The sequence below is a fragment of the Oncorhynchus clarkii genome, chromosome 10, assembly GCF_045791955.1.
Source record: "Oncorhynchus clarkii lewisi isolate Uvic-CL-2024 chromosome 10, UVic_Ocla_1.0, whole genome shotgun sequence".
Classification (NCBI taxonomy): Eukaryota; Metazoa; Chordata; class Actinopteri; order Salmoniformes; family Salmonidae; genus Oncorhynchus; species Oncorhynchus clarkii.
The window spans coordinates 45,101,989-45,215,457 of NC_092156.1; the positions used below are offsets into that span (position 1 = coordinate 45,101,989).

The 113,469-nt window shown below is 43.9% G+C and overlaps 5 protein-coding genes across 21 annotated transcripts in view; 3 read left to right on the forward strand and 2 right to left on the reverse strand.

The window, feature by feature from the left end:
- The window catches only part of LOC139418575 (radial spoke head protein 6 homolog A-like), a 3,742-nt gene extending 786 nt beyond the window's left edge, over window positions 1-2,956 (reverse strand). Inside the window, exons 1-5 of the mRNA XM_071168143.1 lie at window positions 2,858-2,956; window positions 2,544-2,772; window positions 2,121-2,423; window positions 1,578-2,027; window positions 1,337-1,481 (exon numbers count right to left, since the gene is read on the reverse strand). Of these exons, the coding sequence (XP_071024244.1) occupies window positions 1,337-1,481; window positions 1,578-2,027; window positions 2,121-2,423; window positions 2,544-2,772; window positions 2,858-2,952 (1,222 nt within the window). The 5' untranslated portion in view covers window positions 2,953-2,956. The remainder of the gene's footprint in view (window positions 1-1,336; window positions 1,482-1,577; window positions 2,028-2,120; window positions 2,424-2,543; window positions 2,773-2,857) is intronic.
- Window positions 2,957-5,962: 3,006 nt separating this feature from the next.
- LOC139418577 (heterogeneous nuclear ribonucleoprotein U-like protein 1) lies at window positions 5,963-14,597 on the forward strand. 9 transcript variants are annotated; one of them, XM_071168147.1, is made up of 17 exons: window positions 5,995-6,088; window positions 6,449-6,528; window positions 6,647-6,933; window positions 7,072-7,425; window positions 7,519-7,735; window positions 8,661-8,734; window positions 8,825-8,964; window positions 9,106-9,205; window positions 9,331-9,443; window positions 9,547-9,813; window positions 9,935-10,057; window positions 10,154-10,282; window positions 11,662-11,830; window positions 12,717-12,974; window positions 13,076-13,242; window positions 13,358-13,531; window positions 13,626-14,597. In XM_071168147.1, exons 3-17 carry the CDS (start codon window positions 6,684-6,686, stop codon window positions 13,725-13,727), a joined length of 2,637 nt encoding a protein of 878 aa, XP_071024248.1. In that variant the 5' UTR covers window positions 5,995-6,088; window positions 6,449-6,528; window positions 6,647-6,683; the 3' UTR covers window positions 13,728-14,597. The 9 variants fall into 9 exon arrangements, with proteins under 9 accessions (XP_071024246.1, XP_071024249.1, XP_071024247.1 ...); XM_071168150.1 differs by having other exon boundaries at window positions 6,027-6,088; window positions 6,647-6,909; XM_071168145.1 differs by lacking the exon at window positions 6,449-6,528 and having other exon boundaries at window positions 5,963-6,088.
- A 7,261-nt stretch (window positions 14,598-21,858) lies between these two features.
- LOC139419245 (GTPase-activating protein CdGAPr-like) lies at window positions 21,859-27,340 on the forward strand. Its single transcript, XM_071169209.1, has 12 exons — window positions 21,859-21,987; window positions 22,241-22,326; window positions 22,501-22,597; window positions 22,692-22,975; window positions 23,092-23,255; window positions 23,346-23,486; window positions 23,612-23,683; window positions 23,840-23,951; window positions 25,147-25,222; window positions 25,344-25,518; window positions 25,809-26,984; window positions 27,162-27,340. The coding sequence occupies exons 1-12, from the start codon at window positions 21,859-21,861 to the stop codon at window positions 27,338-27,340; spliced, it is 2,691 nt and encodes an 896-aa protein (XP_071025310.1).
- A 1,030-nt stretch (window positions 27,341-28,370) lies between these two features.
- Window positions 28,371-101,072, forward strand: LOC139418579 (ryanodine receptor 1-like). 8 transcript variants are annotated; one of them, XM_071168154.1, is made up of 108 exons: window positions 28,371-28,547; window positions 32,765-32,884; window positions 32,976-33,077; window positions 34,092-34,112; window positions 35,325-35,399; window positions 37,180-37,258; window positions 37,341-37,453; window positions 37,574-37,673; window positions 37,789-37,885; window positions 38,376-38,450; window positions 38,554-38,710; window positions 38,872-39,036; window positions 39,242-39,363; window positions 39,572-39,761; window positions 39,872-40,007; window positions 40,144-40,239; window positions 40,350-40,468; window positions 40,640-40,773; window positions 40,872-41,113; window positions 41,193-41,385; window positions 41,496-41,712; window positions 41,787-41,891; window positions 41,980-42,083; window positions 42,214-42,297; window positions 42,529-42,688; window positions 43,140-43,287; window positions 43,509-43,714; window positions 43,811-43,985; window positions 44,118-44,326; window positions 44,464-44,822; window positions 45,176-45,302; window positions 45,477-45,637; window positions 45,728-45,890; window positions 46,019-46,105; window positions 46,300-46,526; window positions 50,827-51,271; window positions 51,361-51,921; window positions 52,034-52,234; window positions 52,314-52,425; window positions 52,556-52,699; window positions 55,099-55,372; window positions 55,474-55,588; window positions 55,705-55,837; window positions 56,091-56,185; window positions 56,290-56,425; window positions 56,531-56,720; window positions 56,845-56,959; window positions 57,073-57,193; window positions 57,415-57,584; window positions 57,767-57,987; window positions 58,263-58,353; window positions 58,512-58,652; window positions 58,783-58,946; window positions 59,410-59,488; window positions 59,580-59,669; window positions 59,789-59,932; window positions 60,047-60,124; window positions 60,220-60,295; window positions 60,427-60,550; window positions 60,629-60,744; window positions 60,870-60,937; window positions 61,065-61,186; window positions 61,395-61,444; window positions 61,536-61,596; window positions 61,703-61,829; window positions 61,934-62,045; window positions 62,213-62,294; window positions 62,392-62,522; window positions 62,653-62,973; window positions 63,064-63,304; window positions 63,890-63,977; window positions 64,618-64,710; window positions 65,400-65,414; window positions 68,008-68,178; window positions 68,318-68,377; window positions 68,478-68,612; window positions 69,051-69,163; window positions 75,306-75,402; window positions 75,503-75,609; window positions 75,723-75,774; window positions 75,900-75,992; window positions 79,408-79,507; window positions 79,684-79,763; window positions 79,844-79,920; window positions 80,057-80,130; window positions 80,667-80,684; window positions 83,576-83,656; window positions 83,780-83,868; window positions 85,327-85,455; window positions 85,708-85,812; window positions 87,763-87,780; window positions 90,862-90,943; window positions 91,047-92,356; window positions 92,465-92,571; window positions 92,735-92,900; window positions 93,042-93,128; window positions 95,647-95,934; window positions 97,914-98,044; window positions 98,159-98,201; window positions 98,289-98,422; window positions 98,581-98,641; window positions 98,774-98,920; window positions 99,008-99,142; window positions 99,269-99,425; window positions 99,562-99,626; window positions 99,762-99,862; window positions 99,951-100,002; window positions 100,122-101,072. In XM_071168154.1, the coding sequence occupies exons 1-108, from the start codon at window positions 28,500-28,502 to the stop codon at window positions 100,215-100,217; spliced, it is 15,324 nt and encodes a 5,107-aa protein (XP_071024255.1). In that variant the 5' UTR covers window positions 28,371-28,499; the 3' UTR covers window positions 100,218-101,072. The 8 variants fall into 8 exon arrangements, with proteins under 8 accessions (XP_071024255.1, XP_071024256.1, XP_071024258.1 ...); XM_071168155.1 differs by lacking the exon at window positions 87,763-87,780; XM_071168157.1 differs by lacking the exon at window positions 87,763-87,780 and having other exon boundaries at window positions 75,900-75,974.
- Window positions 101,019-109,342, reverse strand: LOC139418581 (tyrosine-protein kinase receptor UFO-like). Of its 2 annotated transcripts, none has more exons than XM_071168162.1 (18): window positions 108,889-109,342; window positions 108,328-108,535; window positions 108,119-108,219; window positions 107,855-108,037; window positions 107,635-107,715; window positions 107,226-107,537; window positions 105,484-105,623; window positions 105,240-105,384; window positions 104,950-105,079; window positions 104,745-104,839; window positions 104,039-104,134; window positions 103,815-103,892; window positions 103,622-103,714; window positions 103,365-103,486; window positions 103,097-103,206; window positions 102,242-102,401; window positions 101,958-102,094; window positions 101,019-101,846 (listed from the first exon to the last, which is right to left on the reverse strand). In XM_071168162.1, the coding sequence occupies exons 1-18, from the start codon at window positions 108,965-108,967 to the stop codon at window positions 101,381-101,383; spliced, it is 2,736 nt and encodes a 911-aa protein (XP_071024263.1). In that variant the 5' UTR covers window positions 108,968-109,342; the 3' UTR covers window positions 101,019-101,380. The 2 variants fall into 2 exon arrangements, with proteins under 2 accessions (XP_071024263.1, XP_071024264.1); XM_071168163.1 differs by having other exon boundaries at window positions 101,170-101,846; window positions 108,328-108,485; window positions 108,889-109,331.
- Between the last annotated feature and the right edge of the window lie 4,127 nt (window positions 109,343-113,469).

A 113,469-nucleotide genomic window follows, 5' to 3' on the forward strand; every position in this document is an offset into this window, starting at 1 on the left:
ACATAATCATAATAGACATGCCACCAGCATGGAGTGAAAATGTAGGCCAACCAACAGACTGAGAATAGACCAATGATTATATATGAATGGACAAAGCCATCGCTCACGTGACACCATTAATTCCTATGTGAAGACTCAATAGCGCATTGAAGCCAAATGAAGTTGGTTAAGATGGCATCTGATGGAGACATAAAATGCGCAGTTTGAGCTGAAAAAGGCTATAAGGATACGCCTGATGCCCAAACTGATATAAAATGTCAGAATTGATCAAAATTAGGTTAGGGTCTGGGTTAAGGGTTTGGTTAAGGTTATGGTTTCGTCTAGTCGGTCATAGCCGCGGGAAGTAAGGGTCCTGAGGGTGCTGCAGCATCCCCTGATAAATTGTAATGACAAAACTATATATCATTAAAAAAAATCTAACTATGCCTTCATTACTCCGGCCGTCATGTTTTTTCAGCTAAATCAGTGAACTAGGTCTTTATTATTCCTGGTGACTAATGAGCAGGTCATTATTTTTCCTCAATCCCCCCTCCCTCGCCCGTTGGCAGATATTTCTCGACAGCACCCCCAAACCATGGAGTCGGTGTAAGCGTCAGCTGTGTCCTTATAGCAGAGTTTCTAAACCCAAAGACAAAACATTGCCAGATTTCTGAGAATGCTTACGAAGCAGACTCATCAGACCAGGGTTTGGCGTTTCAGAGGTCAATGAGAGAAGTGAAAACTTCTTCCTTAGTTGTGAATTTTCTATAAATCTAAAGGCACAACATCGATTTGAGCCAATGTCATATGCATTTCAACATGTTATTACTCCAACCTTGTGAAAGTGACACGCTGACACATTTTTATTTTCATCAAAAATGAGTGCCTTTGATTTGTTTCTTGCTACAAGTTTGATCAGGGATTTCTATTGGAGAAGCAGTTTAAGCCTATCTTCATACCCTACTGTCTTTGCTTATTGTCGCTTCTGTTTGAAGCTACTCCAGGAAGTGGCGTTGCAGGCTAGCTCAGTGCTGTCACCTCTCATTTATTACCTCAAGTTGAAGGCCGACCGGGGTACTGCAGGCTGCCATTAGCAACTAAATTACCGTTATAACTTCTTCTCTGTGCGATTTTAAAATAATCGGTTCAAGGACATACATCTGGTGTATTAGAAGCAATTATTGGTACCATGATTGTCTTCAAATGTTGTATTTACTTACACGAAGATTGACATATTTCCATTCACTATAATGGGGGTCCTGTTTTGTGCAAACAATGCCTTCAGTACCGCGGTCAGACTTTAACTTCCATGGCTTCAATGAGAGGGGGCAGTTGTTCTCCGCTGGAATATACTGACCTGCATCCTCAGAGAGTGGAGTGAGGAGGGGAGGCCCCACCTCTGGATCAGGCTCATCAGGCTCCTCCTCCTTCTCCTCTTCATCTCCTTCCTCCTCAAAGTCATCCTCAGGCTTGTCAGCCAGGTTCACCCACACACAGCGACCCTAGGAGAGGCCATGTGATAATTTTCAGGGCACAAAAAATAGGTTAAAAATGGCTTATCAGAATCACATTGGAAAAGGAATTTGTTTGAGTGTTACCTGTTGAAGGATGTGCTGGACATGGTGCACCCAGGTGGAAAGAGATTCTGCCATTTCAGGAACAGGAATTCCCTCAAAGTCAGAATTCTCTTCAAAGCTGTCTCGGGCTCCCTCCTCTTCCTCCTCACCTTCCTCCTCTGCAAACTGATAGAACCCGAGGGGACTGACCTGTGTGCCGGCAGAGATGCGAGCAATTTGGGCTCGCAAATAGTTGGCCTCATTGCCAGGAAAAGGAGGATAGCTGATGATGGGGGCATCCAGTCTCCCTGTGAAGAATTTGCGGATGTGGCGTGCAGCTGTGATCTGGGTGGGAGTGACAGTGGGCAGCTTCACCCAGGGAAGGCCAGGCTCTCTGCACACAAAGTAAGTAAACTTGTTCACACCTGTGCGATTGTCCTCCTTTGGCACCACAGGCGGGGGCTTGAAGGTGGATCTTGGGAGCGTATCAATCTAAAATGCAAAGTCATCATAAACTTTTCATACAAGAAGAAACGTAATATGAAAGCAACATATTGTAAGACAGTCATTTTTTCAGTAACTCACCACTTCCACCACATCGGCTTCCTCATCATCATCCCGAGGTTCTCCATCTCTTTCCTCATCTTCCACTGTTTCCTCATTACCCTCTTCCTCCTCCTCCCCCTCTCTGTACTCGCACTCAGCAACAAGATAGTTGCCCCCTGTGCCCAGGATTTTGCCCCAAAGTCGGCAGCGCACTAGCGGTTGGGAATCCACCAGCTGCTTGAGTGCCAGGAAGACCATCAGCATCTCTTCTCTACCCAGTCCCACTCCAGCCTGCTCGAGGAAGAAGCCAAGCTCACTCACATTGGGAAGCGGTGTTTCTACCTAATGAGACACAGACGCGTTGAAATAATTATTGATTACACTATACAACTTGCTCATTCATTCCCCAAATCAGTCTTGGTAAAGTGAATGTGCAAGGACCTGGGTCATTTCTTCTCTTACCAGTTCCTCCTCTTGTTCTCCATCATCACCCCCTCTCCGTGAAAACAGTAACCTCTGCTGCTCAGCCAGGAGCTGTGCAGCCGTTGCCAGTGGCATGTCTCTCAAGGTGCTCTGCTTGTCCTGCAGAAATTCCTGCTTCACCTCACGGCTCATGTCTTCAATTATGTCAACCACATTGTCTGGACGCTCATCCATCACCTTGGTCAGTAATCGTGAAAGATGGTCATAGCTGGAAAGGTTGGAGAACAGTGTCATACTCACTTAACTAGCACGCCACCTTCACTATCCACTATGGCAATCATATAAATACTCACAGGTTGAGGTTGCTTTTTGTACTATTCTTGAGCATAAAGGCCTTGAAGCAGATCGCTGTGTGCTCCCTTTGGTTGTTCAGTGCTCCCTCTGCCATTTTTTTTGCGTTCCTAACAACTCAACAGAAAAACGGTCCTGTGGTGAAAACAGATTGCTAACACCCAATACGCACCACTGTCGTGGTTAAGTTAAGGTTGTTTATCAACACTTTTCCCAAACGTTAAAACTTCCAAAATCTCAAAAGATAGCCATCTGGGGGATGCTAGATATCCGAGTTCTTGTTCTTCACCAGTAAAAAAAACACAGCGAGCAGCCCGTTGCTAGGGTAAACAATACTGTTGCTGTGCTCGTGGTACTTTGCTATGCATAGAACGTCCATCAAGCGGCAGCACATCCATCACCCCTGGCACTGCTGACCTGCAAACCTCCAAAACGGATCCTTAGCTGACCCCCACTAAACCCTTAACCCTGACCCTAACCAATTCTGAAGTTAAATGTCAGTTTGCAGGTCAGGTGTGTCTGTATAGCCTTTCCCTCCTAAAACAGTCTTGAAAAGTTAAATGACTTGCAGGCATTCTCAATCAAAAACCTTAAATAACGGTTGAATTCACCGTCCACCTTTGACAGAGAGGTGATCAGTATATGCATAGGCTGTACGTTGTTTGTTTCAAATTGGCCACAATGAAAAGACATGGGACAAATATAACAAACAAAAAGCTGTTTTCTTTTTTTCTCATGACAGAGATTTTCTATTAAGGACTTTCAAAACAAAAATCTATTACATTTTAGTAAATATTTTCCCTACTAGATTGTCCCAGTGCATTAGGCAATTTCGTCAAATACAAAACTAAGGACACATAACATAGATATTTTGGGATGAACAAGAATCAGTGTCTACTTTCAATAGGTTCATGGTGTTAAGAGCCAGTACAAATATAGAGGTGCAGTCACAATTTTGCAACTGTTCATCCTCAGTTTATAATATTCTTCTTTACGCCCTTCCGCAGATGGAGCATAATTCAGCATTTCCTGTGCCAGTCTCAGGTTCTGTGGTACTGTCTTTCGATGACCACTTTTAATTGGTCAGTGACATCTGAAGGTTCGGTAGGTGTCTCCTTCATTGGCTCCCACTGTCTCTATAGGGTCCGGAGTGGGGTTCTTTTCCACTACTGGCCAATCCACCTGGTAGAAACATAATTGAGTTATATTATATACCATCTATCTACAGTATATCTAATAATAATTCAGCATGGCTGTCATGAGTGTCATTTTGAGGGGATACCCAGAGTGACTGTAGATGATTCTGCTCGTTATCGGTTGCAAGATCAAATCAAATCAAATCAAATCAAATTGTATTTGTCACATACACATGGTTAGCAGATGTTAATGCGAGTGTAGCGAAATGCTTGTGCTTCTAGTTCCGACAATGCAGTAATAACCAACAAGTAATCTAACTAACAATTCCAAAACTACTGTCTTGTACACAGTGTAAGGGGATAAAGAATATGTACGTAAGGATATATGAATGAGTGATGGTACAGGGCAGCATAGGCAAGATACAGTAGATGGTTTCGAGTACAGTATGTACATATGAGATGAGTATGTAAACAAAGTGGCATAGTTAAAGTGGCTAGTGATACATGTATTACATAAGGATACAGTCGATGATATAGAGTACAGTATATACGTATGCATATGAGATGAATAATGTAGGGTAAGTAACATTATATAAGGTAGCATATAAGATACCAGTTGTGTCATTAAATCTATACCTTTTCAAAACTTTCACATGAATACAACCAACTACTGTACCAGAGACAAACAACTACAGGATTACCTGTAAACAATTATGTCTGCAGTTTCCTTTGTCTAGCGGGGGCTGCTCCTCCGTGGGCTCCTCTTCCTCTTTTGTATTTGGCACAAAATGCTGGACTGGTGGCTCTGGCTCTTTCAGCGGTGGTGGAAAAGGTTCTTGTTGTACCGGATGGGGTGCGGCCCAGATGGGGCGCAGATGTATGGTCAAGTCCCTGCAATGGGATATGGGATGGTTGATTTCAATCAACCTGGATTCGTATTATTCTGTACGTAAATCTGATGCATTTTAGTATGATATGTAACGTTTCATATGTTATGTATTCATTTGTGATGTCCATCACCCATTTCGTATGATATGCTACGGATTATATGTATTATATTATATGTATTATGTATTATATTATATGTATTATGTATTATATTATATGTATTATATGTATTATATTATATGTATTATGTATTATATTATATGTATTATGTATTATATTATATGTATTATATGTATTATATTATATGTATTATGTATTATATTATATGTATTATGTATTATATTATATGTATTATATGTATTATGTATTATATTATATGTATTATGTATTATATGTATTATATGTATTATGTATTATATGTTATGAATTTGGCTTAAAAATCCTTCTTTAACCTGTCTCCTCCGCTTCAACTACACTGATTAAAGTGGATTCAACCGGTGACATCGATAAGGAATCATATCTTTCACCTGGGTTTACCTGGTCAGTCTGTGTCATGGAAAGAGCAGCTGTACCTAATGTTTTGTACATGTTCACTGAGTGTGACACCTGCTCTTTCTATGACAAAAACTGACCAGGTGAATCCAGGTGAAAGCTATGATCTGTTATTGATGTCACTTGTTAAATCCACTTTAGTATATTTTGACATTGAAAAAGCATATGATACAATGTGGAGGGAAGGTCTACTGATTAAATTGAATGGAATGGGTATTAGTGGGAGAATGTACACCTGGATTATGGATTTCTTGTTTGACCGAACCTTCCAGGTCAGGGTGGGATCGGAGTTATCAAGAGAATATAGGTTGGAAAATTTAACTACACAGGTTGGTGCTATTAGTCCAATTTTAGTAATGTTGATGATTGATGATCTCTTTCTGGATATCGGACAGGGGGGCCTTATATGCAGATGATGGTTAGTTAAGAGAATATGGAGGCATAGATAGGTCGTGACCGGTCTCACACTCCAGGACAGTAGGTGGCGATGTATGCAGCTGTCAGTTGGTAGCGATTCGCCAATAAAAACTTAAAGAAAAAGACATACAGCGCAAAGATGTTTACAGCTTCGTTAGCGACAGAGTCGTCCATTTTGTTTTAGTTGAGTTGGTTGCTGCATGAATCTCTAGCAAGGACATTATAGGGGTGAGGAAAGAGGTTAGTAATGTAAATTCACATGACCTAGCTACACTATACTATCTATGGGCTCTCGAGTGAAGCAGCGGTCTAAGGCACTACAGACCCTGGTTCGATTCCAGGCTGTATCACAACCGATCGTGATAGGGCGGCGCAGAATTGGCCCAGGGTAGTACGGGTTAGGCCGTCAATATAAATAAGAATTTGTTCTTAACTGACTTGCATAATTTAAATAAAGGTTAAATAAAAAAAACATGATTGTATACAGCTAGTTAGTGTGATGGTGTGACGTCAGACCTAAACTGGTTCTCCAGTAGAACTCTACCTAGCTAGCTAACTTTAAGAAAACTGTTGGATTTTGACCCGTGCGTTGTTTCGCAGTGTATTGTATGTTTATGCTACGCGAGCGATGTCCATGCATGGTCCTGTAATGCAACGAAATAGCGAGCTAGCTAGCTCAGGTGGGGCAATAATGTGTAACTAACTACAGTAAATAGCTAGTTAGCTAACGTTACCACTACTAGGCGGTTAAGTACATTTCTAAACTGAATTCCTTGCCTGTGCATTAATTTCGTATAGATTGGAATTTCTGATCACTGAAGAAGTTGCATGAAAAATGAGTGGAATCAATGTGAAGAAGCTCAAAGTCAACGAGCTGAAGGAGGAGCTTCAGCTGCGAGGCCTGGATACTCGTGGGCTGAAGGCGGATCTCGTCATAAGGTTGCAGTCAGCACTTGAGGCCGAGGCTGCAGGTGAAGGGGATGGGCCACCGATTGCCGATGTTGGGGAGGAGGGGGATCAGCAAACCGATATTGGCGGAGACGCTGGAGATGGTGATGACGGTACAAATATTGGGGGTTCAAAGTGTATGTAGACCGTTGTAAGATTGCACCAATACAGCCACGGCCACTGTTGTTCACAGATTGTTTGCAGATGAAACTGCTGTGCTACTCCAAATATGTAAAACAAGCAGCTTGTGATACTGACACTGTTTTCTTTTTTAGTTAAAGATGATGGGGAAGAAGAAAAATATATTAAGGACAAGGAAGTACAGTTTGTCCCGCAGGCTGATGAGGCGAATGGTGATAACGAACAGAGTGAAGAAGACAGCCGGGATGGGGCGCAGATGTATGGTCAAGTCCCTGCAATGGGATCTGGGATGGTCGATTTCACAGAAGATGTGATGGAGCCACAGATTCCGCAGGCGTATGAGTCAGACAAAAGACCAGAGCCACAGGTGCTAGAACCGGAGATGGAGGAACCTGTGCAACCAGAACCTGTGCAACCAAAGCCTGTACAAAAAGAGCCACTGAAGTCGGAATCAATTGAGCCTGTAGAGATGCCTGAAATTAAGCCAGGTCAGTAATAACTTGTTCATGCTTAGTATATTCTCTCAATTCACACTGTTGCTCAAGCAGTAATTATTGACAACATTGACCTCATTGGTGCAGAGGAGTTTGTGATGAAAGCAGAGTTGAAAAAGGAGCAGGAGCAGTTGAAGGAAGAGAAGGAGTCCCAGCAGCCAAGAGCTCATCATCCAGAGCCAGCCAATGAATGGGAGGCTGAGCAGGCGACCCAGGCCAAAACGGAGGATAACCGACACAACCGTAAGAGGCCATACGATGAAGGCCGTGGCTATGGATACTATGAACATCGGGAGGAAAAAAGGTGTGTTAGAAACATTTTAAGTGGAACAAGTTTGAAATAGGGATGAGGGTTTAAAATAATTTCGCTATTCGAATAGTATCATGAATTTTTGTTGGATATCTGGATATTTGAAATGCATGTGTTGTTTTTTTAAAAACTGCTGTGCGAGGGGAAAGGCTGGTGCTCTATTGCTGCATCTGCGGAGGTGCCTGTGAGATTGGAGCGAGCAGATGGAGGCATAGAGAGCCTCTACTGGAGTACAGCCAAGACTACCAAGCTTGTAGCAGCCACAATGTTATTTATCATCCCATATAACAGTGCCTGTCTTGACTGGAGTAGCCTAGAGAGGCTAGCTACACTGTATAGCTAGTTGAGGCCACATTTAGTGATTTCTCCCCAACTCCATTCGGATAAAACAGCCTACCTGTTGGTTGCTCGTTGTAGCCTACTCCTTCTAATTTCGCTAACTTTTAATTCAGTCCTTTTATTCCGTTTTGCATTGCAATAGTGAACTCTCATTACTCTTGCTACACATTGAGCCGCTTTGATTGGCCAACATACACAACAAGCTACCAACGTGAAGGCTATCAGTCTTTTTTGTTTTATTAAATAAAATATTTGAAATGTCATGGTAGGATACTTGTATGGATACTTGTATGGATACTTGTATGGATACTTGTATGGATACTTGTATGGATACTTGTATGACATGTATCACATGGATATTATAATTTCATTTAGAATAAGCATTTCCAGTGTTAAAACAAGTCCATAAAATGTTTTGGCACAACAAATTATACTCACACAATATTCCAATACTAACGCCCGTTTTGGATATTCCAATAACTGTGCACATCGCTAGTTTGAAAACTACTTCACTAAAGTGTCTTGAAAACATTCTATAGAACTACACCTCTAGCTTATGCTCCACACTCCTGTCACACAGGGGACGTTCTCCCCAGCCTCCAGCAGAGGAAGAGGAAGAAGATTTTGATGACACTCTGGTGGCCATTGATACTTGTGAGTGAAAGTACTATGTTTCGGGATTGTAGTAGGATTTGTTTAAATGGTTTATTATTGACTTTTGATGAGGTCTTGTTTTTTTTGCAGATAATTGCGATCTGCACTTCAAGGTATCACGTGACCGGTATAGTGGATACCCGCTGACCATTGAAGGTTTTGCATACCTGTGGTCAGGTGCACGAGCTTCCTATGGCGTCAACAAAGGGCGAGTCTGCTTTGAAATGAAGGTAGAGTATTTCCTTTTTAAATGAAGTTGCATTTCACTTAGGTGCTTTGCAGATGGAATATTCCTTTTTAATTATTTTTTTGCTGTCAAGTCTCATTCGATTTTTCGGAAGAATAATTTGGTGCATGTTTTTCTTGCCCAGGTAAACGAGGAGATCTCTGTGAAGCACCTTCCCAGCAGTGAGCCTGATCCTCATGTAGTGCGCATTGGCTGGTCTCTGGACACCTGCAACACACAGCTCGGTCAGTTTAAAAAAAAAACGCTTCTGTACTTGAGCTGGAACACTTGGGATTATGTCATTGTTACTATCAATATTTCATGTGATTTGAAACAACACACAAACTCCTGTTTTTACTGCTTATTACAGGTGAAGAACCGTTCTCTTATGGCTATGGAGGAACTGGCAAGAAATCTTCGAAGTGTAAATTTGAGGATTACGGGGAAAAGTTTGGTGAAAACGATGTCCTTGGGTGCTACATTGTAAGTATTTGTGATGGTGCAGAAGATTCACTTAGATTCATCTGACTCATAGAAGCTGAGTACTCAATAAGCCTAAACGTTTTCCTCTCCATGTCTTGTTCAGGACTTCGATAGCGGTGAGGGAGTGGAGATGGCCTTCTCAAAGAACGGCAAGTGGCTAGATGTGGCCTTCCGTGTGTCACGGGAGGAGTTGGCCGAGCGGCCACTCTTTCCCCACGTTCTTGTGAAGAACTGTGCCATTGAGTTCAACTTTGGCCAGAAAGAGGAGCCCTTCTTCCCCCTGCCAGAGGGATACACCTTCATTCAGAACGTCCCTCTGGAGAACAGGATGCGGGGGACTGTTGGGCCTGCCTCCAAGGCTGACTGTGAGGTGAGTGCCAGCCATGTTGGATCATGAATTTTTTTTATTCGTTAGACTAGATTGCTTCTGTCATCAGTAGCTGTGAGGTTCCATGACCAATTGCATGTTTGACCCTCTTGTTTTACCTCAGCTATTGATGATGGTTGGTCTGCCTGCGTCTGGGAAAACCACTTGGGCCTTGAAGCACGCGGAGGAGCACCCTGCAAAGAAATACAACATCCTGGGCACCAACGCCATAATGGAGAAGATGAAGGTCAGTTGTTATCTTTGTTTGAACACAGAATCCTTTAGTCTTGGTCTTTTTTGGTGTCAAGTTCCCCTCTAACGTAATGCAAACCTCCACCCTCAGGTGATGGGGCTGCGGCGTCAGAAGAACTATTCTGGTCGGTGGGATGTCCTGATCCAGCAGGCCACACAGTGTCTGAACAGGCTGATCCAGATCGCTGCCCGCAAGAAGCGTAACTACATCCTGGATCAGGTACTGTCTGATTTCTCATCCCATGCTGTGTTTTTGTGCTCACCCTCCCTCCTTCCCAACCCTGCCCACTGTTGTTCACTGATGCACATGTCCATTAATGCACTCTGTGATGCGGTCTCTCTAGTGTAGAGGCCTCGATCAACATCTGAACTCCTGGAAGTTATCACCCTGAACATGCTGCTGAAAACATTCTTTCTGTTTTGCTTAAATGAAAGCGGTGTTGCAATTGTATGTTTTTACTCAATATTTTTTGAATATCCTCTCTATGTCCTGTTCTTAAAGAGCTATAAGCTGTACAAATAGTCCATGTCTATAATAAGATGTTGAAAAACAAGTAAACACTGCCGGGTGGTGAGTAAGAAATACACCTTCTGTTGTTCGTTAACTGTAAGATTAGTTCAAGTTTAAACTCTCATCACCTCTGATGTATGATAGTTGTTTTATACATACAGACAGCATATGGAACTTTTTTTTTTTATGTTGTATGTTAAATAAATAAGACCTTAAGGTAAGTGAACTAACATGTTTGAATTTTCAGGGCGTTTGCTCAAGTTACTCAAGGTAGGTGAGGTTCTGGACGTTCTAATGGGTGCCACAGTGTGAGTGAGTATTGACAGGTAGGTATTGTCTGTTGTTATTGTCATGAGACAGTTGGGCTATTGACAAAAAGGTAGGTTCTGGTAAGTAAATGGGGACCCTGTTATTGTAGGTGAAATATTACCCAACTTTTAAAAATGCTAAATTATTTGTTGATCTTTTTTTTTAGAGGTCATTATCAGAGCAGTGGTGTAGCAAATACCTGCCACATAGAACAGTTCATTGATTGTCCTTAAGGGTTTACCTGGAGACAATTCAATTGATTTTACAGATTTGTTTTTTCTACTGTTAATTATATGGAAGTGAATGTGAGCTGTGTGGCAGAAGGGATTAATGGGCACATTCATCTATTTGCTCAACCTTGTAAGGGTGCGTTGTAAACATGGCAAAAATGTATTAAAGGATGCAGCATATTTTTGTAATATATATTTTTTTAAACGCAACTGTTATTTTGTAATGTTGAATCTGGCCTTAAGTAGCTAACGCTCTCAGCTTTTCATTGGAAACGTTGACCAGTTGAGAACTTGCAAGAATTTAGCCAATAGATGACTAACATGGGTCCTCAAAGTTCTTTCTCCCAGGAAATGTATTCCAGACACAAAAGTAAGTTGTGAGAGAACCATATGTAGTTCCAGAACAGTATGGGGGGGGGGGGGGTAAAAACTCTCACTTTCACCGTTGCAGGAATCCAATTTCCTTCCTATGGAACGCAAAGCCATAACAAAAGCAGACAAGTGAACAATAATAAACAGCTTCTACTTTTTTCTTGTCAACTTTGCTAGACAAATGTATATGGATCAGCCCAGAGACGAAAAATGCGTCCTTTTGAAGGTTTTCAACGCAAGGCTATTGTAATATGTCCCACGGACGAGGATTTAAAAGAGCGAACGTTAAAGCGAACTGATGAGGAAGGGAAGGATGTGCCCGATCATGCTGTATTAGAAATGAAAGGTAGGAATTCCATGGATAACAAAAATTAAAAAAACCACACAAAGACAATGCATTTCCTATGTTTTTTGTTTGTTTGTTGTTTTATCGAAACTTGGAAGATCCCACCCGTCCCCCGCCCCCCTTCAAAGAGCTATTCCCACTATTTCCCCCTTTATCATCTATCATTCTCTTATTTTTTTTAACAATTTCTTTCATCTTTCTCATTCATCTATTTAGCACTGCAAACTCAGGGTGCAGGGGGATGTCCATTTCAAGTGTTGGTTTGGATTCTGACCCTTGAAGGATGAGATTTTTAATAGATTATCAATTGAACATTTTAACAAAACCATTGGCAGTGCAATTTCCAGTACCAGGGGAGTGGAAGAAAATCCACATTTATTACTTAAGGACTAACTGAGGACATACGCCCACAGGCTATGCTTCCTTCCGTAAGCTATGCTTGTGGTTTACAACTGAAAACTCTACATATTCATCACTCTCCTTAGTTTTGTTATTTTTCTATGGTCTCCTGAGTGGGGCAGCGGTCTAAGGCACTACAGACCCTGGTTCGATTCCAGGCTGTATCATTATTGGGAGTCCCATAGGGCGGCGCACAATTGGCCCAGTGTCGTCCAGGTTAGGGTTTGGCCGTTGTAGGCCGTCATTGTAAATAAGAATTTGTTCTTAACTGACTTGCCTAGTTAAATACAATTCCTCCCTAAACTGGAGCAAATTCTCCCCTGTTCCCTTGAGGTAATGTTTTGCTATAATTCTGGTATAACTCTCCCCCACTTCCCTCTTCCCCTTCGTCCTAGTATTGTCTATCAGATAGTAATAATGATTTTCTTTCTTTCGACGGTGCCGCTATACTCGTCCTGACAACGTCCAACCCCTCTGCTTCCTGTAGCCAACTTTGTGCTCCCAGAAGCTGGTGAGTTTCTTGACGACGTGACCTTCATCGAGCTGAAACGAGAAGAGGCTGACACGCTGGTAAAGCAATACAACGAGGAGGGCCGCAAGGCCGGCCCACCCCCAGACAAACGCTTCGACAACCGCCAAGGAGGATTCCGTGGTCGTGGTGCACCCTACCAGCGCTATGACAACCGTGGTGGTCCCCAAGGGGCAAGGGGAGGCTATCAGAGTCAAGGTGGCAACTTCAGAGGAGGTGAGGTGGAAGGTTTCTGTGGAATTTATTTCGTTTAAATTTTGTATTTTTTTTTGCATGTTAGTGAGCCTACTTAACTGCTTTTGCTTTAAACTTTACAGGGTATAACCATGGAGGCTACCAGCAGAACCGCTGGGGGAGCAACCGTGATGGTGCTGCAGGAGGACAACATGGCTACAACCGCAACCAGCAATCTGGAGTGAGCTACAATCAGCACCGCCAAGGACAATATAACAAGGGAGCCACTGGGAGTTACAGCCAAGGACAGGTAAACTGTGTTAAATGGCATCTCCCTACATGTGGTTCTCCCTCTGGAATTTGTTCCTCTGTCAACTCTTCACCAGTCCTTCAAACTTTCTGACATCGTATGTTTTAATTTGTAGCCACAGACATACAACCAGGGATACAATCAGGGCAACTACAACCAGGGTTACAACTACGGCAGCTACAGCCAGTACCCAGGTTACAGCCAAACTCCTGCCGCCTCCGCTGCTCCTGTTGCCACTGGACAGACCTACAACCAGCAGCAACAGACCTACAACCAGCAGTATCAACAGGTGAGTCGGGCCAACCTAGTTTCTTAGGTTGTCCCATATATCATGTTCACCTGTCTAAAGCTCTGTTGATAATGTCTTGCTCTCTCTGATCCAGTATGCACAGCAGTGGCAGCAGTATTACCAGAACCAGAGCCAATGGAATCAGTACTACAGCCAATATGGAAACTACAGCCAGGGTTCTCAGGGCACACAGTAGGCATAAAGTAGTGCGCTGATGAGACGGATCTCATTCCCTCAGCAGCATTCCATTGCTTATCCTGCCTGCAGGCTAGACCTCTGCCTTTTCATTGTCATACATCTCCTTAATGATTAGCCTGCACTTTCTTATAGCTTACATTTTCAAAAATGTTTAAGGGTCCAGTTTTTCTTCCCTGCCTTTTTAGATACAGGATTTTTATTCTTGCCACGCCACGACGTTAGCATTATGTTTGCAGTAGGTCCTGCAACACTTTAGTAACACGCAGCTTATTTTTCTTGCCTGTTCTCGATGTTGGCTATTTGAAATGAGCAACAGAGGTGTAGTTTAACATGCAGATGTAGGACAGTTTAGTGTTGCGCAGTGAATGTTTGTTTATTAGAGCTCATAAAAGGTAGCTGGGATTTGCATGTGTACATTTCAAATGTGTTTTTAAGAGATGGAATATTTTTGGACAACATTGTTTTTGTTTTCAAATTTTGCTATTGACAAGACATTTTTTAGTTTTAGATCAAAGAACCATAAGTTTTAATGAAACTGGTGGAGTCTGGACTTATTATTCTCGTTTTGATTTAACCATTAATATTTTGCCCATATTTATTGAAATTGAAGACTGACATTTTGATGACTTTTTTTTTTTATAAAAAGAGAGATTGTAAAACCACATTTACCAGCATTTTTCACACCATTTAAAATATTCTGTAACATGTCCCTAAAGTCGTTTTTGAATCTTGTGATCAATAACTAGTTTGTGTGGTTGTAAAACTGTATAAAATGTATGTCAAACAGTATCTGCATATGGTTCTGTGTTCAAACAAAATGTAATCTTTTTGTATTTGAGAATATAATCTGAAGATTTTTACTTCAAAATTTAATCTCTTTTTCTTTCTGTCTTGTTTCCTTGAGTACGGCTCACAAAAGTCCAGATTTTAATTATGGATCATTACAAGAACCACACAGCTATAACATTGGACACTTAAAAGTTAGTGTTTTTAAAGGCACATTGTAAAGAAGTAATTAGGTGGCTTGGGGTTAAACACCTCACTGGGTTAAACTTCCTGTCATTTTCACAGAAACCACTTTTTCCACACTTTCATTGGCTGCCACTACTCTTGCTTAACAAAAAATGTTATTTGTCTCATCTCAAATTTTTTTGATGTACATTGATATAATCATTCCCCCCACCCCCATCATAATGAGGATATTAATAGATGTGAGATGTGTAATGTCATTTTTACTTTTGATATTTGGGGGGGTGTGTTTTGCCCCGATCTAAAACAACAAAAAAATTATTCTGCCCACTTCTCTTTAAAATGTGTTTGCTTCCGGATAGTTAGTACTGTATGTACATATCTAAATCTTACCAAAGGTTGCTTTTGGTTCTCATAAAATACATTAAGGGGTCGTTTCCCCCCAACACCCTACAACACTGCAGGCAACAACTAATATGATTACAAATGCCCTAATGCACATGAGTTAATTGCAATTTAGGTAAATTTAGAACTACACAGAAGTGGATATCTCATATGTCATGTGTGGTGATTTGATACAATTTATTTAACATTCGCATCGGTGCATCATCTTGACTCAATTATCGACATATGGAAACAGGAAGTTACAGTTTCCGTATCTTTGTCAACAAAACATTTGCGAAAGCCTGAATAAGAACATTACTCTCAGTAAGTACAATAGCTAGTTACATGTTTCAGGGTTTTGTGAATATAATGGGGAGAGATAGGAACAATACGCTATATGGGCGAGTATATTGAAAACTGATTAGATAATGTTGACTTATTTATTTTATTATGGTGTCATGCCTCTTCTCACGGATCCCCAGCCCACATGAGCTTATAAAACACTATTTGCTGTAGCAAAGTAAAATGATATATACACACACAGTGCCTTCAGAAAGTACTCATAACGTTACCCCTTGACTTATTCCACATTTTGTGTTACAGCCTGAATTCAAAATGATTTCAATTGTTCTCACCCATCAACACAGAATACTCCATAATGACAAAGTGAAAACATGTTTTTAGAAATGAACAAATGTATTCAATTAAATACAGATATCTAATTTACATAAGTATTCCCACCCCCGAGTCAACACATGTTAGAATCACCTTTGGCAGTGATTATCGCTGTGAGTCTTTCTGGGTAAATCTTTCTCTGCAGACATGGATTGTACAATATTTACACATTTTTAAATTCTTCAAACTTTTAAGTTGGTAATTGCTAGACAGCCATTTACGTATTGCCATATATTTCCCAGCCGATTTAAGTCCAAACTGTAATACGGTTGATGTCAACACCCCTCATCGAATATTTCAAAAAGTGTTAAAATAACGAGATGTATCTACTAATCCAAAGAGGAACAGGCGGGAGCTTGACAGCTAAACATGGAGGAGTCTGCTCTGCTTACAGATGTGTGCCATCAGGTAAGGATGAGACAGACTCCAACGGGAATGTGATATTCAAAGTGTCAGCAGAATTGTGCTGTGGATGCACATTTCTCGCATTGACTTCGGTTCAGGTGGAGTCACGTATTGCTGTGATATGACAGAGCCTCTGCTGGACACCAATCTCAACCCTGAGCAATTGGTAGTTTGTCAAAGGAGGGGGTTGGTTTTCCTCATGACAGTGCTGAAGAATGGCTCAGTTTTATAAGCCTTACTTTTCACTAGGTGATTGTCACATATACATATATTCATACACATAGCTCATATATTATACAGCACCAAATTAATCCGCCTGACTCAAGTCATTGCACGTATCCCTGCCCAAATAGGTACGAACACATATACCCAACAATAAACTGCCCCTCTCAGTTCTCTTGTCTCACGACCCCAGGACACACATAGACATTCCATCGCACGATCACACACACCCAGCCATAAAACTGCCCCTCTCAGTTTTCCCTACCTCACGATCCCCTGACACACAAATACCTTCTTGCATAAACACACACACTTAATCCCCCCCCTCTACTGGTCGGGTGCCCAGAGCAGAAGACTCTGCTGTGCACCAATGGGGCTCCTGCTCTGGCTAGAGCAGGTCTGCCTCCAACCCTTCGGGACCATTCAGAAGGCAACACGACAAGACTCTACCTACTTTATTCAATGTATAAAAACCACTGTAACCCCTGTATAAGCCCCTTTTTCACCTGACTCCCTACTGAGTTATTTGAATAGGTCCGTGCACACTAAAACGGCAGGACAAGATATATTTTGACTCAATAAACTGCCATTTTGCTACAACTGAAATCCACTCTGTCCAGCGTCTGTGATTTGGTCTCAACTCTCCTGTAATTCAATCATCAACATGATTCATTTCTCCATATGTTTTTTAAACCCATTTACAGGCAAATCCATAAGATACATCAAGATCTATTGGAGGACTATTAGTGTCAATGCCAAATGATAATCAAACGTTTTCAGGTTACGCTTCAGTCCTTGGCCTAGGGAGAGAAGAAAAATATGCAATATCGCCTGTATACTAAAAGTAACGTAATATGCAGGCTAAATCTATGTCCACATTAAAAGCACTAGAGCGCAAAGATTGAATTCTAGTCAATGGTGCGCAAACATATTCTCAAATCGGGCAGAACGAGCCAGTGCAGCTCAGAGGCGTGTGCGCAGCACAGAAATGGATTTGGTTCCTATTATCACTTGTAGAGCTGCACGCTCACCACCCTGAGCAGTCTGGGCAAGGCACATATCATATCTGCTAAATATGATAGTGTGATAAGATATTACCTGTCCAACTCTAAGGGCCGTATTCAATCAGCGCCCGGTTTCCCAAAAGCATTTTAAGGCTAAGTACATCGTTAGAGCTTCGTTACATCTCCGAGCTGTTTCCCAAAACAATCGTTAAATTAGCTAGCAAGTGCAAGCTAACTAGCTAAATTGCAATAAACGTTTAATGCTTTTCGACCTGTTCCCAAATTAATATAATTGGTTCAGAGTTTGTTTTGATATTTTAACCTGCGTGTTGTGATCGCGTTTGGTGTTGGGGAACAAAATTAATTCATGCAGCCGGTTTGGATTCGGTGTATAACGCTTGCCTCAGACTACCCATAGAAGTGCATCAGTGGATGCTTTGTTGCCCTCCGGCATCACATATACATATTTAGATCTCCGCTAAACATAACATCACATGGTTTATTTGTCTCTCTGGACCACGGATAACTTCAGAACAAAGTTGACAACAAATACAAAGTTGCCAATGTCTTTGCAATTGATACAAACAAGCGATGTATAAAATATGCTTCAAATGAAAACAGAAATACAATAAACAGTAGTCTATAGGCCTATTTCAATCATATTGAAATACGTTTAATGTTCAATTACGTTATATTTTTCTACTTGTAGGCTGTCTGTAATTTGTCTCAATATATTTCATGATGTGTAGCTTAACATAGTTAAAACATTCCTAAGCCTAAATTCCAAACTATCGGGAAATTGGGCTCGGGCCTGTCAACTGACCTGTATCCTTACAGCCCTAAAATACATATTTTTAGTCAGGAGCAAAGCTTGGCCTCAGATTGTGAGCTCAGGGAAGAGAACAGGAGAGCAACATAATTTTGAGCACTTAAGAGGGCACAGCAAAGTGCAGTGAGGAAGTCAGAACCAGAAGATGAGTACAGCTCCACAGAGTCAGCAAGAAAATTAGTATGAGGACGTCTGTGTAAGTCAGTCAGCATGAACATTTAGCATAATTATATGAAGTGCATATGGATGTAGACTTTTCACAGTAACGCTTATATATCCCAAACATATCTTGTTTAGTTATATTTATTTGTATTGTTAATAGCTATATTAATGATGAACCTTTTTCCATGTTCTCCACAGCTGCGCAGCGCAGTGCACCTTGTATCCCGTCTCTTCCGCTTGCAGCAAGAAAGGACCAGTCTTACATTTTGCTAGTAAAGGCAGGGGGAAAGCATTGCAGTCTACAAGGTATGCTATAGCTGAGTAACTCTGAGTTTTGTGTTTGACTTTAAAAAAAATTAAGATAAAGAGAGAAACTGATTCTCTTCTGTCTCTGTTGACGGTATTGATGGCCGGTGTACCATTCTGTGGGTGGATGGCCAAGAGAAATTGAGGCCCCCACGCCCATGTGGGAGGGCCGGACTGAGGGAGGAGGCAGGTGGCATGGAGGAGGACGTGGAGAGCAACATCAGAACTTTTCTGGAAAAAAAGAAACGCACGACTGAAATTATGTGACAGAATTGATCAAAAATGGAGATAGAAAGACACCCACAAGGGGGGAGATTACATAATTCATGCAGATCCACAAAAGTGGCATCCTGACATTTTACTAAAAGTCAAATTCATAAACATTGTGTAGATTTGAATGTGCACTTTCAATTAAATTGTACTATGTTTGATGATGCATGTGTAAATAAGAATGGACTATAACTGTTTTATATAATATTATTTTTGTTGGACAAATAGGAAGTTGAGTATATGGATACAAGTCATTGTATTTAAAAAAAAAAGATGTGATATATATATATATCTTTACATTTGAATCATTTAGCAGACCCTCTTATCAAGAGCGACTTACAGAAGCAATTAGGGTTAAGTGCCTTGCTCAATGGCACATCCACTGATGTTTCACTTAGTCGGCTCAGGGATTTGAGCCAACAACCTTTCGGTGACTGGCCCAATACTCTTAACCGCTAGGCTACCTACCACCCCGGGAGTGTCTATTCATCGTTTGATTGACATTTCTCAAAATAGAAAGTAATCAAGCTGTATCTGTTTAAATAAAGACAAGTACTTCCTTGTACTTTTTTCTTGTTTTGTCATCATGAGAAAACAACTTGCACAGTAAGATCTGTTAACTTTTATCAAATCAAAATGTATTGGTCACATACTGTACACGTGTTTAGCAGATGTCATTGCGGATGTAGCGAAATGCTTGTGTTTCTAGCTCCGACAGTGCAGTAATATCTAACTATTTCACAACATATACACACAAATCTAAGTAAAGGAATGATGAATTAAGAATATATAAATATATGGATGAGCAATGTCAGAGCGGCATAGACTAAGAGACAGTAGAATAGAATATATACATATGAGATGAGTAGTGCAAGCTATGTAAATATTAAAGTGACGAGTGTTCCATTTATTAAAGTGGCCAGGGATTTCAAGTCTATGTATATAGGCAGCAGCCTCTAATGTGCTAGGGATGGCTATTTAACAGTCTGATGGCCTTGAGATAGAAGCTGTTTTTCAGTCTCTCGGTCCCAGCTTTGATGCACCTGTATTGACCTTGCCTTCTGATGGATAGCGGGGTGAACAAGCAGTGGGATGGATGGTTGTTGTCCTTTATAATCTTTTTGGCCTTCCTTTGACATTGGGTGCTGTAGGTGTCCTGGAGGGCAGGTAGTTTGCCCCCGGTGACGCGTTGGGTATACCGCACTACCCTCTGGAGAGCTCTGCGGTTGCGGGCGGTGCAGTTGACACACCAGGCGGTGATACAGCCCGACAGGATGCTCTCAATTGTGCAACTATAAAAGTTTGTGAGGGTTTTAGGTGCCAGGCCAAATTTCTTCAGTCTCCTGAGGTTGAAGAGGCGCTGTTGTGCCTTCTTCACCACACTGTCTGTGTGGGTGGACCATTTCAGTTTGTCAGTGATGTATACGCCAAGGAACTTTAAGCTTTCCACCTTCTCCGCTACGGTCCTGTCAATGTGGATAGGGGGTGCTCCCTCTGCTATGTCCTGAAGTCCACGATCATCTCCTTTCTTTTGTTGAGTGAGAGGATATTTTCCAGGCACCACACTCCCAGAGCCCTCACCTCCTCCATGTAGACTGTCTCGTCATTGTTGGTAATCAATACTGTTGTGTCGTCTGCAAACTTGATGATTGAGTTGGAAGCGTTCTTGGCCACACAGTCATGGGTGAACTGAGAGTACAGGAGGGGGCTAAGCACGCACCCTTGTGGGGCCCCAGTAGCGGCAGGTAGCCTCCCTGAGCTGACAAGGTAAAAATCTGTCATTCTGCCCCTGAGCAAGGCAGTTAACCAACTGTTCCAAGGGGCCAAAGACATGGCTGTTGATTAAGGTAGCCCCCCCGCACCTCTCTGATTCAGAGGGGTTGGGTTAAATGCGGAAGACACATTTTGGTTGAAGGCATTCAGTTGTACAATTGACTAGGTATTTCCCTTTCCAGTGTTGAGGATCAGCGGAGTGGAGGTTTTGTTTCCTACCTTCAGCATCTGGGGGCAGCCGTCAGGAAGTCCAGGACCCAGTTGGTTCAAGCTTAACGATGAGCTTGGAGGGTACTATGGTGTTGAATGCTGAGCTATAGTCAATGAACAGCATTCTTACATGTGTATTCCTCTTGTCCAGATGGGATAGGGCAGTGTGATGGCGATTGCATCATCTGTGGATCTATTGGGGAAGTAAGCAAAGTGAAGTGGGTGACAGGTAAGGTAGAGGTGATATGATCTTTGACTAGTCTCTCAAAGCATTTCATGATGACAGACGTGGGTGCTAAGGGGCGATAGTAATTTAGTTCAGTTACCTGTGCTTTCTTGGGTACAGGAACAATGGTGGCCAACTTGAAGCATGTAGCGACAGCAGACTGGGATAGGGAGAGGGAGAGATTGAATATGTCCATAAACACAGCAGCCAACCTGTCTGCGCATGCTCTGAGGACGCGGTTAGCGATGCCTTCTGGGCCGGCAGCCTTGCGAGGTTTAACACGCTTTTAAGAAAAGGCCCTATGAATCAATGTCAATAAATGTGAAATATGTCAATTTCTGTATGGCGTGTATGTATGGGGCTCTTTTTCATTATGTATGGCGTGTATGTATGGGGCTCTTTTTCATTATGTACTGACCATTTCAAACAATATTTGTGACTTCAGAACAGACAAGCGTCTCTGTGAACCGTGCCCATCACACCTACATTACGCCTTATTTGGGCACAGGTGACCGGAAGTATCTAATTTGATGGCGGCGGGATGAAAGGCTCAAAGACGTGCAACAACGTAGGCAACATCATTTTTCTACCTAGCTCTGACGAAATGTCGGTTTTTAATAGTGATGGAGTTTTCAAAAGCCACTACTTTCAACTTATTTAATTTTTAAAGAAGACATCCTAACTGGATCTACCAATGCCAAACCCCATGGACGACCGTCTGCGCGTGGTGGCGGTGATACACGCTTTGAAAGCATCTGGAGTTCGCGTGAAAAACTGGAAGAACTTCTTGAATGGGCCATACACGAGCGACCCTGTCAGACAGGTAACCAACAAGGCCAATATGTTTTCTCAACAATCAATCTCAATGCGTCAATAGAGCATGTTTTCCATTGTCCACAACACGATATGCTGTCACAGACTTTTGATTACTTGATTGATTACTGTCAAGGTCACGTTTCTTAAATATTCACATGTACTTATCATAATTTGCAAACTACCAGTGTTGAGGTATTGATTTGTTGTAGAAAGCCTTTTTAGCACATCACCATGATTTGTTGTTGATGGATGTCTTTCAGGAGAACCAATCTAAATTTGCTTTTGGTCGGGACCTGATATTGCTGCCACAGTGTGATTTAACTGATTTGAGTGGGACAGTGCCAAAGTATGTGAACTTGAGTTGTATGGTTGCTTTAAATACAGTCATAACTGGGAGATGTGATAAAAAAATCTAACAAAATCTAATGTGGCCTATTCTGATTACAATGAACAACTGAAAGCCCAACGTTTTGGTTGGTCATGACTTAACTTCCATTTGAGTGATCTAACTATTCCATAGGTTCTTGGTGGATGCCTGTGAATTTTTATCCCAGCATCTTCATACTGAAGGGCTGTTTCGAAAGACCGGGTCGTTTAGTCGGATGCGAGCTCTGAGGGTGAGGCGGCACAGGAGGGATGTGCAGGAATGTCAATTTTCTTACCTCCATGGGTCTATCTTTTCTATGTTGACGCTCTACCTCCTCATGACAGGCTGGCCTGGAGCAGGGGGAGCCAGTCTTTTCTCTGCCACATTCAGCCACTCTGCAGCCCTGTGATGTGGCGTCTCTTGTGAAGCAGTTCTTACGGGAGTTGCCCTCGCCCCTCATCCCTATGGATCTACAGGTGCCACTGTGTCGTGCACAGGGCTTCGACGAGGAGGAGGGTCGGCAGGAGCAGGGTGAGGATGGAGCTCTTCTTCTCACAGCCCTGTTCCCCCCGTCACATTCACGGGCCCTCCGATACTTCTGCACCTTCCTGAGACAGACGGCTCAAAGGTTTGTTTCCAGAAGTTCAGGAGGACTTCTTCTTTTATCTGGGCTAAGAGAGCGGGAGGTCTGTGTCTCTCTGTGCCTAAGTTTCTCCATCCTCTCCTATCACTCACATTCACTAGATGTAAAGAGAATCGTATGGAAGTGGGCAATCTGGCTCTTGTGATTGCACCCAATCTGCTACATTGTCCAGCTGGGGGCTCTAAACTGACCGCAGGTACAGAGAGACGACTGCATAGACAAGCAGCAGTGATCAAGAAACTCATAATACATGCTCATCGCATTGGTAAGTTTAGAGAAATATACATTTGTATAGTAGCTGATGACGGATGTTAGGTTTAAAGTTGATACTAATTTCACTCTTCTATGTCCCCAGGTGTTGTCCCCCCTTCTATTATGGACATGGCAACAGTAGCAGAATCCTCCACACCCCCAGTTGATGGGGGGAGGTTTCAGGAGAGGGCAGGACTTGGTGTGTATAGACTTTTAGGACATCAAAGGAGGCGCAGTGTTGGAGGTGAGAGTTTTGCAATGACTGGATAATGAGGTTTATACTGTGATAATAATTTCAGAATAAATACATTGCTGGAAAATGTATGAATTCAATTCAGATTATTATAATTTTTTGCTTGATCTCTCCAGAGATATTTGTGGATGCTCTCAGTAAATTGAAGACAGGCCGCACTCACACTGACCTTTTACATCCCCCAGACAGTACGTGCATAATGTTGTGGTAATGATGTTATTTTTGCTGCTTGTTAACTGGTTGCAAAGTTCAAATGCTGTTAGTAAAAAGTGATGCAGAAAGGATTGTCGTCAATAAGGGCCAATAAGTGTGTTGCCTCTGACTTTATAACCTTGACCTCACAGGCCAGCAAAATACAAAGACCGCTCACCACAACACACTTGAATCACCAATCACATCTAAACGAAAGTCGACTGAAGATCCTGTCCCTGATGTCGAGAGCTCTGCTAAAAAAAGGTACTTGCATTTAACTGTCTTTAAAAAAGAAATACATACACACTACAGTTCAAAAGTTTGGGGTCACTTAGAAATGTCCTTGTTTTTGAAAGAAAATCACATTTTTGGTTCATTTTAAAATAACATCAAATTGATCAGAAATACAGTGTAGACATTTATTGTTGTAAATGACTATTGTAGCTGGAAACATTTTTTAAATGGAATATCTACATAGGCGTACAGAGGCCCATTATCAGCAAACATCACTCCTGTGTTCCAATGGTACGTTGTGTTAGCTAATCCAAGTTTATCATTTTAAAAGGCTAATTGATCATTAGAAAACCCTTTTGTAATTATGTTAGCACAGCTGAAAACTGTTGTTCTAATTAAAGAAGCAATAAAACTGGCCTTCTTTAGACTAGTTGAGTATCTGGAGCATCAGCATTTGTGGGTTCGATTACAGGCTCAAAATGGCCAGAAACAAAGACCTTTCTTTATCTAACACAACGTGCCATTGGAACTCAGGAAGGATGGTTGCTGATAATGGGTCTCTGTACGCCTGTGTAGATATTCCATAAAAAATCTGCCGTTTCCAGCTACAATAGTCATTTACAACATTACCTATGTCTACACTGTATTTCTAATCAATTTGATGTTATTTTAATGGACAAAAAATGTGTTCTTTCAAAAACAAAGACATTTCTAGGTGACCCCAAACTTTTGAACGGAAGTGTATATTTTGATGAACCACGTCTCTGAGATTTTTATTTTAAATGCTTTATGGAGCTAATATTATCCTTCTCTGTATACAGACGCTCAATCCATGACCTTAGAGAAGAAAACCAATCCATGAGCAAACAACCCTCCAATGGTCACGTATTTATAGCCTGTACTGCAGTATAGCTTTTAGTCAGTGGCATAAGATACGGTATGAGAAGTTCTATGTTTTGATTGTCCCAGCAGATTTCGAGGCGGCAGTCGGCCAAAGCCCTACCCGTAGTCACACTTCTGTCCTGAGTGGAGTGGAGGGCAGTAGGGAGCACGAGCGCTCTGTCACTCTCACTGCCCCAGAGAAGAGGAGGAATCACAAGAAAGATTATAAAACATCAAACAAGTTAATCTAAAGCATCATAAGCATTGATTCTAGTTCTTCTATTTAACCTTTGTTTGTCTATCGCCTTGTTTTTGTGTCTGACTGTGTCTGTGTTTCCCGAAGGCATCCGGTGCAGGAGGACAAGGCTCATCGAAGGACATCTCTTAGATTCTTCAACATGACAGTCTGGAGCAGCCCTGTAAGTCTGGCGCTGTCCAATATTCTGTCCTAACACTGGGTCTTCACGTTGCTCATGCTTGTCTTTTGACGCTGATCTCTATTGTTGGACTTATCTACTTTCTCTACGACTTTATTCTCAGGACCCTTCCCCCACATCCATTGGGAATGACACTGAGAATTGGATCATGGGCAGTATAATGGTCACTGATGGTATGACTGAAGCATCCAGCTCTGAGGTTGGACCATCCAGGATTCCTGTCATAATGACTGATGGTATGACCGGACCATCCAGGATTCCTGTCATAATGACTGATGGTATGACTGGACCATCCAGGATTCCTGTCATAATGACTGATGGTATGACTGAACCATCCAGGATTCCTGTCATAATGACTGAACCATCCAGGATTCCTGTCATAATGACTGATGGTATGACTGAACCATCTAGGATTCCTGTCATAATGACTGAACCATCCAGGATTCCTGTCATAATGACTGATGGCCCAGGGCAAGGTTTATATTTTTTTAAATATTTTTTCAGTTACATCCATGTATCTACATGTTAGTCACTTAAATACTCAATGTGACATTTTATCTGTATTCAGTTCTAGTGAGGAGTGAAGTGGAGGATGACCCTGATCTGCCAAATTACAGCTTTGCTGAAAATCCCGATCACTTCCTGGATCTCGCGACATTGGACTCACCTTCCAGGACACAAGCTGGGGAATCATGTGAATGCTCTGGTGTCAAGTTGGAAACCGAGACGATAGTGGAAACCGTTAGACAGAATGAAACAAACCATGTATTGAGGGATCCAGAGCAGGTTGGGATAAAAGAGGACCCTGACGACGTGGGTCTAAGCAAGAAGCAGTCAGAAGTGGATATATCTGTCAGTCAGAAGCCCCGTCACCCTCGTCGCTCCATCAGTATGCCAGAGGTGACATTGGACCAACTGAGGATTCAAGATGAAACTTACAAGAAAGAGAAAACAGATTGGATGATCGAGAAAGAAGATGGAGTCTCTGGGGACACACTTCAACTGCCGGTGAAGAAAGAGAAGATGACAGAGTCAGGACTGGGTTTTAAGAGGACACACATGTCTGTAGCAGAGCGCATCAGGCGCTTTAACGCTCTGACAACGCTGCTCCGTAACCCCAGGGTTCCTCCAAGGCCCCCTGAACCTCAGCTCAATGATGTCCTGCATGAGAGTCAGCGGGAGGGGGGTCAGCGGAGCGTTGTACGTCTGCGCCGGCAGGGAGCACGGCGGTTTGGACGCTCCATCAGTCATGATGGTGTTCCCGGACCTTGGCCAGGACAAGCCTCTAAAAATCATCAAGAGGTGCCAGTGGTTGTTCAAAGCCTCAGTGAGCCAGTCCTATGTCCACCTCCAGAGCCAACTCCTAGTGCTTATCAATTTGCCCAAGAGGGACAGTTTGACATCCAACATACTCCTCAACTACAACAGGAACACCTCATGCAGACCATCCAGGATTTGTGCGCTCCTCCGTCACCCAATCCAAAGCAGGACAAGGACTCCTGCCAAGTGACGTTTAAAGAATCACAATTGAATCTCAAAGAAAGACAATTGGAACCGGTGGAGGAACAACCTAAGGAGTCAGAGCTACATGATCTGCTGGAGATGCACTTGAATACATGCAATCCAAAGGAGGAGCAAGACAAACACCTCACAGTTCCAATTCAGGTGAATAGACCGTTTCTGACCGACACGGTCTTAGATGGTCCACCTCAGACCATGGCCCCCCTACAGCAGGAGTCCAAAAGTACAGAAGTCAAATTCCCTCTCCATTTTCCAACGAAGCCCTCCTCTCTCTCTCAAACAGAAACATGCTCTCCCATTCCCAGTGGACCCTCTCCCACACCAATAGACAGAACATCAACTGACCTCTACACTGCACACTTGGTGGCTAACTGCTCCCCTTTCTCTGTCACGACCTTAGGCTTTATAGAGATAGACATGGGGGTCAGTGAGAGTGATGGGGGTTCTCTCCCCGTTGAACTCTCTCCATCACCAGCCTTGCAGTTCAAGCTCCCGGCCACCAAGAGACGCTACAGAGACTCGCCCTGCTGGCCCGTCCATGAGATTAGCATGGCCACAGGGGACCCATTGCAGATCTGAGGGGTACAGGACAGACTAAATGGTACTCCGTAACTAGCGCATTGGTCTTGAGTAGTAGGGTTTACAAATGGGAAAATAAGATCACTCGCACAAAGAATGCCTTGTGTTTTTTTTAAATGTAATTTTCTGTTATGCCAATAGGTTATCTTAGAAAATGTGTATTTTAAAGCGGCAGTCAACAGTAGAACAATAACAAAGTGGCCTCCCTGTTTCGGTACAAATCTGAGGGATGGGGCTGGAGAAATGTAACCACTCTCAAATGTATCGACAAAGCTATAGATGCAAGGCCTGCCTGTCCATAATATAACAATTATAGTTTTAACCATGTATTGAGACTATATTGTGTTTGTTTACATTGTTTTTCAAACATTGGAGTAAAATAAGCTTATTTTGGGTTCTGATGGTGTACAAATGTTACTAAGCTGTCAATCAATGGGTAAATATCATTCTATCAAGTAAATTATATTATGTAGCAACTGCTGATTGCAGATTTTATTATTGTGAAGTTGCGTTTTACATATCTGACTATATATAATTTGTGTAAGTGTATGTATTTCAGTTTGAATAAAATGATTTATTTTAATCTTTTGATGTATTAATTGATATCAGATTAGTCTATCCCTCTTAGTAAAATTAGAGGTGTTTTCCTGATTTGTTTAGAGGTTGACTTCATTTTTCTGACCTAGTAGGTAGCAAGGTTTAAAAATCTGTGTATTCACAAACCTGTTGCAGACCTCACCAATGGCAACCCTTTGGGTCTAATGCAACGACACTAACGTTTTTTTATTTTATTTTATTTTACCTTTGTTTTAGGCGATGGCTTGGTCACTGACACATATTGTAGATATTTAAAATCGGACACACGTTTACCAGTACATTTGTTAATATGGTACAACAATTCTATAGGACTTCGTAAAGGTGGCACCATGTTTTACAGTTCGCTCCACCCACTTTTCCCTTGTCATGTTGCACGGAGCAAGGAGTTAGTAAACTGTCACTCTGTCTCATAACACAGCCATTGCCACTGAACCCACATTGTCCTTCAGTACGCCCACACGCAGACAGACGCTGGGAGTGAGAGAAAAGAGGTGGGAGAGAGACAGCGAGGCTTGCTGAGGAACAACCAGGGAGAATAGAGTGATAAGTAATACATTCGAGGATGACGGAAGGAGGAGATGGAGAGGAGGAGATTCAGTTCTTGCGTACGGTGAGTGATGCTGGACTCCATTGGCTCTGTTCGTTTCGATTGTAACTGAAAAAGGCTGTGAGAGAGAAACCATACTGCAGTATAACTACGATAAGTTGCCTTATCTTGCCGTAGGCCTAATGTGTGACTTTGGTGTAACTTCTAGTCCAATGCATTAACTTCCATACGTTTTGATAGTGGCTTCCCTTTGACTTTGGAAAGACCAGATTGACATGGACAGATGCTGGGCTTGTCTGCATTGTTATCTATTTTTATACCAGAGCAGCTTGAAATGTTACTGTTTGGGAGTTGGGCAGTTTGCTGGGTGCCAAGTAACAGCTGACGCTGGCAAATAGAAACGCATGAAAACGAGGGGTAGTAATACAAAAATAAAAAACGAAGAATGACGAACATAAGATGTAATGGGATGCGGAATCAGATTGACTATCATTGGTTGGTTTTTACTTTTAGGTGCAGTAATATGGGTTTTCAGACATATCAGGTCATGAGGTGGCAGCATGATGGAAAGGAGTGGTAGGTTACGTTGGTGCATCGGCGCATTTGGTCCAGTCAAGAGAAGGCATGTCTTCACAGCAATTTAGTGACAGACTACAGCACATTTTGAGACCAGCATGATAAAGATGCTGATTTCCACACTGTTCGTTTTCTGAATGGCGAAGAGGTATTGTGTTAGACACCTTTTCCTAATGGTGTGTTGTGACCTGTTCTTAGAATGAGTTCCGTCTTCAGCTGTACAGTAATTACAGACTGGCCTGCTTGTGGAGGGTTAGACCATTCATACCACTGACCCAGTGTGGAGAGACACTCTCGCACTGCGTCTCACTGAACCTCTGGGGACATGGTGGAGCAGAGACAAGAAAACCTTTACCCCATCAGTTTTCTCACAGGGACCGAAGGCCTCGGATGACTCAAGCATGTCGCATTTCATATCTGTTATATTAAGATACACCGAGAAGCGAGTTAGTGGAAACAAGTATAACGCTAAGCACTGATATTTTTGGGAACAGGCATTGGCATACTGTATTAGATACTGTACACATTATTTTCAACGTGAATATATCTCTCTCTCAAAGACTACCTGTAAGCTACATAGAATGTACAATCACAACAAGGCATTGACAAAGAGCATGGCATGCAACATGCCTTTTCTGAAAAAGGCTCTCCTGTTTCGATTGAGGCAGAGCTCTTTTCCTCATTAGGGACTCCCATGCTGACGTGAGGCTGAATCACACGGTTTTTATATAACATGTATTGCTGTGTCAAACCTGACTGATGCCAGGCAGAGATGGAGTGTTGTGTGTACTTGTCGAGGTATTATTCACCACCAGAGCAGAACACTTTCTTTTTATAGTGCCTGCTGCATATAAAGAGCTTTGTCCTACATTGCCTCTCTGCTTTGTTAAAGGCCCAGAGCAGCTGTTTTTATATCAATATCAAATATTTTTATGGGGTAACAATTAAGTACCTTACTGTTCTTTTTTTTGCCCATTTTAATTGAAAACAAAAATAGCTTCTTTTTAAAGAGCAAATTCTCAGGCAATACTTTTGCTAAGGCTGTCTGGGAGTGGTCTTAAGTGGGGAAGGGAAGATGGAAAACGATCTGTTATTGGTCGAGAAGTTTAGAACTCTTTTTCTTATTGGGGTGGCAGGTAGCCTAGTGGTTAAGAGTGTTGGGCCAGTAGCCGAAAGGTTGCTGGTTTGAATCCCCGAGCCGACTAGGTGAAAAATCTACCCTTGAGCAAGGTTCTTAACCTTAATTGCTACTGCAAGTTGCTCTGGATAAGAGCGTTTGCAAAATGACAAAAATGTAAATGTTATTGGTTTATTCATTCAATCACCAGTCAGTCCAAAACTCCATCCCACTACAACAGGCTGAAATGTCATGCAGTCTTTTCAAACAGCTCTTACACTAAAATGGCATTATTAGCAATTTCACAGTAGTATTCCAACCTCAGAGTGTGGAAATATACACTGAGTATACAAAACATTAAGAACACCTGCTCTTTCCATGATAGACTGACCTATGGTCCCTTAATGATGTCACTTGTTAAATCCACTTCAGCCAGTGTAGATGAAGTGGAGGAGACAGGTTAACGAATGAGATATAAGCCTTGAGGCAATTGAGACGTGTGTGTGAGACATGGATTGTGTGTGTGTGCCATTCAGAAGCTGAATGGACTAGACAAAAAAATGTATGTGCTTTTGAACGGGGTAAGGTAGTAGGTGCCAGGCGCACCGGTTAGTGTCAATAACTGGGGGCGTTTCAAGCGTTCTACAGGGATGCTGGCCAATGGTGACGCCAATGCTTCCCACAGTGGTGTCAAATTGGCTGGATGTCCTTTGGGTGTTGGACCATTCTTGATACACACGGTAAACTGTTGAACATGAAAAACCCAGCAGAGTTGCAGTTCTTGACACAAACCAGTGAAGCCTGGCACCTTCTACCATACCCCGTTCAAAGGCACCTAAATCTTTTGTCTTACCCGTTCACCCTCTGAATGGCAGACACACACAATCCATGTCTCAATTGTCTCGAGGCTTAAAAATCCTTCTTTAAGCTGTCTCCTCCCCTTCATCTAGACTGATTGAAGTGGATTTAACACGTGACATCAACAAGGGATCATAGCTTTAACTGGGATTCACCTGGCCAAGTCTGGCATGAAAGAGCAGGTGTTCATAATGTTTTGTGCACTCAGTGTCTCTATAAACACAGGCAAATCACGTTTTTGACTGCACTGGGCCTTTAAGTCTGTTTCGTGCTTCTCTCAGGATCGTTACTTGAGTCGGTTAGATTCTTATTGGAGTTTAATTAGAGAACCGCAGACATGTACTTTATTGTGAAAGTACAGTACTTACTACGAACATAAAGTAGTGTAAAGACATCTACTGTATTCATGTACACGTTTGTGTGTGAGCGTGCCGTGACTATCGTTATAGCAGTGTGTGGAAGATGACGCTCTCGCCAAGAAGGGAACCATTTTCTTGAGCTGGCCAGCTGAATGTGGAGTTGTGAGAGAGGCTGGCCGTCACTTGCTTTGATGCTGTTCATCTTGAACTCTGCTGAGTTCTATATTTACGGAGTCTTGGGATTAGCAGGTTTATAGCCAGGGCCATGGGAGCACCTGTTTAGTTCTGGCCCAATGAGAACTGCACTCGCTCTACACATTGAGTATGATGAAGTGCTTTTGATTATATTATCTTTTGCCAGGTCAGAGTGATGGCGTCGTATATATATATGTCATGTGTTCTGATAGTTTTGGTATGATTGACAGTGGTAGTACTAGTACAAATGATCTGAAGTACACTGAGTTCTACAGCACTGTAGGCTTTGTAAAAGGTTTCTTGTTACATCGACTTATCGGTGTCCACTGTTCTTCTGTCATAACTAAGGAGTATGTCTTTTGCCCACTTTTGGCTGGTCTCTATGGTTGACTTTGGCCAGGTTTAGTGTGACTTGAGCTGTCAGCCTAAGAATGATAGTTTGACACCGGGTCTGTCTGTCTCACTGCTCTCTGTGTGAGTGCATTACAAATGATTATGCCAGGCTGGGTCTCAAATATCCACTGCTCCACCGAGGGGAATGTGGGAGCAGCAGGTGCAGGGTTCTGAAATAGAGGGCCGGGAGGAGCGGGTGCTTACCCACAGTCCGACTACCAAGGAGATTAGTGTTAGGACAGGGGCAGGGCCCGGCACAGAAGAATGACAAAGAAAATGTGGATGTGAAGGTTAGGAATGTGAGATCCAAGACCAGAGAGGGTCTGTTGACCACTCTTTGTTTGCTTTTTGACCTACTATGTTTCGGCTCCCCGTTACAACGGCTTTATCACTCTGCTGGCTCTATCTACTCTCGTTATTGTTACCATATGTTGGTCAGTGTTGCATCCTTGTTCTTATGCGACATAAAATATGCCTGTTTGTTGCACAGGAATCACATTCACGCTTTTACTATATTCTCTTCCACTACAACCATTACACATCCACACTTAAGCCCCTCTAAATGGGTTTTGGCTGTAACTCTACCCCCTCTATTCATGCCATATGGGCCTATCAAGGTTATGAATGGCAAGTTAAATATAAAGTACTACTTTTGAAATGTTACCCAAGTGATGAAACATCTTAATGTAAAACAATGAAATAATAATTATGATATAAACTAGCTCAGCTGATTAACATAATCTGTTTTGGCCTTTGACCTTTTTTCTCTCTCCTGTATGTAGGATGACCAGGTTGTGCTACAATGCACTGCCTCCATTCTGAAAGAACAGATCAAACTGTGTCTTTCGTGTGAGGGCTTTGGGAACCGCCTCTGCTTCCTGGAGACCACCTCCAATGCTCAGGTAGAGAGAACCACGTTCCCCACTCTGATTACGTCTGTACTCCAGCCGTTGCCGTTCCCTGGGTTTTGCTGACGGATGTGTTGTGTTGTAGAATGTGCCACCTGATTTGGCGATCTGCTGCTTCATCCTGGAGCAGTCCCTGTCGGTACGAGCCTTACAGGAGATGCTGTCCAACACCATGGAGCTCAACGAGGTAAGAGACCAGTAGAGGGGCTGATGGTTCTGTTGTGTTGGGATTAAAGGAGCTTCTTTTACATCTGATGTTAAACAATTCTACAGTGCACACTGAGTGTACGAAACATTAGGGACACCTGCTCTTTCCATGGCATAGACTGACCAGGTGAGTCCAGGTGAAAGCCACGACTCCTTATTGATGTCACTTGTTAAATCCACTTCAAATCGGTGTAGATGAAGGGGAGGAGACGGGTTGAAGAAGGATTTTTAAGCCTTGAGACAATTGAGACATGGATTGTGTCTGTGTGCCATTCAGAAGGTGAACGGGCAAGACAAAAGATTTAAGTGTCTTTTAACGGGGTATGGTAGTAGATGCCAGGCTTCACCGGTTCGAGTCAAGAACTGCAGAGCTGCTGGGCTTTTCACGCTCAACAGTTTCCAGTGTGTATCAAGAATGGTCCAACACCCAAAGGACATCCAGGCAACTTGGCACAACTGTGGGACGCATTTGAGTCAACATGGGCCAGCGTCCCTGTGGAGCGCTTTCGACACCTTGTAGTCCGTGCCCCGATGAATTGAGGAAGTTCTGAGGGCAAAAGGGGGTGCAACTGAATATTAGGAAGGTGTTCCTAATGTTTTGATCACTCAGTGTACAGTACATGGAAATAGTTTTTCTTTGGCTGGAAAATAGAGGTGGTCTTTGTGTAGTGTCTGGTGAGCTTAGTTCTTTCTGAATCGAACTAATACAAACAAATGTAATGTTTTTTACCATAATATGGGAATCAGTACTTTTGGTTAAACATTTCAGAAAATACTGTTATGCCTTATATGGTAGTGAGAACATCCTCTCTTATGTCATCGACACATAGTTGTAAAAGTAGCATTGTCGTGAATAGTTATGTGCTAATGACACATCACTGATGCATTTTAAATATGAATATTATGTCAAGGCCTCTTGTATTTTTTAGCAACTTAACTTCGTTTTGTCTCTTTTCTGACCCCACACCCCTCACCTCCCACCTGCCAACCATAGGCAGTCGATTTGGACAAATGGGTATGTCTGCTCATGTTTCCCTTCCTGTCACGTTTCCCCAAAGTTTTCCCCTCCTCTCCACCCTTTGTCTACCATGAGAGTGCTCTCATCTCTCACCCAATGTCCCTGTCTCAAACAGTGATGCGCCACTTTCGTCTGCCCTCAATCATACTACCTAACTCCACACTTTGCTCAGTGTTGTCATAGCTGAAATACCGAGCGGCGTTTCAGATGACACTCGAGGAACGATTCCTGTCAGCAACACAGGAGCAACTAAGAAGCTCTCTGCCGTCGAGGGCTTCTGGCTGCCGTATAATCTCTACACTACGTCCAACAGCAGAAACGTGGACCACAGACCTAGTGTTGGATGGTGTCATTTGAAACAAGGCTCTTTACTGCCCTGTGACATTGTCTCTCTGAATGTCTCCTATACAACCTTCATCATACTCCCATCTTCACTCCTCACAGGCACATAAGTCCCGTTCATTGAATGTGGAACCAGACCAGCCCTTTACGTTTTCTTAATCCTTGCTATTCCGTCACCCTGTGAGTTACTGTGGTTTGACCAAACCATCACGGCAATTCATCTTAATCTTCAGAAAGTCTGGAATGTAGGGCAAAGTGTAACCTTGAATATCAAACTGCACGCACGCACGTACGTACGTATACACACACACACGGGTTCACTAAATCTGACCTAGAAGTCAGTCTTGCACTGTGTTCTGACTCTCCACTTACTCATGGAATAATCAAGATGATAACAACATTGACGGTGGAAATGATAACCACTAATTATAACAAATGTTGAAGAAACAATATAGTTTGATTGTCTGAATGTCACTTTTTCTGCCTTCCAGTTAAATGTGACATGTGACTTTCTGTGGTATTGTTTCTTGCTTCCAGTATTGTTAATCATTTGACTTTTGTTAATCAATTTCCCTTTCCACTCACCCCTGGTTTGTATTGACACAATGTGGACATGTTTGCTGTTGTGTTGGTTCTCTGTGGTGGGCTCTCTGACTCCTCTCAGCCAGATACGTTCAGTACACAGGTTCTCTGTTGCCTGCCACGTTGTTCTCAGTTTGGTACGAGGAGGATGACTCGCTCAACTCCTGTCTCCCTCCTCGGTCTTTAACAGTCCTGTGTGCCTGACCTTAGTAGGCTGAATGTTGAATCATACACGACTCTCTTCGGTTGGATTTTTAACTTCTCGCTCTCCTGTGTTCTGCCCAGTCATCTCAAGGAGGGGGCCACCGTACCCTGCTGTATGGCCATGCCATCCTACTGAAGCACACTCACTCCAGCATGGTAAACAGACTCCTCTGTCTCACTGCGTAGTTTCACATGTTTCTCATTTCACCAACCCACTATCAGTTTCACATGTTTCTCATTTCACCAACCCACTACCATCCACTTCTTTCTACTTCTAACTCACCCAGACTACCACCCACACTACCACCCACACTATCTCCCACACTACCACCCACACTATCTCCCACACTACCACCCACACCCACACTACCTCCCACATTACCACCCACACTACCACCCATACCAACACCAAATCAAATCAAATCAAATGTATTTATATAGCCCTTCGTACATCAGCTGATATCTCAAAGTGCTGTACAGAAACCCAGCCTAAAACCCCAAACAGCAAGCAATGCAGGTGTAGAAGCACGGTGGCTAGGAAAAACTCCCTAGAAAGGCCAAAACCTAGGAAGAAACCTAGAGAGGAACCAGGCTATGTGGGGTGGCCAATCCTCTTCTGGCTGTGCCGGGTGGAGATTATAACAGAACATGGTCAAGATGTTCAAATGTTCATAAATGACCAGCATGGTCGAATAATAATAAGGCAGAACAGTTGAAACTGGAGCAGCAGCACAGTCAGGTGGACTGGGGACAGCAAGGAGTCATCATGTCAGGTATTCCTGGGGCATGGTCCTAGGGCTCAGGTCCTCCGAGAGAGAGAATTAGAGAGAGCATATGTGGGATGGCCAGTCCTCTTCTGGCTGTGCCGGGTGGAGATTATAACAGAACATGGCCAAGATGTTCAAATGTTCATAAATGACCAGCATGGTTGAATAATAATAAGGCAGAACAGTTGAAAGAAACTGGAGCAGCAGCACGGCCAGGTGGACTGGTGACAGCAAGGAGTCATCATGTCAGGTAGTCCTGGGGCATGGTCCTAGGGCTCAGGTCCTCCGAGAGAGAGAAAGAGAGAATTAGAGAACGCACACTTAAATTCACACAGGACACCGAATAGGACAGGAGAAGTACTCCAGATATAACAAACTGACCCTAGCCCCCCGACACATAAACTACTGCAGCATAAATACTGGAGACTGAGACAGGAGGGGTCAGGAGACACTGTGGCCCCATCTGAGGACACCCCCGGACAGGGCCAAACAGGAAGGATATAACCCCACCCACTTTGCCAAAGCACAGCCCCCACACCACTAGAGGGATATCTTCAACCACCAACTTACCATCCTGAGACAAGGCTGAGTATAGCCCACAAAGACCTCCGCCACGCCACCAACACTATCACCCACACCAACACTATCACCCACACCAACACTATCGCCCACACTACCACCCACACTATCACTATCACCCACACCCACACTACCACCCACGCCAACACTACCACCCACGCCAACACTACCACCCACACCAACACTATCACCCACACCAACACTATCACCCACACTATCTCCCCCACCACCACCCACGCAACACTATCTCCCACACTACCACCCACACGATCACCCACACCAACACTACCACCCACACTATCACCCATACCCACACCATCTCCCACACTTCCACCCACACTATCATCCACACACAATCTCCCACATTACCATCCAGACTACCACCCACACCACACTTTCTACCTCTATCTCACTCGTCATAACCACATAAGTCCCATTCATTGAATATATACTATACCAGCCATTTACGGTTTTAGTGTGGGTGGTAGTGTGGGAGATAGTGTGGGAGACAGTTTTGCAGTTACATGGGTTTGCTTTTCAATTAGCGCCTCATTATTCATTGTGTAATTTTTACTCTCTGTGTGCTGCAGTACCTCAGCTGTTTGACTACCTCAAGGTCACTCACAGACAAACTGGCCTTTGATGTGGGCTTACAGGAAGATTCCACCGGTATGGCCTTTACCATAGAGAACAGTGGCATATTAATTTTCTGCACAGTGTTCCGTTCAGTGACGCAAGTGTTCCCCCACAGGGGAGGCGTGCTGGTGGACTATTCACCCTGCGTCCAAGCAGAGGTCAGAGGGAGAAAAGGTCAGGGTGGGAGATGACCTCATCCTGGTCAGCGTGTCCTCTGAAAGATACCTGGTGAGCCGCTTTGGTGACACACTGCCAAGTGGACTTTCAACCCCAGCAGGTTATGGATGGAGCTGACATGTTCTCTCTCTCTCTCTCTCTCTCTCTCTCTCTCTCTCTCTCTCGCTCCAGCATCTCTCCTACGCCAGTGGTGACCTCATGGTGGACGCCTCCTTCATGCAGACGCTGTGGACCATGAGCCCTGTGATGTCTGGCTGTGAGCTTGCTGAAGGTGTGTATATGTTTTTATTGTTTTTCTATTTCCTAGTCGTTAGCTGATCATCTAGAAACACTACACTTGACTGCCGTGTCTTTCTCTCATTGCCAGTGTAACATCAACCCCTCAGGCTTTCTGACTGGAGGCTATGTTCTTAGACTGTTCCATGGTCACATGGATGAGTGCTTGGCTATCCCTGCTGCCGAACAAGGAGACGACCAGCGCAGGTGATGAACACTGTTGAACTATTCCACATTTACATTTGACATTATATATATATATATATGGGGAGGGGGCGGGGTGCTGTGAGATAATTTAGATACTGTTTGAAGAGGTAGGGTTTCAGATGTTTCGGGAAGATGGGCAGGGACTCTGCTGTCCTGGCACCCATTGGGGTGCCAGGACAGAGACGAGTTTTGACTGGGCTGAGCGGGAACTGCCCTCCCGTAGGGGTGGAAGGGTCAAGAGACCTGAGGTGGCAGAACTGAGTACTCAGGTTGGGTTGTAGGGTTTGAGCATAGCCTGAATGTAGGGAGGGGCAGTGCCTCTTGCTGTTCCGTAGGTAAGCACCATGGTCTTGAAGTGGAAGCCAGTGAAGTGTGCGGAGGAGCGGTGTGACATGGGAGAACCTAGGAAGGTTAATCAGATGTTAATCAGATATTTAATCTGACACTGCATAAACACCACCTGTCACTAACAGCCCATCTCTGTTTTCAGAATTGCTCATTATGAAGGGGGTGCTGTCTGTAGCCATGCCCGGTCACTATGGAGACTAGAACCCCTCCGGATTGGGTGAGTGGATGCCCTTCTGTTCATCAGCTTTATGTAACAAAAAAACATTACAATTGTCTTACATGAGTTCTCTCTTTGGGGTTGTACTTATGGCTCTGTGTAGATGGAGTGGAGGTCACATGAAATGGGGCCAGTCGTTCCGAGTGCGTCATATAACCACAGGCCGCTACCTCTGCCTGGATGAAGAGAAAGGACTGCTGGTGGTGGACCCTGAAAAAGCCAACGCCAAGATGTCAGCCTTCTGCTTCAGAATCTCCAAGGTCAGGGTGCTCTGTTCATATAAAGAGCAGTGTGAAAAAACGCACGTGGTCCTTTTCATAGAATGGAACAAAAGCTTCTGGCAGCGATCATATCATCCCTCCGTACCTAGCGCTGTTGACAGTCATTCTTTCTCCTTGTTGTTCCGTCTTCCAACCTGCAGGAAAAGATCGAGGTGGCTCAGAAGCGAGATGTGGAGGGCATGGGCACACCAGAGATTAAGTATGGGGAGTCCATGTGTTTTGTACAGCACGTCTCCTCTGGCCTCTGGCTTACATACGCCTCTGTCGATGCCAAGTCCGCTCGCCTGGGACCTCTTAAGAGGAAGGTATGGAGAAATCGTGCGGCAAGATGCCTAAAAACACCTGAGCTAAAGGACAGGAAGAACAACAGCAAAGGAAATGCTAAGAGATAATGAAGGCCCCCGTAATATAGGGATCTACTGTGAATGCATTTTGTTCAGGCTTTTCAAATGCTCCGCTTTCCCCTGGAGTGCAACTAGTGTTTATCCATGTTGTCAATGTCTCTCTCAGGCCATCCTTCATAAGGAGGGCCACATGGACGATGCCCTGACCGTGGCCCGCTCCCAGACAGAGGAGTTCCAGGCTGCTCGTATGATCTACAACACAGCAGGCCTCTTCACTCAGTTCATTAAGTATGGCCCCTCTCCAGTCCCAATATCTTCCCTATGGCTCTCTGAGAAAATACTTATCTAGGAATCTCTTGAGTGTGTACACATTATGGACGTATGTATAGACCCCTTCGACTTACTGTTATCCTTCAGGAGGGGCGGAGCGCCTTGGTTTAGTGTTTGACCTCGTGCTCAGTACAGTGACGTTTTCCCCTGTTCCCTGTGTCTCCAGAGCGCTGGACTCTCTGAGCGGTAAGAACAAGTCTTCTTCAGGCCCCCCGTCTCTGCCCATGGACTCAGTGGCCCTCTCCCTGCAGGACCTCATCTTCTACTTCCGGCCCCCTGAGGAGGAGCTGGAGCACGAGGAGAAGCAGACCAAACTACGCTCCCTCAAGAACAGACAGAACCTCTTCCAAGAGGAGGTCAGTGCTCACGCACAACAGATGAGGATGATGCACTGTATGTTGAAAATATTCTTCCTGCACTGCTCCTCCCTTTGGTGTTCCTATGTTATATGTGTCATTCCGCACAGGGCATGATCACCCTGGTGCTGGACTGTATTGACCGACTCAATGTCTACAACACGGCGGCCCACTTCTCCGAGTTTGCAGGGGAGGAAGCTGCCGAGTCTTGGAAGGAAATCGTTAATCTCCTGTACGAGCTGCTGGGTATGTGACCTTCTATTCATCCCGTTGTTTCAGGTCCCATCATGTTTCTGCATGGCTGTGGTTACTGTGGCAACATGCCCTTTCAATCTGAACATGACATCTCTGTCATGATCTCTGTCATTCTCTTCCTGTGAAGCCTCTCTCATCAGAGGTAACCGGGCCAACTGTGCTTTGTTCTGTGATAACCTGGATTGGCTGGTCAGCAAACTGGACCGTTTAGAGGCCTCCTCAGGTTAAGTCCCACTACAACACACTCCATCACCTTTCAGCACTGAATCACATTGACTTGAACGTGTTACGGGAGTGCCCTCTGTGTTTCATTGCGTGTTATGCTCACCACAGGCATCCTGGAGGTGCTGTACTGCGTTCTGATTGAGAGTCCAGAGGTCCTGAACATCATCCAGGAGAACCACATTAAATCTATCATTTCTCTACTGGATAAGCATGGACGCAATCACAAGGTCAGTGAATACGTGTGCAGGTCATTGAAGTTTATTATTATTATATTTATTATTTATATTATTAAGTTGTATTATTTAGGCCTGTGCTTATCCAGAGAAGTGTTCATATGTTGTTGACAATCCATCTCCTTATGATTTGAGGGCTGATTTTAGAATTTTCTCTCTCCCTAGGTGTTGGATGTGCTCTGCTCTTTGTGTGTGTGTAACGGTGTGGCTGTAAGGTCCAATCAGAATCTCATCACAGAGAATCTGCTTCCAGGTCGCGACCTCCTCCTGCAGTCCAACATCATCAATTATGTCACCAGGTATACAGACATCTGGCCGTACTAAATATCATTTGTGAAAATACAACCACGGCAATTCGCTTTTTTCCTTCCAACCATTAACTGTTTTTTCATCTCAGTGTGAGACCCAACATCTTCCTCGGAACCTGTGAGGGATCCACACAGTATAAGAAGTGGTATTTTGAGGTGATGGTGGATTATGTGGAGCCTTTCCTGACCGCCCAGGCCTTCCACCTGCGTGTGGGCTGGGCTCTGACCGAGGGCTACAGCCCCTACCCTGGGGGTGGTGAGGGCTGGGGCGGCAACGGGGTTGGCGACGACCTCTACTCCTACGCCTTTGATGGACTCCACCTGTGGTCAGGTACGGCAGGCAGGGCCTCGCTTTAGAATGCAGAACTCTATTACTGGTTGACGTCTTATAGATCCGTGTGTCTCCACAGGACGAGTCCTCCGGCATGTCGCCTCCCCCAACATGCACATCCTAGCGGCAGACGATGTGGTCAGCTGCTGCCTGGATCTGAGCGTGCCCAGTATCTCGTTCCGTATCAACGGGCACCCGGTGCAGGGCATGTTTGAGAACTTCAACCTGGACGGCCTCTTCTTCCCTGTCGCCAGCTTCTCTGCAGGCGTCAGGTGAGAACCGACGATAGGGCTTACAGAGCCGCTGTCATTTTACAAGTCTTAAGAAAATGAGTGATGTCAAATGAGTGATCACTGTTCATGTTCTCCTTGCAAACGCCAAGGGTTCGTTTTCTCCTGGGAGGGCGGCATGGGGACTTCAAATTCCTCCCACCGCCAGGCTATGCCCCGTGCTATGAGGCTGTGCTGCCCAAGGACCGACTGCGTATTGAGCCCATCAAGGAGTATAAGCATGATTTCAATGGTGTCCGCAATCTGTTGGGGCCTACACAGTCCCTCTCGCACACCGCCTTCACCCCCTGCCCTGTGGACACAGTACAGGTACAACCCTCAAATGATCTGTGCACATCTCGTTCTCCTAGCTATTGCCTCCATTCACCGCGTTGTCCTTTCAGATTGTGCTTCCGCCTCACTTGGAGCGCATTCGGGAGAAGCTGGCGGAAAACAGCCATGAGCTATGGGCCGCCACTCGCATTGAACAAGGATGGACCTACGGGTCGGTGAGTGCTTCCCATACTGCCTTAGTCAGATCACATGACTTAAGGATATCTACTTAATCCAATATCTTGATTCTTTCCACTCCTCCAGTTCCGAGATGACAACAAGAAACTGCACCCCTGCCTGGTGGATTTCCAGAGCCTGCCAGAGCCAGAGAAGAATTACAACCTTGCCATGTCTGGAGAAACACTCAAGTGAGTCAAGGTCATGGACACGCACTCTCAAGGTCATGGACACGCCCTCTCAAGGTCTTGGACACGCCCTCTCAGCCTAGTATGTCTGCATGTGCTGGGTGTTCACCACCTCTCCTTCTGCTCCTCAAAGGACTCTGCTGGCGCTGGGCTGTCATGTGGGCATGGGGGATGAGAAAGCAGAGGAGAACCTGAAGAACATCAAGATGCCCAAAACGTGAGCGATACCTCAAGATTGTGATCTGACTTATTTAGGCATGACGTCATTATTCTCTGATATTCACTTACGTGGTTGAAAAGTGAATGATCTGTTTGACATTATCTGAGATGGGCATTGTGAAATGTTGGATTGTCATTTAAGTTGATGCCTGTTCACTTTAGTGAGATGAATAGCAATAATGACATCTGACTTACTAGTGTAATCATGACATCCCGTTTGTTCCATTAGGTATATGATGAGTAGTGGATATAAGCCTGCCCCTCTGGACCTCAACCATGTCAAGCTGACACCCAACCAGACCAACCTAGTGGAGAGACTGGCAGAGAATGGGCACAACGTGTGGGCTCGTGACAGGGTCCACCAGGGATGGACCTACAGCATTGTACAGGTAGCTTCTCCTCCCTCTGCCTGTCCTTGGTTCTTGCAGGAGACTCGCACACAGCAAGTAAGGCCAAACCTGTGGTAATACTGTAGCTCAAGTCCTTTTCAAACAAGGACTATTGAATATCAGTAGTGTTTTTGTGGGGTGGGTTTTAATGCGCACGTAGGCGTGCAGGTGGGCACACAACAAGCTCACCTAAAGTGACGCAGCTATAGTACTTTAGAAAAGTTGAACTCTGGGTGAAGCATTATTCATACCTGACTCATGAGTCATGTTTTCGGAGCCAACATTTACGCAACTGTTCAAGACAAATAGAATAAAAATAAAAACAATTCTGGAGCTAGTGCAGTATCACTCTTTCTAAGATGTATCAAGACGTAAGTCCATGACTTACAGAATAAATCTATGACTCCCACAATCATTTGAGTTGATTTCAAGTCTTTATTTCCATGTTCAGGACATTATGAGCAAGCGCAACCCGCGCCTGGTGCCGTACAACCTGCTGGACGAAAAGACCAAGAAGACCAACAGAGACACTGTCTGTGCAGCTGTCCGCACTCTCATCGGCTACGGTTACAACATTGAGCCACCTGACCAGGAGAGCAGTGAGTCTGTCTGTCTGCCAAGTTGTTCATATTTCAGTACTGTACTGAACTAGCTACTAGTCCTGTTAAATACAGCTAGATATACTGTACACACACATACATATATATACTACTGGTCAAGGGTGCCAATAATTATGTACCTGACTGCTATGTGTATATATATATATATACATATATATATATCATCTTAATAATGACACCTGTATCTCTGTTTGTGCAAGGTGGTAATGGAGAAGGTCATTCCCGTGGAAATAAGATCCGTGTGTTCCGGGCTGAGAAGTCATATGCGGTGACCCAGGGGAAGTGGTACTTTGAGTTTGAGGCTGTAACCGTGGGGGATATGAGAGTGGGTTGGGCCAGACCCAGTGTCCGCGCTGACACAGAGCTGGGGGCGGATGAGCTCGCCTATGTCTTCAATGGTTTCAAGGTATGGTCGGTGATGAAGGATCTGTTCTGTGTCTGTTTTAGGGAAAACATTTACTAATGTGTCCTACTCCAAAACTTTGACTTTTCTTTTTTGTAGGCTCAGCGCTGGCATGTGGGCAATGAGCCGTTTGGTCGTAGCTGGTTGCCAGGTGACGTGGTAGGCTGTATGATCGACCTGGTAGAGCAGAACATCTTCTTCACCCTGAACGGAGAGATGCTGATCAGCGACTCTGGCTCTGAGATGGCCTTCAAGGACATAGACACAGGAGATGGTGAGTGACTGCTGTGGCAGATAAATCCTTATAGGTTGGATCTGCTGCCCAAGAGGTGGATAGTATGATTCAGTATGATTCAGTGTCATTTAAATCTATGCCATTCATTAAACTGTGTCTCTCTTTCTCCAGGCTTTATCCCTGTGTGTAGTCTGGGCCTGTCTCAGGTTGGCCGGCTCAACCTGGGCCAGAACGTCAGCAGCCTGCGCTACTTCACCATCTGTGGCCTGCAGGAGGGCTTTGAGCCTTTCGCCATCAACATGAAGAGAGATATCACCATGTGGTTCAGCAAGAGCCTGCCCCAGTTCATCCCTGTTCCTACAGAACACCCTCACATTGAGGTACAGCATATCTTGTTCAGTAACAGTGGCTTGTTATACTTAGAAATGACTTCTGTTCCCATATTACATGATCGTAAATTGACAAATGTCAAAGTTAGGTTCTCTTTGATATCCATCGTCCCATGTACCCTTTGTAGGTGTCCCGTGTGGATGGGACAGTGGACAGCGCTCCGTGTCTGAAACTGACCCACAAGACCTTCGGCTCTCAGAACGCTAACACAGACCTGCTGTTCCTGAGGCTCAGCATGCCCGTGGAGTTCCACGAGACCTTTAAGGTTATGGCCGGGACCACGCCCCTCACCCGAGCTCTGACCATCCCTGAGGACGAGGTTCTGGAGGTTGACCCCGACTCTGACTTTGAGGTGCTGAAGAAGTCTGCCAGCCGCACAGAGAAGGAGGAGGAGAAGAAGGAGCCCTCTGTGCCTAAGGAGATCCCTGTCAACGAAGGAGGAGAGAACGTGAAAGATGCCTCTACAGAGAAGAGCAAGAAGAAGGGGTCAGTACTGAGCAGGGGTCAGATGGGTAAAGAGAAAGACAGTAGTCTTTGGACAGGCTACAACAACTCTGTTGTAAAAAAGTAGAAAGTGAATGCTGAAAACCAGGATTGGGGTCAATTTGAATTGAAATAAGCCAATTCAGGAAGTGATTTGAATAAAAAATTTGAAAATCAGTTAATTGAGGAATCGTTGAGCACAGATGCCCTTTTTACCCTATTAACTTGGAATTTCAGTTGACTTCCTGAATTGAACTGCTGAAAACTGCACTTTAACTGCAACCATCGTCGTGTTTTCTCAGTCGTCTTGTATAGGAGGTCCTACTCCACTGCCACGTTGTTTGTGTGCCCCTCAGGTTCCTGTTCAAGGCCAAGAAGGCAGCTTTCACTCCGCCCCCTGTTGTTCCCACCATGCCCCGCCTGATGGAGGAAGTTGTACCAGACGATCGAGATGACGACGACATCATCCTCAACACCACCACAGTATGACCTTTTTACGTGTGACCTCTTCAGACCCTAGTGTCTAAACCTAACTCTCTGAATGGATAATCACTTCTCTTCACCAGGACATTTTTGGAGTGAGGATTATTATTTGTTGTTGGGTTTAGTTCAATCCATTGTTAAGTCATGTTTTCTGCCCACTTCCTCTGTGTGCAGTACTATTATTCAGTGCGAGTGATTGCGGGACAAGAACCCAGCGGTGTGTGGGTGGGCTGGATCACCCCGGACTACCACCAGTACGACCTGCACTTTGACCTCAGCAAAGTCAGAAATGTCACTGTCACCGTGGGAGATGACAAAGGCAACATCCATGACAGGTGAGACACAAACACACACACATACACAAACACACAGAGATATTAAGATATTATCTTAGCGTACTGTTTTCTCTCACCTGTCTCCCTCAGTATGAAGCGCAGTAACTGCTACATGGTGTGGGGAGGGGAGTTCAGCAGCTCCCAGCAGACCCGTGTCAGTCAGGAGGACTTTGTGATTGGCTGCCTTATTGACCTGGACACTGGCCTCATGACTTTCACAGCCAACGGGAAAGAGATCAACACCTTCTACCAGGTGAGATGCTGTACTCACAGTGTAAGCATGTATTTATTTACTCGGAAGCTTGTCACGGGTTAATGGACTTAATGGGAAAAGTACAAACTGCTATGGGCTTCGTCTGTGATACTGGTTGTTTGTTCCAGGTGGAGCCCAACACTAAACTGTTCCCAGCTGTCTTTGTCCTGCCCTCCAGTCAGAACATGCTGCAAGTGGAGCTGGGCAAGCTCAAGGTCAGACTCACAGAGAATCCCTCAAGTACATTTGTCACTGTCTGCTTTTACAGTGTTAACTCATTACTGTCTGCTTTTAAATTGTTATGGATGTGTTTTTTTCCCTTTAATTCTCTCACTCAACCTATCATGTCACTTCAACGACCACCCTTCTGCTCTCCAAAGTAAGTGTTTGTTCTCTCCTCTCGCCGTAGAACATCATGCCCATCTCGGCAGCCATGTTCCGCAGTGAGCGTAAGAACCCGGTCCCCCAGTGTCCTCCCAGGCTGGACGTCCAGATGCTGACCCCAGTCATCTGGAGCCGCATGCCCAACCACTTCCTGTCCCCAGAGACGGGCCGTGTGAACGAGAGGCACGGCTGGATGGTGGAGTGTAGAGAGCCTCTCACCATGATGGCCCTGCACATCCCTGAAGAGAACAGGTCAGAACACGGCCACATTTACTGACCTCCAAGCAGAGGATTATTGTATTTGATGAACTGATTATCAAGTAATCAAGAATGGTAGCTATTGTTCATATGTTGAGAACTTACAAATACTTCAGAAAGTATTAATACCCCTTGACTTATTACACGTAAATTAAATATTTTTTTCTTACCCATCTACCTACAATACCCCATAATGACAAAGCGAAAACATGTTTTTAGGAATGTTTTCAACTGTAATTAAAATGTAATACATAAATATCTCATTTGCATAAGTATTCACACCCCTGAGTCAGAATCACCTTTGGCTGTGAGTCTTTCTGGGTAAGTCTCTAAGATCTTTCCACACCTGGGTTGTACAATATTTTCCTATTATTCTTTTCAAAATTCTTCAACCTCTGTCAAATTGGTTGTTGATCATTGATAGACAACCATTTTCAAGTCTTGCCATAGATTTTCATGTAGATTTATGTCAAAACTCTAACTCGGCCACTCAGGAACATTCACTGCCTTCTCGGTAAGCAACTCCAGAAAAGATTTAGCCTTGTGCTTTAGGTTATTGTCCTGTTGAAATGTGAATTCATCTCCCAGTGTCTGGTTGAAAGCAGATTGAAGCAGGTTTTCCTCTAGGTTTTTGCGTGTGCTTAGCTCCATTCTGTTTCTATTTTATCCTGAAACACTCCCCAGTCCTTAACGAATACAAGCATACCCATAACAAGATGCAGCCACCACTATGCTTGAAAATATGGAGTGTTTTATTGGATTTGCCCCAAACATTATACATTTTTTGAATTTTTTACATTTTTTGGAATATTTGTATTATGTACAGGCTTCCTTCTTTTCACTCTGTCAATTAGGTTAGTATTGTGGAATAACTACAATGTTGTTGATCCGTTTTCTCATCTATCACAGCCATTAATGTAACTGTTTTAAAGTCACCATTGGCCTCATGGCAAAAATCCCTGAGCGTTCCTCTCTGGCAACGCGATATCATCCCTGAGCAGCTAGCTAGCTGCTACCGAGTGGCCCAGCCCCGAAGCTAGCCTTGAGCCAGGCCCATCTCTCCGGCCTGCTCAGTGGACCCTATGATCACTCGGCTACACAGCTGATGCCTCCTGGACTCTTCACTAACACTACTAGAAGCCACTATACCACCGGATTCCTGCCGAAAGCTCTGGACCTTAGCATCGGTTCATCACAGCTAGCTAGCTGCTACCGAGTGGCTATAGTGGCTAACGCCCTTGTCCCGAAGCTAGCACCAGTTAGCCTCGAGCCAGGCTCATCTCCCGGCTTGCAAACGAAATGACTCCAACTACAATACCTCTTTTGCCAATTGGCTTGGACCCTTTGTCGACACGGAGCCCCGCCATCCATCACGAGTGGTCTGCCGACGTAATTCCGTCCATTGTGCCCTCAACCGGCCTTTGCCGGACGTCGGTGAAAAATGCTTCTGCTAGCTCCGGCCTGCTATCTTTATGAATGCCATGTCTCCTGCTTGCTAGCGTAGGAACGACTACCTAACCGCTTCCCTGTTTCATCTATTACTGTTCACTGGACCTGGCTACATACAGTGGGGAGAACAAGTATTTGATACACTGCCGATTTTGCAGGTTTTCCTACTTACAAAGCATGTAGAGGTCTGTAATGTTTATCATAGGTACACTTCAACTGTGAGAGACTGAATCTAAAACAAAAAAATTACAGACCTCTACATGCTTTGTAAGTAGAAAAATCTGCAACATCGGCAGTGTATCAAAAACTTGTTCTCCCCACTGTAGCTGATGCCTGCTGGACTGTTCATTAATCACGGTACTCCATTTAGTTTATTTTGTTTATCTGTCAGCCCCAGCCTCAAACTCAGGCCCTGTGTGACCCTCTCTGCCTATTCATCGCCATTTTACCTGTTGTTGTTGTCTTAGAAAATTAAAAAAGGTAAAGTAGACATCCACCTCAAACCGGGCGTGAAACTGCATATAAACTCTTATTCCATAAATGAACTTGAAATGCTATCTGGCCATGAATTGAGTCCAGCCAAATGTGTGCGCCCAAATCTGCACGCTATTGTTGTCTGTAAATGTTTGTCTTAGCTAGCTCTCCCAATCAACACCTGTGATTGCTTTATGCCTCGCTTTATGTCTCTCTAATGTCAATATGCCTTGTATATTGTTGTTTAGGGTAGTTATCATTGTTTTATTTTACTGCGGAGCCCTTTGACCCACTCAACATTCCTCAGATACAGTACCTCTTTTGTCCCACCTCCCACACATGCCGTGACCTCCCCTAGCATAACTAGTGCCTTCAGAGATGCAACCTCTCTCATCATCACTCAATGCCTAGGTTACCCTCAACTGTACACGCACCCTACCATACCCCTGTCTGTACATTATGCCCCGAATCTATTCTACCACGCCCAGAAATCTACTCCTTTTATTCTCTGTCCCCAATGCACTAGACGACCAGTTTTGATAGTCTTTAGCCGTACCCTCATCCTACTCCTCCTCTGTTCCTCGGGCGATGTAGAGGTTAACCCAGGCCCTGTGTGTCCCAAGGCGCTCTCATTTGTTGACTTCTGTAACCGTAAAAGCCTTGGTTCCATGCATGTTAACATAAGAAGTCTCCTCCCTAACTTTGTTTTACTCACTGCTTTAGCACACACCGCCAACCCTGATGTCCTTGCCGTGTCTGAATCCTGGCTTAGGAATGCCACCAAAAATCCTGAAATTTCCATCCCTAACTATAACATCTTCCGACAAGATAGAACTGCCAAAGGGGGAGGAGTTGCAATCTACTGCCGAGATAGCGTGAAGAGTTCTGTCATACTTTCCAGGTCTATGCCTAAACAGTTCGAGCTTCTAATTAAAAAAATTAATCTCTCCAGAAATAAGTCTCACTGTTGCCGCCTGTAATAGACCCCCCTCAAACCCATCCCCAAACCCAACACCTCCTTTGGCCGCCTTTCCTTCCAGTTCTCTGCTGCAAATGACTGGAACGAATTGCAAAAATCGCTGAAGTTTGAGACTTATCTCCCTCACTAACTTTAAGCATCAGCTATCTGAGCAGCTCACCGATTGCTGCAGCTGTACACAGCCCATCTGCAAATAGCCCATCCAACTACCTACCTCATCCCCAAATTGTTTTTATTTACTTTTTTTGCTCTTTTGCACACCAGTATTTCTACTTGTACATCATCATCTGAATATCTATCACTCCAGTGTTAATTTGCTAAATTGTAATGACTTTGCTACTGTGGCCTATTTATTGCCTTACCTCCTTACTCCATTTGTACACACTGTATATATATTTTTTCTATTGTGTTATTGACTGTACTTTTGTTTATCCCATTTGTTACTCTGTGTTGTTTGTGTCACACTGCTTTGCTTTATCTTGGCCAGGTCGCAGTTGTAAATGAGAACTTGTTCTCAACTGGCCTACCTGGTTAAATAAATGTGAAATAAAACAATTAAATGGGTTCCCTTCTTTGCGAGGCATTGGAAGACCTCCCTGGTCTTTGTGGTTGAATCTGTCTTTGAAATTCACTGCTCGACCGAGGTACCTTGCAGATAATTGTATGTGTGTAGTACAGAGATGAGGTAGTCATTCAAAAACACACACAGAGTGAGTCCATGCAACTTATTATGTGATTTGTTAAGCATATTTTTAGTCCTGAACTTATTTAGGCTTGCCATAACAAAGAGGTTAAATATTTGTTATTTATTTAACCTTTATTTAACTAGACAAGTCAGTTAAGAGCAAATTCTTATTTACAATGACGGCCTACCCCGGCAAAACCCTAACCCGGACGACATTGGGCCAATTGTGCGCCGCCCTATGGGACTCCCAGTCACGGCCGGTTGTGATACAGCCTGGAATTGAACCAGGGTCTGTAGTGATGCCTCTAACACTGAGATGCAGTGCCTTAGACTACTGCGCAACTTGTGAGCCAATACTTATTAACTCAAGACCTTTCAGCTTTTAATTTTTTATTAATTTGTAAAAATGTAATTCCACTTTGACATTATAGGGTATTGTGTGTAGGCCAGTGACCAAAGCATCTCAATTCAATCCATTTTAAAATCAGACTGTAAAACAACAAAATGTGGAAAAAGTCAAGGGATGTGAATACTTTCTGAAGGCACTGCAGCTTTTAACAAAGATCACATGATTTGTGGATTTCAGTGTTTGCTATAGTATTGGAAAATAAATATAACCAATAGCCACCCACTCTGGCTCTGATGCAATAGATTTGTCAATCTATACTGCCTTGTGCCATACAGTTCTCTCCCTCTGTCCCCTCTAGATGTATTGACGTCCTGGAGCTGTCGGAGCGTATGGACCTGCTGAAGTTCCACTACCACACTCTGAAATTGTACGGCTCGGTCTGTGCTCTGGGGAACAACCGCGTGGCTCACGCCCTATGCAGTCATGTTGATGAGTCCCAGTTGTTCTACGCCATAGAGAACACCTACCTGCCTGGACCAATGAGGAGCGGCTACTACGACCTGCTCATCAGCATGCACCTGGAGTCGGCCAAGAGGAACCGCCTCATGACCAACAAGGAGTTCATCGTGCCCATGACAGACGAGACGCGCAGCATCAACCTCTACTCAGACACTGACAACTCCCATGCTTTACCAGGGGTGGGCCTCACTACCTGCCTGCGCCCCAAACTCCACTTCTCCCCCACTGGCTTTGTGGGGACAGACCTGGACATCTACACCCTCAGCCCATTCATCCCCCTACAGGTAAAAAGCCTCAGGCAGATGAAAGGAGAGAGGACGGGTTTTCTGTTTGAACTGACCAATGGTGATTAATGTCTTTCTTTCTCCTGTAGGTGCTGAAGGCGAAGGCCCTGACCATGCTGACAGAAGCTGTACAAGACGGTGGTCAGGCCATGAGGGATCCTGTAGGAGGCAGTGTTGAGTTCCACTTTGTCCCCATCCTCAAGCTCATCAGCACCCTGCTCATCATGGGCGTGTTCGAGAATGAAGATGTCAAGCACATCCTGAAGATGATCGAGCCCACGGTGTTCAGTGGAGAGGCAGAGGCTGCTGCAGAAGAAGCAGAAGCCACAGCCAAGGGCGCGGGGAGCCAAACGCTGGCGCTCAAAGAAGGGGGGGAGGAGGTGAAGGAGGAAGAGGAGGGAGCAGTGGAGAGCGGACATGAAACAGAAATGGAGGACGAGGGGATGGGTGAGGAAGATGAGGAACTGGAGGCAGAGCTGGAGGAGCTGGTAGAGGAAGAGGAGGACGGAGAGAAAGTGGATGGAGAGAAAGGTGCTGAGGAGACAGAGAAGGAGGCGACGCCTGGAGAGGCAGACGGAGAGGCAGAAGAACAAGTAGGTCTGGAAGAGGGATTACTGCACATGAAGCTGCCAGAGTCTGTCAAGCTACAGGTTGGTGTGTGTCTCTTATCACTTCACTGTAACTTTCAAAATCCTCCCAAGTTTGACCAATTATACTAATCAATATTGATACATCTCATGTCTTTTCCTTTCTGTATGTCAGATGTGCACTCTGCTTCAGTATTTCTGTGACTGTGAGTTGCGCCACAGGGTAGAGGCCATCATAGCTTTCTCAGACCAGTTTGTGAGCCAGGTGCAGGCCAACCAGAGAGCCCGCTACAACGAGCTCATGCTGGCGTTTACCATGAGCGCTGCCGAGACGGCCCGCAAGACCCGCGAGTTCCGCTCCCCACCGCAGGAGCAGGTACCTTCAGCCTCCGAGTACTGTCCCACTTGTAACAGTACATGAACGGTGACAACAACGTGTTGTCTTTCACCCGCAGGTCAACATGCTGATGAACTTTAAGAGCATTGCGGAGGATGAGGAGTGTCCTGTGCCTGATGAGGTCCGCGATGCCCTTCTGTCTTTTCACAAGAACCTGCTTGCTCACTGCGGTCAGTCAAACTAATTCAGTACTTATATCGCCCAATGTAACTTAGAACGCCACTTATACACATGTATATAGCCTAAATCTGAGGTGAGCAGCTAGTGGCAATGGTCTTTCATCCCTCATGTCACCTTCAGGAGTACACATTGAAGAGGAAGAGGTGGAGGAGGAGTTGGATATGTCTCTCAAAGGACGACTCTTCAGAATTTTGGACAAGTTGAGGCACCTTCGCAAGAAGAAGGTAGAGGAGGCGCCAGAACCTGTAGAAGAGACCAAACCCAGTGAGTCTCACTCTTTATCACTCTTTGTCCCACTGAAAAACAGTCAAATCAAGCCAACGATGTACCTTCAATGCCAGAAGACAATCTGAATGATTGATTGATTTGATTTTGTTTATTGGATAATTACGTTTATTGGATAACTTTTTGGGCGACCTGACCAAATTCACATACAGTTGAAGTCGGAAGTTTACATAAACTGCTCCACAAATGTATTGTTAACAAACTATAGTTACACGTGACAAGTCGGTTAGGACATCTACTTTGTGCATGACACAAGTAATTTTTTCAACAATTGTTTACAAACAGATTATTTCTCTTAAAATTGTCACGCCCTGACCTTAGAGAGCCGTTTTATTTCTCTATTTGGTTAGGTAAGGGTGTGATTTGGGGTGGGCATTCTGTGTTGTCTATTTCTTTGTTTTTGGCTGAGTATGGTTCCCAATCAGAGGCAGCTGTCTATAGTTGTCTCTGATTGGGGATCATGCTTAGGCAGCCCTTTTTCCCACTTTCTGTTGTGGGATCTTGTTTTTGTTAGTTGCTGGTTTAGTGCTACATTACTTTACGTGTCGTTTATCTTTCTTGTTTTTTTGGGTTGTTCATTTAATAAATTCAAAATGTACACCTACCACGCTGCGCCTTGGTCTCATTCCGACGACAGCCGTAACAAAAATTCAGTTGGTCAGAAGTTTACATACACTAAGTTGACTGTGCCTTTTAAACAGGTTTAAAAGTTCCAGAAAATGATGTCATGCCTTTAGAAGCATCTGATAGGCTAATTGACATCATTTGAGTCAATTGGAATGTATCTGTGGATGTATTTCAAGGCCTACCTTTAAACTCAGTGCCTCTTTGCTTGACATCATGGGAAAATCAGCCAAGACCTCAGAAAAAAAATTGTAGACCTCCACAAGTCTGGTTCATCCATGGGAGCAATTTCCAAACGCCTGAAAGTACCACGTTCATCTGTACAAACAATAGTACGCAAGTATAAACACCATGGGACCACGCAGCCGTCATACCGCTCAGGAAGGAGACGCGTTCTGTCTCCTATAGATGAACGTACTTTGGTGCGAAAAGTGCAAATCAATCCCAGAACAACAGCAAAGGACCTTGTAAAGATGCTGTAGGAAATGGATACTAAAGTATCTATATCCACAGTAAAACGAGTCCTGTATCGACATAACCTGAAAGGCCGCTCAGCAAGGAAGAAGCCACTGCTCCAAAACCGCCAGACTATGGTTTGCAACTGCACATGGGGACAAAGATTGTACTTTCGTCTGATGAAACATAATGACCATTATGTTTGGAGGAAGAAGGGGGAGGCTTGCAAGCCAAAGAACACCATCCCAACCGTGAAGCACGGTGTTGGCAGCATCATGTTGTGTGGGTGCTTAGCTGCAGGAGGGACTGGTGCACTTCACAAAACAGATGGATCATGAGGAAGGAAAATGATGTGGATATATTGAAGCAACATCTCAAGACAACAGCCAGGAAGTTACATTTTGGTCGCAAATGGGTCTTCCAAGTGGACAATGACCCCAAGCATACTCCCAAAGTTGTGGCAAAAACGCTTGAGGACAACAAAGTCAAGGTATTGGAGTGGCCATCACAAAGCCCTGACCTCAATCCTATAGAAAATGTGTGGGCAGAACTGAAAGTGTGTGCGAGCAAGGAGGCCTACAAACCTGACTCAGTTACACCAGCTCTGTCAGGAGGAATGGGCCAAAATTCACCCAACTTATTGTGGGAAGCTTGTGGAAGGCTACCCGAAACATTTGACCCAAGTTCAACAATTCACCCCATGCTAACAAATACTAATTGCGAGTGTGTAAACTTCTGACCCACTGGGAATGTGATGAAAGAAATTAAAGCTGAAATAAATCATTCTCTCTGCTATTATTTCACATTCTTAAAATAAGGTGGTGATCCTAACTGACCTGAGACAGGGAATTTTTACTTGGATTAAATGTCAGAAATTGTGAAAAACTGAGTTTAAATGTATTTGGCTAAGGTGTATGTAAACTTCAGACTTCAACTGTAAGTTTAGTTTTTGCGTCTATTACATTTGATTTTGTACACTAGCTTCAAACAGCTGCAAATAAATTTAAAAATTGGTTATTGAAAAGATATTTCGCAGTGTTTTACAATGATTCTCTAGACTCTGAGTGCTTGTTTTGTCACATAAACTGACATTTGGCGAGCTATTCGAATTTTAGCAACCAGCAAATGGCAAAGCGATTCCTGCATATTGCACCTTTAAAAGCAGTAGGCTGCTCCAGCTGGAGACAACATTACAAAATTGAAATGTCAGTCTAGTCATGGGATAATTTAATTCGGTTTCAACAATCAATCGATCAAGTGATACCTCTTGTTTATAACCTCCCCTTTCTCTCTTCCAGGCACCCTCCAGGAGCTCATTTCCCACACTATGATCCACTGGGCCCAGGAGTCGTTCATCCAGAACCCTGAGCTGGTGCGTCTGATGTTCAGCCTGCTGCACCGTCAGTATGACGGGCTGGGGGAGCTGATCCGGGCCCTGCCCAAGGCCTACACCATCAACGCCATCTCCATAAAGGATACCATGGACCTGCTGGAGTGCCTGGGACAGATCCGCTCGCTGCTCATCGTCCAGATGGGCCCCGAGGAGGAGAGACTCATGATCCAGAGCATCGGGTCAGTAGTACACAGTAGACCAGTAAAATAATTTACTATACAGAGAACTGGATGGATTGAGGAGGAACTGAGAGTCAACATGAGCCTTCTCTCTCCGTCAGAAACATCATGAGCAACAAAGTGTTTTATCAGCACCCCAACCTGATGCGAGCGCTGGGCATGCACGAGACTGTCATGGAGGTGATGGTCAACGTGCTGGGTGGTGGCGACTCCAAGGTAAAGTGGTTACTTGGCTCATAACAACAGGATCAATGCTTGGCTGAACATGGGAATGCGTTGAATGTTATTACACCGTAGTCAGTGGATTCCCCCTTGCATGTGTTCCTCCGCAGGAGATCAGATTCCCTCGCATGGTCACCAACTGCTGTCGTTTCCTGTGCTACTTCTGTCGTATCAGTCGCCAGAACCAGCGTTCCATGTTCGACCACCTCAGCTACCTGCTACAAAACAGTGGCATTGGTCTTGGTGAGGGACATTGATATCTTCCAATTGGCTCATTCATCCCCCCCCCCCCTCTCTCCCCTGTAACTATTCCCCAGATCGTTGCTGTAAATGATAACGTGTTCTCAGTCAACTTACCTAGTAAAATAAGGGTTAAATCAAAAATCTTCTGCCAATACAAGTTTGTATTCTTATAAGGTTAGGTTGACATAATCCCTCTAAAGGCAGAATAGTTTTGCTGTGTGTTGGAACTGAACATGTCATGTATGTCTTTCAGGAATGCGCGGCTCCACCCCTCTAGACGTGGCTGCAGCATCCTGCATTGACAACAATGAGCTGGCTCTGGCTCTACAGGAACAAGACCTGGAGAAGGTTGGACAGCCTCAACAAACACGTGCAGTTTCTCTGATGCGGCCGCATACAGCACATTGGTCATCTCTCTTTCTGCCTCTTTTGTCCTGTGTTTTTCCGCCCAGGTGGTGAAGTACCTCGCAGGCTGTGGGCTCCAGAGCTGTCCCCAGCTCCTGGCTAAGGGTTACCCTGACATTGGCTGGAACCCGTGTGGCGGGGAGAAATACCTGGACTTCCTCCGCTTCGCTGTCTTCGTCAATGGTCTTTGTTTTGCGGACCTCGTAATGGAATACACTACTGTTGGGATGATGTTTTTCTGTTTACCTTTCATCACTGACCGTGGTTTGGCTCTATGCCCCCTTGTAGGAGAGAGCGTAGAGGAGAATGCCAATGTGGTGGTGCGTCTTCTGATCCGTCGGCCAGAGTGTTTTGGCCCGGCTCTGAGAGGAGAGGGTGGGAACGGCCTGCTGGCTGCTATAGAGGAGGCCATCAAGATCTCTGAAGACCCTGCCAGGGACGGCCCCACTGTGAAGAAAGACAGGCGCTTCCCCGGCATGTAAGAGCCAAACCACTGAGGGACTGATTGAATATCTACAGTATTTACTAGTGTAGTAGATGAGAACACGTTCTCCTTTGACAAGTTTTGGGCCTGCGTGTTGATTCTTCCTTTTCACTGGTAGGTTCCCTGGTGGGGAGGAGCAGCATGAGGAGAACAAGGTTCACCTGGGGAATGCCATCATGTCCTTCTACTCAGCTCTCATTGACTTGCTGGGACGCTGCGCTCCAGAGATGCATGTGAGTACTGAGCGTTGGAAAACATTAAGAGAGAAGCCAAGGGTTATGAAATGGAGCTGGCAAGCTGCTGCGGTTCATTCTAAGACGTTGCTATTTTTTGATTGGCCCCGCAGTTGATCCAGGCTGGGAAGGGCGAGGCTCTGAGGATCAGGGCCATTCTGAGGTCCCTGGTGCCTATGGAGGACCTTGTGGGAGTCATCAGCCTCTCTGTCCAGATACCAGACTTTGGAAAAGGTGAGTCAGGCAAAACCGTTCGGATTCAATGAACTCTTGTGCTGGCTCAAGGAAAGAGAATCTTAACGTCTTGATGAGGAAATGGAACTAAAGAGGGTTTAAGTTTAGTTTGATCATAATATATTCCATTTTATATCTGTAATTAGTCAGAATCGTTAAATAATGTGAATCCTAACATTATTCTCCTCTTCAACTTCCCTCTGTCTTTTTGTGATGTCTAGATAACAGCGTCATTGAACCCAAGATGTCTTCCAGTTTTGTGCCGGACCACAAGGCTCCCATGGTGCTGTTCCTTGACAGAGTGTATGGTATTGACAACCAAGACTTCCTGCTTCATGTGCTGGAGGTGGGCTTCCTGCCTGACATGAGGGCAGCTGCTTCTCTGGACACAGTGAGTCATCCTTTCTCTCTCTCACTACTCATATACACTACATAAGGCATTCACTTTGTCTGCTCTTATGCTCCTCTTTTGATTAAAGGCGTCATATGAACACTTGCTTTGTATTGAAAAGGTAGTGTGTGGTCTTTTGAATGCAGAGAATATGACCGTTTAAATGGATCTCTCCCCACTAGGCGGCTTTCTGCACCACAGAGATGGCCCTGGCTCTGAACCGCTACCTCTCTCTGGCCGTGCTGCCCCTCATCACCAAGTGTGCCTTTTTGTTCGCCGGCACTGACCACCGGGCCATCATGATCGACTCTATGCTGCACACCATCTACCGGCTGTCCCGCGGACGAGCCTTCACTAAGGCCCAGAGAGATGTCATAGAGGAGTGTCTCATGGCTTTGTGCAAGTGAGTTGGACTTATTAGCCTGGCACGGTTCACCTTCTAACTGTCGTTATCTAACAATCTGTCTTTCTGCATTGCGTAAGTGGAATTTCTGTCTTTGTTTCCCCTATAAGTTAATGTTAATGTCTCCTGGACATTGGGATGTCCTCTTCTGTAAGCTATTTGCACAGTGCACTTTTAGTGAGTTGATTAACCATGCTTGATGCATTTATTTATTTATTTATTATTATTTATTCAGATTATTTACATGCGCTTATTTATTTGCCTCTATTTCTTAGGAATCTGCGGCCATCCATGTTACAACACCTGTTGAGAAGGCTGGTATTTGATGTGCCAATTCTCAATGAATATGCCAAAATGCCACTCAAGGTATGGACATGTCTTAACCTGTCATTGGACAATCAAAACATTATAGAAACAAAACAACTAAATGAAGATGGCCACGTCAAGATAGTCAATGAATTTATCATCCAGATGTTAGTATGCCAGATTAAGCTGATTTCATAATGTTATTTTGTTGGCTGCAGCTTTTGACCAATCACTATGAGCGTTGTTGGAAGTACTATTGCCTGCCCAACGGCTGGGGCAACTTTGGAGTGTCATCCGAGGAGGAGCTGCATCTCACCCGCAAACTCTTCTGGGGCATCTTTGAGTCCCTGGCCCACAAGGTTACACTATTACACTACTCTATCAGCTGCATGGAAACCTAGGAAATGTTTGCCTCCAATAAGAAAACGTTGATATGGTATATCGTTGTATAGACAAATATTTCGCTATGTCCTCTGGTTCTGGTTTCAGAAATTTGATGCTGAGCTGTTCAAAATTGCCATGCCGTGCATATGCGCCATTGCTGGGGCCATCCCTCCAGATTATGTAGATGCCAGCTACTCCTCCAAGACTGAGAAGAAAGCTTTGGTGGATGCAGAGGGAAACTTTGATCCCAAACCAGTGGAGACCACAAAGTAAGACCCTGGAATGGGAGAAGGCAGTAAACCAATAGGAGAATACTCTAAAACAAATTATAAACTGGGTGGTTTGAGCCCTGAATGCTGATTGGCCGAAGGCCATGGTATATCAGACCGTATACCACGGGTATGACGAAACATTTGTTTTACTGCTCTAATTGCGTTGGTAACCAGTTTATAATAGCGATAAGGCTCTTCAGGGGGTTGTGATGTATGGCCAATATACCACAGCTAAGGGCTGTGTCCAGGCACTCTGTGTTGCGTCTTAAGAACAGCCCTTAGCCGTGGTATTGGCCATATACCACACCTCCTCTGGCCTTATAGCTTAAATAGATAAGACACCGTATCAACGGACAGTGTTGATATTTTCATAAATATTACGCAATATCCTCTGCTTTTAGCTACTGAATAGTAAGTTATGACTATGGCGTACTGAAGTCTACGATGTTTTGTATTCTAGTACTATCATCCCTGAGAGATTGGATGGCTTCATCAACAGATATGCTGAGTACACACATGACAAGTGGGCGTTTGAAAAGGTCAGAAAAAAAGATCAACTTGAAGTGTCTGTGTATCAGTACAATGTGCTGTGCAACTGAAGTAATTTGCTGCATGTCTGTTCACCTGCAGATTCAGAATAATTGGACGTATGGAGAGATGTTGGATGAAAATTCGAAAACTCACCCCATGCTCCGACCGTACAAAACATTCTCCGAGAAGGTAAGAGGCACAGTTGATCATTTTCTTCCGCAATGCAGTGATTTCTGTCAACCACCGGAAGGTCTTTATGTTGCTGCTCACTGATGCCCTCAGCCTGTAACGATCTCTTCCCTTTATAGGACAAAGAGATCTACCGTTGGCCCATCAAAGAGTCCATGAAGGCCATGATTGCATGGGAGTGGACTCTGGATCAAACGAGGGAAGGGGATGAAGCCAAGACTGAGCAGAAGAAGGCAGCCCGGAAGATCTCTCAGACTGCGCAGGTACAGAGAAGTGGGAAGATCAAAAAAAAGGATGGGGAAAAAACGTTTTTCAGATCAGACAGAGATGATGAAAAGTCTTAATGAATGTTACGAATACAAATATGTGTATTTCAGGCAACATATGACCCCAGCCATGGCTACAGTCCCCAACCAATTGAAATCTCCCACACGGCACTGTCAAGAGAGCTGCAGGTATGATGACGCTGAAGTCTGGACAGTCCGTCTTATTTGCTTCACTTTTTTTACCATGTGTTTTTTTTTCTTCTTTTAATGTCTCATTTGCCCAGTCAATGGCAGAACAACTTGCAGAGAACTATCACAACACCTGGGGTCGAAAAAAGAAGATGGAGCTGCAGTCCAAAGGTCAGAGGTCATTCTGTTTTGCGGGGGGGGGGGGGGGGGGGGGGGGGTGAAAGGGAGAATATAGACTACGGAATTACCAGTCACTTTTAGCAAAGTTAATGGCAACTCTTGTGTGTTTTGACTGTGTGTAGGAGGAGGCGCCCACCCTTTGCTTGTGCCCTATGACACCCTGACAGCGAAGGAGAAGGCACGAGACAGGGAAAAGGCTCACGAGCTTCTCAAATTTCTCCAACTCAATGGATTTGCAGTCACCAGGTAAAAGGAGAAGTCATTGACGTCATCGAAGCAACCGCCTATGTATTAACAAGTCATGCTTTTCAATGCTTTCTCTAGAGGAATGAAAGACATGGAGTCAGACATCTCATCTATCGAGAAGCGCTTTGCCTATGGTTTCCTGCAGAAGCTGTTGAAGTGGATGGAGATCGCCCAAGAGTTCATAGCTCATCTTGGTAGAGTGCACTCTGGGAGGAGGGTGGATGATAATAACCAATGAAATAGTGCTCAGTTAATGTCAGCGTTGACATTTCACTTGTTAACAACACTCCAATATCTTTTCCCTGTGTGTTTTTTCCAGAGGCTGTGGTGAGCAGTGGCAGAGTGGAGAAGTCGCCTCATGAGCAGGAGATCAAATTCTTTGCCAAGGTGAGAGCAGAATCACTTTGAAACAGGCCCGTTTTCGAGGGGAGGACAGATGACATTTGATTCAGCTGTTACATGTTTCCTGCAGGGGTATAACGATATATGTGATGATGAACTGTGTTTGTCTCAGATCTTGTTGCCCCTGATCAACCAGTACTTTAAAAACCACTGTCTGTACTTCCTGTCCACACCGGCCAAAGTCCTGGGTAGTGGAGGACATTCCTCTAACAAGGAGAAAGAGATGATTGCCAGGTAACTCTCGGTCACATCGTCTTAAGGATATTGTTACGCCTCACTTTAGTTAGTCGACTTTAGGCACTTTTATCTCTCTTCATCCTCTCAAGTCTCTCTTTTGAACCTGTGCTGTAATTTCTCCTTTTCTCTTACCTTTTATTTTCATAATTCATTCCCTTTCTCTGCATTTCCGCCTCTTTTCTGTTGGATTTCTCTCCTGTCGTAGTATCTTCTGTAAAATGGCTGCTCTGGTGAGACACAGAGTTTCTCTCTTCGGTAAGACATCTGCATTGTCCTGATGATTTAGTTCTGTCTGGTCCAGTCAGCCGTTGTCTTTTCCCTTATGTTTTCCTCTGCACTATTTCAGGGAACGACGCTGCTGCTATTGTCAATTGTCTTCACATCCTGGCACGATCACTCGATGCAAGGTAATCGGACACTTGTCTGAAATGTTTTCACAATCCGAATACAAAGGTATTGGATCAAGATTTTCTCATAGCTGTACTTTTCCCCTCCCTGCTCTGAATTCCTCAGGACGGTGATGAAGTCTGGGCCTGAGATTGTGAAGGCAGGGCTCCGGTCGTTCTTTGAGGGTGCAGCTGATGATATCGAGAAGATGGTGGAGAACCTCAAACTGGGCAAGGTGTCTAAAGGCAACCAGGTAAGAGCAAAGTGTCTACAAGAGAACAGGTAGGAATTGAACAATTCCAGAACTTTTGCCTTTTGGCCTGAAATGTCTTGTCCTACTGTATGGTCCGTCTACAGCAGGTGAAAGGCGTGTCCCAGAACATCAACTACACCACCATTGCTCTGCTCCCAGTCCTCACCTCCCTGTTCGACCACATCTCTCAGCACCAGTTTGGAGATGATGTCATGTGTGAGTCATATGCCATCACAGCATTCATGACACAGCGTTCATGTGATGACACAACATTCCAGTTTACTTACTCTCAAAACTTTGAAAAGGTGTCTTGTTGATAAAAAAAAAATAAAAAAAATAAAAAAAAACATTTTTGTTTTTTTGTGTGTGTTCGTGGTGGTCAGTGGATGATCTCCAGATGTCGTGTTACCGCATCATGTGCGCCATCTACTCCCTGGGCAGTGTCAAGAACCCTCATGTGGAGAGGTGAGTCTGGATCAGGCTCTGTTTCTCTGTGTTAACAGTACAGCAATACAAACCTGATCATCTGTGAGTTTGACTGGCCATGACATCCCTCCTCCAGGCAGAGGCCAGCCCTGGGGGAGTGTCTGGCCCATCTGGCGGCTGCTATGCCTGTGGCCTACCTCGAGCCCCATCTCAATGAGTACAATGCCTTCTCGGTTTACACCACCAAGAGCCCCAGAGAAAGAGCCAGTGAGTGTCCATCTGCTCCTGTGACGTGTTCTCTGTCCAACCCCTGACTTTTTAGTTCCTCAACACTCTCTCCTCTAACCTCCCGTCTCTCTCTCTGTCTCTCTCGCTCTGTCTCTGTCCATGTCCATAGTCTTGGGTCTGCCCAACGAGGTCCAGGAGTTATGCCAGGACATACCAGAGCTAGACGTTCTGCTTAAAGAGATCGGGGACTTGGCAGAGTCAGGTGCCCGTTACACTGAGATGCCCCATGTGATCGAGATCACTCTGCCCATGCTGTGTAACTACCTGCCCCGCTGGTGGGAGAGAGGATTAGAGAACTTCCCTGAGCTGGAGGGCCAGATCTGCACCGACGTCACCTCTGACCAGCTCAACCAGCTGCTGGGCAGCATCATGAAGATCGTGGTCAACAACCTGGGCATTGATGAGGCCTCCTGGATGAAGAGGCTGGCTGGTGAGGTTGCCACAATGCTGTGTGTGTACTATGCCGGTCTGTGTGTGTTTTCTTGCCATCTCACCATGGCCACTCCTCTTCTATCCCTAGTCTTCTCCCAGCCTATTGTGAGCAGGGCCAGGCCAGAGATGCTCAAGTCCCATTTCATCCCCACCATGGAGAAGCTGAAGAAGAGGACAGGGAAGGTGGTGGCCGAGGAGGACCACTTGCGTATGGAGGGGAAGGCCGAGGGGGACGAGGAGGAGGGCACCATCAGGGATGAGTTTGCTGTGCTCTGCAGGGACCTGTACGCCCTCTACCCTCTCCTCATCCGCTATGTGGACAATAACAGGTACAGCACACAGGCAAACCAGTGGCCAGTCATGTTTTTTTCTTTAGAAATGTACACCCTTTCATGTCCAGTATTCTACTGTATGCTAACATTCCATGTCAGAAGCCATTTGTAATGCCGTGTGTGTAGGTGTCAGGGAAGTCAGGCGCAGGAGAACCGAACTTGGTATAAATGGAGTAGTTTAATAACGTTTAACAAAACTCCAAAGCCAAAGTACAATAATAAATAAAAGTGGGTACAAGAACCCGTTGCGCACCAATCCAAAATACACAAGCATAAAAAACAAACAATCTCTGACAAGGACATGAGGGGAAACAGAGGGTTAAATACACAACATGTAATTAATGGGATTGGAACCAGGTGTGTAGGAAGACAAGACAAAACCAATGGAGAATGAAAAATGGATCAATGATGGCTAGAAGACCGGTAATGTCGACCGCCGAGCACCGACCGAACAAGGAGAGGCATCGACTTCGGCAGAAGTCGTGACACCATTCCCCCTGCCAGTTGTCTTTGCCAACGTGTGTTGTGGTGTTGGCGGTCTCTTGGTCACTAAAACCTTAAAGAGATGTCCTCCATTTGCAGGGCGAGGTGGTTGACATGCCCTGACCCAGATGCAGAGGAGCTCTTCAGAATGGTTGGAGAGGTCTTCATCTTCTGGTCCAAATCTCATGTGAGTAAATGGTTGAAAGGTGACCACTTTCTCTGTCATATCACCAGCAGCATACCACCCTGCATCCCACTGCCAGTTTGCCTCTGAAGCCAAGCAGGGTTGGTCCTGATCGGTTCCTCGATGGGGGACCAGATGCTGCTGGAAGTGGTGTTGGAAGGCCAGTATGGGGCACACTTCTCTCTGGTCTTAAAATGATCGAATCCCAATGCCCCAGGGAGGTGAAGGGGACATTGCCCTGTGTAGGGTGCCATCTTTCGGATGGGACGTTAAACGGGTGTCCTGACTCTCTGCGGTCATTCAAAACTCCCATGGCACTTTTCGTATCAGTAGGGGCGTTTACCCCGGGGTCCTGGCTAAATTCCCGACCTGGCCCCATTTCCATCATGGCCACCTAATCATTCCTAATTGGCATATATCACTCCTTACCGCTCCACCATGCTAGCTGATGTGTGGTGAGCGTTCTGGCACAAAATGGTTGCCATGCGTCACCCAGGTGAGTGCCACACATTGGTGGTGGATGAGGTGAGTTTCCCCCTTACTGTGTAAAGCTCTTTGAGTACCTCAGTTGGTGCTATATAAACCCAATCTACTATTATTGTTATTGTTATTCCTTTTCTTTCTCTTTCTTGTGTCTCTGTAGAACTTCAAGCGAGAGGAGCAGAACTTTGTGGTGATGAATGAGATTAATAACATGTCTTTCCTCACTGCTGACAGCAAGAGCAAGATGAGCAAGGTGAGACCATCTGGGGTTAAAGAGCCGTTCAGTTACCTTCAGCGTTGAAATGTTGTGACACGTTAGACTGATGCCAGCGGATTTGGGGGAGACTATGGATTTCTGAAACGGCGGTCATAAATGAGGTCATGGAGCCGGCGTTTCATTTCACGTCCTGCATCATTTGCTTTCAAATGTTTCAACAGCAACAACAAACAAAAAAAGATGTCTGACGTACTTAATTGTCAATTCATTTTTTGATCTTCTCCTAGCCTATTGGAGCAAACCGTGTTGTGTTTAAAATACCTATACAAATCGGGTGTATATTTTTCAAAACTGTGTACTTAATATCTGCATAGCACAATGCTGTATCATCACTGACAATAACCCTACAGAAAAGGCTCTTCTTTCAAGTCTTTTCCCTACGACATCTTCAGCAGGTATTGTATATTAGAAACCTTTAAAAAAATGTTAATTTTTTTTGCTAGATCATTTTGGCAACTTTTCAGCCATGTTTTTCATGCCGGCCTTGGCCTCTCTCTCTCTCTCTCTCTCCGTTTGAGGACTAAGAGAAGCATACGATCCTAATCTATAAGATTAGTCCGTGTATATGCCAGTAGAGAGGTCGAGTATTGTAGCGATAGCAGGTGTGTTAAGTGTTCTCTCTTTGACCCTTGTCCTCTTTTTCTGTGTTGATGCTGGGTTTCCAGGGCAGCGACTCAGAGGTTAGACTTTTGTTTCTGCACGACCGCTGTGCTGACCGCATGGCACCTCACTTTTGAGGGGCTTTTCATCAACCCCTCCGACACACTGGCACACCGGGACACCACAACCACACTTCTAGCGTGTTCCAATACAACACCCACACACAGCTAGCGGCCAAATACTTTGTATATAGAGACAGGTGTGCATGTCCACTTGGTAACTAGCTACGTGTTTCGCACTCTACCGCAACACCAATGGGACAAAACTGGGTCCAGCATTTCACATGTTTATATCTGCACGATGACACACAGAAATAGAAAACAGTTGGTCTGAATTGACTTACATGCGTCACTGATATGCTTTAGATCCAGTTACACTGTCGACAACACTGGGGACAGGCTTGTGTTCACATATCTAGACGGTGACATACACTCAGCTAAACGTCCAGCTCTTAATCTCTCATAAAACGTTTACTGGTCATCTGCATAGAATTACATTCATAAACACACTTGTGTGACCGAGTGTGTGACAGGCACAGTAGAAAAGGCCAGAGAAAAGCAGCATACTGATACAACATTATTGGACGAAGGGCCGGGCCATCGTGGGCCACCCTCAGTCCTGCCAGTGTGTGACGGGGGGAGTCTGGAGGAGCTTGATGAAAGTACTCTGCCTTAGAGTCGGGCTCATGGCACTAGGCTCCGCACTAGGCCTGCCCAAAGCAGCAGTGGGAGCAGAGTGCCATCATCCTGCCAATGAGTTTGCACTTAGTTGATTGTAGTTGGGTTGGAGTCATCCTGTCATGTCTTTACTTTTCTGTTGAAGGTTGGTTGGTCTATAGCGTTTGTGATCAAGCTCACTCCGCAAGGGGATGTTAGCCCCCCTCTCTGCGCTCAGCACTCACTCCCTTTAACTGTGTCAGACCATGGCTTAGCTTCTTCATATCCCCCAGTCAGTCTCCACCCACCCACCTGTCCCACTTTAACCCTGACCTGACACTATATTTAACAGGACTGAAGCAGGTCTCTGGGACAAGCTCTATACTACCCTATGTAGAATATGCCTGATGTGACTTTACCTCACCTCATTCTATTTTAATCAAACCTGTCTTCTAAAATCTCCCCTAAAACCATCGCACCCACCTTCCTCTAAACGAGCCTTATTCGTAACACACTCCTTGCATTGAAGGACTGGTTTGGAGAAGCGGTTGAATCTGCCTGGACTTATCAGTGGCTTTGAAACACTCCTACCACTCACACACACACTCCCAGGGAAACGTAACGGGGAAAAGCTAGATGCACTTTTTTCGGCATGTAGGGCATACTCTGAGCTGCATCTACATAGAGCAGTTAACTGTAACACATTGTTCTCACTTTTCACCACTGCAGAGTCCCTTAGTCCTTCAGTGCATTTATCTACGACACGTTCTCTGTTCGTATGAACTTTGCCATAGAAGTAGCAGTTAGAATACTAATTTAATAGGATCTCTATGGGCTTTGCATCCTCTCCTGTTCTGTGGGGCGGCCATTACTATGGGCTCCTCTGTTATCTTCACTCCTTTGGCCATCCTCAGCCTGCTGTATGACACACACATACAAGCTTGCTGGGGACGTCATAAAGGGCAGACAACAGACAATGTTCCCTCACAGAAACAGCACAGGAGTGCGGGAGTAGAGCACAGGGGCGACGGAACGTATCCCATGGACATTTGGTTTGCTTGTGTGATTTGCTAGTTGGTAGCTAACACCTTCAGTCTGATTCTAGTTCCCATCAACATGATGCTACTAACAGCAAATTGTTTTGTGTGTTTTCAACAGGAGCGTCTGTTACTCTCCGACACCGTATAACATATTCATTCTTCACCTAGTTCTGCTGGTGCCAAACTCACCTGAGAAACATACCGTAGAAGGTTGTTTTTCACCAGTGTTTCCATCGAATGCTGGATGGTTTTTCATGTGGACGTAATGTGTGTGTTGTAAGCATGTTTTTATATGTGCAGTTTGACTGATTTCCTGTCCTACAGATTAGAATGATTCCTTTCAGTTGTCGTCCCCCAACCCCATCACCTTCCCCCCCCAGCCCCAACCCCCCCAGTCCTTCTCAATACACTATTACATTCTCACATTCCCCTCCCCTTACCAGCCAGGAGTTCAGAGATTCAGATCATTATGGTGCTGAGATGTAGCCCTCATTCCGGGTATCCGTAGGTTGCTCATTCAGTACATTGCTTGTCCACATGCCGCAAACACTGAAGGATATGATAATGTAAAGGAAGTGACCTAGACTGAAGGGTTCAGAGAGGAGTCCATGGCTCTTGATATTACAGGGTGTTAATTATTGGTATTGTGATAGCTACTGTCCGGGTGAACAGGTAGGGGGACACTGTCTAACTCAACAGGTCATTCAAATGAGAAGAAATGGTCACATGTCCACTGGAATACAAGTAGCAAGTTGGGAATAATGCGTGTTGTGACATTGAATCAGTGCTGTCATGGGTTCAATGCTAAGCAGTGTTACTTGATACGTGGTACAGTGCCCCCGCATAGTGGTTGTGGCGCCAACCGTATGTATGAGGAAGACATGCGTAACGCCTTGGTCCCTCCTTATGTTCTCCAGGCTGGTGGCTCAGACGTGGAGCGTACCAAGAAGAAGAGACGGGGAGACCGTTACTCGGTGCAGACGTCACTTATTGTGGCTGCCCTGAAAAAGATGCTCCCCATCGGCCTCAACATGTGCTCCCCTGCTGATCATGAGCTTATCAACCTGGCCAAGATCCGATACTCGTTGGTAGTGTGCCCTCCCTCGGCTGTCTTGAATAACTCTGCCATAGTAACCATGTAGACTAGTCTTATGTGACGGACCATAGGGCTGTATATCTAGACAAAGAAATTGTTCCCAAAATAAATATCAAAACATTTTCTTCCAGAGGGACACTGATGAGGAAGTAAGGGAGTTCTTGCAAAACAACCTGCATCTTCAAGGCAAGGTAAGATGGAGTGGGTAGGTACAGGAAAGTGATACATGTTGTTCCCCCCAGCTGCAGTGTGTGTTCCCCCAGCTGCAGTGTGTGTGTGTGTTGTGTCCAGGTAGAGAACCCGTCCATGCGCTGGCAGATGTCCCTGTATAAGGAGATGGCAGGGAAGGCTGAGGATGCTGACGCTCCAGAGAAGGTGGTGAAGAGGGTGCAGGAGGTGTCAGCTGTGCTCTATCACATTGAGGTGGTGAGTAGAGTAATACACCCATGTTCAAACCTACAGCGTCAATATAATCCTACAGCGTCAATATAATCCCACAGCGTCAATATAATCCCACAGCGTCAATATAATCCTACAGCGTCAATATAATCCTACAGCGTCAATATAATCCCACAGCGTCAATATAATCCCACAGCGTCAATATAATCCCACAGCGTCAATATAATCCCACAGCGTCAATATAATCCCACAGCGTCAATATAATCCCACAGCGTCAATATATTCCCACAGCGTCAATATAATCCCACAGCGTCAATATAATCCTACAGCATCAATATAATCCTACACCGTCAATATAATCCTACAGCATCAATATAATCCTACAGCGTCCCTATAATCCTACTTGACACACATGGCATGATGTCAGTGGTGCCGTTTCTCTCAGTTCTTTCTTCTCTCACTTAGACGGAGCACCCCTTCAAATCCAAGAAGATGGTGTGGCACAAACTGCTGTCCAAGCAGAGACGCAAGGCTGTGGTAGCTTGCTTTAGGATGACGCCACTCTACAACCTACCCAGGTCAGAGAGACTACTACAGCCTTGTATTCAAACACATATACACACATATACACAATGTACAAAACATTAAGAACGTATTAAGAACACATATGAACATTAAGAGCCTATATGTTGAGAGAATGCCAAGTGTGTGCAATGCTGTCAACAAAGGCAAAGGGTGTCTACTTTGAAGAATCTAAAATCTAAAATATATTTTGATTTGTTTTAACACTTTTTTGGTTACTACATGATTCTATGTGTTATTTCATAGTTTTGATGTCTTCACTATTGTTCTACAATGTAGAAAATAGTGTGTGTGTGTGTGTGTGTGTGTGTGTGTGTGTGTGTGTGTGTGTGTGTGTGTGTGTGTGTGTGTGTGTGTGTGTGTGTGTGTGTGTGTGTGTGTGTGTGTGTGTGTGTGTGTGTGTGTGTGTGTGTGTGTGTGTGTGTGTGTGTGTGTGTGTGTATTTACAGTTGAAGCTGGAGACTCATATCTCCCTCACTAACTTTAAGCACCAGCTGTCAGAGCAGCTCACAGATCACTGCACCTGTACACAGCCCATCTATAAATATCCCATCCAACTACCTCATCCCCATACTGTTTTTTTTCTCCTTTGCACCCAAGTATCTCTACTTGCACATTCATCTTCTGCACATCTATCACTCCAGTGTTTAATTGCTGAATTGTAATTATTTTGCCACTATGGCCTATTTATTGCCTTACCTCCCTTATCTTACTTCATTTGCACACACTGTATATATATACTTTTTTTCATATTGTGTTATTGACTGTATGTTTGTTTATTCCATGTGTAACTCTGTGTTGTTGTTTGTGCCGCACTTACTTCATCTTGGCCAGGTCGCAGTTATAAATGAGAACTTGGCAGTTTTAACGACTCCAACCTATATGTATGTAAACTTTATACACAGTTGAATTCGGAAGTTTACATACATTTGTTGGAGTCATTAAAACTTGTTTTTCAACCACTCCGCAAATTTCTTGTTAATAAACTATATTTTTGGCAAGTCGGTTAGGACATCTACTTTGTGCATGACACAAGTCATTTTTCCAACAATTGTTTACAGACAGATTATTTCACTTATAATTCACTGTATCACAATTTCAAGTACACTAAGTTGACTGTGCCTTTAAACAGCTTTGAAAATTCCAGAAAATTATGTCATGGCTTTAGAAGCTTCTGATAGGCAAATTTACATAATTTGAGTCAATTGGAGGTTTACCTGTGGATGTATTTCAAGACTTATCTTCAAACTCAGTGCCTCTTTGCTAGACATAATTGGAAAATCAAAAGAAATCAGCCAAAAAAAAGTCTGTTTCATCCTTGCGAGCAATTTCCAAACTCCTGAAGGTACCTCCTTCATCTGTACAAACAATAGTACGCAAGTATAAACACCATGGGACCACGCAGCCGCCATACCGCTCAGGAAGAAGACGCATTCTGTCTCCTAGAGATGAACGTACTTTGGTGCGAAAAGTGCAAATCAATCCCAGAACAACAGCAAAGGACCTTGTGAAGATGCTGGAGGAAACAGGTACAAAAGTATCTATATCCACAGTAAAACGAGTCCTATATCGACATAACCTGAAAGGCCGCTCAGCAAGGAAGAAGCCACTGCTCCAAAACCGCCATAAAAAAGCCAGACTACGGTTTGCAACTTCACATGGGGACAAAGATCATTATTTTTGGAGAAATGTCCTCCCGTCTGATGAAACAAAAATAGAACTGTTTGGCCATAATGACTATCGTTATGTTTGGAAGAAAAGGGGGAGGCTTGCAAGCCAAAGAACACCATCCCAACCGTGAAGCACGGGGGTGGCAGCATCATGTTGTGGGGGTGCTTTGCTGCAGGAGGGACTGGTGCACTTCACAAAATAGATGACGTCACGAGGAAGGAAAATTATGTGGATATATTGAAGCAACATCTCAAGGCATCAGTTACAAATGGGTCACAAATGGGTCTTCCAACTGGATAATGACCCCAAGCATACTTCCAAACTTGTGGTAAAATTAAGGACAACAAAGTCAAGGTATTGGAGTGGCCATCACAAATCCCTGACCTCAATCCTATAGAAAATTTGTGGGCAGAACTGAAAAAGTATGTGCGAGCAAGGAGGCCTACAAACCTGACTCAGTTACATCAGCTCTGTCAGGAGGAATGGGCCAAAATTCACCCAAGTTATTGTGGGAAGCTTGTGGAAGGCTACCCAACACATTTGACCCAAGTTCAACAATTTAAAGGCAATGCTACCAAATACTAATTGAGTTTATGTCAACTTCTGACCCACTGAGAATGTGATGAAAGAATAAAAGCTGAAATCAATCATTCTCTCTACTATTATTCTGACATTTCACATTCTTAAAATAAAGTGGTGATCCTAACTGACCTAAGACAGGGAATTTTTACTAGGATTAAATGTCAGGGATTGTGAAAAACTGAGTTTAAATGTATTTGGCTAAGGTGTATGTAAACTTCCGACTTCAACTATATATATATATGTGTGTGTATGTGTGTGTATACACACGCATCTTTTTAAAATATATTTTCCACTACCATCCCCCTCCCCTAATTGGAGTAAACTAATGAACAACAACACTTAGGCTTCTACTTCTAGCTTATACATATATTCATTTTACGTACACAATCTATTTTACAATAGTTATATTTAGTTTGTTTTAGTCCGCACCCTTCAGCTCCGTTCAACTCCTCTCATCTATCTCTTAACACCATCCATATTGGATTTCTATTTTTCGTATATTTTTCAACTGCGCTGTGATGCTTCACAAAAGTTGTGAACCTTTCTATTTTCATAGTTTCTATAGATTGTAAGTTAAAGAAAATGTTTTGCTGAAAGTATTATTGATTGATTGACGATGACTTTTCAAATCACCCAGTAGTGCTATCTGCAGATTTAGCTCCAGGTAAATGTTGCAATTCTTCAGCCATTCCTGGACCTGTGACCCAAAACTAGCTACATATGGACAGTCCCAAAATAAATGACCTAATGACTCTGTTTCTTCGCAGCAAAATCTGCAGAGCTGGGAAGCTTGTATCCCCCATATATGTGGACATATTCTATTCAACATTCTATTGGTTGCAAGATTTTTGTATAATAATTTAAATTGAAAAAGTTTTGAATCCGGTGTCGTTTTCCATATCATTTCATAAACCACGTTCCATGGAATCGATACATCGAAATCTCTTCCCAACTATTTTGCAATCTATAGGGTACAGCTGTTTTATTTTTTGGTCCTTAAATGAAACTGGTACATATTTTAATTTTTTCACAATTTTCCTTAACACATTTTGGTCTTTATTGCAGGGCCGACAGACCAGTTCCTTACTTTTTCCACTTTCCTCTTCCATTTTTGCGATAATGCTGCAATTAGTTGGTTGTAATTTTGGGTAAAGCAAACATTTCCATATATTTTTGTTAGCTGCATGTGTGACAAAACTCCACCAGTTCTATTTATGATATAATTTACAAAGTTTATACTTTTTTATAAAAAAAGAATGGTTCTGTTATATTTGAGTAACCACAATATTTGTTGTATTATTTGTGCAGTCTTTTCTGGTTGATTAAACTGAAATTGCAACCAACTTTCTATGGCTTGTTTTAAAAATAACAATATTTTGTATCGTTTTCAAATAAACGAAAGTGAGAGGTTGTAATCTGAAGAAAGGGAAAAAGGCCATTCTTGAACATGGGGGAGACATTCTTACTAATTTGCTAGAGAACCCGTTTGGATTGAATTATAACTTTTTTATGATTGATGCCTTTAATGCTTTACTATTTAATTTCTGCCCTCTGAATTCATATTCATTATATAAATAGGCCCTTTTAATTTTGTCTGGCTTGCCATTCCAAATCAAATGTGATATTTTTTTGCTCGTGTAAGTACAAAAAGGATCGCTAGGTGTAAACAAGACCATAAGCAAATGGGTGAACTGTGATATGACTACGGAGTTATTGAGATTTTTTCCCCCCACAAATAGACAGGTATTTTCCTTTCCATTGTAGCAAGATCTTATCTATTTTTGCTAACTTTTGATTAACATTTAATGGCATAAGATCATTTCTTTCTTTCGGGATATGTATACCGAGAATGTCCACATCCCCGTCAGACCATTTTATTGGTAAACTACACGGTAATGTAAAAGTTGTCTTTTTTAGTGATCCAATACGTCACATTTAGCATAATTTGGTTTTAATCCAGAGAGGTTAGAAAAAGTACCTAGATCCTCTATGAGGCTGTGGAGGTATCCAAATTGTGGATTTAAAGAGAACATGAATCATCAGCTTACAATAGATTTCTAACCCCTTAATATTATTGTTGGATCTAATTTTAACAGCTAAAATTTCGATGGCAATAATAAATAGATATGCCGATAGTGGACTACCTTGTTTTACTCCTCTTGACAGTTTAAAACTTTCTGAGAAGTAGACATTATTTTACTATTTTACACCTGGGTTACTATACATAACTTTAACCCCCCATTTTATAAGAGATTCTCCAAAATTGAAATATTCCAGGCATTTATCAAAAGCCTTTTCAAAGTCAGCTATGAATACCAGGCCTTGTTTCCCAGATGTTTCATAGTGTTCTATTGTTTCCAGTGCGTGTCTTATATTATCTCCAATGTATCGTCCATGTAAAAAACCTGTCTGATTAGGATTAATAATATCCAACAACACCTTTTTAATTCTATGCGCTAAGCATTTTACTATCATTTTTGCATCACAACACTGTAGTGTAAGAGGCCTCCAATTTTTTTAACGGACTATATCTTTATATGTACCACTTGGATCCTGTTTCAGTAATAATGAAAGCAGACCGTCCGATACTATAACAGTCCTCTGAGTATATCAAAAAAGGTTTGGTATACCTCTGCCTAGAAGGCCAGCATCCTGGAGTTGACTGTTGACGTTGAGACTAGTGTTTTTTGGATACTATTTAATGAACCTGCCAATTGGGGACTTGTGAGGAGTCTGTTTCTCAAACTAGATACTCAAATGTGCATGTCTTCTTGATCAGTTGTGCACCGGGGCCTCCCATTACTCTTTCTATTCTGGTTAGATCCAGTTTGCTCTGTTCTGTGAAGGGAGTAGTACACAGCATTGTACAATATCTTCAGTTTCTTGGTAATTTCTCACATGGAATAGCCTTCATTTCTCAGAACAAGAATAGACTGACGAGTTTCAGAAGAAAGTACTTTGTTTATGGCCATTTTGAGCCTGTAATCGAACCCACAAATGCTGATGCTCCAGATCCTCAACTAGTCTAAAGAAGGCCAGTTGTATTGCTTCTTTAATTAGCACAACAGTTTTTAGCTGTGCTAACATAATTGCAAAATGGTTTTCTAATGATCAATTAGCCTTTTTAAAATGATAAACTTGGATTAGCTAACACAACATGACATTGGAACACAGAAGTGATGGTTGCTGATAATGGGCCTCTGTACGCTTATGTAGATATTCCATTACAAATGAGATGTTTCTACCTACAATAGTCATTTACCATGTCTACACTGTATTTCTGATCAATTTGATGTTATTTTAATGGACAAAAGATGAGCTTTTCTTTCAAAAACAAGGACATTTCTAAGTGACCCCAAACTTTTGAACTGTAGTGTGTAGTCAGTCACTTGATCTTTCTTGAATAAGTTCCTCCATTTCTTTTTGTTTTACCTCTAATTTATTCTGAGCCTCTATGGTACCTTTGCTTTTACTGCTGTTTATCTGTACTGTTAGTCCTTCCATTTTCCTATGGACTCTTTCGACCTAAATTGCTTTTGCTTTAGAGATGGGCACGGAATTGCATGGCCTCCAAATGTAAATGCTAAAAGTGTCCCATACAATAAGGGGATCTGCTGTACCTATGTTATGTCGGAAAAAGTTGGTTATACATTTTTCTTTCCTAGTTAAAAACAAGTTATCATCCAATGGGCTTTGGTAAAATTTCCAATATCCTTGCCCACGTGGAAATTCTGTAGGAGTAATATATATGCCAATTATGTGATGGCCCGACCGCATTCTGTCCATTATCAACACTTTTTAAACTTTTGGTGCCACTGTATATTTAATAACACCCAGCCACAAGTAAAATACAGATACTAACATTTTTTTCTGTCTGACTCACAGGCATAGAGCTTCCAATATGTTCTTGGAAGGGTACAAACGCAACTGGATCCATACTGAGGGCTACTCCTTTGAGGACAGAATGATAGACGACTTGTCTGTAAGCTCTGCCGCCGCATGCTTGACTCACCTTTTGAGGATTTCAGGATCTGAGAGTTTCCTCCTATAGTTTTACTCCCACATTTCTTTCTCTAACACAGAAAGCCATGGAGCAGGAAGGAGAGGAGGAGGAAGAGACGGAGACCAAGCCAGACCCCCTTCACCAGCTCATTTTGCATTTCAGCCGTACTGCTCTCACAGAAAAGAGGTGGGACTCCTTTTCTCCCTCAAGTATTTTAGTTGAGCAGTTTTTGGATTGAATTCAACAAATCTCCACCTTTGATATGTTGCCTAAACCTCTGGTCCTTCTGTTTGTTACAGTAAACTTGATACAGATTACCTATATATGGCATACGCGGATATTATGGCAAAGGTGAGTTATCTTTCTGTTTGAATGACATTTTAGCGTGTTATGGTTATTTGTATGTTAATGTGTTGTTGTTTTGTTTACAGTAAGTAATGTTTTTTCATTTATTTTTTATTTTCTTTGTGTTGTAGAGCTGCCACATTGGTGAGGAGGACGAAGGGGGAGAGGAGGTGGAGGAAGGGGCTGAGGATGAGATGTCCTTTGAGGTGCGACAGACAGAACTGGTATGGGGCGACCAGGGACAGGGGACCGGGGAGACACTGGAGCGGTAGCTCTCGACGCATCGAGTGACCACATCATTCACTGCACATCAGCCCCCATGCATATGTCTTTCTTCTGTCTCTCCTGTCTGTTTCATCTCTCTTTCTACTGTATGTGTGTTGCTTCATCAAAAATGTTCTGTCCCTCTTTCTCCTTATGTGTGTTTTGCGTCAACCCAAATGTTTCTGGATTGTACCTTGCCATTGTGGTTAACATCGTGGTTAACATTCTGGAGATGTTGCATGACAAAGTGATCCGGAAAAAAAAACACATTCTGTAGACCAGGCATCATCAACTAGATTCTGCCGCAGGGGAAAAAATGATTGAGTGGATGGTTGGGGGGGTTGGAACATAATTACAAATAATTTGTAGGCTGCAAATTGATTGAAAGATGCCCCAACAGATATAATAGTGGACTAAAGCAATCATTTCAAACTTTGCTTACATTTGGGAACAGATTTCCAAAATGAAAATCACTTGGAGCTGATTTCCTGGTGTTTTTACACTATTTTATGTCCATCCCAAAAAATATATATATATATTATAAAAAAATAATGTTTGCTCAGAAACCACCTGCGGGCCAACTACGGCCGCCAGTTCAGCAACCCTACTGTAGACCATACAAAAATCATGTGGACCCTCCTAAAGCATCGACCTACCTGCTAAGCACAAAGTTCCACTGATGTATATTCCTTCATTTTGGCAGGCAGAATGTGTTTACATGGGTCAAATTAATGTTGTCAAGATATAATGCCTCCTCCATTTTTTTTCGGCAGTATATACACTCAGTGGCCAGTTTGTTAGGTACACCACCCCGTTTCACGAAAACGATTCGCTCCTACAGACAGTGAGTAACGTGGCTTGCTATATTAAGCAGGCAGACAGGCATCACGGCATTCAGTTAGTGTTCGATTGAACGTTAGAAGGGGCAAAACGAGTGACCGAAGTGACTTTGAGCGTGGTATGATCGTCGGTGCCAGGCGCGCCGGTTCCAGTATCTCAGAAACGACCGGCCTCCTGGGCTTTTCACGCACGGCATTTTCTAGAGTTTTCCAGAGAATGGTAAGAAAAACAAAAAACATCCAGTCATTGCCAGTCCTGTGGGGGGAAAACAGCTTGTTGATGAGAGGTCGTACGAGAATGACAATAATTGTGCAAGCTTACATGCAGGCCACAAACAGGCAAATATAGGCGCAGTGCAACAAGTGGTTTGTAGAACGGCATCTCGGAACGCACAACTTGTCAATCCTTGTCACGGATGGGCTATTGCAACAGACGACCACACCTGGTTCCAGTCCTATCAGCTTAAAACAAGAAGAAGAGGCTCCAGTGGGCACGTGATCACCAACACAGGCCAATTGAGGAGTGGAAAAAGATTGCCATCGGCATGACGCAACAGGAACTGGGATTTGTCGGACCAAGCAGAGTCAGGGTTTGACGTATGCGACATTACCTTTATATCGTAAATTATATGGCCCAATCCTGCCTGGTGTTAATTGTGTGGGGAATGTTTTCCTGTCGCACGTTAGGTCCCTTGATACCTATTGAGAAACGTGTCAATTCCCGAAGAATTCGGTTGGTTCTGGAGGCAAAGGGGGGTCCGACCTGGTAGTAGATGGGTGTACCTAATAAATTGTGTATATTGGTAGTGTATATCGGTATATTTTAATATTTATATATAGTAAGTGGTATGTTTGGATGAATAGGAATTCTGTAAATAGTTACCTTTTAGAGTGGAGGAGGTCATTAGCCATGTTGTTAGGTACATGTATGCTACTACACATTGTCCCAAGTCTAGCCTATCACTGTCAGCTCATACCCCTTGTGTACTGTATGGTCTTTCATGTAGATTCAGATGGGAATCTCTAACAGAACAGATCCTGTCTGTTTCTCAGATGGGAGTCTCTAACAGAACTGATCCTGTCTGTTTCTCAGATGGGAATCTCTAACCGAACAGATCCTGTCTGTTTCTCGGATGGGAATCTCTAACAGAACTGACCCTGTCTGTTTCTCACACCGTAACCAACTAATGAACCTTTGACTGACTTCTGTCCGTGGCAGTTCCATGTTCTCTTTCCGCTCTCCCACTTACTCTGGCATAACACGTTCATTTCTATTGACGGAATGTTACTAATCAATGTTGTTCCTTTCCATACTTACTTAGCGTATTGACCAATAGACTACAGTGAAAGCCAGTCTACTCTCCTAGACACATAGGCAGACACATACAGTAACAGTATGTGTACACATAGTTACAGCACTTTCACTGGTAGACAGACTGTATACTATACCTCAGGCAGGGCTTATCCCCCCAAAAACTATTGTTTCCATGGATTGGAAAACCTCTAAGTAATGCCAAGTGCACCTTCACCACACTTACTGGGTAGACCATGGTCAGGCATACGCGGGCGGTGGGTGGTGCTTTGGGTGGGTGTGGGTGGGTTAGGAGGGTGGGGGGCTGTGGGTGGGGATACTGATAAAACATGTCTGTATTTTGTTTGAATTCAATCTTGTTTTAAAGAAAATGTTGGTTACAGTATTACATCTGGTTCGTTTTTATACCTTTTTATATATGCTGAACTGCATTACAGTAAATGTGGTTCTGTGACAAAGAGATGTTTTGGGTTTTTTAAAATAGAAACGTCATCATATTCCTTTGAGCAGAACAGCTCCACTCTGAGGGCTGTGTGAAGTTCAAAATGTGATTATAAGACACCAGGGGAGAAGCTGTGGTTATTCAATATATCCTGTATGGTCCCTTTGCATTTGCTACCACTGCATTATGCAAGGCCATCGGGGCTGTTTGCTGTAGTCGAACGTTTGCTCAAGTCGGCAAACGTGAAGAACTAGTGTAACGACTCCATGACTAATTAACCGGGGAGAGAGAATGAGACAGACAGGTGATATAAAGCAAATGAAAAGTGGAAAAACGAGTCAAAAAGCACACCAAGCATGCAGGTTTGAATTCGTTTTTTTTCCACACAATGAGAGGAAAATGACAAAGAAATAGAGACAGAGACTGAGAATGAGAAACCATATCAACTGTAGACAGACACAGTATGTAGCACAGGATGCTGGTGAGGGGAGGACGGCTCATAATAATGACATGGAAACTATGTGTTTGATACCGTTCCATTTATTCCATTCCAGCCATTCCGTTGAGCCCGTCCTCCCCAATGAAGGTGCCACCAGCCGCCTGTGACATGTAGCATGTACAACTATAGGCCTGCACTATTAAAACATTTACGGCTGTAAGTCCGTGGAGGTTAGGGAGAACGTCTAGCCAGCTAGGAACTAGCTGTGTGAATGCAGAGTGACTGCGGGGTGGGATGCGTGACCACCAGGACACAGTCACAGCATCTGTGTCTCTTATCGCAGGAAAAAGAGATGGAGAAACAGAGGCTCCTATACCAGCAGTCCCGTCTCCACAACCGTGGGGCGGCTGAGATGGTGCTGCAGATGATCAGCGCTTGCAAAGGTACTTCCCCGGCCTGTACAGTACATCATGCACGCTCCCTACAGGCTAGCCCTACAAGTCAACGTCTCTCAGTCATGGTGCGCGTATTTGAAGGATGCCTGTCATGGTCGACACATTACGAAGACTATTTATACCCGTCATCTAGAATGGTAAAGAGTACTTTTTGCTCCATCTAGGTGAGACTGGCTGCATGGTGTCCTCCACTCTTAAACTGGGCATCTCCATCCTAAACGGTGGTAACGTTGAGGTTCAACAGGTTAGTGTCACCCCAGTGGGCTCTGGCCATCTGACCTGAGGTTATAATCGTTATTGACTCGTCTCACTATCTGTTTGCAGAAAATGCTTGAATACCTGAAGGATAAGAAGGACGTCGGCTTCTTTTTGAGTGTCCAGGCTCTAATGCAGACGTGCAGGTTTTTGTCTTCACCCCTGAATTACTCAAGTATAGAATAGAACTTACATACATACTGGAAAACGGAGTCAACAGCTTACAAAGTTTGATTAAAGGTGACTATGTATGCTTAGAAAAGTGTTGGTTTTTCATGGCAGTGTCCTGGACCTGAATGCCTTTGAGAGACAGAACAAGGCAGAGGGGCTGGGTATGGTGTCGGAGGAGGGAACAAGTAAGTGTTTAAAGCTCTGACCGTACAGGACGCTGGTTCTCCACCTTTGCCTTACCTTGCACCACCTTTGCATCCATGTCCTGTCCAGGCAATCACACACACTTGTTCAGTATCAGGGCCTATGGTCACTGAGTGATAGTTCCTCCACTTCATTCCTCATCTTACGAGTGTTAACGAGTAGTAACATCCATCAACTCTGCTGTCCAATAATGATTCGATGTTGTGATCTAACTGTGTAATTTTTGTCAGATGTTGATTTGAATTTACAGAGTGTCTTGTCTAGTAGTGTATTTTGACCTGCTAATATTTTGTGTTCTTTACACTCAATGTTTATTTGTAGAATATTTTTGTAAGTCTAATGTACTTGTAAACTAATTCTAAATTAGAATTGTTGACTATAGACTGTTGTTAACCTCCCCTCCCAACTCCTAAGTATTCTACTGTTGTCTGTCAACTCACTACCCCTCTCTTTCCCTACCTTGCCATCATTGCGTCCCTCCCTCCCCTCTCCCATTCCATCCTTTGCTGGTCCTCAGACATGAAGTCCGAACGGGGTAAATGATACCTCTGTTTTTCTACCTTTTTCTCTTTCTCTCCCTGTCACCTTCCCTGTCTCTTCATCTCCTTCAGCTCTTTTGAATGATCTCGTGTTGTGGCGCCCCCACCCCTATTCAATTTCACACTCAAAGAGTTTATGAAATAACTTCTCAGTCATGTCAAGTAATGCCAATGCCGTTGTTTTCTTCAGGTAAATACATGTCTATGTATACATGGCAAACTTATTAAACTCTCAAAGAGGTCATTGCACTAGCAACAGACAGTGACTGAAAAGCATTCTTTCCCCTTGAGTGTCTAACCGCAGATCTACTGAAACTCCGAAGCTCGCCACTATTGCGACTTATAAGAATTCATGAGCACGGAATCAGCGCAATATCTCAATCCATTGATCTCTCAAATTCACCCTTAGTGTTAACTCGCTAACCCTGGTCCCTGGCCATGATTCCCCGATAAGCCCTTTGTGTCTGCTCACATGACTTACGCTGTAATCCTCCTCCCCCCGCAATGGCATCAACCCTCGAATTTACCTTGCTCGGACAGAACACCAAACTCTGGCCCTAACCTACACTCAGGGAAGTTAGAGGAGTATAGCAGGTCTGTGCTGCATGACTCTGTGTTTCTGCATGCACTGACTAAGGAAGGGGAGTGAACTTCTCCATTGCGTTGTATGTCTGTATACCGTGATGTCCATTGTACCTATCCATGTTGATGTGACCATGTACTTTTATCTGTGGATACTGTGCAAACAGTGGGGCAAAAAAGTATTTAGTCAGCCACCAATTGTGCAAGTTCTCCAACTTAAAAAGATGAGAGGCCTGTAATTTTCATCATAGGTACACTTCAACTATGACAGACAAAATTAGATTTTTTTTCCCAGAAAATCACATTGTAGGATTTTTAATGAATTTATTTGCAAATTTTGGTGGAAAATAAGTATTTGGTCAATAAGAAAAGTTTATCTCAATACTTTGTTATATACCCTTTGTTGGCAATGACAGAGGTCAAACGTTTTCTGTAAGTCTTCACAAGGTTTCCACACACTGTTGCTGGTATTTTGGCCCATTCCTCCATGCAGATTTCCTCTAGAGCAGTGATGTTTTGGGGCTGTTGCTGGGCAACATGGACTTTCAACTCCCTCCAAAGATTTTCTATGGGGTTGAGATCTGGAGACTGGCTAGGCCACTCCAGGACCTTGAAATGCTTCTTACGAAGCCACTCCTTCGTTGCCCGGGCGGGGTGTTTGGAATCATTGTCATGCTGAAAGACCCAGCCACGTTTCATCTTCAATGCCCTTGCTGATGGAAGGAGGTTTTCACTCAAAATCTCCCGATACATGGCCCCATTCATTCTTTCCTTTACACGGATCAGTCGTCCTGGTCCCTTTGCGGAAATACAGACCCAAAGCATGATGTTTCCACCCCCATGCTTCACAGTAGGTATTATGTTCTTTGGATGAAACTCAGCATTCTTTGTCCTCCAAACACGACGAGTTGAGTTTTTACCAAAAAGTTATATTTTGGTTTCATCTGACCATATGACATTCTCCCAATCTTCTTCTGGATCATCCAAATGCTCTCTAGCAAACTTCAGACTGGCCTGGACATGTACTGGCTTAAGCAGGGGGACACGTCTGGCACTGCAGGATTTGAGTCCCTGGCGGCATAGTGTGTTACTGATGGTAGGCTTTTTTGGTCCCAGCTCTCTGCAGGTCATTCACTAGGTCCCCCCGTGTGGTTCTGGGATTTTTGATCACCGTTCTTGTGATCATTTTGACCCCACGGGGTGAGATCTTGCGGGGAGCCCCAGATCGAGGGAGATTATCAGTGGTCTTGTATGTCTTCCATTTCCTAATAATTGCTCACACAGTTGATTTCTTCAAACCAAGCTGCTTACCTATTGCAGATTCAGTCTTCCCAGCCTGGTGCAGGTCTACAATGTTGTTTCTGGTGTCCTTTGACACCAGAGTGGAGTTTGGAGTGTGACTGTTTGAGGTTGTGGACAGGTGTCTTTTATACTGATAACAAGTTCAAACAGGTGCCATTAATACAGGTAACGAGTGGAGGACAGAATAGCCTCTTAAAGAAGAAGTTACAGGTCTGTGAGAGCCAGAAATCTTGCTTGTTTGTAGGTGACCAAATACTTATTTTCCACCATAATTTGCAAATAAATTCATTAAAAATCCTACAATGTGATTTTCTGGATTTTCTTTCTCATTTTGTCTGTCATAGTTGAAGTGTACCTATGATGAAAATTACAGGCCTCTCTCATCTTTTTAAGTGGGAGAACTTGCACAATTGGTGGCTGACTAAATACTTTTTTGCCCCACTGTATAGTATACTGTGTTTTTCCGTGTTTATGGACAACTGTTTCTGTACGTGTTTTATGTATGTGACGCTAATGGTGTTTGATTATGTGTATAAAAGTGCAGAAGTTCTTATCGTTGCTTGTTGCTGTGAATGTGCTTTTTACACGTCAACCTCTTGGCCGGGATTCCAGCAAGTGTTTGAGGTTTCCTGTTTTGTAGTCACACAGCGAGCAACCCCGGTATCCAACTAAAACGGTTGTTCGTCTATGTTGCCACGGGGATCAGGAAGATGGACGGTCTGTAAGGAGGTCACTGCAGCTCTTACAAATGCGATTACCCAGACGTGATGGAGAGCTGTGCAATGATCATCACACTCATCTTATTGCTGCAAGCTTGTGTGCTGCTGACCATGGCGCGCACAGGCTAACACTCCGATGAATGGCGCAAATTGTCTAGTTAGCCTCCAGCCTACACCGCATACAAATAGAGGCAGCCTGACTGAACCCCCCCCCCCCCTTTAAAGACTTCCAGTATTCCTAGAACTAGTCTGATGCTCTGTCCCTTTGTCTCTCCCCCTCCCAGGTGAGAAAGTCATGGCGGATGATGAGTTCACCTGTGATCTGTTCCGCATGTTGCAGCTGCTCTGTGAGGGCCACAATAACGGTGAGAGGAATTATGACAATGGTGTTCTAGTTAAGGAACGACAGATTTATCATTGAATCAGGACTTGAATCATGACTCGCTGTAATGTCTTTGAGTGGACTCTTACTGTGTGTTTTGTCTCAGATTTCCAGAACTACTTGCGGACACAGACAGGCAGCACCACCACTATAAACATCATCATCTGCACTGTGGATTACCTCCTCCGACTGCAGGTACTGGGACTCTGACTATTAACACATACAGTGCCTTGCGAAAGTATTCGGCCCCCTTGAACTTTGCGACCTTTTGCCACATTTCAGGCTTCAAACATAAAGATATAAAACTGTATTTTTTTGTGAAGAATCAACAACAAGTGGGACACAATCATGAAGTGGAACGACATTTATTGGATATTTCAAACTTTTTTAACAAATCAAAAACTGAAAAATTGGGCGTGCAAAATTATTCAGCCCCTTTACTTTCAGTGCAGCAAACTCTCTCCAGAAGTTCAGTGAGGATCTCTGAATGATCCAATGTTGACCTAAATGACTAATGATGATAAATACAATCCACCTGTGTGTAATCAAGTCTCCGTATAAATGCACCTGCACTGTGATAGTCTCAGAGGTCCGTTAAAAGCATTTCTTAAAGATATCCATAAAAAGTGTTGTTTAAAGTTTGCCACAAGCCACCTGGGAGACACACCAAACATGTGGAAGAAGGTGCTCTGGTCAGATGAAACCAAAATTGAACTTTTTAGCAATAATGCAAAACGTTATGTTTGGCATAAAAGCAACACAGCTCATCACCCTGAACACACCATCCCCACTGTCAAACATGGTGGTGGCAGCATCATGGTTTGGGCCTGCTTTTCTTCAGCAGGGACAGGGAAGATGGTTAAAATTGATGGGAAGATGGATGGAGCCAAATACAGGACCATTCTGGAAGAAAACCTGATGGAGTCTGCAAAAGACCTGAGACTGGGACGGAGATTTGTCTTCCAACAAGACAATGATCCAAAACATAAAGCAAAATCTACAATGGAATGGTTCAAAAATAAACATATCCAGGTGTTAGAATGGCCAAGTCAAAGTCCAGACCTGAATCCAATCGAGAATCTGTGGAAAGAACTGAAAACTGCTGTTCACAAATGCTCTCCATCCAACCTCACTGAGCTTGAGCTGTTTTGCAAGGAGGAATGGGAAAAAAATTCAGTCTCTCGATGTGCAAAACTGATAGAGACATACCCCAAGCGACTTACAGCTGTAATCGCAGCAAAAGGTGGCGCTACAAAGTATTAACTTAAGGGGGCTGAATAATTTTGCACGCCCAATTTTTCAGTTTTTGATTTGTTAAAAAAGTTTGAAATATCCAATAAATGTCGTTCCACTTCATGATTGTGTCCCACTTGTTGTTGATTCTTCACAAAAAATACAGTGTTATATCTTTATGTTTGAAGCCTGAAATGTGGCAAAAGGTCGCAAAGTTCAAGGGGGCCGAATACTTTCGCAAGGCACTGTACCTGTTAAAGAGGTGTCCTGTTATCCCTTTCACCTTGCACATTTTTCACACACTCACTCTCTCTCTCTCTCTCTCTCTCCGCTTCTCCTCTCGCTCTCTCCGCTTCTCCTCTCGCTCTTTGCTTCTCCTCTCTCTTCTCTCTTCTCTTTCTCTCTCTCTACTCTCTCAAGGAGTCAATCAGTGATTTCTACTGGTATTACTCTGGGAAAGATATCATTGATGAGCCAGGCAAGAAGAACTTCTCCAAGGCCATGACAGTGGCTAAACAGATCTTCAACAGTCTGACTGAGTACATCCAGGTGAGTATAAACCCATTCATCTGTACAGCATGTAGATGACTGGATGTTACTGGGTATGGTATGTCAAATCAAATCAAATCAAATCAAATCAAATAAAATTTTATTTGTCACATACACATGGTTAGCAGATGTTAATGCGAGTGTAGCGAAATGCTTGTGCTTCTAGTTCCGACAATGCAGTAATAACAAGTAATCTAACTAACAATTCCAAAACTATGTGTGTGACTGTACCTGGTGCCCCCCACCCCTCAGGGTCCATGTACAGGCAACCAGCAGTCCTTGACCCACAGCAGGCTGTGGGATGCAGTGGTGGGCTTCCTCCACGTCTTTGCCCACATGATGATGAAGCTGGCACAGGTACAAGCTGCCTACCTCAACACATACTGTACCCATCTCTCACCATACAAAACACCGCCAGCAGCATTTAGAAACCACAAATGATCAACCTTAAGCGAACATTGATTTGTTGTGCATGAGGAAATGACACAGTTGAAATATCACACACATGTATCTGATATGTTCTCGTGCAAACCTGTGTGTAGCTAGTATACACTGCTTGCTGTGCACAACATACACGATCAGCTTGCAAATGCACCTACAAGATTGTGGTTTCACAATCAAAAGTGATCTGTGTTACCATTGCAGGGGTGAACATTTGTTATGAACTTACACTTGACTGCCAACTTTGCACTTGACAAACACTTTTCAAGTACACAACTTGAATTATTTTATTGCATTGTTTGAGTCTGTCATTTCTAAAAAAAAATATATATATATATTTACGGTAGAAGTAGTTTGTAGAAACTGAATCTGGAATGGTGAACTAAATATTAGTGTGATGCTAAAACTTCTGCTACATCAAAGTGTCCGCTCTTACTCCCCCCCCCCTCCTCACAGAGATCTCCTCATGCTCTCTTTTTACCTGACATTCACTCAAATGCACTGGCTTGCAGACATCCCACCTATATGACTATGGCAGTGGTAATTGAAGAAATGAACACCATATTTGTATCGTAGTTAGCAGATTGGTGAAGTATATGTAAAGTACTTAGCGTTACGTATATTAGTGATGTCATGTTAGTACATAACACCTTGATAGAAGTTTCACAGGAAAAACCAAAGTACTTTGAAATGTAGCACTGTCTTTGCGTTCTTACTCTGCTTACAAAATCGTATGAGATAATGATTATGTAAACTGTCTTTCACATGGTCTATGCAGGGTAAAGTATGTATTCATTTTATTTATCTATCATTGACGTGATTGAGTGTTTACCAGTTTTTTTTTTCCTGATTCATCCCTGGTTTCCTTTTTTTCCCCGGTTTGTTTTATACTCACCTGCCTTTAAAGCTGGAATAAGAACTAGAAAAGTACTCATTGTTTTTGTAATGCAACATCCAAAACAATTAAAACAACTGAAAACAACCTACTGTGACAATAAAAGGCAGAGGTCCACATTGCTTTATTTGGTTAACGCAAAGTGCTTTATAAAATTACATTACTAACCTACCTGCTGTATATTGGATTCTCATTCCAGACTTTACTCAACTTCTTTATTAAAGTGGCAATCAGCAGTAGAATCCATAACAAAGCGTTTTCCCTGCCCCGTTTCGGGTAAAAAGCTGAGGGAAGGGGCTGGAGAAATGCAACCACTCTCAAATTCATAGACCGAGCTATGGATGCAAGGATTGACCATACATTATATCAAAATTACAGGTTTCACCATGTTTTTGTTTACATTTACATGATTCATTTAAATAAAATGGATGTAGCAACTGCTGCTTGCCCCTTTAACGGTCTGCATTAGGCATAGTAACATGAAAGGCTTTAAAGCAGGTGAATGTAAAGCTAACTGAGAAAAGAGACAGCCCTTTAACAATCCCTGATGGAGCATACACTGTATTAATCTGCCCCTCTGTGTGACCTCATTTATGTCTTGGATGACCTCGATACACAGTAATGGATGGTTGGCTGTATACTGTTCACTTCTGACCTGATGCTTTCTGACTAATTCTAACTTTGCCCCGGCATAAAGTCGGAGTTGCATGCTACTCTCTAGTCTTTCTGTGTTCAATTAATATTCTTTTTCACTTTTTAATAGTTTTTCAACTAATGTTGTTGGCCCAAAAAAAAACAAGTGAACATACAGGTTCTCTTGAATTGTAAGTTCCGTACATGTCAAATGTAACTTGATGTGTGTGTGGTACATTTTTTCTTTTTTTCTCCTGATTTGTTAATTGTTAATATTATTGTTAATATTAAAATATAATTGTAAATATTTTAAATGTGTGTCTCAAATAAAATGCAAGCAAAGGATCATCTTCAGGGTAAGGTGATATATCCCTTTAACCTTCAGCCTCTTATGTCTTAACATGGAGACATTTACTCTAATGGCCGTTTCGTACTAGTTCATAATGTATTTCTTGGAGTACATATAGAGGTAACTGCCAGAAATAAAGGAAACACCAACATTAAGTGTCTTTAAAGGGCGTTGGCCGCCAGAACAGCTTCAATGCGCCTTTCGCATACATTTCTGGAACTCTATCAGAGCGACGTGACACCATTCATTCCATGATAAATTCCAACATTTGGTGTTGATGGTGGTAGAAAACGCTGTCTCAGGCACCGCTCCTGAATCTCCCATAAGTGTTCAATTGGGTTGAGATCTGGTGACTGAGACACACACGATTTAAACCCCCTATACTCCTGTGAGACCCCTCTTTCAAAGTCACTGAGATCTCTTCTGCCATGGTAGCCAAATCAATGGGCAACTGGGCATTTTTATACAGGACCCTAAGCATGATGGGATGTTTTATTTGTTTTAACTCAGAAACCACACCTGTGTGGAAGCACCTGCTTTCAATATACTTTGTATCCCTCATTTCGTCAAGTGTTTCCTTTATTTTGGCAGTTACGTGTATTTTCAGCGCAGACCCCAGATGACGTAGAGGAGTAGTTATTTAACCACTGTGGGTGAATTTATCAAAGAAGATATAGCATGACTCTCAGGAGTAGTGGAGCACATAGTCGGTGGGAAAGGACATTTTAGATTTGGAGACTCATTGTGCTGGTGAACTCATTGAATACTCCTTAATGAAAGGTGTTTGCACTGAAATCCAAACCATATGGGTTCAGGCCATCCCACTACTGTCATACTGCATGAATACTTCTAGATTCCATTGGCATAAGAATTATCTTCATTATCATTATAAGTCTACAGGCCTAAAATGTTCTGCACAGTGTCTTGAAGAAGTATTTGCACCCCTTGACTTTTTCCACATTTTGTTGTGTTAAAGCCTGAATTTAAAGTTTATTACATTTAGATGTTTTGTAACTGGCCTACACACAATGCCCCACAATGTCAAAGTATTTTTTTATGTTTACAAATGAAAAATGAAAAGCTGAAATGTCTTCAGTCAATAAGTATTCAAGCCCTTTGTTATGGCAAGCCTAAATAAGTTGAGGAATAAAAATGTGCTTAACTTCGGGATCGGTGTCCCTTCCATGGGACGGTTGAGCTAACGTAGGCTAATTCGATTAGCATGAGGTTGAAAGTAACAAGAACATTTCCCAGGACATAGACATATCTGATATTGGCAGAAAGCTTAAATTCTTGTTAATCTAACTGCACTGTCCAATTTACAGTAGCTATTACAGTGAAAGAATACCATGCTATTTTGTTTGAGGAGAGTGAACAATTTTGAACATGAAAAGTTATTAATAAACAAATTAGGCACATTTGGGCAGTCTTGATACAACATTTTGAACAGAAATGCATTGGTTCACTGGATCAGTCTAAATCTTTGCACATACAGTGCTGAAATAATACATTATGGCTGTTCTCTTGCATTTCAAAGATGGTACAAAGAAAATACAAAATAACGTTTTTTTTCTTTGTGTTATCTTTTACCAGATCTAGTGTGTTATATTCTACTACATTCCTTTCACATTTCCATAAACTTCAAAGTGTTTCCTTTCAAATAGTACCAAGAATATGCATATCCTTGCTTCAGGGCCTGAGCTACAGGCAGATTTGGGTATGTCATTTTAGATGGAAATTGAAAAAAGGGGCTAATCCTTAAGAGGTTTTAACAAGCCACATAAGTTGCATGGACTTACTCTGTGTGCAATAATAGTGTTTAACATCATTTGTTTAATGACTACCTCATCTCTGTACCCCACGTATACAATTATCTATAAGGTCCCTCAGTCGAGCAGTGAATTTCAAACACAGATTCAATGACAAAGGTCAAGGAGGTTTTCCAATGCCCCACAAAGAAGCAGACATTTAAATATCATTTTGAGCATGGTGAAGTTATTATTTACACTTTGGATAGTGTAATACACCCAGTCACCACAAATGCTTCCTTCCAAACTCAGTTGCCCGAGAAGAAGGAAACTGCTCAGGGATTTCATCATGAGGCCAATGGTGACTTTAAAATAGTTACAGAATTGAATGGCTGTGATAGGAGGTAACCGGATGAATAAACATTGTAGTTATTCCACAATACTAACCTAATTGACAGAGTGAAAAGAAGGTGAGCCTTTACAGAACAAAAATATTCCAAAATCCTGTTTACAACAAGGCACTAAAGTAATTGTGCAAAAAATGTGGCAAAGCAATTAACTTTTCATCCTGAAAACAAAGTGTTATGTTTGGGGCACTGAGTGCACTCGCCATATTTTCAAGCATAGTGGTAGCTGCAGCATGTTATGGGTATGCTTGCAATTGTTAAGGACTGGTGAGTTTTTCAGGATAAAAAATAAACAGAATGGAGCTAAGCACAGGCAAAATCCTAGAGGAAAACCTGGTTCAGTCTTCTTTCCACCAGATACTGGGAAATGAATTCACCTTTCAGCAGGACAATAACCAGAACACAAGGCCAAATCTACACTGCAGTTACTTACCAAGAAGACAGTGAATTTTCCTGAGTAGCCGAGTTACAGTTTGACTTGATTCTGTTTGAATAATTATGGCAAGACCTGAAAATGATTGTCTAGCAATGATCAACAACCAATTTGACAGAGCTTGAATAATTTCTTAAAGAATAATTGCACAATCCAGGTGTGGAAAGCTCCCAGCAAGACTCACAGCTTTAATCGCTGCCAAAGGTGATTCCAACATGTATTGACTTGGGGTTGAATACTTATTTAATCAAGATATATTAGTGTTAAACTTTTTATATATATATATATATATATATATATATATATATATATATATATATATATATATTGCAATTTAAAGTAAATGTCCTTCCACTTTGACATTACAGAGTATTTTGTGAAGAGCATTGACCAAAAAAGACAATTAAATCAATTTTAATCCCACTATGTAACGCAACAAAAAAAGTCAAGGGGTGTGAATACTTTCTGAAGGCACTGTATGTGTTTGTACTGTCTCATAGGATTCCAGCCAGATTGGCCTGCTGAAGGAGCTACTGGACCTCCAAAAGGACATGGTGGTTATGCTGCTCTCTCTACTTGAGGGTAAAAATGAATTTTTATGACAATCTTTCTGCTGTTTCTGCCCTTTCTCTTTCATTTCTCTCACCTTCTTTATCATTTGCCTCCATTTTATGCCATGTTTCAGGTAATGTGGTGAACGGCACCATTGCCCGTCAGATGGTGGACATGCTGGTGGAGTCGTCCAGCAACGTGGAGATGATCCTCAAATTCTTTGACATGTTTCTCAAACTGAAGGACATTGTGGCGTCGGACGCCTTCCGTGATTACGTGACCGACCCCCGAGGGTTGATCTCTAAGAAGGACTTTCAGAAGGCAATGGACAGCCAGAAACAGTACTCTCCCTCTGAGATCCAATTCCTGTTGTCCTGCTCAGAGGCCGATGAGAATGACATGATCAACTTTGAGGAGTTTGCCGACCGCTTCCAGGAGCCAGCTAAAGACATTGGATTTAACATTGCAGTGTTGCTGACCAACCTGTCTGAACATGTCCCTCATGACCTCAGGCTGAAGAACTTCTTAGAGCAGGCAGAGAGTGTACTCAACTACTTCCGCCCCTTCCTGGGCCGTATTGAGATCATGGGTGCCAGCAGGAAGATAGAGCGTATTTACTTTGAGATCACCGAGGTCAACCGCACACAGTGGGAGATGCCTCAGGTCAGAGAGTCTAAACGACAGTTCATCTTTGATGTTGTCAATGAGGGGGGCGAGTCGGAGAAGATGGAGATGTTTGTCAACTTCTGCGAGGACACCATCTTTGAGATGAACATCGCCTCCCAGATCTCAGAGCAGGAGGAAGAGAAGGAGGAGGAGGATGATGATGAGCCGGCTGAAGGAGGAGCTGAGGCAGGAGGAGGTGGAGGGGGAGATGAAGAGGGCAATGGAGAGGAAGGAGAGCCAGAGTCCAGCTCTGCCTTTGCAGACTTCATCAATAGCTTATTAAACTTCCTGAGTATCTTCACCTTCCGTAACCTGCGCAGGCAGTACCGCAGGGTGAGGAAGATGACCATCAAGCAGATAGTGGTGGGTCTGGCCACCTTCTTCTGGACTATCCTCATTGGCATCCTGCACTTCATCTACAGTGTATGTAAGGGCTTCTTCCTGCTCATTTGGCAAACTCTCTTTGGAGGAGGCCTGGTGGAGGGAGCCAAGAACATCACAGTGACAGAGATCTTGGCCAGTATGCCCGACCCGACCCAGGACGAGGTGCACGGGGACCTGCCAGGGGAGCCTAGGACTGGGGAGGAGCAGGAGGCAGGAGGGGTGACTGACCAAATGGACACAGGTGGTGGAGAGGAGGAGGAGGAGGACAAACAAGACAAGGAAGGTGGGGGGCCTCCACGCATTGATGCTCCAGGAGGACTTGGTGACATGGGAATTGAGGCCACTGTTGAGCCTCCTACTCCTGAGGGTACTCCTTTGACCAGGAGGAAACAGGTGAGGCACCTTTCCTATTTAATGCAGAGACTAAAAAGTGCATTGTGAGCTTTCCAGTAAAGTATGTCTACATTACTTATACTAATTAGCTTTTCTTGTGGTTTGCAGCAACCAGAGGAGGGTGCTGCTGCAGCTGCTGATGGCCAAGCTGCTGAACCTGCTCCTGCTCCTGCTCCTGCCATAGAGGAGCCCCCTCCAGAGCCTGAGAAGGCAGAGTGAGTACCTCAGGCCATCTTCCTTCATGTACAGTAGATAAACCTGTCCTGCCTCCCTACACTCTCCCATCCCCCTTTATTAACCAATACTGTACATGCGTTCATCTTTTGGTGTTTGTTGGAACGTGCTATAAACCAAACACCCCATTTACTTAATTTTCAGCACCGAAAATGGAGAGAAGGCTGAGAAAGAAGCTGAGACCAAAGAGGAGGAGAAACAGGAGGAACCGAAGGAAAAGAAGGCCAAGGATAAGAAAACTAAGAAACAACACAGGGAGCAAGGGTTCCAACTCTGGACTGAGCTGGACATCCAAAGAAACAAATTCTTGGTTAGACATGGCAATTCAATAATTGATTTCCTCTAATAGTTTTTGTGACTTGCTGATGTGGCAATTTGGATACTGTCAATTCCTCTGTACCACCTGTACCACCTGCGGTTTAATACAACGTTTTGTCTCTTTCTTTCCCAGAACTACCTCTCTCGGAACTTTTACAATCTGCGTTTTCTGGCACTGTTCATTGCATTTGCTCTAAACTTCATTCTACTCTTCTACAAGGTGAACAAATTCTTACAGGTTATATATAAAAAATAGCTGTCACTTGAAATACACAATATATGCAAAAGAATGTGGACACCCCTTGAGAAATTTCCATTCCTGCTATAGCTACCCCGGTCAACTATAAGTGCTGTTATTGTGAAGTGGAAACATGGTACAGTAGGCTACACAAGCCTACCATTTGATTTGAAGCTCACAGCGGGACCACCGAGTGCTGAAGTGCGTAGAGTGTAAAAATCTGTCCTCAGTCGTAACACCCACTAACGAGTTCCAAACTGCCTCTGGAAGCAACGTCAGCACAAGAACTGTTCATCGGGAGCTTCGTGAAATGGTTTTCCATGGCCGAGCAGCCGCACACAAGCCTAAGATCACCATGCGCAATGCCAAACTGGAGTGGTGTAAAGCTGGCCACCATTGGACTCTGGAGCAGTGGAAACGTGTTCCCTGGAGTGATGAATCACGCTTCACCATCTGGAAGTCCGACGGACGAATCAGGGTTTGGCGGATGCCAGGAGAACGCTACCTGCCTCAATACATAGTGTCAACTGTGAAGTTTTATGGAGGAGAAATAATGGTCTGGGGCTGTTTTTCATGGTTCAGGTCACTTAGCTCCAGTGAAGTTAAATCTTTACGCTACAGCATACAATGACATTCTAGACGATTCTGTGCTTCCAACTTTGTGGCAGCAGTTTGGGGAAGGCCTTTTCCAGTTTCAACATGACAATGCCCCCGTGCACAAAGCGAGGTCCGTACATAAATGGTTTGTGGAGATTGGTGTGGAAGAACTTGACTGGCCTGCACAGAACCCTGACCTCAACCCCATCGAACACCTTTGGGATGAATTGGAACGCCGACTGTGAGCCAGGCCTAATTGCCCAACATCCGTGCCTGACCTCAACCCCATCGAACACCTTTGGGATGAATTGGAACGCCGACTGCGAGCCAGGCCTAATCACCCAACATCCGTGCCTGACCTCAACCCCACCGAACACCTTTGGGATGAATTGGAACGCCGACTGCGAGCCAGGCCTAATCGCCCAACATCAGTGCCTGACCTCAACCCCATCAAACACCTTTGAGATGAATTGGAACGCCGACTGCGAGCCAGGCCTAATCGCCCAACATCCGTGCCTGACCTCAACCCCATCAAACACCTTTGGGATGAATTGGAACGCCGACTGCGAGCCAGGCCTAATCGCCCAACATCCGTGCCTGACCTCAACCCCATCTAACACCTTTGGGATGAATTGGAACGCCGACTGCGAGCCAGGCCTAATCGCCCAACATCCGTGCTTGACCTCAACCCCATCGAACACCTTTGGGATGAATTGGAACGCCGACTGCGAGCCAGGCCTAATCGCCCAACATCCGTGCCTGACCTCAACCCCATCGAACACCTTTGGGATGAATTGGAACGCCGACTGCGAGCCAGGCCTAATCGCCCAACATCCGTGCCTGACCTCAACCCCATCGAACACCTTTGGGATGAATTGGAACGCCGACTGCGAGCCAGGCCTAATCGCCCAACATCCGTGCCTGACCTCAACCCCATCGAACACCTTTGGGATGAATTGGAACGCCGACTGCAAGCCAGGCCTAATCGCCCAACATCCGTGCCTGACCTCAACCCCATCAAACACCTTTGGGATGAATTGGAACGCCGACTGCGAGCCAGGCCTAATCGCCCAACATCCGTGCCTGACCTCAACCCCATCGAACACCTTTGGGATGAATTGGAACGCCGACTGCGAGCCAGGCCTAATCGCCCAACATCCGTGCCTGACCTCAACCCCATCAAACACCTTTGGGATGAATTGGAACGCCGACTGCGAGCCAGGCCTAATCGCCCAACATCCGTGCCTGACCTCAACCCCATCGAACACCTTTGGGATGAATTGGAACGCCGACTGCGAGCCAGGCCTAATCGCCCAACATCCGTGCCTGACCTCAACCCCATCGAACACCTTTGGGATGAATTGGAACGCCGACTGCGAGCCAGGCCTAATCGCCCAACATCTGTGCCTGACCTCAACCCCATCGAACACCTTTGGGATGAATTGGAACGCCGACTGCGAGCCAGGCCTAATCGCCCAACATCCGTGCCTGACCTCACTAATGCTCATTGCTGAATGGAAGCAAGTCCCCGGCCGCAGCAATGTTCCAACATCTAGTGGAGGCTGTTATAGCAGTAAAATGGAGAAAACCCCATATTAATGACCATGATTTTGGAATGAGATGTTTGACGAGCAGGTGTCGACATACTTTTGGTCATGTAGTGTATCTGACCATCATTTGATTTGTTTTATGTGTGATACCCTCTCCAGGTGGGAAGTGACATGTGGTTGTATAGTGTTCTGACCTAAACATTACAGATAGCCAGGGTTTTAGATTTTTAAATTCAAAGAACTTCCAGAATTGACTGCCTTCAATTGAAATTGACCTCATCCCTGCATAACACGTCAAGTGTTAAATGTTCAAATGCATCTGTGTTGTGTCTCTGCCTGTGTCCATTGTTCAGGTGTCGGACAGCCCCCCTGGAGAAGGTGATGAGGTGGAGGGCTCTGGCATGTTTGAGGGCTCGGGGGTGGGGGCGCTGTTTGAGGGCAGTGGGCTGTTTGAGGGCTCAGCAGAAGAGATGGAGGGATCTGGTGGGGATGAAGGAGGAGACGAGGAGGAGGAGGAGGAGGGCCCAGTCTACTTCTTCTTGGAGGAGAGCACTGGCTACATGCAGCCCACCCTCACATTCCTGGCCGCCTTGCACACAGTCATCGCCTTCCTCTGCATCATCGGCTATAACTGTCTAAAGGTGAGGTTCATGCAATAGTAGATACTACTACTACCATCCATACATACATACATACATACATACATACATACATACATACATACATTCATACATACATACATATACTACTACTACAGTGGAGGCCGCTGAGTATCAAACATACCATTCCATTTACTCCATTCCAGCAATTATTATGAGCCATCCTCCCCTCATCAGCCTCTACTGTATTACTACTTCTACTACTACTACATACTAATCAAACCAAACTGTATTAGTCACATGCTCCGAATACAACAGGTGTAGTAGACCTTGCAGTGAAATGCTTACTTTACGAGCCCCTAACCAACAATGCAATTTAAAAAATACGGATAAAAATAAGAAATAAAAGTAACAAGTAATTAAAGAGCAACAGTAAAATAACAATAGCGAGACTATATACAGGGGGGTACCGGTACAGAGTCAATGTGCGGGGGCACCAGTTAGTTGAGGTAATATGTACATGTAGGTAAAGTTATTAAAGTGACTATGCATAGATGATAACAAGAGTAGCAGCGGTGTAAAAGAGGGGGAGACGTGGGGGAGGCAATAAAAATAGTCTGAGTAGCCATTTGATTAGATGTTCAGGAGTCTTATGGTTTGGAGGTAGAAGCTGTTTAGAAGCCTCTTGGACCTAGACTTGGCGCTCCGTTACCGCTTGCCGTGTGGTAGCAGAGAGAACAGTCTATGACTAGGGTGGCAGATTGTTGTTGTCTACCCTTACCACCTGGGGGCAGCCTGTCAGGAAGTCCAGGATCCAGTTGCAGAGGGAGGTGTTTAGTCCTAGGGTCCTTAGCTTATTGATGAGCTGTGTGGGCACTATGGTGTTGCACTCTGAGCTGTAGTCAATGAACAGCAATTGGCTGTCTCTTTTGTCCAGGTGGGAAAGGGCAGTGTGGGGTGCAATTGAGAATGCGTCATCTGTGGATCTGTTGAGGCGGTATGCGAATTGGAGTGGGTCTAGAGTTTCCGGGATGATGGTGTTGATGTGAGCCATGACCAGCCTTTCAAAGCACTACATGGCTATCGACGTGAGTGCTACGGGGTGGTAGTCATTTAGGCAGGTACCTTTGCGTTCTTGGGCACAGGGACTATGGTGGTCTGCTTGAAACATGTAGGCATTACATACTTATTCAGGGAGAGGTTGAAAATATTAGTGTAGACACTTGCCAGTTGGTCCGCGAGTGCTCTGAGTACACACCCTGATAATCCGTCTGGCCCCGCGGCCTTGTGAATGTTGACCTGTGTAAAGGAAAGTGTGATCACACATTCGTCTGGAACAGCTGGTGCTCTCCCGCATGCTTCAGTGTTGCTTGCCTCGAAACGAGCATAAAGGGCATTTAGCTCGTCTGGTAGGCTCGCGTCACTGGGCAGCTTGCGGCTGTTTCCCTTTGTAGTCCGTAATAGTTTGCTAGCTCTGCCACATCCGACAAGCGTCAGAGACGGTGTAGAAGGATTCAATCTTAGTCCTTTATTGACGCTATGCCTGTGTGATAGTCCATCTGAGGGCATAGCGGGAATTCTTATAAGCGTCTGAATTAGTGTCCCGCTCCTTGAAAGTGGCAGCTCTAGCCTTTAGCTCGGTGCGGATGTTGCCTGTAATCCATGGCATCTGGTTGGGATATGTACGTACGGTTACTGTGGGGACGACGTCGTCGATGCACTTATTGATGAAGCTGGTGACTGAGGTGGTATACTCCTCAATGCCATTGGATGAATCACATAACATATTCTAATCCTGTAGTGTAGCATCCCCGTCATCTGACCGCTTCCGTATTGCGCGAGTCACACTACTACTACCACCAACTACTACTACTACTACTACTACTACATACTACTACAACTACAATAACAACAGACATCAAGTGTATCTTTGCCCCATAACAGTTTTCATCAAGAACACGAGTGATCTCTATCAGGACATAAACATCTGAATGACAATAGACAATGTGCGTTCCTCTCAGATCCCTCTGGTGATCTTTAAGAGGGAGAAGGAGCTGGCCAGGAAGCTGGAGTTTGATGGTCTTTACATCACAGAGCAGCCTGAGGATGATGACATCAAAGGCCAATGGGACAGACTGGTCCTCAACACACCGTAAGCAAGCTCCTAGAAGTCCACCTCTACCAATGATATTATATCATCTCCTTTCAGAAAGTGTGAGGAATTACAGCTTAAATGATGCACATCTTTCCACATTTCTATTCACAGTTCTTTCCCAAACAACTACTGGGACAAGTTTGTGAAGCGAAAGGTAAGACGCTTTTTGGTCTTGGAGGCTCTGAAGGGATGAAGTTGGTCTCTGGATGGAATGGCCCATGTTGTATGTCTGTGTGGCCAGGTCCTGGATAAGTATGGAGACATTTACGGCAGAGAGAGGATCGCAGAGCTCTTAGGCATGGATCTAGCCTCGCTGGACGTCAGTCAACAAACTGATAAGAAGCCGGAGGAACCAGACAATTCCACGTTGGCCTGGTATTAACCAATGCTGTTATTGCACACTTCTCCAATCTTGATAGGGGAGCTTTTCATGGGGTTTTTGAGCCACTTAAATGAACGGTATATTGTTAACCCTACTAGCTACATAAATACTAGAACATTTTGTCATTGAAATCCAATCCTATACTTTTCAGGTGTACATCTATTGACTTTAAGTACCAGATCTGGAAATGTGGAGTTGTGTTCACAGACGGGGTAAGAGGGATCAAAGATGAATAGTATTTTCTATATTTGTGCCGTAGATGTATTGGTTATAAACAATTGTTCATTGTCATACTGTAGGTTGAAGACAAGCTTTATATGACTATTTCAATCTCTTCCCCCCAGACTTTTCTCTATCTGTGTTGGTACACGATCATGTCCTTGCTTGGACATTATAACAACTTCTTCTATGCCTGTCACTTGCTGGACATAGCCATCGGTGTGAAGGATCTGCGTACTATCCTGTCCTCTGTCACCCACAATGGGAAACAGGTAGGGAGCTGAACAGTAACACCCTTCCAGCCTCCGTTTGTCAGTGAATGTGCTGCTGATACGACTCATTCCCTGTCTCCCTCCTAGCTCATGATGACATTGGGCTTGTTGGCAGTGGTGGTGTATCTCTACACTGTAGTGGCCTTTATCTTCTTCCGCAAGTTTTACAACAAGAGTGAAGATGAGGATGAGCCGGATATGAAATGTGACGACATGATGACTGTGAGTCGGTGCTATGTTTCCTGCCAGCTCTATGCTGTACCATATACTCTATAGTCGTACAGTATGTTTGAGTTTACTTACTACTTCTCTGTATTCAATGTGCTCTCTTCCCTCCACTTGTGTCAGTGCTACCTCTTCCACATGTACGTGGGAGTGCGTGCTGGCGGTGGCATAGGGGACGAGATCGAGGACCCAGCGGGAGACGTGTACGAGCTCTACCGGGTGGTCTTTGACATCACCTTCTTCTTCTTTGTCATTGTCATACTGTTGGCCATCATTCAGGGTAAGGCACCGTCCCTCTTATGCATTCCAAAACACTACTCCACCACTGTACAGTACCTCAAGCTAATGGCAATCTCGGATAGCTAGTCATAATGTCATTCGACTGTAAGGGATGTGAGTTTGTGTGTTTCCTACAGGTCTGATCATTGACGCCTTCGGAGAGCTCCGAGACCAACAAGAGCAGGTTAAGGAAGACATGGAGGTACAGATCTTTTTTTTATTTAAAATGTTATTGTATCTTTGGCGTTGATCAGTTTTAGGTGAGTTTAAGTCAGTCACATAGTTGGGCACATACCACCATCTTGCCTACTGTTTCTGTTTAATTTGATTATTGTAGACCAAGTGCTTCATCTGTGGAATTGGAAGCGACTACTTTGATACGACGCCGCACGGCTTCGAGACCCACACCCTGGAGGAACACAACTTGGCCAACTACATGTACGTGTTCTCCCTGTAATCAGTCAACAGTGTGTGTCCATGACCATCTGCCATCACGCTGACCTGTCTGTCTGTCTGTCCTCTGCAGGTTCTTCTTAATGTACCTCATCAACAAAGATGAGACGGAGCACACTGGCCAGGTGAGTCTGTCAGTCAGTCTTTGTGTTCGTGGCACCAAATGCCTCCCATTTTGTAGCCATTCATTTCAATTGGCTGTCTCTTCTTTTCTCCCTCTGTCCTGGTTCCTCTTCTGTTCCAGGAGTCATATGTGTGGAAGATGTACCAGGAGCGAGCGTGGGACTTCTTCCCTGCTGGGGACTGTTTCAGGAAGCAATATGAGGATCAGCTTGCATAACCATACTACTACAATTAGTAGGTTTAATAACATAGTAAACCATACTGAAATAGCTGCACAATACTGTATGGAAGAGAGTTGGACCCAAACACATGAAAACTAAATAACTGCATTTAGAAGTGTTTGTAGCAATGTCAAGTTGAAACATTCAGTGACAGTAATTCTTGGGAAAATACTCCCATTTGCCAACACCCACAAATATTCTCAATAATTAAGTGCATTATGCATGTCAATTTTGTAAAACTTCAGTGCCTCAATTATTGGAACAAACTTTATTAGTCGTATACTCCAGCAGCATCTTGATACTGTACCAAAACTGTCATGTTTGGTATAGTACTTTGATATCTCCTCCTACTCATAAAGCAAGAGATACCGGTACCAGATATACTGTAAACACAACTGGAGTATAGTTGATGGTACTTTATCCTTCAAAGCTATTTACACAACAGTCTCTTAGATAATATTGTACCAGCCCACTGGAAAAGCGCTATAACCACTACATACAGTACAGTATTGACTTTAAATGCTCTTCAACTGCTGCTTTTCAACTGACAAGGTTTTTCCCTGAAATGTTCTTTGTATCTGTTTTAATTATGACTATTTCTCTCAACAGAACTGATGATGGTTACTGTGTTGTTGACGTAGGAACTAGGGTTTGTGTATTTATTTGTTTTTCATTTATTGAATGTATTTTAAGCCTGGCTAGTCTGAATGCCATGAATGCATTATTGTATCCAGTACATTGTTTAGTTTGAGGGAACTCGCTACTTTGTTTTCTTAAAACAAACAAAAAAATACTGGTTTATTAATGGGTTTGTTCATTGGTTTATTAAATAAAAGGCTTGGATGCACTTAGTTTGATGTAGTTTCCTTTCAGTAAAGGGTTATACCAATTTATTACACAGTCCGTGCCAACGGATTAGTTGATTTGGTTTCTTAATATTCATATTGGGAAGATAAATATTTATCTAGCATGTGATTTGGTGGCTCCACATGAGTGACAATTGACTACAGTGTATACAGTATGTACACAACTGTTGAACCGTCCGTAACACAACCAATCCTTGATTTGTTCATTTGACTACCGTATTGTGGTGAACTTGTCTACTTTCTTCAGTATTTCTTCACAACTACTGGAAGTCCCTCTGTGAGCCTTTTAAACCTCACTTCCTGAAGACCCTCCGGTCCCATCCTTCTCCTTCCCTGTTGTCCTGCCCGTCCAGCAATAGAGAGGAGGTGGGGGAGGAGGAGCAGGAGGCCTGGAGCTGCAGGGTGGGGCTTGACGAGGAGGCCATCCAGCTCAGGCTGTCAATAGAGTCATTGAGATAGGGCTGGGCCTCGCGCTGAGGGCAGAGTACATAGCGATCAGCATGATGATGATGCACCTGGACGGTTTCCAGAGGGCCCATGTTCTTCTGGTAGGACGGGTGAGGCAGTCCAAAAGGCTCCCAGCCCCCCACGGCCCCCGACAGAGAGCCTGAGGGCTCCTCCATGTTGACGTAGAGCAGGTCATCAGCCTCCTCCTGCTCGGGCATCTCCTCCAGGGCTTTCTCCAGGTCACAGCGCAGGGAGGGGAACCCCGGGCGGTCTTTAGGACTCAGTAGCCAGCAGGAGAACATCAGGGAGTAGCTACAGTATAGAGGACATACAAAATTACCCAAAATCTAGATACTCCAGGAAAGGTACATTGGTTGCCTCTACTATACACCACTAAATACAGATCCAGAAACAGGCACTCACATGGTGTCCAGGCAGCTAGGGGGCTGTTTGAGGCGGTTGCCCTGTCTAAGGTAGTCGTAGATCTCACTGTTTTCCACTCCAGGGTAGGGCGTCTGTCCCCGAGTGGCTATCTCCCACATAGTCACTCCAAACGACCACTTCGAGAGAGGGAAATAAGCACCGTCACAAAAATAATGTACTTGTATTTACTCTTTGTTATGAATTCTTCTGCAGGATGTTAAAACCCAAATACAGTAGGAGACATGGGTCACATAATGTAGCTGGACAAAGTTTGGATAGCTCACCACGTCACTCTTGGTGGTGTACACTCGGTCTGCCAGGCTCTCGATGGCGATCCATTTTACTGGCATCTTTGAAATGCGTCCTTGTCTATAGTAGTCTCCATTATAGATCTTCTTAGATAGGCCAAAATCAGCCACACACACAGTCATATTCTCGTTCAGCCTGCAGGACAGATATATACTGAGTGTACAAAACATTAAGGACACCTGCTCTTTCCGTGAAAGACTGACCAGGTGAATCCAGGTGAAAGCGATGATCCCTTATTCTTGTTAAATCTACTTCAATCAGTGTAGATGATTTAAGCCTTGAGGCAAATGAGACAATGGATTGTGTATGTGTGCCATTGAGGGTGAATGGGCAAAACGAAAGATTGAAGTGCCTTTGAATGGGGTATGGTAGTAGGTGCCAGTTGCACCGGCTTGTGTCAAGAACTGCAACGCTGCTGGGTTTTTCACACTCAACAGCTTCCCGTGTGTATCAAGAATGGTCCACCACCCAAAGGACATCCAGCCATCTTCACACAATTGTGGGAAGTATTAGACTCAACATGAGCCAGCATCCCTGTGGAACGCTTTCGACACCTTGTAGAGTCCATGCCCCGAAGAATTTAGGCTGTTCTGAGGGCAAAAGAGGGTGGGTAGAACTCAATATTAAGAAGGTGTTCTTCATGTTTTGTACACTCCGTGTGTGTGCAGATGAGCACAAACAACGTAATAGCAGCGTAAAACAGTACTTGTATCACTCAACATGCTCAACTTGCGTCACAATCATTCTCTCAGACCATCACAGAAAAACATTGAGGAGTATGTGGGAGAAACAGGAGGACACGGACAGAACAGAGAGGCGAGAATCCCCACATGCAGTTTCGCGCTGCCAGGTCTCTATGGATGAACCTCTTGTCGCTCAGGTATTCCATTCCCCGTGCGATGTCTGTCATGAACTTCACCAACATCTGAGACGGCAGGGACTGATGAATGGAGACAGAGACGATAAGATACAGACAGGGGGTGCTATACAGCAGCACAAATGGAACACGCATTGAAAGGAGAAAAGAGCACAACGCTACAATTTTTATTTGTGTAACAAAAAACCTTTCCGATCTGCGTGGGAGGGAAGGGAACTGACCAAAGGACTGTCCCCGAGTCGAGAGTAGAGCAGGAAACTGTGCAGGTCCCCGTGTTTCATACAAGGCAGGATGACGACAGGGGATGGGTAGCCTCCCCTCTCTACCGTCTGCAGACACACTCCTACAGGGAGGATTGGGGAAACAACAGAATGAATCGAGTCAGGCCTACTTGGTGACGGACACTTGGGAGTCAAAAACGACCGCGTGTTAATCGTCGCTCGATAAGTGACAAAACAAAATCAGCCCAGTCTCTCACCGAGGAGTCTCATGACGTTGGGGTGGTCAAACTCCTTCATACAAGCAGCCTCCCTGAGGAAGTCCTCCATCTCGGTGCGAGTGCAGATGGAAACTACGAGAGGGAGAAGGAGAGGGTGGCTGAGGTCAAACTGACACATACTGCACCATGGGAGACGCACAATGGGGACATCCGACACTGTCCGATCACTCACTCTTCATGGTCTTCACAGCCACTTTGAGGACAGTCTCTTCATGCACCAGAAGCCCTTCCATGACGGAGCCAAACTCTCCTGCAGATCAAGACATGGACTCTCTGTTAGTCCGGTGGGTTGGTGTAGCTGGGGATCTAAGCCTCTTCAGGCCCTAGGATGTAGTCGTTCATGACTGACTAGGTGACAGCACATAGCGTATGACGAAGGCTTCAACCGGAGCTCACCCTCGCCGAGGGTCTTGCCCAGGGTCAGCTTGTGTCGGTCCACCATCACATCCTGCAACTTGTGCTTCAGCTCGTCACTGATCACCAGGCTGTTCACTGCGGACAGGGTTAATACTCTCTCTTACACAGAAACAGGGATTCTTAAAGCATGAAGTATTGGAAAAATAACTTGAGCGTTAATCCTCTCCCACTGCCCTTAAACAAATGAGAGATTCCGTTTTGAAGAACAATGCAGAATATGAGTCCATTATTGTGAAACTGTTCTAGGCTTACAGTCTGTTTTCTCTTCCTGTTTTGTCTTTTCACAACGATGTGTGTCGAAACAAAATGCTCTGGCAACAAAACACATCCCAAAACTATGATTTAGAACATTTCCCATTTGTCCTGAAATAAACATAATTCAATATTTGTCCCCTAAGAATAATAGCAGCGTGACTCTGCAAAGATTTGAACTCCATTCTCAAACTAATTTCTCTGTGTTCTCCAGCGGATTGTGTTGTTAACAGCCAGATACTGACACCACTCTGCCCCCCCCCCACCCCCCCACCCCCCCACCACCACATCTGGCACAGAACAACATTGAGCAAACGGATGAAATCTGATCTTCAACATCTGTTCCTGAACTCCCACACTTCATGACACACCGCTTGGTTCCAAGGCGTTTACCGGTGACTGTTCCTCTTACGTCACTGGCATGACAACTCACGTGTGGCCTCATTCGACTGGTGATTGTAGGTGCGTCGGGCGCTGTATCTTACGACGAAGTCCCCACCGCCGTTTCTCATAGGGTCAAATGTTTTCCTGTCGCGCAACACACAAACACACAGTTGTTTTTAATTGATCATCGAACAGTAATGACGACAACAAAAGAATGGAACAAAGGGGATACAGGGAGACCCATAGGTACATACCCAAAGCATGTCTCTCTTTGACGCAATATGATTGCATACACCACGATGAACCCTATCAAGGCCAGACCGACAGCAATCCCCATGATCACATACCACCAATGCCAGGAAAATGCCTGATGTGGGGAGAGATCTAAAAAGGCAGGAAAGAGAGGTATGTCAACTATTACACAGACACTAGAATATGCTACCTGATGAATCAACTTGAACATTTGGAATCTCCTGCCGTTTTCTCCTCTCCTTTGGCCCATCCCAACCATCCTACTGTCTCCCTCTGTTCTGTCCAGACTCACCAGGCTGTTTCTGTTTGAGGGTTTGGACAGGGCTCCAGGGGCCACACCCTGCCACAGTACAGGCACTCACACTCAGGGACACACTGTCCAGGAGGCTGGAGAGCGGGATAGCTAGCTCAGAGGACTGAACTGACTCCATAACAGCCTGAAGCAGGAAAACAAAACAACAGCAAAGACACCCATTACACTCAGAGAGAGAGAGTCTACAACATATGTTTACTTTGACAACAGTAACATGGGTTACCTTGGACTTGTTAGGGGTTCTGTACTCCACTCTGTACCCTAGTATCTGGCCATTCAGTCTGCCTGGTGGCTTGGTCCAGCTGACAATAACCTCTGTTCCATTAAACAGTCCACTCACATTGTCTGGTGCTGCCTCTGGTACTGTCAGATCCATGCCAAAAAATGAATAATGTTTACAACATATCAAATGACCTGTAACACACACTACCAGACTCATGCTGTTAAAAACCAGTGTGCAAAGTTCCATGCGTAAAATTTTATCTTATTAAGAGGACAATGTAAATAAAGGCATTTTTGTCACGTTGTGAGTCTTAGCGTGGGCTGCGGCTGGGGCCTGTACTGGACCCTGCCTGGTGATGTCATCGGTGAGTGTTCCACTGCTGATCGTTTCCATATGTGGCTCCACCCCGGCCAACAAAAACACAAGCACCTTCCCCTCTCCATCTACCCGGCTCTTTCTCTCTCTCGCTCACTCCCTCAGCCCGCAGCCCTCTCACTCCCCTCTACCTCTGACCCAGGAGCAGTGGAGAGAGATGTAGATGGGAGGGATAAGATATTTTTACTTTGTGGGGAGGTCGGGAATATAGTTTGCTCGCACACACACACACCTTACAGGTCTGTGCCACGTCATGCGCGCATGTTATTTTCAGATTAATAGGACAGACAAAAGCAAAGACTCTAAATGGTTTGGTTACGCTAAACACTAGGAGTCATGAGTTATCTACTGCATGCAACAACAACAAAAAGTGTTTGAAATGAATGAATTTGACAGTGACGGTCAGCATCGTTTAGCTAATGGAATCAAACGAATCCAAACATGCATTCTCCCAGCACAAGAAGGGTGTTTTCTTTTAAGCCTGACATCTGGTAACCGATTTGATAGAATGGAACATTCTTTAGTGGTCAGTTGATGGTGTGTTGATGTGCACTACACCACTGTGAAATTGGCTGTTTCCCCCTTTCCCCTTCTCTCCGAAAGTCTCTCTTTCTATTTCCCTTCTACACAAACATGTCTACATTACAGACTGCGGAAAGCATGAGTTGGCATGGAAAAACCGCTTCTCCACCGGCCATAATTCAAACACACTGCAGCATTATATGGACACAGCAGGATTGAGCCACCTCTGCCAAACCATGAATAGAGAATGCTTAATCTGTTTCCCTCCTGCCCTCAGTACCTCCTCCTTTGCTCAAGCAACTTTCTCAATATAGAAGTTTATATTTTAAAACACTGAGGATGGAGAGAAGGGTGTTCTTACTGGCAAATGTGACTGTCTGTTGCCAGCTCAGAGGAATAGCACTGAAAATCTTGATTTCACGTCAGGTTCCATCCATCTGGCCCTTTTCAGATGAATATTTAGAATGAAAGACGCTAGACCCCTCTGCTTTTCAAAACCATAAACCTGTATCTCTTCTGTCTGTTTCATCAAAAACACTTGAGAATCCTTAACCAATTCCCAAACTTTTCTTCTTCTTTCCAGAACAATCTTTGACCCATAACCAGCCTAGCTTCACAGTCACTCAACTCTCGTTGTTCCCCCTGTAGGTCACTGACCTCTGCTACATAGGTATCGCACTTTAACATGAACTCATTGTACTGTAAGTCACTCAGGACGAAATCATCTGCTAGAATACCTAAGAGCTGTAGATGTGAATACATAACAAAATACATGATCAGTAATAGATTTGCTATAAACACACGCTGATGGGGTGGCGGGTCGAGGACTGTGGCAAACAGCTTACCTCCTTCAGATGTGCGCAGTGTTACCCATGGTGTCCAGGGGGAAGCACCTTGACTGCTACGGCAAGCCACCCTCACGTCATAGGAGGAGTAGGGCTCCAGGTCTGGGATCAGGTGTCGGGCAGGTGGTACATTTACATTCTGATTGTGGACCAGGTGATTAAGCAATGCAGTGCGGTCAGGACCAGATGGAGCTGCCTGTATAGAGCACACAGAGACAGGATACACCCCTCCAAAGCCAGGCTTCCAGGAGATCAGCAGGGAAGAGATGGTAACCTCTACAGCCTGGACTTCATGTGCCTGGGAGGGAACCACTACGCCCAAGACAAGAGAGGTAGTCATGAATGAGGCCAAACAAATCAACATAATCATAAGTCATTTACGTTGAACGACTTCCCTGTTGGTACGAACCTGTCACTGTTCCCGAGGCTGAGGTAGCCACACCTTTACTGTTGTGGGCTTCACAGGAGAAGCTGCTTGTCTGGTTGAGGCCTAACAACAGGGATGCAAGGAGGTGGTCAGTCAGACGGACAGAAAAGCAAATAGACAGTTACAGAATGCGGTTTCAATTTTAAGCCTGTATAATGTGCTGTTTGTAAGCAAAATGCAAAAGTAAGAGAGAAGTCTTTACCTGTGATGTTGCGAGTGGAGGGAGAGTGGGATACAGGGTCCTGGAGAGTGTTGAGTGGTCCTCCATTCTGCAGCCAGATGATCCTGACAGGTTCTGGAGGCCCATGGGCCATACACTGCAGGCTGAGGCTAACATTAGCCACTACTGTCATGTCATGAGGCTCCACTGAGAAATGAGGGATTCCTGGAAAAGACGATGAACTGTGAGTAAGATACTGTCGAAAATAAAAAGACAGATTATTGAAGAGACAGAGAGAAACTCTACCTTCTAGCTGAATGACCCCTTCCTGAGACATCAAGTCCTTCCGCCCCACTGTTGCCATGCAACGGTATCTCCCAATGTCTGACAGTTTCACATGATCAATTCTGATGACAGACAAGACATATTACTGTCACTGGAAAAAAGATAAGTCAGACCAAGAATGTGTGACATAAACAGAGAGAGAGAGAGAGAGAGTCATAATTGAGAATGACCTGAGTTCACTGAGGGTCAGCCAACTTCCTTCAGTGACAGGCACTTGGACTTGATTGGTGTCAGCGTAATCCAGGGATTGACCGTCCCTAAACCACACCACATCCGGAGGTTCCTCTCCACCTCCATCTCCCTGGAGAGTACAGAGCACCTGCACCGGCTTACCCAGGGATGAGGTTACATTGGCTGGGCTCTTCACAAACTGAAACACTTGATTCAAAGGACACCCATTAATCTGAATGTTAAACTGACATTCAGTAAATATGGTCCCTAGATTAGATTAATGGATACCAAGTTCACTCGGGGAAGCATAAATTAAGTTTACCATTAAATATAGTGTCAAATTGTCTTGTCAATCAACTGTAATATTAGACTAACCCTATATACCTGCCTAAAAAGTTCATAAGTAAAATAAACCGCATAGAAAGAAAAGAACATACGTTTTTCAAATAATACAATTTGTGTTTTTCAAATGATAAAACATACGTTATGGTCATTTCTGAGAGGTCATTTATATTGCTAAAATGACAACATAATCTCTGGTATCATCAATGCTGACTCACCTGGCACAGGGACCACTGTACCTATTATACCCATCAACAGAAGAACAAATAACGGCAAACACCCTCTGCTGCCCTTCATCCTCGTTCAGGTTTGCTCTTGAAGAACAAGATTGGTCTCTACTACGCCTAAAATTATGCCTCAGACAGACATCTTTCCATCCTTCCAGGCAAGAAATGAAATTCTTCCTCGCACAGTATCCACGTTAGACTATTTCCTTAAGGTTTCAAACGCTTTCCAAAAAGTTATCCTTGAGAGTAGACTATGCCATTCATAGAAATTATTGAAAAAGTTGTTCTTCTTCCAGGAGTCGAATATACAATATAACCTACTACTGCTGGATATGATGTAGCCTATCCCCGAGAGTGAATTTAGTTTAATAGGCAAATAGTCCGCGAGTATTAGGCATGTCTCTCACGATTGAATTACTCATAGGGAAAACTTTACCTCTTGACTAGCTCAACTGGCCGCAAGATGGCGCTATTATTCCATTGCGAAATAATAGCGCCTTCCTGCGGCCGGTTGGGCTAGCTCTTGACATTTTCCCCCTCCATTACTCCCTCTTCTTCATTCACATTTCTGACTTTCATGCACACTCAACCGTTGAAGAAATAGTACATTGAGAATAGTATATACTTTAAGAGAATTTGTTCCGCCCCTAGCATACATTACATACTATGAAGAAATAGTTTTTCTATTTATCTGATGTTGGAAAGTATGCTGCGTTCGTAACCAAATGGGATGTGGGAATTTACCAGTTGTGAAGTCGTAAATACCAGTTGGATGCATTCAAATGGTCTGAAGTCTTTTAGAAACGCTGATTTGTTAATGGCAAACAAGCATTATGTCAATAAAATAAATATAATATGAGATGCAAATGTCCCTCCTGGGTAAATCCATTTCAATTCAATCACTTTTTGACAGCACCCCTTTTGATTTGAACGAAATCTTCCGTACATATTTTGCCCATTTGTAAAAGTGCTCAGAAAGTGACTTTTTGGACCTGAATGACAAAACATTCAATAAATAAAGGTGCTCAAAGCTCACCTATTTCGCGTACCATACCATGAGACACCCATGTCTTCATCACTGGAAAAGATAAACGGTTGATATTGATATAATTTAAAAGCTTACAAACAGGGTTGTCAAACCATTTAATAATTTGTTGATTTTTTGTTGTTGTATTTATAACCTTAAACGTCAATTATCTAAAAACCTGTAAACTCCAAATGTTTTCATTTTCGCATATATTGTAGCTTAGACCCTATTTTACATCATCTGAGGTTTTTTGTGTTGTGTTGCCGTTGGTTGACAACATTCTCGAATACATATTTAGGCTGATACATTTACTAAAATGGGAGAAATTAAATGTCAACTTTCGAATTGCACCACAAAGATGGTTGTTGGAGGTTCACACATCAGAGAATGTTGACTTGGTTGGGAATATTTGTTTTAAATGATACTGTCAATCCTCCCTATTGAAATATAGACATGACCATTAAAGTTTAAATTAGACTGTGGGAGGACCGGTGGCCATCTTTGTGGCAGTAATTAGAAGTTAAAATTTCAATTAAATTTAAATGTCAATTGTGTACCAGCTAAATTGCAGTGGTCTGAGGGGATATGTCCATTCTATGAATTATATTTCTATGATTAAAATGAAACCCATACTGTATTCAAGAGCATGATGTGTCTCAACCGATGGCAGGCACAACACAAAAAAAAATAGTTTAAGCGTTCTTAGATAATTTACGTTAAAGGTTAAAAAAAAAGGTCAAAAACATTTTCTTTCAAGAAATTATACAATAGTTTGAGAAGACTGTTTGCTAGCTTTTAATAAAATAATATCAAACACAACGGTTTATCTTTTCCAGTGATGAAGGCATGGATGTCTTATAGTATGCTGGGGTAGGGTGAATTTGGAAATGGTGGGACATCATATAAACTGGGACAGTTTAATCCGGCCGTGTTTATTTCTTGGTCTGACAAGAGAAAATCTAAACTATTGTTACTAAACCACATGATAAAAATTCCATCACTTCATTGGTGTGACATCACAGAGGGGGGCACAGCAAGCTTCAAACAGGAAGCTCAAGGTAAGGCTTTTTTTTTTCTCTTTCGATGTTAAGGTTCTAAACTGTGCATACTATGTACTGGTGCATCAAAATATATAGAACGTTGCCAATATTATGTTTCAATTTTGTAATTCAGTTATTTTCTTTGTTTACCAAACATAGCTAGCTAAAGTAGGACAGTATGGAGTAGATAAAGTGGGACAGCATAATACGCTTTTCCAATGGAGAAAAGAGATCCAGTTTTTATTTGAGACTCCATATACTTAGATTAGTCAGGGCTCTGGTTCTTGCAGTACTGTTATTTTGAGTTAACCTCTTCAGACATCTATCCAACATATTATCCCAACACGTGATACATTTTTGAAATCCTCAGAAGTTTCCTAATCACACAAAACGTTATTGAATTGTCATTGGGGTACAATTAGGACTAAATTAATGGTGTCCCAGTTTAGCTAACCTGCTGTCCCAGTCTACCACATGCAAATTTAAAATATGGTTTTGCCTTAGTATACACAAATGGGTGTCATGCCTCCTGTAAATATGATATCAAAATGTTGTTGTTTTTTAAATTAGAAAACATCTTGATTTCAGAAATATATCATGTATTGGGTTAATATGTTAAATAGATGTCGAAAGAGGGTACAGAAGACGGAAATGCAAAGTGTCCCACTTATTCGTAATTCACCCTGTGCAAAATGGGTCACCTTTGAGCCCCTTTTATTTCCTAAATGTTTTGGTATTCCGGTACAAAACGTAACTTTCTGACCACTTATTCCATGTGCAAACATGTCTGGAAAGTTTTGTTTAAATCAAAAGGGATGCTGTCAAAAAGTGATTGAATTCAAGTGGAATTTCCCTCCTCATAACTAGCCAGTTTGTTTCTAACATGTGGAAACGGGGATTGTTCGACAATGCAGCCGTCAGTGAAGGCGACTGCTGGCTGACTGATCTACAATGCCGCGTTAAAAACAACTGGGAACTTGGAAATCTCTGACTTCCGACTTCGGTGCGTTCAACACAACATGAGAACTACGAAAAAACACGAGCTCCGACTGGGAGAAATCGTTTTGAACGGTCATCCAACTCAGAATTCCAAGTCTGGAACTGGACCTGAAGATCCCTGACGAGTTCCCAGTTGTCTTGAAAGGACCATAACCTCAACTCCACGTCATATGATGGAGTTCAGCGGTGACGAGTGTGGGCGGACTGCACCCCCGATGACATCGAATCCATAGTACACATTTTTATTCTTTAATGCTTTCTTTGTACCTATGTTTGTCCTGTGTAAATGCAAGCTTTTCTTTGGGTGCTGAAAGCCAAAGTTTTTGATAAAAGTAGATTGTAGATTGCAATTAAGGATGTGCATGACAGATGTTCTCTCTACCATCCACCACAGGCATGCAATCTCCCCACATGAAGAGGAACAAAGGGACAAATAGTCCAGTGGACTATTGGCACTAGCCATGATGCCCAGGCAGTGAGGGCTGTGTATTTACTGATGAGAAGGGCTGCTGCTTCCTCTGCCATGGCTTACCTAGGTGCATTCTCTGCTAACTCTGACGCAAGGCCTCCTGACTTGCCGCCCAACCACAGACTTCTCTGACCTGGGCTCAGCAGGGGTGCACCACTCCTGCAACCAGACTGTTGACTCTCCTCACTTCCACAACTTTGGCTTTAAAGGGGTTTGACTCTGACTTTTATGTCTTTGACTGTGGGGGACATTCATTCTAGTGGGGAAATGATGACATCTACTGCCAAGACTTTCAATCCTCCTGTCCATCCTTAATAGAGCCCCACAGTGGAGGTGTCAATACCCATAAAACCTAGAGGTCAAACAGGGAAATGGTTCCAATCGCTTTTACACCATTTTTCCCATAGGGAATTTTAGAAACGCTTAAAATAAGGGCTGTGTTTTGTGTAGGCTTACCATGGCATGACGTTTTGACAACCATGTAAATCTCTCTCAGACAAGGTGACTTCTAAAATCCCCTATGGGAGAAATGATTGAAACCATTTCCTTGTTTGACCGCTAGGTTTTATGGGTATTATGACTCTTACTGTGGTACTCTATGAAAATACAAGGGCAATTGCCTCTTATTGTTGACCCATTTGTGAGTGATATGTGCTGATAAAAAAACCCATTGAAGCTCTATTTTCTTATTTTTTATCCTTGTCTGTTTTCAACCTGTCTGATGCCATTATCTGGCTGTGGATAGAACATGGCTTTCTTGATACTGTTTTTAATGATGTAATGTAAGCATACCTTCTCTTTTCAACTGTTTGTTTTTAGTTTAATTATATGTTGCTTAATTAAATACCAGGGTCCAATGGGAAAGTGTTTCATTGTCTCTTACCCCCATAGCGAGCAATATGCAGCAGCCTTGTGTACCCTAGTTAGTACACAATAATGTATAATCACAAACATTTGATTGATATAAATGTACACAGCCAGCTTTACTGTTGCACATCTTTGTCTACAGAAAACAGTCTTCCATTGCAATAAGGCAG

Bases quoted from the DNA above. Each gene is read 5' to 3' on its own strand.
- LOC139418579 (XM_071168154.1), top strand. From the start codon at position 28,500: ATGACGGAAGGAGGAGATGGAGAGGAGGAGATTCAGTTCTTGCGTACG. The intron at 37,454-37,573 runs GTGAGCCGCTTT...CTCTCGCTCCAG, and splicing joins TGTCCTCTGAAAGATACCTG to CATCTCTCCTACGCCAGTGG. The intron at 63,978-64,617 runs GTGAGTAAATGG...GTGTCTCTGTAG, and splicing joins TCTTCTGGTCCAAATCTCAT to AACTTCAAGCGAGAGGAGCA.
- LOC139419245 (XM_071169209.1), top strand. From the start codon at position 21,859: ATGCCAAACCCCATGGACGACCGTCTGCGCGTGGTGGCGGTGATACAC. The intron at 23,256-23,345 runs GTAAGTTTAGAG...CTATGTCCCCAG, and splicing joins AATACATGCTCATCGCATTG to GTGTTGTCCCCCCTTCTATT. The intron at 23,952-25,146 runs GTACTTGCATTT...TGTTTCCCGAAG, and splicing joins GAGAGCTCTGCTAAAAAAAG to GCATCCGGTGCAGGAGGACA.
- LOC139418581 (XM_071168162.1), bottom strand. From the start codon at position 108,967: ATGAAGGGCAGCAGAGGGTGTTTGCCGTTATTTGTTCTTCTGTTGATG. The intron at 102,402-103,096 runs GTGGGGATTCTC...TCTGTCCTGCAG, and splicing joins CTGGCAGCGCGAAACTGCAT to GCTGAACGAGAATATGACTG. The intron at 102,095-102,241 runs GTGAGCTATCCA...CCTCTCTCGAAG, and splicing joins ACACCACCAAGAGTGACGTG to TGGTCGTTTGGAGTGACTAT.
- LOC139418577 (XM_071168145.1), top strand. From the start codon at position 6,684: ATGAGTGGAATCAATGTGAAGAAGCTCAAAGTCAACGAGCTGAAGGAG. The intron at 11,831-12,716 runs GTAGGAATTCCA...TGCTTCCTGTAG, and splicing joins TGCTGTATTAGAAATGAAAG to CCAACTTTGTGCTCCCAGAA. The intron at 12,975-13,075 runs GTGAGGTGGAAG...TAAACTTTACAG, and splicing joins AGGTGGCAACTTCAGAGGAG to GGTATAACCATGGAGGCTAC.